Below are 144,179 nucleotides of genomic sequence, written 5' to 3' on the forward strand. Positions count from 1 at the left end.
CTACCCTCCTCGCTATTTACCACCCTACCAATTTTTGTATCATCCGCAAACTTACTGATCATACCCTTTACATTCATATCCAAGTCATTAATGTAGACCACAAACAGCAAGGGACCCAGCACCGATCCCTGTGGTACCCCACTGGCCACAGGCTTCCAGTCACAAAAACAACCTTCGACCATCACCCTCTGCCTTCTGCCACTAAGCCAGTTTTGTATCCAATGTGCCAAGGCACCCTGGATTCCATGGGCTCTTACCTTCTTGACCAGCCTCCTGTGCGGGACTTTATCGAAGGCCTTACTGAAATCCATGTATACCACATCCACTGCGTTACCCTCATCCACACACCTAGTCACCCCCTCAAAAAATTCAATCAAATTAGTCAGACATGATCGTCCCTTGACAAAGCCATGTTGACTATCCCTGATGAATCCTTGCCTCTCCAAGTGGAGACAAATTTTGTCCCTCAGGTCTTTTTCCAATAATTTTCCTACCACTGATGTTAGGCTCACTGGCCTGTAGTTCCCCGGTTTTTCCCTACTACCCTTCTTGAATAATGGTACTACATTAGCGGTTCTCCAGTCCTCTGGCACATCCCCTGTGGCCAGAGAGGTCCTGAATATATGTGTTAGAGCCCCCGCAATCTCCTCCTTTGCCTCACACAGCAGCCTGGGATACATTTCATCCGGGCCTGGGGATTTATCCATTTTTAGGCCAGCTAAAACCGCCAATACCTCCTCCCTCTCGATGTTAATATGTTCGAGCATATCACAGTCCCCCCGCCCTATTTCTATGTCTACATCGTCCTTCTCCATAGTGAAAACAGATGCAAAAAATTCATTTAGAACCCCTCCTACATCTTCCGGCTCCACACACAGATTGCCACTTTTGTCCCTAATGGGCCCTATTTTTTCCCTAGTTATCCTCTTACCCTTAATATACTTATAAAACATCTTCGGATTTTCCTTTATTTTGCTCACCAGTGTTATTTCATGGCCCCTCCTTGATCTCCTAATTTCTTTTTTAAGTATCCCCCTGCACTTTTTGTACTCCTCTAGGGCTTCCTCCGTCTTTAGCCTTTTGTATCTACCAAAAGCCCTCCTTTTTTTCCTAATCCATTCTCGTATATCCCCTGACATCCACGGTTCCCTGTGGTTTCTGGAACCACTCTTGACCTTTACGGGAACATGTTGCCATTGTATGATCTCAATCTCCCTTCTGAAAGCCTCCCATTGCTCCGATGCGGATTTTCCTACAAGTAGCTGATTCCAGTCCATTTTGGCCAGATCCTGCCTTATCCTATTAAAATCGGCCTTCCCCCAATTTAGAACCTTTATTTCCGGCCCATCCCTGTCCTTTTCCATGACCACCTTAAATCTTACCATATTATGGTCACTATCACCAAAGTGCTCACCTACTAGCACTTTTTCCACTTGGCCGGCCACATTCCCTAGAATTAGGTCCAGTACCGCCCCCTCTCTTGTAGGACTTTCTACATGCTGGCTCAAAAAGCTCTCCTGGATGCACTTTAAGAATTCTACACCCTCTGAGCCTTTCACACTCTAACTATCCCAGTTAATATTGGGGAAGTTGAAATCCCCCATTATTATTACCCTATTATTTGCACATTTCTCTGAGATTTGCCTACATATCTGTTCCTCTATCTCCCCCTGACTGTTTGGAGGCCTATAGTACACTCCCAGCAAAGTGCTTGCCCCCTTTTTGTTTTTAAGCTCCACCCATATGGCCTCATTAGAGGACCCTGCTAATATATCATCCCTCCTTACTGCAGTAATTGACTCCTTAATTAATATTGCGACACCCCCTCCTCTTATACCTCCCCCTCTGTCTCGCCTGAAGATTCTGTACCCCGGAATATTGAGCTGCCAGTCTTGCCCCTCCCTCAACCATGTCTCCGTGATAGCAACAATATCATACTCCCATGTGTTTATCAACACCTTCAGTTCATCCACCTTATTTGCAAGACTCCTTGCATTAAAATAGATGCCATCCATCCTTGCCCTTATATATTTGCCGTCTACCAAGCTGACTTGTTTTTTTCTCTATAATTGGCAGCACATCCCCCCCCTATTTCAGCTCCCCTCTGTATCCCATCCCCCTGTCAAGTTAGTTTAAACCCCCCCCCAACAGTGCTAGCAAACCTCCCCACAAGGATATTTGTCCCGCTCTGGTTCAGGTGCAACCCGTCCGACTTGTACAAGTCCCACCTTTCCCAGAAGCAGGCCCAGTGATCCAGGAAAGTAAAACCCTCCCCCCTACACCAACTCTTTAGCCACGCATTCATCTGCTCTATCCTTGTTCTGGGCCACTCTCCCTCTTCACTTTTCCTGAGCTGTGTGAACAGTCACCACTCCCATCACTGCCACCTCCCCACTGCCAGCTCTTTATCTCTCAATGGGGTGACTACCCTTTGAAATGCTTACTCCAGAAACCACTTTCCCTCCCTGATGTGCCGGATTGTCTCCAACATCGCCTCAAGTTCTGAGATCTTGAGCTCAATTAATCTCAGTTGAGACACTTCCCAAGATATGTCCAAGTTAACATCTGCTCCTCAAAACTACCACATCCTGCAGGAACTGCACATCGCTGTCCCTTCCTGTGCTTAATATAAATGGTAGTTAAACTATAGTTAAGTTTATATTCTTATCATCTTAAATTCCATTAAACTGCCCTGAATTCTCAGTCTTGTCAAATTCCACCTCAGTCCGTGGGGTGCTGTGTGTTTGATCAGAGGTTTCCAGACTGGGGCTGGGTTATCGGGGGCAGGAGGACACATGGGTTTGATCGCTTAAATCCAAGATTATCGGTGCATACTTTCAAAGCAGCATTGACCAATGTGTTTATGCCATGTTAGCGTCCCCTAGCTCCTGCGTGCTATAAACTGACGTGAGTGTGACGTTTGGTGTTTGATAACTGAGAATGAATGGAGCGTTTTTTGAAGAGTAAAATTGAGGATGTAAATCCTGGGGACAGAACAAGTGGAGCTGGGCAAAAGAAAAATAGGAAATGCGATCCCTCCTACTTGGACTTCGGCTTCACATTTACTGGTTCTTAGACAGAATGTGTTGTTTTTTAGAAAGGGGGCGGGGAGGGGGACATGAGTCCAATGTTCCCCGTAATTTTTTTGGGGGGCCACGTGACCCCTTTAATAGGCTGGGTGGCCCATTTAAAAGTCCGCACATGCACGGTTTCTCCAATTTAAAAGCCGGCTCACCGGCTGCGCGGGATCTCTGGCGCGCTGCGCAGCCGTGCAGCTTAAAGGGAACATTGCATGAGACATGAATCTCCGAAGGGAGGGTCGCAGGCAATAAAGCTTGGGAGCCTCTGTGCTTCGGGCCTATTATGTCCGTGTATAATTGAAACACGGACTGCAGGAGTTGATTATAACAAGTCTTTACTGAATGGAGACAACCTGGAAACTGAAACTACAGAAGCCTGCTAGGGCCTTTTATACAGGGGTGGTCACTGCCGGTACTGCAGTCTGAGATCAGTTATTCCCTTAAAGGTACACACACAACAATTCCTCCCCTTTTAGATAAACAGTACATAACATTCATTTAACAACTAAATAATAACTAATTACAGTTACAATTACGGTTGCTAGATACATTGGTTGAAGTTAAGCAATTATAAGTTCAGTCTTTGAGGAGGCTTCCTGATTCTGTCTGGATAACGCCTCTTTGGAATATCAGGTTCTTCTGGCAAGGTTGAGTCGGGATCAATGTCGTCGTTTGGTTCGTCTGCTTCCAACATCACCGATTCTGCGGTAGATGCAATTGCTACTTCGGTTTCATCGCCAGGTGTATCAGATCGTGGTGTGGAGTTGACGTTTTCCAGTGACTCTAGAATCTGGTCAGCATGGCGTCTTACAATGCTCTCTCCAACGTCCACGGTATACATTAGAGGTCCTTGCCATGTACCGATCGTTCCTGGCTGCCATTTCTCAGTACGGTAGTCTTGGGCCAAAACTGGTTGACCTATCTTAAAACTCCTGGTCGGCCTTTCATTCATATTGTGAAACTGCCTGTTCTCCACATCTCTTCTGACGTTTGGCTTAACCAAATCCAAGCGGCATCGTAGTCTTCGATTGAGGAACATCATGGCTGGAGTTTGGTTGGTAACCGCATGTGTCGCATTCCGGTAGACAAACAAGAAGTTATCCACCTTGTGTTGTAGGGGTATATCTTCATTACACATTGCCTTGATAGCCTTCTTGAATGTTTGAACAAACCTCTCGGCCAATCCATTAGTGGCTGGATGATATGGGGCGGATGTGTAATGCTTAACACCATTGTTCTTTAAGAACCTCCGGAACTCTTCAGACACAAACTGTGGTCCATTGTCAGAGCAAATCTGTTCAGCCAGCCCATTCCTGGCGAATATGGTTTGTAAGACTGTGATAGTTTTTTCTGTGGTGGTTGAGGACATTTTTATTACCTCTGGCCACTTTGAATGTGCATCCACCGCAATTAAAAACATCAAGTCCATAAAGGGACCAGCAAAATCAATGTGCACCCTTTGCCATGGAGATGAGGGCCACTCCCATGGATGTAGAGGGTGTAAGAGCCATAAAAGCTTAAGAAAATACTTTAAAATATTGGTTAAATAGCATAATACAGTTAATTTACCTGATTGACTTATTGTATTAAGAAACCCCCTATTTTCTTGCTCCAGTAGTATAGTCCGAGACACCCCCTTCATTCTTGCCACAATGGTACAGTCCCTAAGCCACACATGGTATGCAGCCATTTTACAGTTTAAACTCCACGTGGCTGAAGGAGGCAGAAGTTGTGAGGTTTGGAGCAATACAGTTTTTGACCGTGTTCGTTTATACGTGTTTGCTTTGTAATTCTGTTCGTAAAGTGTTATAGTAAACAGTTTAAAAGACAAAGCTACGTTTGGGAACGTTTTATTTCGACACGCGTCTACTCGTTGTTAAAAGCCCCACACAGCTCAGTGGCTGCCTGTTTGGAAACTAAGAAGCGCCACTACAGAGGGGCTTGTGGTGGGGCGTTTTGGACCTTCTGGCATCCTGTACAGCTCTTGGTCATCTCTTCGATTTCTCTATCGATTCCCGGCCACCACACAAACGCTCTGGCTAAGTTCTTCATTTTTACCTCTCCCACATGCCCTCATGAAGCTCATTGAGCACTCTATTCTTCAATTTGGGTGGAATTACTACTCTGGATCCACACATCAAGGTTCCTCTGCACACTGACAGCTGTTCTCTTCTCGGCGAGAATGCTGGCAGCAGTGGTTCGCCATGTGCTGGCCATCCCTTCACCGTTAAATCATAGACCCAGGAGAGTGTCGGGTCATTTCGTGTTTCCTTTTCTATGTTTGCATTCGTCACAGGGAGACATTCGACTATAGTCGAGTGGAATAACTCCACAGGATCCACTGTCAGTTCTTCTTCCACCGTCAGCAACGGTAGACGTGGCAATCCATCAGCATTCCCATGCTGTTTAGTTCCTTTGTACTCGATGTCATGTTGGTGTGCCCCTAGGAAAAGGGACCACCTCTGTAGCCGTTGTGCCGTCATTATCGGTACGCCCTTCTGAGGGTTGAAAATGGAGACGAGAGGTAGATGATCAGTTAGTAGAGTAAATTTCTGACCGTGCAGGTAGTGATTGAACTTCTTCACCCCGCACACCAGGCTGAGGGCCTCTCTGTCAATCTGGGCATAGTTACGCTCGGCTGAAGTTAATGAGCGTGACGCAAAAGCTGTCGGCCTCTCTGAACCATCAAGTAATTTATGTGACAGTACCGCCCCAATGCCGTAGGGAGACGCATCACACGCCAGTCTTATTGGTAGTGATGGGTTGTAGTGAGCCAATACTTCTCTTGAAGTGATTAGATCCTTACTCTTCTGAAAGGCCCGCTTACATTCATCGCTCCATTTCCATGCTACTCCCTTTCGTAGTAGGGCGTTCAGTGGATGCAGAATTGTGGACAAATTCGGCAAAAACTTATGATAGTAATTCACCAATCCGAGGAATGACCTCAGTTGCGACACATTTTCAGGCGCTGGAGCCTTAGCTACCGCTTCAATTTTGTCAGGGGACTTTTGCAACCCCTCTTCATCAATCACGTGGCCACAATACGATATCTGTTTCTTAAAAAACTCGCACTTGGGGCGATTGGCTCGTAGCCCATGTTCACGTCGTCTAGTGAGCACCTGCTCAAGGTTGGCAAGGTGTTCACTGTCATCTTCACCTGTCACTAGGATGTCGTCCAAGTAACACTGAGTCCCCGGAATCCCTCACAGGACTTGTTCCATCGCTCTTTGCCATATCGCCGGAGCTGATGCTACTCCGAATACCAGTCGATGATACTGGTAAAGACCTTTGTGAGTGTTTATCGTGAGATACTTCCTAGAGGATTCTTCAACCTCCATCTGCAAATATGCTTGTGCTAGGTCAATTTTTGTAAAACGCTTCACTCCAGATAGTGAGGCGAAGATATCTTCTATCCTTGGAAGAGGATATTGTACTGTGTGAAGGACTGGGTTCACTGTCACCTAGAAGTCCCCACAGATGCGAACCTTCCTTGGCTCCTCAGACTTATTGTTTAACGTTTTCTTCATGACAGGAACGATGGGTGTCGCCCACTCGCTCCAGTCTACCTTAGATAACATGCCTGCATTCTCCAGATTCTCCAGCTCTGCCTCGACGGCTGGGCGAATTGCATATGGTACCGGTCTTGCTTTGAAAATCTTGGGAATTGCATTCTCCTCTATTTTTATCGAGGCGGTTACGCCTTTAAGAGTTCCCAGTTCTTGTTGAAATACCTCTTCGGCGTCAGCTAAGATTGTTGACAATCATCCAGGAGTGACGTAGTCATCCTTTTTACCAGCCACCGTCAGTGCCTGAATGGAGTGCCAGTCTAAACTTATCTTTCTGATCCATTCACGTCCCAATAACGGTGGTCCACCATCTTGCAGGATGTAGAGATACAATTTCCGTATTTTCTTGCCGTTGTATTCGACAGGCACCCTTATTTTTCCTCTGGGGTGTACTTTTTGCCCCGTATATGTCCTCAAGACAATGGATGTCTCTCTCAAGGGTATGTGTGAGAATAGCCGCTCGTAGTTTCGTCGATTCATGATGGTTAGAGCTGATCCTGTATCCAATTCCATTTTGACTTGGGACCCTGCTATCGTGAGGGTGACCCAAATGGTTCGGTGATCCTCTTTTGCGATTACGTTGTGAAGTTTGAGACAGCTTAGTCTCTTGTTCCCGGATTCACTATCGCTCATCTGGTCTTCGGAACTACTGTCCGTCATCTTTTGTACTTTCCTGTATGGTTCCTTAGTAGCCTTTTTGTTGTCGTTGGTCTTCTTCCCAGACCTGCAAACTCGTGCAATGTGTCCCATCTTTCCGCATTGCCTGCATATTTTGTCCTTGGACCAGCAGTCCTTCTGGTCATGGTTTGTTCTGCCGCAGCGATAACATTTTGCAAATCCCCGTGTCATTTCGTGGGTGCTGTATTCCTGTGGCTTTTGTTGTATTTCCGCAGCTCCCCTTGCTGCTGCTTCGTACGATACTGCCACGCTGAAAGCCTTATCTAGCGTCAGCTCTTTCTCCAAGAGTAACCTCTTCTGGGTTCCTTCACTCAGGAGTCCACAGACAAATTTGTCCCGTAAGGTATCTGCCAGTCCTGCTCCGAACTGGCAGTGCTTTGATAGCTTGCGTAGTTCCGTAAGGTAATCAGCATTGCTCTCATTTTTATGCTGATTTCTCCTGTGGAATTTAAATCTTTCTACTATCAGCAGCGGTGTAGGATTTAGGTGTTCCTGTAGGATAGCAACAATTTCGTTAAAACTCTTCGCCTTCGGTTTGGCTGGAGTAATCAGGTCCCGCAATAGGCCGTACGTTCTTGCGCCCATTAAATTTAGCAATACCGATGCCTTTTTCTCATCGGCTATTTTGTTTGCCTCGCAATATACCTCGACTCTTTCCACATACGTGGTCCAGTCTTCTATTGCATTATCGAAGGCAGTGATATCGCCAGTCTTTGGCATCTTGAAAATCTAAGATGGCGCCTCCCGCGCTTTTCCTTCTTCCCCGCCGAGTTAAGATGGCGCCTCCTGCGCTTTCCCGCCGCTGCTGGCAACGCTGTTGCTGGCGATTATATTTATTTTACTATCCTGTAATGGCGACGCCCTATGGTCTTCGCGCCTCCCCGATCGCTGCTGCCAACGCCGCTCTCCGCGGTATTTTTATTTTTCTATCGCGCTTCAATGTTTGCTCCGTTAATTGAAGAACCGTTCCCGTCGTGGAGCGGATCCTCTGGGACACTTCCCTCCCTCCTCTTAGGTCTGAACGCTGCCCGGCTTCGAAGCACCGGCCGCGCCCTGTGTGCTCCACCCTCGCTCTCTCTCTTTGCTTCCCGACTCGCTGCCCGGCCCCGTTGCAGAGCCACCCGATCGAGCACTAGCCCGCCGCAGCCCAGGAAGGATCAGTGCACTAGTACGATAGCAAAATACTGCAGATGTTGGAAATCCGAAATAACAACAGAAAATGCTGGAAAAACTCAGCAGGTCAGGCAACATCCGTGGAGAGAAATTTGGACCCTTCTTCAAAACTGGAAAGAAAAGAAACTAGATCGAAGGCCGGGCTGCGATCGGACAAAAGAATAAAAGAAACAAAAGAAGTAAAAGAGATTAGAAGCTGGACGAGATGGTAATAGGCTGGGATTGGGTGTAAAGTGTACTGGCAGGGCAAAAGATAGCTGCCAGGTGTGAGAGAGAAACAAAAGGAAAGGGGGGGGGCGGAAAAGGAGTGGAACAATTACAAGAGAAAATGAAATGGGGGCCGAGCTTATGATCTGAAATTGTTGAACTCGATATTGAGTCCGGAAGGCTGCAGACTGCCTAATCGGAAGATGAGGTGCTGTTCCTCGAGTTTACGTTGAGCTTCCGTGGAACAATACAAGAGGCCAAGGACGGTGAGGTCCGAGTGGGAATGGAGCGGTGAATTGAAATGACAGGCGACCGGAAGCTCGGGGTCACCCTTACGGACTGAACGGAGGTGTTCCGCAAAGCGGTCACCCAATCTGCGTTTGGTCTCCCCAATGTAGAGGAGACCGCATCGTGAGCAGCGAATACAGTATACTAGATTGCGAGAAGTACAAGTAAATCGCTGTTTCACCTGGAAGGGGTGTTTGGGGCCCTGGACAGTGGGAAGGGGGGAGGTATAGGGGCAGGTGTTACATCTCCTCCGCTTGCACGGGAAGGTGCCAGGCGAAGAGGAAGGGCTGTTTGGGGTGATAGAGTGGACTAGGGTGTCTCGGAGGGAGCGGTCCCTACGGAATGCTGAAAGGGGAGGGGAGGGGAAGATACGTTTGGTGGTGGGATCACTTTGGAGGTAGCGGAAATGCCGGAGGATGATCCGTTGAATGTGGAGGCTGGTGGGGTGAAAGGTGAGGACAAGGGGAACCCTATCGTGGTTCCGGGAGGGAGGGGCAGGGGTGAGGGCAGAAGTGCGGGAGATAGAACTGACACGGTCGAGGGCAGTGTCAACCACAGTAGAGGGGAATCCTCGGTTGCGGAAAAAGGAAGACATGTCTGAAGCACTGGTGTGGAAGGTGGCGTCGTCGGAGCAGATACAGCGGAGGCGGAGAAACTGGGAGAATGGAATAGAGTCCTTACAGGAAGCGGGGTGGGAGGAAGTGTAGTCCAGGTAGCTGTGGGAGTCAGTGGGCTTGTAGTAAATATTCACAAACAGGACTGCCCTGGTAGACCCATCGTTTCAGCCTGTTCTTGCCCTACGGAACTTATCTCTTCCTATCTTGACTCTATCTTTTCTCCCCTTGTCCAGTCTCTTCCCACCTACATCCGCGACTCTTCGGACGCCCTCCGCCACTTTAAGTTTCCAGTTTCCTGGCCCCAACCGCTTCCTTTTCACCATGGACGTACAATCCACAGACTGGAGAACCAAGCCTGGCTCTCGACAGTCTCTCCTGCAACTTTTCAATTCGATGATTTGGAGAGCGGTTGCCCACGGTCGACGCCCATTTCTGGAGTTCCTTTGGATTTTTTTTTCTTTCTTCTGGCTTCGACCTTCAATAACGTCGCCTGAGGTGCTGCCGAGTTGCAGGTAAGTTCGTTTCTTACTCATCGCCAGTATTATGTCCGTGTATAATTGAGACACGGACTGCAGGAGTTGATTATAACAAGTCTTTACTGAATGGAGACAACCTGGAAACTGAAACTACAGAAGCCTGCTAGGGCCTTTTATACAGGGGTGGTCACTGCCGGTACTGCAGTCTGAGACCAGTTATTCCCTTAAAGGTACATACACAACAGGGCCCACTCTGGTTGGATGTATTCCTGGAGGCTTCATCACATGACCTCCCATCTCCAATATTTTCATCAAGTGTTCGAAGAAAATAAAAAAAGACGCAATATTTTACTGCTTCTGTGATTTGAAACAAGAGCAACAACTTGCATTTACATAGCACCTTTAACATGGTAAAGACTCCGCTTGCAGTACCTTGAGCAAAGATTAAGGGTGATCTAATTGAGATGATTAAAAGAGTCAATAAGGTCGATCGAGAAAAACTGCTTTTCACACCAAAGGGCAGTGGAAATCTGCAACTCTCCAAAGCTGTTAAGGCTGGGGGTCAATTTAAAATGTCAAAACTGAGGTTGCGCGGTTTTTGTTGGGCATGAAGGGTTACGGCTCCAGGGCGGGTAGATGGAGTTAGGATAAAGATCAGCCGCGAATTGACTGAATGGCGGAGCAGGCCGGAGGGGCTGAGGCTGAGGGGCCTCCTGTTGCGGGACAAGGTGTGGCGGGTCACTCACACCAGACTAGACGGGCCGGGCCGGGCCGCCTGTGGCAGGTCACTCACACCAGACTGACCTGGCTTGGACAATGCGGGAGTCTTAGCAACAGGCTCCGCCCCCAGCAGCCTGAGCCACTCCTGCAACACCACGATCCCCAGCGCCCAGCCCAGCTCGGCCACACTCGGCTATTTCCGGCGACACTCCGGTATTTCCGGCGCTCGGCAAATCCCGGTGACACTCGGGTATTTCCGGCGGCGCTCGGCGATTCCCGGTGGCACTCGGGTATTTCCGGCGGCGCTCGGGCTCGGTTGCTGTCGTGCTGCCGGCCGTTAGGATCCGGTGGCTGTGACTGTTTAAATTTGAATCGGCTCGGGCCTCGGGTGATGCGAAGACGGGCCGCCGGGCACAACGCAAACTGACTGAGAGACTCTGAGACCATGACGGTGCTGCAGGAACCCGTTCAGGTAAAGTTTACCGGCCGGGCTGGGTTTCGGCACACGGGCCCGGCTCGGCTCCCAGTTCCCGGCCCAGGCCGGGCTCTCTTCCCCTGCTCGGGGCCGGCCCCCACACTCGGGTCCCGGTGTATGTGAGAGGAGTGAGATCGGGCCCAGCCGCTGGTTCTCTCTCTTTCTCTCTCCCGTCAGCCGGCCGCACACAGCGTCTCGGCCCCGAAGCCCCAAACTCCGGCCTCGGCACCCGGGTCCGAGAAAGGAGGAGGAGGAGGAGAGAAGAGAGAGTGTCCCAGTTTTTTTTGGGGGGGGAGAGAGAGTGTCCCAGTTGGGGGTGGGGGAGAGAGTGTCCCAGTTTGGGGGGGGGGGGGGGGGAGAGAGAGAGAGTGTCCCAGTTGGGGGGGGGGGGGGGAGAGAGAGAGAGTGTCCCAGTTGGGGGGGGGGGGGGGGGAGAGAGAGAGAGTGTCCAGTTGGGGGGGGGGAGAGAGAGTGTGTCCCAGTTGGGGGAGGGGGGGGGGGAGAGAGTGTCCCAGTTGGGGGGGGGGGGGGGGAGAGAGAGAGAGTGTCCCAGTTGGGGGGGGGGAGGAGAGAGTGTCCCAGTTGGGGGGGGGGGGAGAGAGAGAGAGTGTCCCAGTTGGGGGGGGGAGGAGAGAGTGTCCCAGTTGGGGGGGGGGGGAGAGAGAGAGAGTGTCCCAGTTGGGGGGGGGAGGAGAGAGTGTCCAGTTGGGGGGGGGGGGGGAGAGAGAGTGTGTCCCAGTTGGGGGGGGGGGGAGAGAGAGTGTGTCCCAGTTGGGGGGGGGGGGGAGAGAGAGTGTGTCCCAGTTGGGGGAGGGGGGGGGGGAGAGAGAGTGTGTCCCAGTTGGGGAGGGGGGGGGGAGAGAGAGTGTGTCCAGTTGGGGGAGGGGGGGGGGGAGAGAGAGTGTGTCCCAGTTGGGGGAGGGGGGGGGGAGAGAGAGTGTGTCCCAGTTGGGGGAGGGGGGGGGGGAGGAGAGAGAGTGTGTCCCAGTTGGGGAGGGGGGGGGGGGAGAGAGAGTGTGTCCCAGTTGGGGGAGGGGGGGGGGAGAGAGAGTGTGTCCCAGTTGGGGGAGGGGGGGGGGGGAGAGAGAGTGTGTCCCAGTTGGGGGAGGGGGGGGGGAGAGAGAGTGTGTCCCAGTTGGGGGAGGGGGGGGGGAGAGAGAGTGTGTCCCAGTTGGGGGAGGAGGGGGGGGGGGGAGAGAGAGTGTGTCCCAGTTGGGGGAGGGGGGGGGGGGGAGAGAGAGTGTGTCCCAGTTGGGGGAGGGGGGGGGGAGAGAGAGTGTGTCCCAGTTGGGGGAGGGGGGGGGGGAGAGAGAGTGTGTCCCAGTTGGGGGAGGGGGGGGGGAGGAGAGAGAGTGTGTCCAGTTGGGGGAGGGGGGGGGGGGAGAGAGAGTGTGTCCCAGTTGGGGGAGGGGGGGGGGGAGAGAGAGTGTGTCCCAGTTGGGGGAGGGGGGGGGGGGAGAGAGAGTGTGTCCCAGTTGGGGGAGGGGGGGGGGGAGAGAGAGTGTGTCCAGTTGGGGGAGGGGGGGGGGAGAGAGAGTGTTGTCCCAGTTGGGGGAGGAGGGGGGGGGGGGGAGAGAGAGTGTGTCCCAGTTGGGGGAGGGGGGGGGAGAGAGTGTCCCAGTTGGGGGAGGGGGGGGGAGAGAGTGTCCAGTTGGGGGAGGGGGGGGGGGAGAGAGAGTGTCCCAGTTGGGGGTGGGGGGGGGGGAGAGAGTGTGTCCAGTTGGGGGAGGGGGGGGGTGGAGAGAGTGTCCCAGTTGGGGGGGGGGGGGGGAGAGAGAGAGAGTGTCCCAGTTGGGGGGGGAGGAGAGAGTGTCCCAGTTGGGGGGGGGAGGAGAGAGTGTCCCAGTTGGGGGGGGGGAGAGAGAGAGAGTGTCCCAGTTGGGGGGGGAGGAGAGAGTGTCCCAGTTGGGGGGGGGGGGAGAGAGAGTGTGTCCCAGTTGGGGGGGGGGGGGGGAGAGAGAGTGTGTCCCAGTTGGGGGAGGGGGGGGGGAGAGAGAGTGTGTCCCAGTTGGGGGAGGGGGGGGGGAGAGAGAGTGTGTCCCAGTTGGGGGAGGGGGGGGGGAGAGAGAGTGTGTCCCAGTTGGGGGAGGGGGGGGGGGGGGGAGAGAGAGTGTGTCCCAGTTGGGGGAGGGGGGGGGGAGAGAGAGTGTGTCCCAGTTGGGGGAGGGGGGGGGGGAGAGAGAGTGTGTCCCAGTTGGGGAGGGGGGGGGAGAGAGAGTGTGTCCAGTTGGGGAGGAGGGGGGGGGGGGGGGAGAGAGAGTGTGTCCCAGTTGGGGGAGGGGGGGGGGAGAGAGTGTCCCAGTTGGGGAGGGGGGGGGGAGAGAGAGTGTCCCAGTTGGGGTGGGGGGGGGGGGGAGAGAGTGTGTCCCAGTTGGGGGAGGGGGGGGGGAGAGAGTGTCCCAGTTGGGGGAGGGGGGGGGAGAGAGAGAGTGTCCCAGTTGGGGGTGGGGGGAGAGAGAGTGTCCAGTTGGGGTGGGGGGGGGAGGGAGAGAGAGTGTCCCGGGTGGGGTGGGGGGGGAGAGAGAGAGAGTGTCCCGGGTGGGGGGGGGGGAGAGAGTGTCCCAGTTGGGGGTGGGGGGGGGGAGAGAGAGAGTGTGTCCCAGTTGGGGGAGGGGGGGGGGGGAGAGAGAGAGTGTGTCCCAGTTGGGGGTGGGGGGGGGGGGGGGGAGAGAGTGTGTCCCAGTTGGGGGAGGGGGGGGGAGAGAGTGTGTCCCAGTTGGGGAGGGGGGGGGGAGAGAGTGTGTCCCAGTTGGGGGAGGGGGGGGGAGAGAGAGTGTCCCAGTTGGGGGTGGGGGGGGGGGGGGAGCGAGTGTCCCAGTTGGGGGTGGGGGGGGAGGGAGAGAGAGTGTCCCGGGTGGGGTGGGGGGGGAGAGAGAGAGAGTGTCCGGGGTGGGGTGGGGGGGGAGAGAGAGAGAGTGTCCCGGGTGGGGGGGGGGAGAGAGAGAGAGTGTCCCGGGTGGGGTGGGGGGGGAGAGAGAGAGAGTGTCCCGGGTGGGGGGGGGGGGAGAGAGTGTCCCAGTTGGGGGTGGGGGGAGAGAGAGTGTGTCCCAGTTGGGGGTGGGGTGGGGGGGGGAGGGGGAGAGAGTGTGTCCCAGTTGGGGTGGGGGGGGAGAGAGTGTCCCAGTTGGTGGTGGGGGGAGAGAGTGTCCCGGGTGGGGGGTGGGTGGGAGAGAGTGTGTCCCAGTTGGGGGTGGGGGGTGGGAGAGAGTGTGTCCCGGGTGGGGGGGGGGTGAGAGAGTGTGTCCCAGTTGGGGGTGGGAGAGAGTGTGTCCCAGTTGGGGTGGGAGAGAGTGTGTCCCAGTTGGGGGTGGGGGGGGGGGGAGAGAGAGTGTGTCCAGTTGGGGGTGGGGGGGGGAGAGAGAGTGTGTCCCAGTTGGGGTGGGGGGGGAGAGAGAGTGTGTCCCAGTTGGGGTGGGGGGGGGGGAAGAGAGAGTGTGTCCCAGTTGGGGGTGGGAAAGAGAGTGTGTCCCAGTTTGGGGGGGGGGGGGGAAAGAGAGTGTGTCCCAGTTGGGGGTGGGGGGGGGGGAAAGAGAGTGTGTCCCAGTTGGGGGTGGGGGGGGGGGGAAGAGAGTGTCCCAGTTGGGGTTGGGGGGGGGGGTGGGAGAGTGAGTGTCCAGTTGGGGGTGGGGGGGGTGGGAGAGAGAGAGTGTCCCAGTTGGGGGTGGGGGGGGGGGGGGAGAGAGAGTGTCCCAGTTGGGGGTGGGTGGGTGGGGGGGGGGGGAGGGAGAGAGAGTGTCCAGTTGGGGTGGTGGGGGGGGGGGAGAGAGAGAGTGTCCCAGTTGGGGGTGGGGGGGGGGGGAGAGAGAGTGTCCAGTTGGGGGTGGGTGGGTGGGGGGGGGGGGAGGGAGAGAGAGTGTCCCAGTTGGGGGTGGGGGGGGGGGGGGGAAGAGAGTGTCCCAGTTGGGGTTGGGGGGGGGGTGGAGAGTGAGTGTCCCAGTTGGGGGTGGGGGGGGGGGGAGAGAGAGTGTCCCAGTTGGGGGTGGGGGGGGGGGGGAGAGAGAGTGTCCCAGTTGGGGTGGGGGGGGGGGGGGAGAGAGAGTGTCCCAGTTGGGGTGGGTGGGTGGGGGGGGGGGAGGGAGAGAGAGTGTCCCAGTTGGGGGTGGGGGGGGGGGGGGGGGAAGAGAGAGAATGTCCCAGTGAGGGAGGGGGGTGGTGGTGGAAGAGAGAGAATGTCCAGTTTGGGGGGGGGGGTGGGGAGAGAGAGAATGTCCCAGTTTGGGGGGGGGGCGGTGGTGGGGAAGAGAGTGAATGTCCTAGTTGGGGGCGGGGGGGAGGTGGGAGAGAGAGAATGTCCTAGTTGGGGGCGGGGGGGAGGTGGGAGAGAGAGAATGTCCTAGTGAGGGGTTGGGGGCGGTGGTGGGGGAAGAGAGTGAATGTCCTAGTTGGGGGCGGGGGGGGAGGTGGGAGAGAGAGAATGTCCTAGTTGGGGGCGGGGGGGAGGTGGGAGAGAGAGAATGTCCTAGTGAGGGGTTGGGGGGGGGTGGGGCGGGAGAAAGAGAGAGAATGTCCCAGTTGGGTGGTGGTGGGGAGGAAAGAGAGAGAATGTCCCAGTGAGGGAGGGGGGTGGTGGTGGAAGAGAGAGAATGTCCCAGTGAAGCAGGGGGGTGGGGGGAGAAAAGAGAGAGCATGTCCCAGGGAAAGGGGGGTGGGGGAGAAAAGAGAGAATGTCCCGGTTTGGTTGGGGGCGGGGGGGGGGGGTAGAGAGAGAATGTCCTGGGTGGGGGGGGTGGGGGAAGAGAGAGAATGTCCCAGTTGGGGGTGGGGGGGGGGTGAAGAGAGAGAATGTCCCAGTGGGGTGGGTGGGGGGGGGGGGGAGCGGAGAGAGAGAGAGAGAGAATGTCCCAGTGTGGGTGGGGGGGGGAAAGAGAGGGAGAGAGAATGTCCCAGCGTCGGCGGGGGTGGGGGGGGGGGGAGGAAAGAGAGCGAGAGAGAATGTCCCAGTGTGGCGGGGGGGCAGGAGAGAAAGAGAGGGAGAAATGTTCCAGTGTGTATGTTTGGGGTGGGAGGAGAAATGTCTGTGTGTGAGGAGGGGGGGCGGGGGGAGAGAGAGCATGTCTCTGTGAGGAGGGGGGGCGGCGGGGTGAGGAGGGGGGACGGTGGGGTATGTCCATGTGTGATGGGTTTTGGCGGGGGGTGGGGAGGTATGGGCCAAAAGGTAGTAACTGAAAATCACTCTGGAACTTGAGTAGTTTAATAACTGGATATAAAGTGAGTCCACAGGCCAAGTGTTGACCCACTGGGTGAGGTCTTGTGTCCTGCAACACTGCTGGATGAAACTGGATGATGGATTTATATCAATTTAACTTTCACCAATCCCTGGTTTTATCCTTTATTGTGATGTTTGAAGTAAACAGAACAGTTTGCCATGCTATGTGAACATAAATTTCACTGTGGAATGGTGCTGGGTCTCCATCCCTTCGCTTTCCCCTTTGCTTTACGTTCAGCTATGTCGTCAAGCAGGTTTGGAGGGAAACAGCAAGTGTTGCCTGTTGGGGATGCTTCTGTTGGAGTTCACCAACTTTCATTGTGTTTGAAAGCTGTTTTAAAGTACAGTATAATGGTGGATGTGTGAAATTCTTCAGCTATGTCCACTTGAACAGTGAAACGCTACAGATGCATTCGCACCCGTACGACCAGATTTAGGAACAGCTTCTTTCCCAGGGCTGTCATCCTACTGAACTCCACAAATAAACTCTAAAGCCTGCACATCTGCCAATGCACTTTATTATGGTTATATTTATGTTAATATACTACAAGCCAAATGTATGTTGAATGTTTAAATGTCTTAATCTAAATGTACACTCTCGGGAGCCGCAAGCCTACATTTCGTTGTACTGCACTTGTGCACTAACAATGACAAAAGTTGATTTGATTTGAAAATACCAAGCGGTATAATTGAAGTAATTGGTTCTAAACATTCTTTGTGTTGGAGAGAGCATTTTGAGCTGTGTAGAGTGAAGTACAGTATTGCTGGTTACAGGTTTGTCACTGGTAGTGGGAGCAAATTGAGGTGATCATTTTAAGAGCATAACAAAGCGCAGCATTAAAACAAAAAGCACAACATTTTAGAGATTGGTTGTTGGAGTATTTTCTCTAGTGTGTACAGTATTGGTACTGGATATTGGGTTTTATGTAACGAGAAAGGATTAATTAGCAATCTTGTTGTACGAGGCCCCTTGGGTCAGAGCGATCATAATATGATCGAATTCTTCATTAAGATGGAGAATGAAGTAGATGACTCGGAGACTAGGGTCCTAAATTTTTAAATGAAGGAAACTACGATGGTCTGAGGCGCGAGTTGAGTAGGATTGATTGGGTAATGGCACTCAAAGGGTTGGCGGTGGATAGGCAATGGCAAACATTCAAAGACCGCATGGATGAACTACAGAATTTGTTCATCCCAGTTTGGCATAAAAAATAAAACAAAAAAGGTGACTCAACTGTGGCTAACAAGGGAAATTAGGGATAGCATAAGATCCAAGGAGAGGACATATAAATTGGCCAGAAAAAACAGTAAACCTGAGGATTGGGAGCAGTTTAGGATTCAACAAAGGAGGACAAAAGGATTAATTAAGATAGGGAAAATAGAATATGAGAGTAAGCTTGCAGGGAACATAAAACTGACTCAAAGCTTTTATAGATATGTGAAGAGAAAAAGATTGGTGAAGTCAAGCGTAGGTCCCTTGGAGTCAGAATCGGGGGAATTTATAATAGGGAACAAAGAAATGGCAGACCAATTAAATACATATTTTGGTTCTGTCTTCACAAAGGAGGGCACAAATAACCTCCCAAAGATGTCGGGGAACATAGGGTCTGATGAAAGGGAGGAACTGAAAGAAATCAGTATTTGGAGGGAAATGGTGTTAGGGAAATTGATGCGATTGAAGGCCGATAAATCCCCGGGGCCTGATAATCAACATCCTAGGGTACTTAAGGAAGTGGCCCTAGAAATAGTAGATGCATTGCTGATCATCTTCCAACATTCGATGGAATCTGGAACAGTACCCATGGATTGGAGGGTAGCTAATGTTACCCCACTATTCAAAAAAAGGTGGTAGAGAGAAAACGGGGAATTACAGACCGGCAAGCCTGACATCGGTAGTGGGGAAAATGCTAGAGTCCATTATAAAAAGATGTAATAGCAGAGCACTTAGAAAACAGTGACAGGATCGGACAAAGTCAACATGGATTTACAAAAGGTAAATCGTGCTTGACTAATCTACTGGAATTTTTTGAGGATGTAACTGGTAAAATAGATAAGGCAGAACCAGTGGATGTGGTGTATTTGGACTTTCAGAAGGCTTTCGATAAGGTCCCGCATAAGAGATTAGCGTGTAAATTTAAGGCACATGGGATTGGGGGCAAGGTATTGACTTGGATAGAGAACTGGTTGGCAGACAGAAAGCAGAGAGTTGGAATAAACGGGTCTTTTTCCGAGTGGCAGGCAGTGACGAGTGGGGTACCGCAGGGATCGGTGCTTGGACCCCAGCTATTCACAATATATATTAATGATCTAGACAAGGGAACTAGATGTAATATCTCCAAATTTGCAGACGACACAAAGCTGGGTGGGCATGTGTGCTGTGAGGAGGATGCTGAGAAACTCCAGGATGATTTGGACAGGTTGGGTGATTTGGGCAGAAGCATGGCAAGCCTACATTTTGTTGTACTGCACTTGTGCACGAACAATGACAATAAAGTTGATTATTATTATAAATGTGAGGTTATCCAATTTAAACATAGAAACATAGAAGATAGGAGCAGGAGTAGGCCATTCGGCCCCTCGAGCCTGCTCCGCCATTCAATGCGATCATGGCTGATCATCCAAGTTCAGTACCCGGTCCCTGCTTTCTCCCCATACCCCTTGTTCCCTTTAGCCTTAAGAAATATATCCAACTCCTTCTTGGAATATATTTAATGTATTGGCCTCTACTGCCGCCTTTGGTAGAGAATTCCACAGGTTCACCACTCTCTGGGTGAAGAAATTCCTCTTCATTTCTGTCCTAAATGGCTTACCCCTTATCCTTAACCTGTGACCCCTGGTTCTGGACTCCCCGGCCATCAGGAACATCCTTCCTGCACCTAGTCTGTCCAGTCCTGCCAGAATTTTATAAGTTTCAGTGAGATCCCCTCTCATTCTTCTAAACTCCAGCGAGTACAAGCCCAATCGTCCCAATCTCTCCTCATACGTCATTCCTGCCATCCAAGGTATCAGCCTGGTGAATCTTTGCTGAACTCCTTCCATGGCAAGAATATCCTTCCTCAGATAAGGCGACCAAAACTGCGCACAATACTTAAGATGTGGTCTCACCAAGGCCCTGTACAACTGCAGCAAGACATCCTTGTTCCTGTACTCAAACCCTCTCGCTACGAAGACCAACATACCATTTGCCTTCTTAACCGCCTGCTGCACCAGCATGCTTATCTTCAGCGACTTGTGCACAAGGACACCCAGGTCTCGTAGCACTTCCCCTTCTCCCAATCTATTGCCATTCAGATAATAATCTGCCTTCCTGTTTCTGCCACAAGTAGATAACCTCACATTTATCCACGTTATATTGCATCTGCCATGCTTCTGCCCAATCACCCAACCTGTCCAAATCATCCTGTAGTTTCTCGGCATCCTCCTCACAGCACGCACGCCCACCCAGCTTTGTGTCGTCTGCAAATTTAGAGATATTACATCTAGTTCCCTCGTTTAGACCATTAATATATATTGTGAATAGCTGGGGTCCAAGGACCAATCCCTGCGGTACCCCACTAGTCACTGCCTGCCACTCGGAAAAAGACCCGTTTATTCCAACTCTTTGCTTTTTATGTGCCAACCAGTTTTCTATCCAAGTCAATACCTTGCCCCCAATCCCATGTGCCTTAACTTTACACGCTAATCTCTTATGCGGGACCTTATCGAAAGCCTTCTGAAAGTCCAAATACACCACATCCACTGGTTCTCCCTTATCTATTTTACTAGTTACATCCTCAAAAAATTCCAGTAGATTAGTGAAGCACGATTTATCTTTTGTAAATCCATGTTGACTTTGTCCGGTCCTGTCACTGTTTTCCAAGTGCGCTGCTATTACATCTTTTATAATGGACTCTAGCATTTTCCCCACTACCGATGTCAGGCTTACCAGTCCATAATTCCCCGATTTCTCTCTGCTACCTTTTTTGAATAGTGGGGTAACATTAGCTACCCTCCAATCCATGGGTACTGTTCCAGATTCCATCGAATGTTGGAAAATGATCAGCAATGCATCTACTATTTCTAGGGCCACTTCCTTACGTACCCTAGGATGTAGGTTATCAGGCCCTGGGGATTTATCGGCCTTCAATCCTATCAATTTCGCTAACACCGTTTCCCTTCAAATACTGATTTCTTTCAGTTCCTCCCTTTCATCAGACCCTATGTTCCCTGACATCTCTGGGAGGTTATTTGTGTCCTCCTTTGTGAAGACAGAACCAAAGTATGTATTTAATTGGACTTCCATTTCTTTGTTCCCCATTATAAATTCCCCTGATTCTGACTGCAAGGGACCTACGCTTGACTTCACCAATCTTTTTCTCTTCACACATCTATTAAAGCTTTTACAGTCAGTTTTTATGTTCCCTGCAAGCTTTCACTCATTCTATTTTCCCATTCTTAATGAATCCTTTTGTCCTCCTTTGTTGAATCCTAAACTGCTCCCAATCCTCTGGATTACTGCATTTTCTGGCCAATTTACATGTCCTCTCCTTGGATCTTATGCTATCCCTAATTTCCCTCGTTAGCCACGGTTGAGTCACCTTTTTTGTTTTATGGTGGCAAAAACAGGAAGGCAGATTATTATATGAATGGCAAAAGATTGGGCGAAGGGGAAGTGCAACGAGACCTGGGTGTCCTTGTGCACCAGTCGCTGAAGGTAAGCATGCTGGTGCAGCAGGCAGTTAAGAAGGCAAATGGTATGTTGGCCTTCGTAGTGAGAGGGTTCGAGTACAGGAACAAGGATGTCTTGCAGTTGTACAGGGCCTGGGTGAGACCACATCTTGAGTATTGTGTGCAGTTTTGGTCGCCTTATCTGAGGAAGGATGTTCTTGCCATGGAGGGAGTTCAGCGAAGATTCACCAAGCTGATACCTGGGATGGCAGGAATGACGTATGAGGAGAGATTGGGTTGATTGGGCTTGTACTTGCTGGAGTTTAGAAGAATGAGAGGGGATCTCATTGAAACACGTAAAATTCTGACAGGAATGGACAGACTAGATGCAGGAAGGATGTTCCCGATGGTCGGGGTGTCCAGAACCAGGGGTCACAGTCTAAGGGGTAAGCCATTTAGGACAGAAATGAGGAGGAATTTCTTCACCCAGAGAGTGGTGAACCTGTGGAATTCTCTACCACAGAAGGCAGTAGAGGCCAATTCATTAAATATATTCAAGAAGGAGTTGGATCAAGGGATATGGGGAGAAGGCAGGGACCGGGTACTGAATTTGGATGATCAGCCATGATCGCATTGAATGGCGGAGCAGGCTCGAGGGGCCGAATGGCCTTCTCCTGCTCCTATCTTCTATGTTTCAGTAGGCCTACTGATACCTGGATTTTGTTGCATTTCAATTTTCCTTATTTACAGTTAGCAAAAGGAAAAATTACAGGAAACTTCGCGATATCCGGGACCGGCGTGATGCTGATCTATGAAAACTTCCGGATAGACCAGCGCTAATGTTGAAGGATAAGAGGTTTTCATCTCCGTATCCGACAACAAACACTGTTGCTTAGCAACAGCTTGTAAACACTCGGCCCATACCTTGGAAGCGTCTCTGAAGTTGTTGCTAAGCTGCAGAGATGCTTTCCAGAGCCTGACTGTTTTTATAAAAAAAAAGTGCTAGGAGAAGAAGAAAAACCTCACCAGAACGGCTGCTGATTTCTGCCGTTAGATCGAGGGTTCCGGACATACAACCTCCGGATAAACCAACGTTTCCTGAACTTGAGCTTTATTCTATGGAAATGAATGCTGACTGGTATAAAAAGGGGCATTTTGTTTTTTGGGAGTGAGCAGCTGCATCAGGCTGCAAGAGATGAGAAAGGAAGAAGGGGAAACCATTCCCGAAACTACAGAATGGAGGTGGAGGTCCCTGCTCTCTAACTCATCATTTTTGGGTGAAAGTTGAGTAGATCTAATCTAAATACTCCACATCTCGACTAACATCACTAAAATTAGATTATCTGGTCATTCATCATCTCACTGCTGTTTGTGGAAACTTGCTGTGTGAAAATTGGCTACCACTTTCCCCTTCATCAAAACAGTGAAAGTGATGTAGTCCAATCTCAAACGAAGGTCTTCAATCTGAACAGAGGAACCTACAAGGGTATGAGGGACAAGTTGGCCATGGTAGATTGGGAGACTACACGAAAAGGTATGCAGGTGGACATACAATGGCTAACATTCAAGGAAATAATGCATAATTTACAACAAACAAACTCTAGGGCATAAAAACCCAAAAGGAAAAGTGATCCAACCATGGCTAACAAAAGAAATGAAAGCTAGTATTAAGTCAAAGGAGGAAGCTTATAAAGTTGCCAGAAAAAGCGGTCAGCCTGAGGATTAGGATCAGCAAAAGGGGACCAAGAAATTGATAAAGAAAGGGAAAATGGAATATGAGCACAAACTAGTGAAAAATATAAAAACAGATTGTAAAAGCTTCTATTGATATGTGAAAAGGAAAAGATTGGCAAAAGTAAATGTCGGTCCTTTACAGTCAGAGACGGGAGAATTTATATTGGAGAATGAGGAAATGGCAGAGAAATTAAATAAATACTTTGTTTCTGTCTTCACGGAGGAAGACACAAAAAAACCTCCCAGAAATAAGAGAAAACCAAGGGTGGGGCGAGAATGAGGAACTTAAAGAAATTATTAGTAAAAAAAAAAACAGTACTAGTGTGGTGGAAACCACATAGGGACAGTAACACAATTCACAATGTTTAGCCAATGTTGTTATCGTGCCACGTTATGTACGGAACTTGGTTGGGTTATCGGGGCAGGGTCCCTTTAAGAGTCGTCGATTGTGTGATGACGTCATAGCCCTGCGACGAGGCTGAGTCCCTCAGTCCATGCGGAGAGTTAATAAAGCTAACACGCATTTTTCTTTGCTGCTACGAAAGTCTCGCAGTCTGTTGATTTCCAGCGACTCCTACATTGGTGACCCCGTTTCTCTTTTGGACGTTTCCAGAGACTTTATCCGAGATGGTGACGAATGCTGTTTCTCTCAAATTACCGGAGTTTTGGGAACGGCAGGCTGCCGCTTGGTTCGCCCAGGCCGAGGCTCAGTTTGCACTCCGGGACATCACCGCGGACGTCACGAAGTATTATTACGTCGTTTCTACTCTCGGCAGCTCCACCGCGGCCAGAGTCATGAGCCTGCTCGAGGACCGCCCAGAGCACTACAAATTTGCGACGCTGAGAACGCACCTCCTAGAGACTTTTGGACTAACTGAACCCGAGCGCGCACGCCAGCCTCTCTCTCTACCCAGGCTTGGCGACTCCAAGCCCTCAGAACTGATGGACCACATGTTAACCCTCCTGGGCAAGCACAAGCCGTGCTTCCTCTTCAGAGAACTGTTCCTACAACAGCTGCCAGGGCAGGTACGGTCGGCTTTAGCCAACTCTCATATTGATGATTTCTGTGACCTGGCCAATGAGGCCAACAAATTTTTTTCCGTCGGGCAACAGTACTGCGTGGCCATACGGGGCCCTGCCCCCACAGCCCAACGGCGGCAGCCCCCAAACGTGCTTCTACCACGCGCAGTTCGGCCCCAAAGCTAAGAAGTGCCAGCCCCCATGCAGCTTTACCGTGTCGGGAAACGCGAAGGCCCACTCATTAGCTACCATGGCTGCTGGCCGTTTAGGTAGTCTGTTATTCATTACGGACACTGACTCTGGACGTCGTTTCCTCTGGGACACGGGTGCCCAGGTGAGCGTCCTGCCCACGTCAACCATAGACATACAGGGGGGGGAACCACGGCCCCGCCCTCGAAGCCGTCAACGGCAGTTCCATCTGTACCTTCCGGAAACGGAGCGTGGCGCTGTGTTTTGGCGGGCAGCGTTTCGCTTGGGACTTTGTTACAGTGAAAGTGTCCACCCCCACTTCTCGGCACTGACTTCCTCTGCGCCAATGGCCTTTTGGTGGACATCAAGAACCGACGTCTCGTCCACGCTGAGACTTTCAGTTCGCTCCCGTGTTCGCTCAGTGGTTCCGGCACGACTAAGTTGTCCAGCGCACTCTCTACCTCTGACGAGTTTTCCCGCCTCCTCGCCGGGTTCCCGGACCTCACGAAGCCCACTTTCTCGTCCGCCGCCACCAAGCACGGGGTAGAACACCACATCCCGTCCGCCTGTCTACGCCCGCGCTCGCCGCCTCGACCCGGGGAAACTCGCCATCGCTAAAGCTGAGTTCGACATGATGGAGCGCCTCGGCATCATTCGCCGGTGGAACAATCCGTGGGCATCGCACCGAAACCAGGCAGCGGTTGGTGCCCGTGCGGCGATTACCAGCGCCTCAACGACGCTACGACCCCCAACCGCTACCCGATTCCACACATCCAGGACTTTTCCGCCTGCCTGGCCGGGAAAGTTGTTTTCTCTAAAGTGGACCTCGTTCGGGGTTATCACCAGGTCCCCGTCCGGCCGCAGGACGTCCCGAAAACAGCGGTGATCACCCCGTTCGGGCTGTTTGAATTCCTCCGCATGCCATTCGGTCTCAAAAACGCCGCTCAGGTATTTCAACGCCTAATGGACACCGTGTTACGGGACCTGCCATTCCTGTTCGTCTACCTGGACGACATTCTCATCGCCAGTGCCTCCAGGACGGAGCATGTGTCCCACCTCCGGACTCTCTTCGGATACCTCAGCCAGCATGGCCTAATCGTCAATCCGGCCAAGTGCCAGTTCGGGCTGTCCTCGATCGACTCTCTCTCGGGCATTGCATCACGAAGGATGGGGCGTTGCCACTGCCGTCGAAAGTGGAGGCCATGAAGGATTTTCCGCGACCCCTCACTGTGAAGGTCCTGCAGGAGTTTTTGGGCATGGTGAACTTTTATCATCGCTTCGTTCCCCAGGCAGCCTAGCTTATGCGGCCCCTTTGAGGCCCTCAAAGGCAAGCTCGCCGTCGACTGGTCCGAGGAGATGGCCAATTCTTTCACGGACACGAAAAGGGCCCTGGCTAACGCGATCATGCTGGCGCATCCGTTGCCCGATGCGCCGATCGCTCTCACCACTGACGCTTCGGACTATGCTGTCGGCGCCGTCCACGAACAGTGGGTCAAAGGTGCCTGGCAGCCGCTCGCCTTCTTCAGCCGGCAGCTCCGCCCCAACAAGCAGAAGTATAGCACCACCTTCAATCGTGAGCTTCTCTGCCTCTACCTCGCCGTCCAACACTTCCGTTTCCTGCTAGAGGCCCGCCTGTTCACGGCGTTCGTGGACCACAAGCCGTTGACCTTCACCATGGCCAAAGTTTCCGAGCCGTGGTCGGCCTGTCAGCAGCGCCAGCTTTCCTTTGTCTCCGAGTTCACGATGGACATCCAGCATGTGGCTGGGAAAGACAACCCCGTCGCCGACTGTCTCTCTCGGGCCGTCGTCGGCGCCGTACACCTCTGCATCGACTACACCCGCATGGCAGCTGACCAGGCCTACAGGACGGCTGTCACGGGCCTTCAGTTAGCGGACGTCGCATTTGACGATGCCAGCACCACGCTCCTGTGCGACGTCTCCGCTGGGCAGTCACGCCGCGTCGTGCCTGACTGGTGGAGACGGCAGGTTTTCGACGCCGCCCATAGCCTTTCCCACCCGGGCAGGAAGCCGTCACAGAAGCTGGTGGCGGCTAGGTTCGTCTGGCATGGGCTCAAGAAGGACGTTCGCGACTGGGCCAATACCTGCGTGGTATGCCAGCGCTCGACAGTGCATTGCCATACTAAGGCCCCGTTGGCGCCTTTCGCAGTGCCCGAGAGGCGGTTCGACCATGTTAACGTGGACCTGGTGGGGCCCCTGCTGCCCTCCCCGCGGGTTCACCCACCTCCTCACGATGGTCGACAGAACCACCCGATGGCCGGAAGCCGTCCCGCTGTCATCAACGACATCCGCCGATGTGGCTTGGGCGTTCATCAACACTTGGGTCGCCCGGTTCGGCGCCCCATCTGACGTCTCCTCCGACCGGGGGCCCCAGTTCACGTTGGAGCTCTAGAACGCTGTCGCCCAAGGCCTCGGGTTGAGACTCCACTGCACCACAGCATATCACCCTCGGGCTAACTGGCTGTGCGAACGGTTTCATCGCTCCGTGAAGGCCGCGCTCTGGGCCAGCCTTCGGGACGACAGTTGGATCGACAGACTCCCGTGGGTCATGCTGGGACTCGACCGCCCCAAGGAGGACCTCCAGTCCTCGTCCGCTGAGCTCGTCTACGGGCAGCCGCTGTGGGTTCCCGGGGAGTTCGTCCCCAACGCCACGGACCCTTGGTCCGCAGCCCATCAGCGGGCCGCCCTCCTGGACAACGCCAAGGTTTTCGCGCCGGTGCCCACGTCGCAGCACAGGCTCACTCAGTCCCACGTTCCGCTCGACCTTCGTGCGGTGGAGTACGTTTTCGTCCGCCACGACGCCCACTGGGGACCTCTTCACCCACCCTATGACGGACCATTCCGCGTCCTGGAAGCTGGGGACAAGGCCTTCGTGGTGGGTGTCGGCGGTACGCCGGACTACATTCCTGTGGACCGTCTTAAGCCGGCCCACCTGGATCTGGACCGACTCGTTGGGTTGGGCAGCGGGGCCGACCTCCGGCTTCTGCACCCTCAGTCCACCACAGAGCGTCCGGCGACCTCCACCCACCCCCCCCCCCCCCCCCCCCCCCGGACTTAAGGAGCCGCTTCGGCCGTGTGATCCGGGCCCCTCAACGACTGACATTGCCAGTTCTATTGAATTCTGGGGGGACATATGTGGCGGAGACCACATAGGGACAGTAACACAATTCACTATGTTTAGCCAATGTTGTTATCGCTCCACGTTATGTACGGAACTTGGTTGGGTTATCGGGGCAGGGTCCCTTTAAGAGTCGTCGATTGTGTGATGACGTCATAGCCCTGCGACGAGGCCGAGTCCCTCAGTCCTTGTGGAGAGTTAATAAAGCTAACGCACGTTTTTCGTTGCTACGAAAGTCTCGTAGTCTGTTGATTTCCAGCGACTCCTACACTAGCAACATTAATGGGACTAAAAGTCGATAAATCTCGAGGACAAGATGACCTGCATTCTAGGGTTTTGAAAGAGGTGGCCATTGGGATAGTGGATGCATTGGTTGTCATCTTCCAAAATTCTATAGATTCTGCAACGGTTCCTGCAGATTGGAGGATAGCAAATGTAACCCCGCTATTTAAGAAAGGAGGGAGAGAGAAAACGGGGAACTACAGACCTGTTAGCCTCACATCAGTAGTTGGGAAAATGCTGGGATCTATTATAAAGGATGCAATAACTGGGCACTTAGAAAACTAATAGTAAGATTGGGCAGAGTCAACATGGATTTATGAAAGGGAAATCCTGTTTGACAAACCTATTGGAGTTCTTTGAGGATGTAACTAGTGGAGTAGACAAAGGGGAACCGGTAGCTGTGGTGTATCTGGATTTTCAGAAGGCCTTCGATAAGGTCCCACACAAGAGGTTGGTGAACAAAATTAGGGCACATGGAATTGGGGGTAATATACTAGCATGGATTGAGAATTGGTTAACAGACAGAAAACAAAGAGTAGGGATAAATGGGTCTTTTTCAGGAAGGCAGGCTGTGACTAGTTGGGTACCACAAGGATCAGTGCTTGGGCCCCAGCTATTCACAATCTATATCAATGATTTGGATGAAGGGACTAAATGTAACATTTCCAAATTTGCTGATGACACAAAGTTCGGTGGCAGTGTCAGTTGCGAAGAGGATGTGAAGAGGCTTCAAGGGGATCTCGACAGGCTCAGTGAGTGGGCGAGAACATGGCAGATGGAATATAATGTGGATCAATGTGAAGTTATCCACTTTGGTAGAAAAAACGAAAAGGCAGAGTATTTCCTAAATGGTGAAAGATTGAGGAATGCAGATGCTCAAAGGGACCTGGGTGTCCTTGTACATGAGTCACTGAAAGTGAATGTGCAGGTGCAGCAAGCCATTAGGAAGGTAAATGGTATGCTGGCCTTCATTACAAGAGGATTTGAGTACAGGAGTAAAGAAGTCTTGCTCCAATTATATAGGGCCTTGGTGAGACCAAACCTGGAGTACTGTGTACAATTTTGGGCTCCTTACCTAAGGAAGGATATACTTGCCATAGCGGGAGTGCAACGAAGGTTCACGAGATTGATTCCTGGGATGGCGGGACTGTTGTATGAGAAGAGATTCAGTAAACTAGGCCTGTATTCTCTTGAATTCAGAAGAATGAGAGGGGATCTCATTGAAGCTTCACATATAATAATTATTACAGGGTTTGATGGGATGGATGCTGGGAGAATGTTTCCCTTGGCTGGGGAGTCTAGAACCAGGGGCCACAGCCTCAGGATAAAGGGTTGGCCATTCAAGACTGAGATGAGAAGAAATTTCTTCAGACAGAGGGTGGTGAATCTTTGGAATTCTCTACCCCAGCGGGCTGTGGAGGCTCAGTCATTGGGTATATTCAAAACAGAAGTTGATAGATTTCTGACTAGTAAAGGCATCGAGGGATATGGCGATAAGGCCGGTGAATAGAGTTGAGGCAGAAGATCAGCCATGATCTCATTGAATGGCAGAGCAGGCTCGAAGGGCCTACTCCTGCTCCTATTTCTTATGTTCTTAACAGTGGCTACATATCAAAAATTACTTACGAACAGAAGAATTGGGAACAGGAGTAGGCCACACATCCCCCTCGAGTCTGCTTCGCCATTTAATAAGATCGTGGCTGATCTTCAACCTCCACACCACTCTCTCGCCCGATCCCCATATCCCTTGATTCCCCTGGAGTCCAAAAATCTATCCATTTCGGCCTTGAATCTACTCAACAACTTAACATCCACAGCCCTTTTGAGGTCGAGAATTCTAAAGATTCACAACCCTCCTGAGTGAAGAAATTCCTCCTCATCTCCGTCTTAAATGGCTGACCCCTTAATTGGCTGTGAAGTGCTTTGGGATATCCTGAGGTCGTGAAAGGTGCTATATAAATGCAAGTTCTTTAATTCTTTACCTCTCCTTTGTCCTAGACTGCAAATAGCCACAGGGAGTTTTGGAATTGCCATTTTGTTACTGTGCTCTGCTGAACCCAGCTATACTGATCCTGAGGAACATGTAACCGCTTTGACCATCCTCTCCAAGAGAATGTGGGAGAGAACTGGGTGGTGCTTAGTCTCTTCACCTGAAGGAGAAAGACGTGTTCAGAATAATGTCCACTTTGGACTCAAGAAAGATAGATCAGAGTATTATCTAAATGGTGCGAAGATGGGAACTGTGGAGGAGCAGAGATATTTAGGCGTCCATATACAGAAATCACAAAACTAGTGGACAGGTACAAAAGATATTTAACCAGGCGAATGGAATGTTGGCCGTTATCTCAAGGGGGCTGGTATACAAAGGTTTGAAAGTTGTGCTGCACTTGTATAAAGCTCTGGTTAAACCACATCTGGAGTACTGCATTCAGTTCTGGGCACGACACTCTGAAAGGATATATTGGCCTTGGAGTGGGTGCAGCGCAGATTCACCAGCATGATGCTAGGACTAAAATGGTTAAATTATTAGGACAGGTTGCATAGACTACGCTTGTATTCCCTTAAATATAGAAGATTAAGGCATAGTCTAATTGAGGTGTTGGAGATGATTGAATGATTTGATAGGGTAGATAAAGAGAAATATACAGATGTGATATGATTGGGATTACGGAAACATGGCTCCAGGGTGACCAAGGCTGGGAACTCAACATCCAGGGGTATTCAATATTCAGGAAAGACAGGCAAAAAGGAAAAGGAGGTGGGGTAGCATTGCTGGTTAAAGAGGGGATTAACACAATTGTAAGGATGATGTGGAATCTGTATGGGTAGAGCTGAGAAATACCATGGGGCAGAAAACGTTAGTGGGAGTTGTATACAGACCCCCAAACAGTAATGCGGAGGTTGGGGATGACATTAAATGGGAAATTAGAGACGCGTGCAATAAGGGCACTGTAGTTATCATGGGTGACTTTAATCTATGTATAGATTGGGCTAACCAAATTAGTAACAATACTGTGGAGGAGGAATTCCTGGAGTGTATACGGAATGGTTTCCTGGACCAATATGTTGAGGAACCAACTAGAGATCAGGCCATCTTAGACACTGGGTATTATGTAATGAGAAAGGAATAATTAGCAATCTTGTTGTGCGAGGCCCCTTGGGGCGGAGCGATCATAATATAGAATTCTTCATTTAAGATGGAGAGTGAAGTAGTTGACTCAGAGACTAGGGTCCTGAATTTAAATAAAGGAAACTACGATGGTATGAGGCATGAGTTGGATAGGATTGATTGGGCAACGTTACTCGAAGGGTTGACGGTGGATAGGCAATGGCAAACGTTTAAAGATCGCATGGATGAACTACAGAATTTGTTCATCCCTGTTTGGCATAAAAATAAAACAAAAAAGGTGACTCAACCATGGCTAACAAGGGAAATTAAGGTGTTGGAGATGACATATAAATTGGCCAGAATAAGCAGTAAACCTGAGGATTGGGAGCAGTTTAGGATTCAGCAAAGGAGGACAAAGGGCTTATTTAAGAGGGGGGAAATAGAGTATGAGAGTAAGCTTGCAGGGAACATAAAAACTGACTGTAAAAGCTTCTATAGATATGTGAAGAGAAAAACATTGGTGAAGTCAAGCGTAGGTCCCTTGCAGTCAGAATCAGGGGAACAAAGAAATGGCAGACCAATTAAATACATACTTTGGTTCTGTCTTCACAAAGGAGGACACAAATAACCTCCCAGAGATGTCGGGGAACATAGGGTCTGATGAAAGGGAGGAACTGAAAGAAATCAGTATTTGTAGGGAAATGGTGTTCGGGAAATTGATGGGATTGAAGGCCGATAAATCCTCAGGGCCTGATAATCTACATCCTAGGGTACTTAAGGAAGTGGCCCTAGAAATAGTAGATGCATTGCTGGTCATCTTCCAAAATTCTATAGATTCTGGAACAGTTCCAGAATGTTACCCCACTATTCAAAAAAGGTGGTAGAGAGAAAACGGGGAATTATAGACTGGTAAGCCTGACATCGGTAGTGGGGAAAATGCTAGAGTACATTATAAAAAATGTAATAGAGCACTTGGAAAAAAGTGACAGGATCGGACAAAGTCAGCATGGATTTACAAAGGGTAAATCGTGCTTGACTAATCTACTGGAATTTTTTGAGGATGTAACTGGTAGAATAGATAAGGGAGAACCAGTGGATGTGGTGTATTTGGACTTTCAGAAGGCTTTCGATAAGGTCCCGCATAAGAGATTAGCGTGTAAAGTTAAGGCACATGGGATTGGGGGCAAGGTACTGACTTGGATATAGAACTGGTTGGCAGACAGGAAGCAGAGAGTTGGAATAAATGGGTCTTTTTCCGAGTGGCAGGCAGTGACTAGTGGGGTACCGCAGGGATCGGTGCTTGGACCCCAGCTATTCACAATTATATATTAATGATCTAGACAAGGGAACTAGATGTAATATCTCCAAGTTTGCAGACGACACAGCTGGGTGGGCTTGTGTGCTGTGAGGAGGATGCCGAGAAACTCCAGTATGATTTGAACAAGTTGGGTGATTGGGCAGATGCAGTATAATGTGGATAAATACGAGGTTATCCACTTTGGTGGCAAAAACAGGAAGGCAGATTATTATCTGAATGTCAATAGATTGGGAGAAGGGGAAGTGCAACAAGACCTGGGTGTCCTTGTGCACCAGTCGCTGAAGGTAAGCATGCAGGTGCAGCAGGCAGTTAAGAAGGCAAATGGTATGTTGGCCTTCGTAGCGAGAGGGTTCGAGTACAGGAACAAGGATGTCTTGCTGCAGTTGTACAGGGCCTTGGTGAGACCACATCTTGAGTATGGTGTGCAGTTTTGGTCACCTTATCTGAGGAAGGATGTTCTAGCCATGGAGGGAGTGCAGCGAAGATTCACTGGGATGGCAGGAATGACGTACGAGGAGAGATTGCGTCGATTAGGCTTATATTCGCTAGAGTTTAGAAGAATGAGAGGGGATCTCATTGAAACTTATAAAATTCTAACAGGACTAGACAGACTAGATGCAGGAAGGATGTTCCCGATGGCGGGGGAGTCCAGAACCAGGGGTCACAGTCTAAGGATAAGGGGTAAGCCATTTAGGACAGAGATGAGGAGGAATTTCTTCACCCAGAGAGTGGTGAACCTGTAGAATTCTCTAGCACAGTAGAGGCCAATTCATTAAATATATTCAAGGAGTTAGATATATTTCTTAAGGCTAAAGGGATCAAGGGATATGGGGAGAAGACAGGGACAGGGTACTGAGTTTGGATGATCAGCCATGATCTCATTGAATGGCGGAGCAGGTTCGAGGGGCCGAATGGTCTACTCCTGCTCCTATCTTCTATGTTTCTATGGAACTACTTCCTCTGGTGGAGGAGTCCTGAACAAGGGGGCATAACCTTAAAATTCGAGCCAGGCCGTTCAGGCGTGGCATCAGGAAGCACTTCACACAAAGGGTCGTCGAAATCTAGAATTCTCTCCCCCAAAAGCAGGGGTGTCAATTGAAAATTTAAAACTGAAGATTCATAGATTTTTGTTAAGTAATGGTTATCGAACCAAGGCGGGTAAATGGAGATAAGATACAGATTAGTAGCCTTGTTCTAATCGAATAGCGGAGCAGGCTTGAAGGGTTGAATGGCTTACTCCTGTTCCTATGTTGATCTGAAATCTTGGAGCCCCAATTTTCTGAGTCGGAGTGATGGGATTCCAGTTTACATACATTACCTTCCACCACCCTCCTTTCCCCCCCCCCCCCCCCCCCCCATCTGAGCGACAGGCTGCTCGAATTGGAGGGAGTCACTCAGGTGGACTTGCATTTCTGATGCCTTAATTTTTTGGAATGATGCATCGAAGCATGACGTATTTTTAAAGCTTGCTTCTCTTTTTCACAAACCATTCCAACCAAGACAGCAAGCTGGCCACTTGGTCCCAGAGCTACAAGAGGGACATCTTCATAGAGAGGGGCACCTTCTCAACCCTGTGCCTCTCTGGAATAAAGGTAGAATTTGAGAACAGAAAAGGGCATAAGACTCAATGGAGCTGTCCCTTTTTCTCAGATTAACCTCTCCTACTCGCATATCCGTCACTCTTCCCCATCCATCTACTTGCCATATACCTCACACTCCCCTACTTCCCTTCTCACCATATCCCTCAACCCCATCTCTTTCTACAGTCACATCTAATTGTCTTCAACCTGTTGCCTGTGTTAATGCCCTTCCTTGGTAACATGCTATATTACCCTTTTGGCTATAAAGGTCTCCCTGACTTCTTTACTCCTAATTACTTAACTTGTGTCTCCTGGTGTTTGAACCCTTGACTGCAGTGAGCAATTTGCCTGGATCAATATTTGTAATTTCCTTAAAAATCTTAAACTTCAATTAAATCTCCTGGAAGTATTTCTCCAAATAAAACAAAAACCGATCTTCCTGAGAACTTAAATCCCCAATACCAGAGCTGTACTTAGTGCTTTGTGTTTCTCTCTTGCCCTTTGAAATGAAATACCCCTTTATTTCACACTGACCTTGTTTACGTGCAGGTTGGCTGCATTTAATTTGAAGTTCGTTGTTGCATTTGGTCTCTAATTAGAAGCAACGAGCTGCCACCATACGTTTATCTTACTGCTGAAAGTAAGTGGATCACGATTGTACGGCGGTTATGGAGTATTGTGGTAGCATGCAGATACTATTTATTTCCACTTTTTCTTCAGTGGACCCATGGAACAGCTTTGTAGCCATGGCGCCAAGCCTTTTCTCGTGCTGAGAGTATTATGTGGTGTTGGTGTGATCGTCAGTACAGCCTGACGTTATCCTCAGAAATTGAGATTTTATGCTCCTTGCACATTAGAAATCAATACTTGTATCTAATGTGTGTTTTCTTAATGAGCCAATTAACTATCCCATCAATACTGTTAGTTTCCTTAATACTGTGTAGAGTATCTTGTTACTTGTAAATTCATTATTGACCCATGTATTTTTAAATATTGCTCTCGGTCACAGCTATTGTGAACATTGATATACACAGGGTGAGATCAGAAGGAATTTTCCATGCACAGAAAAGTTTGCAGATGTGTAATTTCAAGACTAAACACTTGAGGGTTCAGTGGGTGAAAGGTTGTATAATATGGTGCAGACTTGGGCGGTCACGGGTCCAGTGCCCAGCCTGTGCTGTGTTGGTTGAACCTAGCTGGGTGTGTAGTGGGTACTGTAACTGGTTGCAGTGCTCCTGGGCTAGGGAAAGGGAGCGGAGGGACAGCTGGTGTACTTGATATCGAGTGAGCACCTGAGGAAAGTGCATGTGTGGGCAGAAGGTGGAGGGTGCACTACTGTTATGTCCTGAAGTTGTCTGCGTGGGTGCTTGTCTGGGTATGCATGTGAAGAATGGCGATTGGAGTTATATAATAGAGGTCTAATGATGCCTGTGGAGCTTCTTCACCAGAAACTACTGCCTTTGGGAAAGGAGGAGGATCTAAGTGGAACTCCAGGACAGCGATATCACTTACTGATGGTGGTAGTATTTTGCAGTACTGAATTGTGAGGCAAACCTTTTTGAAGGTGGAAAGTTCTGAAGAGCCAATTTCAGCTCCAAAGTTCCACAGTTGGGAATAGATAATTATCAGAATTTTGTGGTGGGGGTACTGCAACGGTTGCGATAAACCTGACAATGAGTGGAGTGGTAGTAATCTCTAATTCTAACACTAGCTGGCTAAAAGCTCAGTTTCATCCCCAGGTCGCAGGTCTTAAGCTATGAGTCTGCACCCCATGATTGGGATCGCCGGGATGGTCATGGGAAATATTGCTTCAGTTTCTAGTTGGTGAGTTTGGGAGTGAGGTGTGGATGTAGTAGATACCCATTATGTTTGTATTTTTTACCAACACCCTTTCCCTAGAGGCTTGAGGGGATATTGTGATTGTAGCATTAGACATCACACAAAGAGACCAGTTGGTCTATCGTGCCTGTGCCGGCTCTTTGTAACTGCTATTAAAGTACCCCGCCCTTTCCCCATAGCCCTGCAAATGGTTCCCTTCCCCTTCCAAGTATATATCCAAGTCATGTCGATAATATGTCAAATCCATGAAATTCAAAATATTTTTTGACTCCCTTCAGTGGTTTTAAAGGGTTGTCTAACATAGTGTAATTTTTGGCATTTTTGTTTTAAAGTGTGCTAATCTTGTATGGGGCTGGGGCGGCACCATGCCTGATGATGTGAGGAAGCTGAACGATTGGTAGATCTGTAAATTGTTTAGTTTATTCATAACTCTTAAGGGTGAACATTATCTTTTTTTGTTGTTTAGCGTGCTGTGAAATTCTTCCTTCCTTTCCTGTGCTGCAGGTCCTACAGTACTTGGAGCCAAGAGGGCACGTGAGCAAGCTCCCTCTGCCGGTGCTGCTGTGAGTTGGCACTGGGAGGTGTCGAGGGCAGAAGCAGCGATTCCTTTTTAGAACAAGAAGGAAAAAATGTTTGGTTGCTCAGCTCTGGATCAAATAGGACACGAAGATAGTAGTACACTGACAGTGGCCGGTGAGAGGGATGGAATTGGTGGCGAGGGTAGAGTTTGTGGCAGGGGCTGAAGATGATGCCTTCAGCCTTCCCTATGTTTAAGTGGAGGCGATTGCGGCTCATGCAGGACTAGAACAGTCTGACAACAGAGGCAGTGGAGAGGTAGATGTCGAAGCTGACCTCGTGTCTTTGTTTGATATCACCAAGGGCGGTATGTAGATGAGGAAGAGGAGTGGTCCAAGGATAAATCTTTGGGGGACTGCTGAGGTAATGGGGCAGGACGAGAACCATTTGCTGGAGATGCTCTGGCTATGATGGGATGGGCAAAGTGAAACCAAGCAAGGGCGGTCCCACTGAGCTGGACAGTGGAGTGGAGGAGAGGCGTTGGATGAGGATGATGTGATTGACCAGTTGAAAGGTTGCCGATGGGGTCGAGAAGGACAAGGAGAAATCTAAAGCAATGAAGCCAAAGCTGCTCATAGCATGCACCTTCTTGGAGTGGTAACGCACGGTCCTGCTGCACATTTGTTATTTTCTGACCTGTGGCAGTTGAGAGGTGCGTGGACGTTGGGCCAGCATAAGGCAAAGTTGTGACGCCTTAATGTGCTCGTATTTCAAATTTGACTGCAGTGTTTGAGCTGAGACTGGAAGCCAGAGGCAGGTTATTTTGCAGCTTTATTGAGCTAAATAACAGCAATTCTCCAATTTATGGTTCCTGTCATCTGCAGTTGAATGCCATTTGTTTGCTTTATTAATGCAGCTGTTCCTTGTGGCCTGTTGCAGTTCATTCCTACCATGCCGGTCAGTTGCTCGATGTACTGTGGGTGTAATGTATTGAATTTATTCTGGGTAACGTTCAAGGAGGAACTAATTGCCAACTGTTGTTAACAAGTACCTTGTGTTGATTTGATTGGTGGTGCTGGTCGTCTGACTCCAGGTGCAAGGGCTGTAGCATTTGCCCAGCTGCACAATTTGAGCACCGATGGCTAAGCTCGGCTGCAGTGAAGCAGGCCAGACCTGTTGTTCCCAATTGTGACAAGGGCAGTATCATGGTCCTGTGTGACCTGTCAGTCAGGTGCTGAATTTCTGGCACTGCTCGGTATCCGGTCCAATCTGGACAGTGGGAATTCTTCAAGTGGAATGTCTTGCTTTTCTTTTACAGTGCTACTGTGTGTGGGGGCAGCCACACATTATTGAGTGGTGATCTGCACAGTTGTCTTGGGAATTAGTTGCTGGTCTTTGTTGCCCTGTCAACTGATCCATGGGCAGGAGGGTCTTCACCAGTAGTTGGTGAAGGGCTACCGTATGTTGATGTGTGGGGGAAGGTTGCATGAAGGGCACCCTCATTGAGGATTAGTGTTGGGGCAAGCCAAAAGAGGAGAGGAAAGAGAGTCTATGTTTAACTTTTATATTGGGTAGAGGTGATGTTTTATACTTTTGGAACAACTGAACTGACTTGACATTATCTTCTTCTTAGGCAGTCCCTCGGAACCGAGGATGACTTGCTTCCACACTAACAATGAGTTCTCAGGTGACTGATGAGTCCAATGCAGGACCTACAGTCTCTGTCACAGGTGGGGCAGACGGTGGTTGAAGGGGCGGGTGGGTGGGGTGCTTGGGTTGACGTGCGCTCCTTGCGCTGCCTGCGCTTGGCTTCCGCTTGCTCCCGGCGAAGAGACTCGAGGTGTTCGGCGCCTTCCCGGTTGCTTCTCCTCCACTTTGTGCGGTCTTGGGCCAGGGATTCCCAGGTGTCGGTGGGGATGTTGCACTTTTTCAAGGAGACTTTGAGGGTGTCCTTGAAGTGTTTCCTCTGCCCACCTGGGCGCTCTTGCCGTGTCTGAGCTCCGAGTAGAGCGCTTGTTCTGAGAGTCTCCTATCGGGCATGCAGACAATGTGACCCGTTCATCGGAGCTGATTGAGCGTGGTCAAAACTTTGATGCTGGGGATGTTGGCCTGAATGAGAACACTGACGTTGGTGCACCGATCCTGCCAATGGATTTGCAGGATCTTGTGGATGCAACGTTGGTGGTACCTCTCCAGTGCTTTGAGGTGCCTGCTGTACATGGTCCATGTCTCTGAGGCATACAGCAGGGCGGGTATCACTACTGCTCTGTAGACCATGAACTTGGTGCTGGGTTTGAGGTCCTGGTCTTCAAACACTCTCTTCCTCGGGCGACCGAAGGCTGCACTGGCACACTGAAGGCGGTGTTGGACTTCGTCATCGACATCTACCCTTGTTGACGGAAGGCTCCCGAGGTATGGAAAGTGGTCCACGTTGTTGAAGGTCTCGTCGTGGATTTTGATTATCGGGGGGCAGTACTGTGTGGCGGGGGCAGGTTGGTAGAGGACCTTTGTCTTATGGATGCTTAGTGTAAGGCCCATGCTCTCGTACACTTCGGTGAAGGTGTTGACGATGGTTTGGAGTTCGACCTCCCGAGTGAGCGCAGACGCAAGCTTTGTCTGCATACTGTAATTCGACCACAGAGGATGGGACGACCTTGGATTTGGACTGGAGGCGACGGAGGTTGAACAGTTTCCCGTTTGTTCTGTAAATTGGCTCCACTCCAGCGGGGAGCTTACTGAGGGTGAGATGGAGCATTGCAGCAAGGAAGATCGAGCAGAGCGTTGGTGCGATGACACAGCCTTGCTTGACCCTGGTCCGTACATGAATTGGGTCTGTGGTGGAACCGTTGGTCAGGATCACGGCTTGCATGTTGTCGTGAAGCAGGCAGCCGAATTTGAGGACACTCCATAATCCCTCACGGTTGACAGTGTCGAAGACAATTGGGGATGGAAAAAGGAGATATTTGAAAGAATGACCAAGCCATGGTCAAAGGTGGATTTTAAGCAGGGTATTGAAGGAGGAGAAGGTGGTGAAAAAACTGAGGAGTTCAAGGAGGCAGCTGAAGACATGGCCACTGATGATGGGGCGAAGCAAGGGGCCTGAGTCCGAGGAACAGATTGAGGAGTTGTGTTGGGGATGATCGGAGTTGGGTCGGAGCAAAACCATGAAGGAATTTTAAACATGAGATGAGAATTTAAAATTTGAGGCTTTGGAGAGCTGGGATTCAATCTCGGTTGGCGAGGACAGGGATAATGAGCAAATAACACTTGATGTGAAATGGGCAGAAGCATGGCAGATGGAGTTCAACGCGGAGAAGTGTGAAGTGATGCACTTTGGGAGGACTAATATGAAAAGACAGTATACTATAAATGGCACATTTTTGAAAAGTGTAGATGAGCAGAGTGACCTTGGTGTCCATATACACACATCCTTAAAGGTGGCGGGGCAAGTTGATGAGGTGGTTAAATAAGCTAAGGGTTACTTGGGTTTACACTTCTTCACTTGTATTTCACCCACCCTGAGATAAAGGTCAACATTCCTTTGGCCTTTTGGATTATCTTTTGTACCTGTGCACTAGCTTTTAGTGATTTTGTGTACATGGCCACTTAAATCCCCTCCTGATGATTCGGCATTAAGAAAATAATCCGATTTTGCTTTCTCTGATCCAAAGTGGATGATCTCGCGCTTTCCCACATTGAACTCCATCTGCCAGTTTTTCCCACTAGCTTCGTCTGTATATATATCCCTTTGTAACTTGAACATAGCAACAGTAGGAGACCAATCGGGTGCTTGAGCCTGTTCCACCATTCACTTAGGTCATGGCTGATCTGTATCTTGGCTTCATCTACCTGCCATGCTCCGTAACCCTTAATACCTTTTGGCTAACAATCAGTCAATCTCAGTTTTTAAATTTTCAATTGACCCCCATTCTCAACAGCTTTTTGGGGGAAGAGGGTTCCAGATTTGCCCTCCCCTTTGTGTGAAGAATTGTTTTCTGTCATCACCCTTGATTGGCCGAGCTCTAACTTTCCCTTGTTTGTGCCTCTCCCACCAGAGCAAATAGTTTATCTGCCCTATCGGATTCTTCAATCATAAGCACCTCAATTAGATAATCCCTTAATCTTCTATATTCAAGGAATACAGGCCTAGTCTATGCAACCTGTCCTCCTAATTTAACCCTTTTAGCCCGGGTATCATTCTGATGAATCTGCACTGCACCCCCTCCAAGGCCAGTACATCCTCCTTGAGGTGTGGTGCCCAGAATGGAATGCAGTGCTTCAGATGTGACCTAACTAGAGCTCTCTACAGCTGTAATGCAACTTCCAGCCCTCGAGGTAAAGGCCAACATCCATTAGCATTTTTAATTTCTTTTGTACATGCCCACTAGCTTTGAGTGATTTCTTCACTTGATCCCTAAATCTCTCTGCTCATCCACAGTTCCTAGCTTGCCCTTTAGAAAATACTTTGACCTATCTTTCTTCGGTCCAAAGTGGATGACCTCCCCTCCCAATTTCCTATCCAAGCCAGCAGGTTGCCTCCAATTCCATGCGCTCTCATTTTTGTTCAGTCTCTTGTGTGGAGCCTTGTCGTATGCCTTCTGGAAGTCCATAACCTATAAACACTCCCTTATCTACCACATTGGTTACCTCCTCAAAGCATTCAACTAGGTTTGTTAGAGATGACTTGCGCTTTACAAATCCACGCTGGCTCTCTGATCAGCTCATATTTGCCCAAATGTTCAGTCACTGTCTCTACTAACTTCCCCACAACTGACGTCTGACTAATAGGCCTATGATTTCTTAGTTTATTTCTCCTACCGTTCGTAAATAATCGTGACACTGGCAGTTTTTCAATCCAAGGGGACAATTCCTGAATCGAGCGAGTTTTACACTAACGCATTAACCATTTCCTCACCTACTTCTTTTAATACCCTGGGGTGGAAGCGATTGGCTCCTGTAGATTTGTCTAGCTTTAATCTCATTAGTTTCTCTCTCGTCACTTTTTCTTGTACTTGTGTTGAGTTCTGCCCCTTGATTTATTTGTAATTTTCCTTCTCCCACCTACACAACTTGCTGTGCCTTTTAACTTAATGCCATCTGCAAATTTGGATATACAACTATCTGTTCCTTCATCCAAGTCATTGAATAAATATGATGAAAAGCTGAGGCACCAATACAATTGCGATTTGAACCTGTGACGCCTTGCATTTCAAACACAAAGTGAGGATCATACCAACGAGCCAATTGCTTCACTGCATCAGTCTGGGTAGATTCAAGCCCAGATCCCTGAGGTGACAGGCCAGTGTGTTAGCTAGCACATAGCAGGACCCAGTGCCCTCAGGAAATGTATCGGAGTCCTGTGCATCTAAGTTTCAAACTTTATTTTCATTCATGTAGAAAATTGAGATCAACCTGAATAAAATATAGCCTGCCCTAATTCAGCTTAAAACGATAGTGATTAAATTGAAGCAGCAAAGAACTTTGCAGACAGCTGAGCAACATTCCTGCTAGGCCGCGCAGTGGTCTGGAGGTTCCGCGCAGGCCACTCACCGGCTTTTCAATGCAAGAAACCACGCATGTGACATGATTTGAATGGGCTCTGCAGCCTGTTAAAGGGACCGCGCACCAAAAAAGAATTCCAGGGAACATTGCAGAGTAACTAACACTTTGTTAATACAGGGAATGGCAGCGTAATGGTAATGTCACTGGGCTAGTAATCCAGAGGCCTGGACTAATGATCCAGAGACGTGAGTTTGAATCCCACCATGGCAGCTGGGGAATTTAAATTCAGTTAATTAAATAAATCTGGAATGAAAAGCCAGTATCGGTAATGGTGACCATGAAACTACCGGATTGTCGTAAAAACCCACCTGGTTCACTAACGTCCTTTAGGGAAGGAAATCTGCTGTCCTTACCCGGTCTGGCCTATATCTGACTCCAGACCCACAGCAATGTGGTTGACTCTTAACTGCCCTTTTAAAAGGCCTAGCAAGCCACTCCGTTGTAACAATCTGCTATGAAAGACAATAATAAGAATGAAACCAGACGCACCACCTCCGCACCGCACACGGCAACTACACACAGTCGACCCTGTCCTTCTCAACAACATCTGGGGACTTGTGCCAAAATTGGGAGAGCCTGACACAGTCATACTCGCAGAATCATACCTTTCAGCTAATGTCCCAAACTCCTCCATCACCAGAGGTGGTGGCACAGTGGTATACAGTCGGGGAGGAGTGGCCCTGGGAATCTTCAACATTGAGTCCGTGAAGTCTCATGGCTTCAGGTCAAGGAAACCTCCTGCTGATTACCACCACTTGGATGAAGCACTGAGAGTAGCAAGGGCACAGAATGTACTTTGGGTGGGGGACTTCAGTGTCCGTCCACCACGACTGAGTGAGCTGGCCGAGTCCTGAAGGACATAACTGCCAGTCTGGACCTGCGACAGGTGGTGAGAGAACCAACGCGAGGGAAAAACCTACTTGACCTCGTCCTCACCAATCTACCTGTTGCAGATGCATCTACGTGCTAAATAGGATTGATTTAGAACAGATCTAACAGCTCAAAACTGGGCATCCATGAGGCGCTGTGGGCCATCTGCAGCAGCAGAATTGTGTTCCACCACAATCTGTAACCTCATGGCCTGGCATATCCCTCCCTCTACCATTACCATCAAGCCAGGGGACAAACCCTGGTTCAATAAGGAGTGTAGAAGAGCATGCCAGGAGCAGCACCAGGCGTACCTAAAAATGAGGTGCCAACCTGGGGAAGCTGCAACACAGGACTAAAAGCATAAGCGGCATGTTCTAGACGGGGCTAAGCGATCCCACGATCAACAGATCAGATCAAGCTCTGCAGTCCCGCTACATCCAGTCGTGGTGGTGGACCATTAAACAACTAAGAGGAGGAGGAGGCTCCATTAATATCCCCATCTTCAATGATGGTGGAGCTCAACATGTGAGTGCAAAAGACAAGGCTGAAGCGTTTGCAACCAACTTCAGCCAGAAGTGCCGAGTGGATGATCCATATCGACCTGAGGTCCCCACCATCACAGAAGCCAGTTTTCAGCCAATTCGATTCACTCCACGTGATATCAAGAACTGGCTGAGCGCATTGGATACAGCAAAGGCTATGGGCCCCGACAACATCCCGGCTGTAGTGCTGAAGACTTGTGCTCCAGAACTAGCTGCGCCTCTAGCCAAGCTGTTCCATTACAGCTACAACACTGGCATCTATCCGACAATGTGGAAAACAGCCCACCTATGTCCTGTCCACAAAAAGCAGGACAAATCCAACCTGGCCAATTATCAGTCTACTCTCAATCATCAGCAAAGTGATAGTCGGTGTCGTCGACAGTGCTTTCATGCAGCACTTGCTCACCAATAACCTGCTCACTGATGCCCAGTTTGGGTTCCGCCAAGACCACTCGGCTCCTGACCTCATTACAGCCTTGTTCCAAACATGGAAAAAAGAGCTGAATTCTAGAGTTGAGGTGAGAGTGACTGCCCTTGACATCAAGGCAACATTTGACCGAGTGTGGCATCAAGGAGCCAAAGTAAAACCGAAGTCCATGGGAATCGGCGGGGGGGAAACTCTCCACTGGCTGGAGTCATACCTAGCACAAATGAAGATAGTTGTGGTGGTTGAATGTCAATCATCACAGCCCCAGGACATCGCTGCAGGAGCTTGTAAGGGCAGTGTCCTAGGCCATCTTCAGCTGCTTCATCAATGACCTTGTTAGCCGATGACTGCACAGTGTTCAGCGCCATTCACAACTCCTCAGGTAATGAAACAGTCCATGCCTGCAAGCAACAAGACCTGGACGACATTCAGTCTTGGGCTGATAAGTGGCAGGTAACATTCCCGCCACACAAGTGCCAGGCAATAACTATCTCCAACAAGAGAGAGTCTAACCACCTCCCCATGACATTCAATGGCATTACCATTGCCAAATCCCCCACTATCAACATCCTGGGGGTCACCATTGACCAGAAACTGAACTGGACCAGCCACATAAATACTGTGGCAACAAGAGCAGGTCAGAGGCTGGGTATTCCGCAACAAGTGTCTCACCTCCTGACTCCCCAAAGCCTTTCCACCATCTACAAGGCACAAGTCAGGAGTGTGATGGAATACTCTCCATTTGCCTGGATGAGTTGCAGCTCCAACAACACTCAAGAAGCTCGACACCATCCAGGATAAAGCAGCCCGCTTGATTGGCACCCCATCCACCACCTTAAACATTCACTCACTCCATCACCGGTGTACCGTGGCTGCAGTGTGTACCATCTACAAGATGCACTGCAGCAACTCGCCAAGGCTTCTTCAGCAGCACTTTCCAAACCCGTGACCTCTTCCACCTAGGAGGACAGCGGGCACATGGGAACACCACCACCTCCAAGTTCCCCTCCAACTCTCTCACCATCCTGACTTAGAAGTATATCGCCGATCCTTCATCGTCAATGGATCAAAATCCTGGAACTCCCTAACGGCACTGTGGGCGTACCTTCACCACACGGACTGCAGCGGTTCAAGAAGGCGGCTCATCACCACCTTCTCGAGGGCAATTAGGGATGGGCAATAAATGCTGGCCATGCCAGCGACGTCCACATCCCATAAAAAATGAATTAAAAAAAACTACTACAAATATCCTTGCGGGGAGGTTTGCTAGCACTGTTGGGGGGGGTTTAAACTAACTTGGCAGGGGGATGGGATACAGAGGGGAGCTGAAATAGGGGGGGATGTGCTGCCAATTATAGAGAAAAAAACAAGTCAGCTTGGTAGACAGGGCAAATATATAAGGGCAAGGCTGGATGGCATCTATTTTAATGCAAGGAGTCTTGCGAATAAGGTGGATGAACTGAAGGTGTTGATAAACACATGGGAGTATGATATTGTTGCTATCACGGAGACATGGTTGAGGGAAGGGCAAGACTGGCAGCTCAATATTCCGGGGTACAGAATCTTCAGGCGAGACAGAGGGGGAGGTATAAGAGGAGGGGGTGTCGCAATATTAATTAAGGAGTCAATTACTGCAGTAAGGAGGGATGATATATTAGCAGGGTCCTCTAATGAGGCCATATGGGTGGAGCTTAAAAACAAAAAGGGGGCAAGCACTTTGCTGGGAGTGTACTATAGGCCTCCAAACAGTCAGGGGGAGATAGAGGAACAGATATGTAGGCAAATCTCAGAGAAATGTGCAAATAATAGGGTAATAATAATGGGGGATTTCAACTTCCCCAATATTAACTGGGATAGTCAGAGTGTGAAAGGCTCAGAGGGTGTAGAATTTTTAAAGTGCATCCAGGAGAGCTTTTTGAGCCAGCATGTAGAAAGTCCTACAAGAGAGGGGGCGGTACTGGACCTAATTCTAGGGAATGTGGCCGGCCAAGTGGAAAAAGTGCTAGTAGGTGAGCACTTTGGTGATAGTGACCATAATATGGTAAGATTTAAGGTGGCCATGGAAAAGGACAGGGATGGGCCGGAAATAAAGGTTCTAAATTGGGGGAAGGCCGATTTTAATAGGATAAGGCAGGATCTGGCCAAAATGGACTGGGATCAGCTACTTGTAGGAAAATCCGCATCGGAGCAATGGGAGGCTTTCAGAAGGGAGATTGAGATCATACAATGGCAACATGTTCCCGTAAAGGTCAAGGGTGGTTCCAAAAACCACAGGGAACCTTGGATGACAGGGGATATACGAGAATGGATTAGGAAAAAAAGGAGGGCTTTTGGTAGATACAAAAGGCTAAAGACGGAGGAAGCCCTAGAGGAGTACAAAAAGTGCAGGGGGATACTTAAAAAAGAAATTAGGAGATCAAGGAGGGGCCATGAAATAACACTGGCAAGCAAAATAAAGGAAAATCAGAAGATGTTTTATAAGTATATTAAGGGTAAGAGGATAACTAGGGAAAAAATAGGGCCCATTAGGGACAAAAGTGGCAATCTGTGTGTGGAGCCGGAAGATGTAGGAGGGGTTCTAAATGAATTTTTTGCATCTGTTTTCACTATGGAGAAGGACGATGTAGACATAGAAATAGGGCGGGGGGACTGTGATATGCTCGAACATATTAACATCGAGCGGGAGGAGGTATTGGCGGTTTTAGCTGGCCTAAAAATGGATAAATCCCCAGGCCCGGATGAAATGTATCCCAGGCTGCTGTGTGAGGCAAAGGAGGAGATTGCGGGGGCTCTAACACATATATTCAGGACCTCTCTGGCCACAGGGGATGTGCCAGAGGACTGGAGAACCGCTAATGTAGTACCATTATTCAAGAAGGGTAGTAGGGAAAAACCGGGGAACTACAGGCCAGTGAGCCTAACATGAGTGGTAGGAAAATTATTGGAAAAAATCCTGAGGGACAAAATTTGTCTCCACTTGGAGAGGCAAGGATTAATCAGGGATAGTCAACATGGCTTTGTCAAGGGAAGATCATGTCTGACTAATTTGATTGAATTTTTTGAGGGGGTGACTAGGTGTGTGGATGAGGGTAACGCAGTGGATGTGGTATACATGGATTTCAGTAAGGCCTTCGATAAAGTCCCGCACAGGAGACTGGTCAAGAAGGTAAGAGCCCATGGAATCCAGGGTGCCTTGGCACATTGGATACAAAACTGGCTTAGTGGCAGAAGGCAGAGGGTGATGGTCGAAGGTTGTTTTTGTGACTGGAAGCCTGTGGCCAGTGGGGTACCACAGGGATCGGTGCTGGGTCCCTTGCTGTTTGTGGTCTACATTAATGACTTGGATATGAATGTAAAGGGTATGATCAGTAAGTTCGCGGATGATACAAAAATTGGTAGGGTGGTAAATAGCGAGGAGGGTAGCCTCAGTCTGCAGGACGATATAGATGGGTTGGTCAGATGGGCGGAACAGTGGCAAATGGAATTTAACCCGGAAAAGTGCGAGGTGATGCACTTTGGGGGGACTAACAAGGCAAAGGAATACACAATGAATGGAAAGACCCTAGGCAAGACGGAGGGTCAGAGGGATCTGGGTGTGCAAGTACACAGATCCCTGAAGGCGGCGGAACAGGTGGATAAGGTGGTAAAAAAGGCATATGGGATACTTGCCTTCATTAGCCGAGGCATTGAATATAAGGGCAAGGAGGTTATGATGGAGCTGTATAAAACACTGGTTAGGCCACAGCTGGAATATTGTGTGCAGTTCTGGTCGCCACACTACAGGAAGGATGTGATCGCGTTAGAGAGGGTGCAGAGGAGGTTCACCAGGATGTTACCAGGGCTGGAGCGCTTCAGCTATGAAGAGAGACTGGGCAGGTTGGGTTTGTTTTCCTTGGAGCTGAGGAGGCTGAGGGGGGACATGATTGAGGTGTACAAAATTATGAGGGGCATAGATAGGATGGATGCTGAGGAGCTTTTTCCCTTAGTAGAGGGGTCAATAACTAGGGGGCATAGATTCAAGGTAAAGGGCGGGAGGTTTAGAGGGGATTTGAGAAAGAACTTTTTCACCCAGAGGGTGGTTGGAGTCTGGAACTCACTGCCTGAAAGGGTTGTGGAGGCAGAAACCCTCACAACATTTAAGAAGCATTTGGATGTGCACTTGAAATGCCATAGCATACAAGGCTACGGGCCAAATGCTGGAATATGGGATTAGATTAGACAGGGCTTGATGGCCGGCGCGGACACGATGGGCCGAAGGGCCTCTATCCGTGCTGTATTACTCTATGACTCTATGACAATTAAGAGTGGTTTTCAGAATGAGACTTTTACAGTTTTGGTTAATTGTCAAAGCAATACGCTATCAGAAATTATTGGGTGACAAACTGCATGGAAGGAGTTTGTTGTCAGCTGCATTGTAACATATAAGTCTGCAATGTAGAAGGTTGTAAAGCTGTTCTTTACCGCACACTACCTGTGGGTAATACAGAACCAAAATTGGGTTGCTGCAACATTTTTTTAAACATGGAATTAAATCTGATAATTTAATCTTCACTTAGCCAGGAGTGTTCAAGGTACTCAGAAACTAACAGTATTCTGAACATTTCAAATCACTGATCCATGTCTTAAGTTTCCTGACACAGTGTGCTTGTGATGTGCCTAATGCTGTTGACGTGCAGACATGTCATCTTGTCCAAAAGTGTAAGTGCTGTCTGGACTGGCTGCAGCGTGGGATTGCAACTGCTTTTAATTCCAACTTCAGTAAGATCTGAAGAAAATTGCTGTTAGCGTTTCTCTTGTTTATTCGGAGTTCTCAAAGGAAAACCAGTGGATTCTGCATGTTGAACTAACTTTTATATTTTCTTTGGTTTTGCCCTTCCCCTCTTCTGAATCTTCACTTGGAACATAAGAAATAGGAGCAGGAATAGGCCACTTGGCCCCTCGAGCCTGCTCCGCCATTCTATGAGATCATGGCTGATCTTGAGCTCAAAGCCACTTCCCCGCCCGCTCCCCATAACCCTTCACTCCCTTATCTTGCAAAAATCTGTCTATTTCCACTTCAAATGTATTTAATGACCCAGCCTCCGCAGCTCTCTGGGGCAGAGAATTCCACAGATTTACGACCCTCTGAGAGAAGAAATTCCTCCTCATCTCAGTTCTAAAAGGGCGACCCTTTATTCTGAGACTGTGCCCCCGAGTTCTAGATTTCCCCACGAGGGGAAACATCCTCTCAGCATCTACCCTGTCGAGCCCCCTCAGTATCTTGTATGTTTCGATAAGATCACCTCTCATTCTTCTAAATTCCAATGAGTAGAGGCCCAGCCTGCTCAACCTTTCCTCATAAGTCAACCCCCTCATCTCTGGAATTAACCGAGTGAATCGTCTCTGAACTGCCTCCAATGTAAGTATATCCTTCCTTAAATAAGGAGACCAAAACTGTACGCAGTACTCAAGGTGTGGTCTCACCAATACCCTGTACAGTTGTAGCAGGACTTCCCTGCTTTTATACTCCAACCCCCTTGCAATAAAGGATTACTTGCTGTACCTGCATGCTAACTTGTTGTGTTTCATGCACAAGGACCCGCAGGTCCCTCTGAACTGTAGCATTTTGTAATATCTCTCCATTTAAATAATAGTTTGCTTTTTTATTTTTCCTGCCAAAGTGGATAACCTCGCACTTTCCCACATTATACTCCATCTGCCAAATGTTTGCCCACTCACCTAGCCTGTCTATATCCCTTTGCAGATTCTTTGAGTCATCTGCACAACTTGCTTTCCCACCATCTTTGTATCATCTGCAAACTTGGCTACATTACACTTTAACCCTTCATGCAAGTCATTAATGTAGATTGTAAATAGTTGGGGCCCCAGCACCGATCCTTGTGGCACCCCACTAGGTACCGTTTGATATCCAGAAAATGACCCATTTATCCTGACTCTCTGCTTTCTGTTAGTTAGCCAATTCTCTATCCATGCTAATATATTACCCCCAACTCTGTGAGCTCTTACCTTTTATGTGGCACCTTCTCGAATGCCTTCTGGAAATCCAAATGCACCACATCCACTGGCTCACCCTTGTCCACCCTGCTTGTTACATCCTCAAAGAACTCCAGCAAATTTGTTAAACATGATTTCCCTTTCCTAAAACCATGCTGACTCTGTTTGACTGCAGTATGTTTTTCTAAATGCCCTGCTACTGCTTCCTTAATGAAGGACTCCAGCATTTTCCCAACGACAGATGTTAGGCTAACTGGTCTATAGTTTCCTTCCTTAAATAGGGGTGTTACATTAGCAGTTTTCCAATCCGCTGGGACCTCTCCAGAGTCCAGGGAATTTTGGTATATTGCAACCAATGCATCCACTATCTCTGCAGCCACTTCTTTTAAGACCCTGGGATGCAGGCCATCTGGTCCAGGGGACTTGTCTTCTTTCAGTCCCATTATTTTACCGAGTACTATTTCCTTAGTGATAGTGATTGTCTTTAGTTCCCCACTCCCTGTGGGCCCCTTGATTATCCATTATTGAGATGTTGTTAGGGTCTTCTACTGTGAAGACAGATGCAAAATATTTGTTCGGAGTCTCTGCCATTTCCCCGTTCTCCATTATTAATTCCCCAGTCTCATCCTCTAGGGGACCAACGTTTACTTTAGCTACTTTCTCCTTTTTATATACATGTAGAAGCTCTTACCATCTGTTTTAATGTTTCTTGCCAGCTTATTCTCTCAATTCATCTTCTCTCTCTTTTAGTCATCCTTTGCTGGTTTTTAAAAATTTCCCAATCCTCTGGTCTTCCACCAATCTTGGCAACATTGTGTGCCTTCGTTTTCAGTTTGATACCATCCTTTACTTTCTTAGTTAGCCACGGATGGTGCTCCCTTCTCTTACAATCTTTCTTTCTGGAATATGTTTTTGTTGAGAGTTATGAAATATCTCCTTAAATGTCTGCCACTGCATTTCAACTTCCTTGCCCTTTAATTTGTTTTTCCAGTCCATTTTAGCCAGTTCTGCCCTCATGCCATTATAAATGCCTTTGTTTAAGATACAACTTTCTTACCCTCCAGCTGAATTTGAAATTCAACCATCCTATGATCACTGTTTCCTGGAGGATCCTTTACTATGAGATCATTTATTAATTCTGTCTCATTACATAGTACCAGATCCAAGATAGCCTGCTCCCTGGTTGGTTCCATTACATAATGTTCTAGGAAACCATCCCGGATACACTCTATGAACTCCTCCTCCAGGCTACCATGGCCAATTTGATTTGTCCAATCAATATGGAGATTAAAATCACCCATGATTATTACTGTACCTTTTTTACAGGCCTCCGTTATTTGTTGATTTATACTCTGTCCAACAGTATTGCTACTGTTCGGGGGCCTGTAGACTACGCCCACCAGAGACTTTTTCCCCTTATTATTTTTTATCTCCACCCAAACCGATTCTACATCTTGATCTTCTGAGCCAATATCACTAATCCCATCTTTTACCAACAAAGCCACCCCACCTCCCTTCCCTTTCTTTACATAGAAACATAGAAGATAGGAGCAGGAGTAGGCCATTCAGCCCCTTGAGCCTGTTCCACCATTTAATGCGATCATGGCTGATCATCCAAATACCCTGTCCCTGCTTTCTCCCCATATCCCTTGATCCCTTCAGCCTTAAGAAATATATCCAACTCCTTCTTGAATATATTTAATGAATTGGCCTCAACTGCCTTCTGTGGTAGAGAATTCCACAGGTTCACCACTCTCTGGGTGAAGAAATTCCTCCTCATCTCTGTCCTAAATGGCTTACCCCTTATCCTTCGACTGTGACCCCTGGTTCTGGACTCCCCCGCCATCGGGAACATCCTTCCTGCATCTAGTCTGTCTAGTCCTGTTAGAATTTTAAAAGTTTCAATGAGATCCCCTCTCGTTCTTCTAAACTCCAGCGAGTACAAGCCCAATTGACCCAATCTCTCCTCATATGTCATTCCTGCCATTCCAGGCATCAGGCTGGTGAATCTTCGCTGCACACTCTCCATGGCAAGAACATCCTTCCTCCGATAAGATGACCAAAGCTGCACACCATACTCAAGGTGTGGTCTCACCAAGGCCCTGTACAACTGCAGCAAGACATCCTTGCTCCTGTACTCAAATCCTCTCGCTATGAAGGCCAACAGACCATTTGCCGCCTTAACCGCCTGCTGCACCTGCATGCTTACCTTCAGCGACTGGTGCACAAGGACACCTAGGTCTCGTTGCACTTCTCCTTTTCCCAATCTATTGTCATTCAGATAACCTGTCTTCCTGTTTTTGCCACCAAAGTGGATAACCTCGCATTTATCCACATTGGGCAGATGCATGGCAAATGCAGTATAATCACCCAACCTGTCCAAATTATACTGGAGCTTCTCTGCATCCCCCTCACAGCACACACGCCCACCCAGCTTTGTGTTGTGATATATATTTTCACTGCCACTCGGACCCTGGAATATTCAGTTCCCAGCCCTGGTCGCCTTGCAACCACGTCTCTGTAATGGCGATCAAATCATACCCATTTGTATCTTTGTGCCGTCAACTCATTTATCTTGTTACGAATGCTGCGTGCATTCAGATAGCGAGCTTTTAACTTTGTCTCTTTACCATTTTTCCTTGTTTTGGCCTTTTTTTCTGTCCCTTCCTGTCACACTCTGGTTATTATTTCCCCCATCTCTAGCCTGCTCGATTTGCTTTCTCATTTCGCATTGACTTTTTATTTTCCCGCTCACCTGGATTCTCCCCCCCCACTATTTAGTTTACAGCCCTAGTTATTCGATTTGCCGGGACTCTAGCCCCAGCATGGTTCAAGTGAAGCCCGTCCAAACGGAACAGCTCCCTCTTATCCCAGTACTGGTGCCAGTGCCCCACGAATCAAAACCCATTTCTCCCACACCAGTCTTTGAGCCACTCGTTCATTTCTCTGATCTTATTTACCCTGTACAAATTTGCTCGTGGCTCAGGTAGTAATCCAGAGGTTATTACCTTTTGTGGTTCTGCTTTTTAATTTAGCCCCTGGCTGCTCTACTTTCTCAGCAGAACCTCTTTCTTTGTCCTACCTATGTCATTGGTACCTACGTGGACCATGACAACTGGATCTTCCCACTCCATGTTTCTCTCCAGCCCAGAGGAGATGCCCTTAACCCTGGCACTGGGCAGGCAACACAGCCTTCGGGACTCACGCTCTCGGCTGCAGAGAACAGTATGTATCCCCCCTCACTATACTGTCTCCAATCACTACAACATTTCTTTTTGCTTCCCCCACTTGAATGGCTCCCTGTACCATGGTGCTGTGGTCAGTTTGCTCATCCTCCCTGCAGTCCCTGGCCTCGTCCACACAGGGAGCAAGAATGTCCTACCTGTTGGGCAAGGCCAAGGGCTGAGGCTCCTCCATCACTACCTCCTGGATCCCAGTACCTGCCTCGCTTGTAGTCGCACCCTCCTGTCCCTGACCATGGGCCAAATTGGAAGTAATTACTCGAGTGGGTGTAACTGTCTCCTGGAACATAGTGTCCAGGTAATGCTCCCCCTCCCTAATGTGTCTGAAGTTCGGACTCCAGCTCATCAACTCGGAGCCGAAGTTCCTCGAGCAGCCAACATTTGCTGCAGATGTGGTCGCCCTGGACCTCGATGGTGTCTACCAGCTCCCACGTGCAACAACAACAACACATTGCCTGGTCTCCCATCTCAATTAAATAGTTTTAAAATTTGGAACACTTCTCTTTTAATCTGCAGGAGTAATGATGGAAGATCTGTTTCTCCAGTGCCTCCGATCAGCCTTTCTCTGACAGTATTGCTGAGATCAGTAAACTGTCGCCATGTACTTGTCTCCTGCCGATCTGCCGCACCTTTTCTCAGAACACCGTTCTGCCCAAGTTCCAATTCTCTAGACTGCCTCTGGTTGTGTTCATGATTTTTCACTCTGATTGTTTTAACTGTAGTAATTGCGAGTTCATTTTCTGACCCCATTTTCTATTGACTAGGGTTCTGTAAGACACTCTTCCCCCTGTCAATCACCACTATCAGTCAACAATCCTCTGTTGCTGATGATTCCATTGTGCATTCAGTAATTCTCTGTGCACACAGAGGGTGATGTGAAATCAGTGGGATAGTAAAGATTATGGTGTCATAGAATCGTGCAGCACAGAAGGAGGCTGTTTCCTGCCCTTCCCCATAACCCTGCAGATATTTCCTTTTCAAGTAGATATCCAATTTTCTTTTGCAAGTTACTGTTGAGTCTACTTCCACCACCTTTTCAGGCAGTTGATTCTCGATCATAACTTGCTGCATAAAATCATTTCTCCTCCTCTCACATCTGGTTCTTTTGTCAATGATCTTAAATCTGTGTTCTCTGGTTTCTGACCCTCCTGCCAGTGGAAGCCGTTTCTCCTTTATTTACTATCAAAACCCCTTCACCGCCTATGCAAGCCAACGATCAGCTTTTAACTTGGCAGTCACTACTGCTTGTTATGTGGTGGTTTATTTGTACCCTGGAAATGCATTGTTTTTGCCGAATGTTCTGAGGTCTACCCAAGAAGTTAGCTTGGTCATTGACATTGACCAGAGTCTTTTGGTCGGCATGTACTGAATCCAAAGATCTTTGGGTTTTCTTCTTTGTCATTCTCTGTGTCAGCAACATGAGTAGGATTCTCATTGGTATTAGACTGTGAATTGTTGCTGTGTGTATTCTCCTGGGCATCATCTAGTTTGGCTTCCAAGTCTCATCTGGTTATAGCAGCCACTGAACGGTTGATGCAATTGTGCTTTAATGGTTGTGTTTGGTTTAGACTGTTTTGGGGACCTTGCAATGTTTCAGAATTTTTCTTTCAAAAAAAAAATTAGTACAGGAAACTTTCTGGTATCCGGCACGGACGGGACCGACATGTTGCCGGTTCATTAACAATTCCGGATAACCGAATGCTATAGTAAAAGATACGGAGCTCAGAGCTCCGTATAAAGCAACAAACCCTGTTGCTTCAAAACAATGGGCACAAGTTGCAAGCGTCTCTGTAGCTTAGTAACAGCTTCAGCTACACCCTTGCACAGCAACAAATGGAGTAAAAAAAGTAACGGAGTAAAAAAAAAAGTTACCTGAACCGACTCCTGAATTTTGCCGGTGGATAGAGCGTTCCGGTTATTTAGGGCCGGTTAATCGGAAGTTTCCTGTACTAGCAGCAGCAGGAACATTCTTCCTTGCACATGTTGGTCTTCTCTGCATCTGATCTTTGAGCCCACTACCAGGCTGAGCTGCCCAGACACAATCTTTGATCATACTGCCATTCTTTATTTTTGGATGTCTGTTTTCTCTTTAAATCTTCATTGGTTACGTCTGTGAAACATCTTCATGTGGTTCCCATGTAGTTATGAACCCCTCCCCTTCCTGGATGTCACGGGTAGGCAGGTAAACGTAAAGTGTTTCACAGACATTTACTTCAGTCTGCTGAAATTCTGAATCGAGGGACCCAGACGAAGCCGCTGTTTCACAGGGTGTCTCCACCACAACTTCTTTCTTTGAAAGCTTCATGGTTGGTACTTACATTGTCTTCTCTCGTAAGCTTCTGTTTATCAAGAATCTACATAGAAACATAGAAGATAGGAGCAGGAGTAGGCCATTCGGCCCTTCAAGCCTGCTCCGCCATTCAACGAGATCATGGCTGATCATCCAAACCCTAGCACCCTGTCCCTACACCGACAGCCATCCCACCCAAGCCCTATCCCCGTAACCCCACGTATTTAATCCCCCCTAACACTAAGGGCCAATTTTTATCATGGCCAATCAACCTAACCCGCACATCTTTGGACTGTGGGAGGAAACCGGAGCACCCGGAGAAAACCCACGCAAACACGGGGCGAATGTGCAAACTCCACACAGACAGTCACCCGAGGCCGGATTTGAACCCGGGTCCCTGGCGCTGTGAGGCAACAGTGCTAACCACTATGCCATCGTGCTGCCTGAATAAGTTTCTCTAGTTCATTGTCTAAACTTTGAATATTGAGTCCTCTGATTTGTGATTCACTCTTTATGAATGTAGGGCTGCGGCATGAAGTCACTCTGCTGCTTGTTCTCTTCAAAGGGTCATACTTGGTTCCATCTGCTGCAATGCATAACATTCTGTTCTCGGCTGGTGGGTTGGCTTTTGGATTTGTTGATCTGGAAGGCCATCTTTGAGTTTGTATTGTTGTCGGCTGACCTGGAGTAGTTTGGCTCCTCAATGATGCAGGAATGGAAGTTGGATTGCCCCATGCTGTTATTTTAGTTGAGAAGAATCGGGAGGTGGTTTGTGTGAACAATTGAGATGGGCATTGGTCAGTTGCTCTCATTTCATACTTGTTCTTGATAGCAACTTTAAAGACTGATGGCTTGATCAGTTCCAAGGCACATACATAATCCACAAAATAATGTAATTGATTCTTTTTATCTAGTGCTGCTGGATTCCAGTAAGCTCTTCTGTAGCTAATACAAATCTCTGCTTTGTGAAAATACTGGTGAGGCTGATGGCTATTATTGCACTAATAGTACAGCAACTTCAGGCAAAGGGCAGATGCATAGTTAAATTTAAAAATCCAAAAACTGCTGTCCAAGTTGTGCTGCTCCGCCATTAGCTTTGCGAAAAGGTGATCACGCTGTCTACCTCACCATTGAAATGCGTTGAATGCCGTGAAGTTGCTGTATTTGCGTGGTAGATTCGAACTAAACTTGCCACAGAAAGTCAAGTCCCGTCATTGTAAATCTAGGTACCCTTTTAATGACGTGTTAATTACTGCCAGTCAATCGCTCTGGCACTAAAAATTAACTATTATAAGTGTTGAGTCTCTTCCTTCAGGTTTTAATTGTCGGAGCTTTTAAAAATGTAAAGTTTAAAACTTTTTTTTACTTTTGTCTCTTTTATCTCAATCTAATCTTTCTTTCCCTCTATTGCTCTCTCTCTACCTGATTTGATATTGAATTCACCCACTCTAATTTACACTTCTTTCTCTCTCTTTGTGCTGTTAATTTCACACTCCTTCAATCTAATTGGTTTAGGAAACGCACAGTTGCTTGCCTGGTTCACTCGGGTCCCAGATGCCCTCTTTCCCCTCGCTGCGACGTTATGAAGTCTCACTTTCAGCAACCTGCCACGCAAAAAAAAAAATCAGAAGAACTTGCAAGGCCCTGCTGCAATAAAGTATGGCCCCTTGTTTCACTTCCTCACAGTTTTTGTCATCTCAAGCCCAGTCAACAGCTGATGCCTCTTTGCTTTGATGACTCCACTCTTAATCCTTCTCAATCTACTAACATTCTTGGTCCCTCTCTTTCTCTTCCAATCTCAAATGGAACTATCACATATATTCAATTGCTAAAATTACTCAAAGCTTCATTTCCTGCTTCACGCCAAATAATATTTCCCTCAACAACTCCCGACAAAGTCAAAGTCTGTCCAAAACCTGAATACTGCTGCCTTATGTGGGAAAGCTCTCCTAGTATCTCCTACACATCTAAACAGGGAATAAGAAAAAACTTAATATAAAATAAAAACAGAAAATGCTGGAAATACTCAGCAGGACAGGCAGCATCTGTAGAGAGAGAGAGAATCAGAGTTAACTTTTCAGGTCGATGACCCTTCGTCAGAACTGGAAAAGGCTGGAGATGGAACAGTTTTTAAGCAAGTGCAGTGGCAGGAAGAGGGGGGAGGGGAGGAAAGAACAGAAGGGAAGGTCTGTGATAGGATGGAAGACAGGAGAGATTAAAAGACAAAAGGGATGATGGTGCAAGGCAAAACGAGATGGTAATACAGGTACACTATCCCTTATCCGAAAGCCTTGGGACCAGCTGAGTTTCGGTTTTCGGAATTTTTCGGATTTCAGAAGGTATTATAAGACTGGGAAATTGGTATTTAATATAAATTTTAAAAGTTCAGGCTACCTCTTGCGACTGTTCCGTGTCTCATTCCCCTTCCTGCCCCTCTGGAAAGCCAGATATCGGCTGACTCCTACTAAGCTGGCCCACAAATCAGGTCGGGGGTCGGGTGGGGGGGGTAGAAAAGAATATCGGACGGGCCGCGTTTCGGGTCGAGGGGGGGGTCAGGTCGGGTCGGGTGGGGGGGGGGGGGAAAGAAAAGAATATCGGACGGGCTGCGGTTCGGTTCTGGTCGGGGGGAGAAAAGAATATCGGACGGGCCGCTGTATTGTTGGGTTCATTCTCCCGGTACCTCCTTCACACTGCCCGGCTCGGCCTGCAATCTCCTACCCAGGAGGGAACTCTGTGAACCTCTGCCCTGTTCAGCGTAAGTCGTGCGCCCCTCTGGTCATGTCGTGCGCACGACTTACGCTGAACGAAAAAACTTTTGGTTTTTCGAGGTTTTCGGAAGTTCGGATAAAGGATAGTCTACCTGTAGTACAAGTTAAGAAACAAAAGATGAGTCTAGATGAACTGTAAATGGCATTGGCAGAATGATTGACAGCTGCCATTGAGAGCGAGAAACAAAAAATGATCGGGGCCGAGGTTATGGTCTGAAATTGTTGAACTCGATATTGAGTCCAGAGGGCTGTAAAGTGCCTAATCGAAAGATGAGGTGCTATTCCTCGAGCTTACGCTGAGCTTCACTGGAACAATGCAAGAGGCCGAGGACGGAGAGGTCAGTGTGGGAGCGGAGTGGAGAATTAAAATGACAGGCGACCGGAAGCTCGGGGTCACCCTTACGGACTGAATGGAGGTGTTCCGCAAAGCGGTCACCCAATCTGTGTTTGGTCTCCCCAGTGTAGAGGAGACCGCATCGTGAGCAGCGAATACAGTATACTAAATTGCAAGAAGTACAAGTAAATCGCTGTTTCACCTGGAAGGGGTGTTTGAGGCCATGGACAGTGGGAAGGGGGAGGTATAAGAAAAAACTTGTCTTTCACCACTTCGTGTCTTTGTGTGTCTCTCCTCTTTCCTCCCTCCCCACTCTATGCTTTCCTGTGCCTGTTTTATTGATACAGTGGTCCTTGTGACTATTAACTTCCCCTCTTGTTCCTCTGAAGAATGTACTGTTATTGGCACTGCTCTTCTGCTGCAATAGACTCCTTGCATCATTTTCTATTCTAACTCATTCTTGCCTATTAACTCCAAACTGGGGACTCCTTACTTTCCTTCTAGCTCCAGATGTTTAAAACTTAAGCTTGGTATCATTTTATCAGTGCTACTTGATTTATCTTGACTTCTTTCCTACTTCTTGCAAGATGTCCTGCACTGTGGGCTTTGGCCCTATCAGTTTGGATTCTCAACCTCTCTCCATTGGGACTCGGTTCAGTTTGGCCCTTGCTGATCTTGTCTTGTGTAAAAGACTAGGTGATCTGAAGTTCCAACTCTGTACGCTTCTAACATTCTAATTAACAAAAACGTCAAAGTTTTGTTGAGATTGCCCACTGTTAACCGTTTGTCTTTTATCAACAGGCTGCTATTTGGCATGCACTTAACCACTATGCTTACCGGGATGCTGTCTTCCTCGCAGAAAGACTCTATGCTGAAGGTATGTAGGAAATGTAACATTGTTGGATGTGACTGCATGAGTGCTATCTATCTACCACTGCTAAATTAACAATTGAAGGTTAAAGTAACCTGTCATGATGTGCTCTCTGCCTACTGCTTCTAGACGGAGTCCTCGAGCCTGTGCTGGCTGCTGGGTAAGGAAGTGGCTGGTCACAGCAGTGCATGGGCAAAGGGCAGTGAGGAGCTGTGTATTCTAAAAAGAGCAGCTTCAAACTATTTACTACTCCTAAGTCTGCCCCAGAGAATGTATATAGTACTTTCCCCATCCCTGACTGGTCTATATCTTCATTTCCCCCCCCCCCCCCCCCCAAAAAAAAAACACCAAAAAGAATGCTACCATTGGCACAGACCCATGTAGAACGTGACCTGTACTTATTTACATGATTCAGCTTTTGTGTCATATTGGTGCCACAGAGCTTGTGACATATGAACAAGGACAGATCGGAAACGACCCTCTGGTCCATCCAGCCTGCCCCACAGAATTATCATGCCTTGTGTTTCAGAGTGTATACACTCTCCACCCCACCCAAAAATGTTGTCACCTCCTAGGAGAGGTGAAAAACCAAATCGAAACCCAGGCCAATTTGGACAAAAAAAAAATCATGAAATTTCTGACCCCCCCCCCCCCCCCCCATGGCGATTGAAACTGGTCCAGGAGATGACTCTGGTCTTGATGATTCTATGCAGTGCCTACCTCCTTGTAAGAGGTGATGTCCGCCCCAGCTAGTTCCAGCTCTCGCTTGAAGGAATTCAGCGAATCGGAGTGCACCCCACGAGCTTGCACTATTTTCTGGGAGAAGACCCACCTCCTGACCTATAAGCTAGATCTTGCTTTGTACAGCTGAAAATTGTGACTGTTGGTCCTCGCTAACCTATTTAATTGCAACAAACTGTCAACTGAATCACAATCTATTCCTTTCATCACCTTGTAAACATCTATCGATCAGTTCACCCCTCAGCAATGTTCCCTTTCAGCTGCGAGGCCGCGCAGCACTCTGCAGGTCCCACGCAACCGGTGAGCCGGCTTTTAAACAGAAAAACCGCGCATGCGTGGAATTTTGAATGGCCCGTGCAGCCTGTTGAAGGGCTGTGCGGGCCAATAAAAAATTAGAGCGAACATCGCCCCTAAGTCTACGTTTCACTAAAGTGTAGGGTCCCAGCTCTTTTAGCCTATCTTGATAACTAAGATGCTTTATACTGGGAATTAGTCTAGTGGCCCTCCTCTGTACCCTTTCCAAAGCCTCAATATCACCCACCTTGTGAGGAGACCAGAACTGGACACAGTATTCCAAGTGGGGCCTGATCACTGTCTTGTACAAGGACAAAATAGTATGCTTTGTCTTGTAGTCAATTGTCCTATAAATGCACCCCAACACCCTATTCACTAACTATCGCTTCACGGCATTGCTCGCGAACCTTTAGAGATCTATGCATTAGAACACCCAGATCTCTCTCTTTCTCCACCTGCTTTAATGGGTTTCCCTGAAGGGTGTAAGTTTGTTCAGCATTCACCCTGCCCACATGCATAACACTGCACTTTCCCAAGTTAAACATCATTTTCCAGTCACAAGCGCAATCTCCCAACACATCAAGATCCGCCTGAAGCAATAGAGCATTGTCTACAGTCCTGACACTCGCACAGATCTTAGTATCATCTGCAAACTTGCAGATCATGCCCCCTACACCATAAAAATATTAAAGAGCATCCGTCCCAACACTGACCCCCGCAAGATACCACTGGTGACCAAACCGATCCAAATCCATCCATAACTACTTTATGCCTAGGGACTGCCAGCGGTTCTCAATCAGCTCGATATATTGCCGTAAGCTTCGATCTTGCAGAGAAGCCTCTTGTCAAAAGCTTTTTGCAAGTTTTAAGTAGACAATGTCTACTGGGCTCCCCTCATCCATCACCTTGGTGACTTCTTCAAAAAAGAATCAAATTTGTAAGACGTGACTTTTTTTGAAGCCATGTTTGTCTCTAATATGTCCCTCTTTATCTAAGTAACCATATATTACGTCAATGATTCCCTCAAGTTACCCGGGTCAGTCTTGTAGTTCCCATCTTGCAAAAAGGAGACATTTGCCTCCTTCCAGTCAACAGGAACCATCGTAAAAATACGAGCAAGGGGCTCGCACAGCCTGCGTGCAATCTCCCTGAGGAACCTCGGGTGGATGTCATCCGGCCCAGCTGCTCTATCTATTGTTAGGTTCTTAATTCTATCTGAAACAATCTGTTCATATTAGCACTTTTATTAACATCATTAAATTCTAACAGTCGAAGGAGCATTACTCTGCATCTAACTGCACTATACCTAACCGAGGTGCTTTCGGTGACGCTGGGTGTTTGAATGATCCCATTCTCCACCGCCAACATCCTTGACATTGACACGAGAATCATTGGAAAAAAAAAACAGTTTTTGCTGAGGAAAATTTTCATTTGAATTGCATTTGTGAACTCCACTGCGTCGTGGTTCTGGTACAGGACTGGCAACCTAGAGGTCGTGAGTTCAAATCCAACCATGACAAGCTGTCATTTAAAATTCAATAATTCAGCAAACTAATGACAACAAAAGCTGACAAATTGTTGTAAAAACACAGCTGATTACCGATTTCCTTCAGGGAATGGAACTTAACCCCACTCCGTCTATCCGACACACAACTCCAGTCCTGCACTGTAATTGATTATTATCTGAATGGCAATAGATTGGGAGAAGGGGAAGTGCAACGAGACCTGGGTGTCCTTGTGCACCAGTCGCTGAAGGTGCAGCAGGCGGTTAAGAAGGCAAATGGTATGTTGGCCTTCGTAGCGAGAGGGTTTGAGTACAGGAACAAGGATGTCTTGCTGCAGTTGTACAGGGCCTTGGTGAGACCACATCTTGAGTATGGTGTGCAGTTTTGGTCGCCTTATCTGAGGAAGGATGTTCTTGCCATGGAAGGAGTTCAGCGAAGATTCACCAGGCTGATACCTGGGATGGCAGGAATGACGTACGAGGAGAGATTGGGTCGATTAGGCTTATACTCGCTGGAGTTTAGAAGAATGAGAGGGGATCTCATTGAAACTTACAAAATTCTAACAGGACTGGACAGACTAGATGCAGGAAGGATGTTCCCGATGGTGGGCGAGTCCAGAACCAGGGGTCACAGTCTAAGGATAAGGGGTAAGCAATTTAGGACAGAGATGAGGAGGAATTTCTTCACCCAGAGAGTGGTGAACCTGTGGAATTCTCTACCACAGAAGGTAGTAGAGGCCAATTCATTAAATATATTCAAGAAGGAGTTGGGTATATTTCTCGAGGCTAAAGGGATCAAGGGATATGGGGAGAAGACAGGGACAGGGTACTGAGTTTGGATGATCAGCCATGATCTCATTGAATGGCGGAGCAGGCTCGAGGGGCCGAATGGCCTACCTCCTATCTTCTATGTTTCTATGACTCGATGCCCTTCCCAAAAGGATGGACAATGAATGCGACCTTGCCTGCATCTTCCATGTCCTGAGAATTAGAGAAAAAGCCGCCTCAACCTCCTTGATGGTGTGACCACCAGGAATCGGTAGTGAATGAGGCATGGATTAGAATTGGTTTTATCTCTATGGTGAGGATACATTAGGAAAACACAAGTTTTTAAATGATATTCACAGCAAGTTAAACCTTCAGTTTCCTAATCTCTTCCCTACTATCTTGATGTCAATTGTGATTTGCCATAAGTGAGAAATTGTGAATTGAGTCTTTAAGAACTCCTTTGTTTTTATTCTGCAGTGCGTTCAGAAGAGGCTCTATTTCTCTTGGCCACCTGTTACTATCGCTCAGGGAAAGCATACAAAGCCTACAGGCTTTTGAAAACTCATAGCTGTACTACCCCTCAGTGCAAATATCTTCTTGCCAAATGTTGTATGGATCTCAGCAAGTAAGTAACTGGAAGTCGGAAGGCTATAATCTCGAATTCTGTAAGTTTAAAACCGTGAATGTGCGATACTAATATGTGTTCCCCTCTGCATGAAGATGGTAGTTTCCCTTCATGTATAATCGTATGTTCCTTTGGGATTTGAGAGTGGCGGTGACGTGTAGGTTAGTTTAAGTATGTCTAGTGATGCATCAAAGGTAACCGTGATCTCCTGGGTCTTGCTTGATTTACCTTATGGAGTCAGAGAGGAAGTTTCTGGTGTTTTTCCCTGACAATGGCCAAGATTTTGCTTGCCTCCTGTTTTTGGGGAGGGTAGTGCACGGGATTGCACCAGCTAATGGATAGTGTGAGCATGGCGGGGGGGGTCTTTTCACACCTCTCGTCATGGTGAGCAGCTCAATACAGGAAACTTTGTGCTATCCGGAGGTGAGCTATCCGGCAATCTGGAGCCACCGGCAAAAATCAGCAGCCGTTTTTTATTCTTTGTTTTTTTTTTGCTTTGTTTGAACAGTCAAGCTGTGCAAGGTCTGTAGCTATAGCAACAGCTTCAGCTACAGAGCTTTAGGGCCACACCCGAGTGTTTAGAAGCTGTTGCTAAGCAACAGTGTTTGTTGTCAAATACAGAGATAAGAATCTCCGTATCTCTCAACATTAACTCTGGAGAGTACGGCAGTTTTGAGGCAACGGCAGCAGCTCGGTCCCGTGGGTACCAGATAGCACAAAGTTTCCTGTATATTCTTTTAAGATGTTGAAATCCCACAGTAGCATTTGAAACTTAGTATTGATCACTCAAACTTTGTAAACTTGCCCAATGTAGGCAACCAGTTTTTGTCTGAGGGACTGCAACCAGGTGCTGCACAACAAAGCCCCAGCAAGTTTCGTTTTCTTTTCTTTCCTTGCCCTCCTTCCCCAACACACATGTCCCTATCTTTCTGATGTTCCTTAATTTTTCTGTTCTTTGATTTGGGCTATTGAGGTGAATTGTCGTCGAGATCACTAACCTCACATAGACCAGGGAGCCAACCTGGAACTTTCTTGGTCTGTATGGCTGAGCTGTCTTAAAATATTGGCAGGATTGGCTTAACTAATTAACAGAAAATGTTGGAAATACTCAGCAGGCCAGGCAGCATCTGTGGAGAGAGAAACAGAGTTAACGTTTCAGGTCTGGGACCCTTCATCTGATAAGGTTTACCAAACTCTGTCCTTGTAGGATGGTCCGAGTGATCTTGGAGCAGAGTGCTAAGCTTTTAAAAGAACCGTGGTCCAATCTGGCTTGTCTTCCTATGTTGTGTGCCATTCCCTGGTTGAACTCTCCAGGCAGGTGGTTGTGGTTTTTTAAAATTCTATTTGAAAAGTGTACTGTAGTGAGTAAATGGCAGTGGTGATTGACCTATCACTGTGGACTTGGTGCATTATAGACTTGGAGCTAAACTTAAAAAGTAAATTCTCTGAAATTAAAATGATGTGCTTTTAATAAATGTTGTGACTGCTTGTGTGGTTTGGTTATTTTCAAGCTAAATTTCCCAACGAGGTTGGGAGTTTGGACTGTACTTCAGTTGAACTCTGGACATTGACTGATTTTGTCCAGGCCGTAGTGGGAGAGAAAAGAGTTGCTCTCCCCATGTGGAATGATTTTAGTCTTCTCACTGGTCCCCCATGAAATGGTCTCTGAGCTGCATTGTCCGTGGTCTGGAGGGGAAGTCAACTCGTCGCTCCTGGTCAGACAGCGATAGAAGAACTCGAGTGTGCAGAGGAAAGTGTTGCATTTGGTGGGAAAACAAAGTTTTGTTTATCCTGGGGACCAGATAACTTCTGTCCTACAGCACTAAAATAATTGCTGCTTCTTGTTTCCCTAGGTTGGCCGAGGGAGAACAGATTTTAGCCGGCGGAATACTGAACAAACAGAAAAGTCATGATGACATTGTTACAGAGTTTGGAGACTCGGCCTGTTTTACTTTGTCTTTATTAGGGCATATATACTGGTAAGACCGTGTGTGTTGGCTTGTAAACCCTGAGTGGTTTAGTCCTTGGAAATCGGGGTCTTTTACTTAATCAAAGTCCTGCATTTTAAAGATCCTGGAAGTCACATAGAAGAGAACTCGTATAGCTTAACCTAGTGTAGTCGCTAAACTCATTGTATTGATGAGAATGACGTCGTCTACCAGTATCAAAACAAAACACTGACTGCAAGACTAAATCTTAATAATCAATGTTTATATCTTAAACAGTATTTAACTTTCTGGGTATTTACTAATTTTTGGGCTTTAGAAGTTCTCACTTGAACAGCGTAGTTTAAAGTAACTGTTGCATTGGTAAATGTTAGTGATCGAGGGCGTTCCTCAACAAATGGGCCAGTTTGGAATAGAACTAGCATTTTATTTCTCAAAGTACTAGGCTTGTGCTCCTGTGCTAGCTTAATAAAGATGTTGTCCGAAGTCGGACAGGAGGTTTCCGATCAATTCCTATGTTAGTTTGGCTCTGGTAGCAGACTCCCGCCTGAGTACAGAATTCCTGATAGTATAAAATGCTCTCGTTTGCTTATGATCACATGCTAATATAGTCAGCTTCCTGCCGTCTTTACAGATGGTATTAAATCTCAAAAGTTGTCTTTGTATGAAGTGTTTTCTGTTGAATGGCCTTTTATAGATTTTAAATTAGAACATTCTTTCTGCATTTTACAGAAAGTTCAGAGACCCAAGTAAATTTGGGAAAATATAGGTACAGGTATTCGAATTGAACTGTAGAAACAAGCAAGTAGCAAAAACTGATGCGAGGAGGGAAGAGAAAATCCTGAGGTTGCAGAATGTTAATTCCTTTGTGCAGCAGAGGTATGAATGGCATCCAGGTGTGCGCAAGCCAGAACATGAATTAAAAAAACTGATTTGTAAGCCAGGGACTGCATACCTACTCTAGGTCAAAGCATCACGAGTAGAATTTCAGCTATTGCTGATTAGGAAGAGTTGATGTGAATTGAATTAAATGGGTAAGTGTAAATGGTAGTTTGGGGGAAGGCCCATTGCAACAACCAGAAGTTGGTAACACATGAGTTCTGAGCTTTGTGTCTTTGATAGGCCTTTTGTTGCATGAAAATCCAAATAATTGTCAACTGACATGTGGCATACTATAAGGTTGGGTCCCCGTTGGCGGTGCGCTAGTTGATTCCTCCGCTGCGGTTGCTCCAGGGTTGTGACAATTAGCCTCCGTACCTGTGGGTTAGGGTGGGGAAAATCTGCCTGGATTCCTGCTCCTAACCACAATCCAGTGCGTGTGTGTGTCCTTGCCTGCACTCACTGTTGTCCCCTAATGGTGGGCTTTTGGGCAAAAAAATTGGTTAAAAATGTGAGCTTGGCTGTAATTTCCACTGATGTTTAAAATTGTACCTGAGATGGAGTGATCTAGTAATTGTTAAATATTCTTTCTTGCAGTAAAACAGATCGAACGGCCAAAGGATCAGAGTGTTACCAAAAGAGCCTTAGTCTAAATCCCTTTCTTTGGTCCCCTTTCGAATCCTTATGTGAAATAGGTATGCCGTTGACATGTTTTATGACTTTTAAAACATTAAAAAAAAAACCTTGTCATTGAGGTAGAAGCTGAATCTGTTCTCCATCTCTCTCTTTCAGGTGAAAAGCCAGATCCTGATCAGACATTTAAATTAACATCTCTTCAGAATTTTAGTAGTTTTCAACCAAGTTTATGCATGCCATTGGTTTTGAATCACAGCGTGCAACATAGGCAACCGGACACTGTACTAATGGAAACGCCACAAGACACTATAGTGAGTCTCGTTTAATCCTTGTTTGCTCCATGTAGTTACGTCTTATACTTCATCACTGAAGCTTTAGGTTCCGTGTTTTACTGTTTGATACCCTTGGTATTCCTCTGTGCGTTAACGAGGGGGGAAAAGGCACAGTTTACTATTCAATATTCTCACTTTTTATCCAAGTTTGGTTCTAAAATACATTACAACTTGATAAGCTGGTTTCATCACTGACTCACCAGGTAAAGTTGGTTGAAATGTCCTGAAAGTTTTTGCAGAATTATTGATGCCTTGTTTCTAAAGTGTAGCTTCTGTAGCAAAGGACCTAATGAGCTAACCAATGGCTGTTAGTCAAAGCAGCATGTAGCTGAGACACAAGAACCCAGATTTGATCCTCTGCCTGTGTTGAAAGTCCGAGGTTAACCCAAGTCCATATCTGAGTGACTGGTTTATGTGAGCCCCTTATCGGGAGTCTAATGCCATGACCATGTGGTACAGTCCAGTAGGTGGGCTTCATAGCCAGTTGCTCAAAGGCTTGGCTGCAAACTATGAACGATCTAATATCATTAATGGTGCTACTTCAAACTACCAAGCAGTGAGTCTACTAGACTGTTCCACTGTACTCCAGGACTTGATATTCATTTGTAAGAGATCATAGATTCCAGAGAGAAGTTATTTTATTAGGTGTCAGCCATGGCTTAGTGGTAACACTCTCGCTCGGAGTCAGAAGGTTGTGGTTTCAAGTCTAACTCCAGAGACTTAACCTAGGCGGACACTTCAGTACAGTACTAAGGGAGTGCTGCGCTGTCAGAGATGCTGCCTTTTGGATGAGACATTAAACTGAGGCCGTGTCTGCTCTTGCAGGTGGACATGAAGTATCCTGTGGAACTATTTGAAGAGCAGGGAGTTATCCCAGTGTCCTGGTCAACATTTATCCCTCAACCAACATTAATTAAAACATTTATCACATTGTGGAAACTTGTATCTAATTTGACTGCTGTGTTTCCTACATCGCAACAGTGACAACACTTCAAAAGTACTGCCTGCCTGCCCGCCCCCTGCCTGCCCAGATGAGGTGCCCACCTTCAAAGGGAATGGTCTCAAGGAAGATGGATTAGGTATTTGGGGCTAGGGAAGGCTGTACAGATTGGATGACCTTCAGCTAAACCGGAGAAGCACCTGTGTCCTTGCGGATTGGTTAAGTAGGGCCGTGTGGAAAGATTTAAACTAATTGGTGGGTGGGATGGGAAAATCCACACAGCAAGTCCAAGTGCGAAGACAGTAGGACACATGAGCAGGTTGGGGACAGTTACCCAGATCGGGGTTCTGTACACAAAGGCACGTAGCATAAGAAATAAAACAAGTGAGTTGTAAGCGCAACTTCACCTTAAAGGTTATGATGTAACTACTATAGAGACTTGGCAACAACCTGAGCGTGATTAGGAGTTAAATATTTCAGTCTAGAATCTTTAGAGAAAAGGGGGAAATTGGGAAAGGAGGAGGATAAAAGACGCAATTACTGCCTTACAAGAAAGATTTCAGTAATAGGGCGGGCAGCGGGGTGGTGGAATCTATAAATATGGAGATGCCCGCCCACCTTGGTCTACAAGGTGGTCTGCCAAGAGCTGGCATGGACCGAATGGCCTCCTTCTGCGCCGTAATGACCTTCTGACTCTAGGGAGAGGGATGGTGTCGGTGGCTCAGGAACAAAATTTGTGGCGGGCACCAAAGACAATTACTTCAGTCTTCCCGATATTTAATTGGAGTAAATTTCTGGTCATACAATACTAGATGTTGGGCAAGCAGTGTGATTACATCAGACAGTGGAGGGCTTGAGAGGTGGTGGTGGTGAGGTAGAGCTGGGCATCGTCTGCTTACCTGATGTATTTTCGGATGATGTAGATGAGAAACAGGAGGGTGCCAAGGATAGATCCTTGGGGGACTCCAGAGTTAAGTGTGCTGGAGCAGGAAGAGAAGCATTTACAGGTGATTCTCTGGCTACGTCTGGATAGATAAGAATGGAACTAACCGAGTGCCAGCCCACCTAGCCGGATGATGGAGGAGAGGTGTTTGAGGATGGTTTGGCCAACAGTGTCAAAAGGCTGCAGATAGGTCGAGAAGGACGAGGAGGGCTAGTTCACCATGGTCGCAGTCACATAGGATGTCATTTGTGACTTTGATAATGGCCGTTTCAGTACTGTGGTGGGGTGGAAACCTGATTGGAGAGATTCAAACATGGAGTTGCGGTAAAGGTGGGCATGGATTTGGGAGGTGACCGCAAGTCCAACGTCGTTTGAGATGGGGTGGTAATTTGCAAGGACGGAAGGGTCAAGGGTGGGTTTTTCGAGGAGAGGGGTGATGACTGCAGATTTGAAAAGGAGGGGGCGAGTACCCGAGGAGAGGGAACTGTTAACATCAGCTAACATGGCGGTCAAGAAGGGAAGTTGGGTGATCATCAACGTCTCCTGTAAGCTGCACTGCCTCCTATGCGGCCTGCCTCCCCACAGTACAGCCCATTCAAATTTTTGCGCATGCGCAGTATCAACATTATAAAAGCCAGTGAGTGGCCCATGCAGGACCTCCGACCACTGGGCGGCCGTGCGCGCACCTTAGCGGAAACTCTAGTGGTCATCAATTTAGTGGAAATAGGGTCGAGGGAGCAGGAGGTGGGCCTCACGGACAAGATGAGCTCGGCGAGGGCAGGAGGAGAAATGGGAGTGAAACTAAATGATGTGAGTTCAGGGCTAGGGCAGGTGGGAACCCTGGGGGAAGTTTGGCCCGGTGGGCTGGAGTGGATGGTCTCTACTGGTTTCCTCTCTTACAAAAGATCCCACAGGTGATATGAAAGGTACTAAGCAGAAGAAAGCAAATATGCCGACCCCTTACTGGCCTTACAAGCAACTTTTCTGAAAGCTTGGCAATTAACGAGGGCCGTTCCGCTACCTCACAGCACAGAACACTCCTGTCGGATGTGGGGCGACGGGGGTGGGGTTTAAATAATACATCTGAGCTGAGAAACCATTGGTGCTAACTGTTAAAGCAGGATCTCCTTCCTTTGGTTGTTGACCATGGTCAACTCGCACTGTGTCCAGCAATGGTGCTTACAACACCAAGTGGACAAAGTCTGTGCACTTGTACTATATAAAACTGTTTAACCCGCGCTCATGAGGTTCTGCATGTTCTGGAGTACCTTCATCATTCTCTCAATTTAAAGCCCAGTTGTATTCAGCCTCATCTTTGAACTATTGTGATGGCTCATGCCTTGTTTTTGTGTTGTTAATTGAGGGAATCATTTATAGAAATTCTTCCCAATAGGCATTTACTTTTTTCCAGTTGGGACTTCAATCTAGTTTGTCTTAAGTTAATACAGGAAACTTTGTGCTATCCGGCACCGACGGGACCGAGCTGTTGCCGTCCCATCAAAACTGCCGGACAAACCAGCGCTAATGTTGAAACATACGGAGATTTTGAGCTCCGTATCTGGCAACAAACCCTGTTGCGCTTCTAAACAGTCGGCTGTACCTTGCAAGCGTCTCTGTAGCTTAGCAACAAACAGCTTCAGCGAGACCTTGCAGAGCCTGACTGGTGGAAAAAAAGCAACGAAAAGAAAAAAAACCTAACGAAACGGCTCCTGATTTTTGCCGGTGGCTCGAGCATTCCGGACAGTTAACCTCCAGATAAACCAAAGTTTTCTGTATGTCTATCATTCAAACCTTTTTGAGTTTCTTTTATAAGGAAACTACACCATTAGTTTTATTTTAAGTGTACAGAGATTGTGAACTGCAAGCCCTCTCATTGTTCAGTTGTTCTTGATTTAGAATTCTGACCAGGGCGTGCCTATTCACCTGGAGTTGTCCGAACCAGCTTCCCAATTTAATTTGGACCAGAGCTTCAATTTATCTGTTACCACATGAATCTGAAACGAAGCCTTGTTTTCATTGCACTAGTGCTCACAAAGCGAGTTCAGAGGTCTCTCCTATGGTGCAAGATATGTATAAATAAATGCATTCTGCTTCACGGGGAAGAAGCCTGGTGCAGCTTAAAGGCCATTCCACCCATTGCATGCCTGCTTTCTGCACGTCTTCAAACAAGTTCCAGTTTGATAATTACTAGCCTGCCGTATGGAGTAATGCTCATGATTCGTTTACCCTCCATGGGAGCAAATAGTCCTAATCGTATTTACCTGCCCTTCTCCTTTATCTATCAGTCCATCCAATATAATCTTCAATGTTGATCTAGTTTCTGCCGCAACCACTAAGTGAATTTCAACTCGAATAACTCAGTAACTCTGCGAAGAAATTTCTTCTGTCCCCGTTCCAAATCTCTAGCATTTTAATCTTATCTATGGTCCCTTATTCTTGACCCCTCATTTACTAGAAGCAGTCTGCTTCTATCTACCCTATCTCATTATTTCACAATTTTAAACACTTCGAACCCTGATTACAAGGTGATATGATATATCGTAAAAGACCCAACATTTCAAATCATTCTTTGTATTTGTATCGGGTAGTATCCTAGTGACTCTGCATTGTATCCTCTCTCAAGCTCCAATACCCTCCCTGTACTGCACAGACTCTAACTAGGGTCTTATGAAACTTTTATATGGGCTTATGATTACTGTTTGGCTTCTCTATTGTTTGCCAAATCTGCCTTGCCAGTTGGAGTTATGACTCCTCTGAAGTGTTCTCCTGACACTTTTCCTGTACCTAATCCCCTTCCAAATTGCAGTACTTTAGATGTTTAAATGAAGAAAGATTCTTCAAATGTTGTGCATCCTCAACAGGCTGGAAACCCACTCAACCATTGCCTTATCTACTTTGAGGTTTGGGAGATGGTTTCAGGCCAAAACACAGTGGCACAATGGCTTTACAATGTGGGAGTAGGTCACATGCAGCATTACCAAGTTACCGCCCTAGGGCATTTTACTTGTGTCCTAAATAATGCAATTTCCCCACAACCAATTTTTATTTTTTATTTTTTTTCATTGATGGGATGTGGGCGTCGCTGGCTGGCTAGGCCTGCATTTAGTGCCCATCCCTAATTGCCCATGAGAAGATGGTGGTGAGCCGCCGCCTTGAACCGCTGCAGTCCATATGGTGTAGGTACACCCACAATGCTGTTAGGAAGGGAGTTCCAGGATTTTGGCCCAGCGACAGTGAAGGAACAGCGATACAGGTCCAAGTCAGGATGGTGTGTGGCTTGGAGGGGAACTTGTAGGTGGTGATGTTCCCATGCGTCTGCTGCCCTTGTCCTTCTAAGTGGTAGCGGTCGCGGGTTTGGAAGGTGCTGTTGAAGGAGCTTTGGCGAGTTGCTGCAGTGCATCTTGTAGATGGTACACACAGCAGCCACAGTGCGCCGGTGGTGGAGGGAGTGAATGTTGAAGGTGGTGGATGGAGTGCCAATCAAGCGGGCTGCTTTATCCTGAATGGTGTTGAGCTTCTTGAGTGTTGTTGGAGCTGCACTCATCCAGGCAAGTGGAGAGTATTCCATCACACTCCTGACTTGTGCCTTGTAGATGGTGGCAAGGCTTTGGGGAGTCAGGAGGTGAGACACTCGCCGCAGAATTCCCAGCCTCTGGCCTGCTCTTGTAGCCACAGTATTTATATGGCTGGTCCAGTTCAGTTTCTGATCAATGGTAACCCCCCAGGATGTTGATAGTGGGGGATTCAGCGATGGTAATGCCATTGAATGTCAAGGGCATTACGGTGGGCTTAGTTCCTCCTGTGTGTGAAGAATGCATATGAGCCAAAGATTGAAGACTGCCCTACAAGGTCTGTAATCTTATCTGTCCCTCATAAGATATTTTCTCTTTTTTTGTAGGAATTAAATAGATTAAACCTTGAATCCTCTGCCAACTCAAAATATTCCTCAATGATGACGGATTCTTCAGTATCTTTAATTGATCCATCTGTGATTTCTCCTGACGCTGTGCCTCTTGGTTCTGGATCTTCAGTATTGTCCAAACAACTAGTAAACAAACCAAAGTCTGGGAGGAGTTTGCTTGGTGGTCCTGCTGCTCTTAGTCCCCTAACACCAAGGTAAGGTTCTTGTTGCTTGTGTTAACTCAAAACCAAGCTCGGTTTATTGTTGTGTGCACGTGTTCACTCCTGCTGCCCTACCCCAGGTGTATTGCTTCTCAATGTTATTGGATTCTAGGGATAGTGTGTAAGTCTTGTGGCAGCGATGTGCCTCTTTGGCTGGAGGGACACTGCCATCTTGCTCCTCTTTGTAGGACCTGTGCTGGTAATAATGCATCTGGTAAATCTCCTAATTTCTCATTTTGTTTGATGTTGAATAGTGGGGCTTGTATCACAACAATCAGCAACCAGTACAGTCCAGAATGTTTCTGCAATATGGGTGGATTCAGAAGAAATATTATTGCATTGAGGTTAGTTTTAATGAAGCAGTGAGGGAGACATGTTGGAGTTGCATTTCAGCATTAACTGGATATCTCTTTGTTTGGTCGTTTTCCATAATGTGCTAAACTCATAAGATGCGCCCCATCTGCTGGCTTCGTGCCCCTTTGTCCCAATTAGCCCATTCCCTTTTTTTCATAAATTAACTTGTTGACCCTTCTCCCTCTTCCGCATATCCTTCAATCTCTTCTCTAGAAATACATCCTGTGGCTCCTTGAGCTCATTTCTATTGTCTGCTTCAATAGACTTTCCTGGAGACTTGTTCCATAAATCTAACATGCATACAAAAAGACCAATTGGCTTATCCAGTTTGTCTCAACCAGACATGGTGCAATCTGGAAAATTCCTCTCTGACCCCAAAGACAATCAAGTGAGCTCCAGGAGACTGCAATATCTGATGTCACTAGCCCAAGTAACCTTTTATAACTCTGTCTGCCACCTGCAGGAACTGGTCCAGCTCCCTTTTTGAAATTCTAGCAAATCCATGCTCCCTGCACATTCTTGCAATCTATTCCAGAGTCGAAGCTAACTTTGTTTTGTTATTTTGTACTGCTGCTGCCGAGTTCTCCACTCTTTATTTACCTCAAATAAACTTTCTGCCTGAATAGAGCTATTCCCTTAGTCACATTAAAGACCTCAGTCATATCCCTTTGTAGTCTGTTTCTCCAATAAAAAAAAAACGTTTCTTTGCCCTTTCCCGATGAGACCGTGCTGAGGCTTGGTGGCCCTCCTCTGAACCTTCTCCCAGGGCCTCTATCCCTCACCGTGTGAGGGGACCAAAGGTGGGGGACAGTATTCTCGATGTAGCCATACCAAGGTCTTGTACACAGTAAGAATTATATTTCTAGTTTTGTATTTAACTATCCTAGCTACATGCTGTTCACTTTTTCTACAGCCTCACAGTACAAAACATGAACCCTCTACGTTTCATTAAACCATGGCCCCCGGTCACCCTCCTATCCCATGGCCATAAGAGGGTAAAACCCTGTCTAGCATACACATGCCTCAAATTATTGTACCTGAATACTTCATGCTGCATTTATCAATATTTAAAGGACATCTGCACGCCCTAGCCCATTCTCCGTGTATCTAAATCGGCCTGCAATCCATTTATTTTTCTAGAGCCATTACTTCTGCATAGACCTTACTGTCATAAAAATTGTATTTCTAATGCCTTCATCCAAATCATTGATAAAGATGACTAGCAACAATCTAACCGAGCCTTCCACCTCGGAAAGATTTGCCTGGATCAACTATCAATTCCCCTCATAATCTTGAAAGCTTCTTTAAGTCATCTTGAATCTCTCTTCCAAAGAAAACGGAAGCTTCATTATCATTAAGTTCATTAATCTTTCCTCAAAATTTAAATTCCTTCTATGCAGAATCCTTTTCACTTCTAGATCTGTACCCTCTCAAGGGCAGTAATATCCTTCTGATTAGGGGCTAGAACTGGACATCTGACCAATGTCTTACACAGCAACAATAAACCTTGTATTTGCCAGTCCTCCAGTCCAAGCAACCAATTCTATTTGATATTTTCCTGGAAGACAGTCTGCCCTACTTCCTGATCTATTTTTTTTTCCTCTTCCTCTTTTTTGGTCTTGGTGTCCTGAGCTGTCTTGGCCTCTTCACCCTGGTTTCTCAAAATATATTAAAGAACAAAACTGCACAATACTTAGTGGCCCGGAATTTGTGGTGGGTAATGACTGTGAACTACAGTACCAGCGTTCGCTGTCATTACCCCTCTGAAACTGACCGCATCTTCAGGATTTAGCGCATGTGCATCTAAACACGGAAATCCTGAAGTTGCAGTCAGTCATTCGCTACTCCAACACTGGCTGCACTGGGGACCCCCCCCCCCCCCCCACCATAGCCAGCAATTAATGTGATCGGTGAAACTGACACAAACTTGCACTTTTCCGTGGTAATATCGCTGTTAAATACCCCGCTAAATGTTAAGCTTTGTTGGGTTAGGTGTAACTGGGTTTTTAAGAGCATATTGACTGGTAAACAGATGTTCTGGCCCTGAAAAACTAAATGTTATATTTGTGGAGTGTCAAATTTCTCCATTCTGATATAAAATTACATTTTATAAAAAACATGTGATATTTTAGCTTCTACCTTATCCCTGTGAGTCCCAATCTTTATTTCACGCTCTAACATTTAAAAAAAAAAAAAAAAAGTCCGGGTAAAAGCAGCTTTTCATTTCCTGTGTGCGAATGTGATTGGCTGTTTAGACAGCTTGTTGACGTCACTGCAGCATTGCACTAGGAATTCGCATTACAGAGCGCTGAAATCCATTGAACGTCAAAAAAGGCAAACTTCTCACCACAGAGATTGCAAGATCTCTGGGCAGCTGTCATCTGGACCAGCGGTGGCAATGTTCCCCCTAAGGTGCACGACAGCGCACCAATCGCGAGGTCCTGTGCAGGCTGCTCACCAGCTGCTGCTGCTGGAAGAGATACGCAAAAAAAAAAAAGTGCCTTTTGCTTCGCCGCTGACGGCAAATTACGGGCCAATGCTTTTCTTAACATCTTGAGCCAAAAAAGTTTATGGCACCTCTCTGTCCAGCCATTTGTGTAACATTTTCAACTAAATGGAGGCTTGAGCAGTGTAAACCCACCAATAAACTGGCAAAGTTCATTGTTGTAAATATGAGTGACTGGGTATGGTGCAGCAAAAGGTTATGCTTTGACTGTGGTATGTTGGCTGTTACATGCTAGGAGGAATTTAGCACTTGTAAAGCCGGTGTACAAGTAAATGAAGTGTCTAATTTGTACTTGATTACCTTTCAGCTTTGGAGTCTTGCCTCTGGAGACTCCAAGCCCAGGTGACGGTTCTTTTTTGCCAAATTATACAAATTCTTCATCTGTAATTGATTCATCCTCTACAGGAGGCCCCACAAAGAAGGTAAGGTTATAAAAACCAGATGCTTGGGTATGATGGGGAGAGAGAATTTGTATAGCAGAGATTAGGCTTTGTGCATTTTATGTGGAGTATATGTTACAAAGACTCGTATTGGCAAGGATTATTGAAAATTTTTTCCTGTCTGTCTTTTCTTCCTGTGTTGTCTCCTCTGGTGTACCCCAAAGTCTGTAGCACGAATAACTCAAGGCGGAACCAAGTCAGTCTTTACACAGAGTGGAAACAGCCGAGATGTCACTCCAATTCCACTGACTCAGACACAGACTTCAGGCCCACAGACCAGGTAGGAGTCCAGCAGCACTGTCTTGCTTTCGCTGCATCCAGCTGTTGGTCATGGTTACGTACACTCTGTGGGTGTGGATCAAAGGTGGGGAATGGAGTTGAAGTACAAATCACCCATGATCTAATAGAATGGTGGAAGAGGCTCGAGGGGCTGAATGGCGTACTCCTGTTCCTATGTAAAACCCAAGTGCAACAGTTGCAGCAATATAAAAATTGGGCAGTACAATTTTATACCCTGGCTTTAAACTGTTGTAGTACTTGAACAAGGATTTGTCGTTGCCTTGTGTGGTATTAATATATTCCAATCATTGGAATCCGACACATTGAATCCAGATCTTTGCCAGGCCAGTTTGAGGAGAATGGGCACCAGAGAGGACAGAAGGTTTGGGTAAGATGGGCATATCTTTGCGTCTCCTTGTAGCCTCTAATGGAGTGCTGTTGTTGGCGAGAGATTTTTGTGGATAACCACTGTATAGGGTGCATGTGGCCACTTAAAAAAAAAAAAAAAAAAAAGTACACAGTTCACTTAGATACGTGTTACAACACTGAAACAGGCAGTCTGTCCCTGTTGGAATCTGTGTGCCTGTCTGCTGCTGAGGACAGTGCAGGTGTTGAGCTCGGAGGCAGTCTGGGCCAAGTCTGAGTTTGCAAGGATATGGCCAAATTAGCATGAGAAGTTGACGTTGTCTGCAACACTGAAGAACTGTGAAGACTGCTAGACTTAACTATGCTCTCTCTCCTGATCTTGTTTGTTCAGTGCAGCACAGGTACTGTTTCCAACCAGCACAGCCCCCACCAATGCACCTGGCAATGCACCGCCCCGGAGAAGCTCCAGACTCTTTACAAGTGCCAGTTCGACTACAAAGGTAACCTGCTCTAACATCAGGTGTTTACTTCAATAGTGCCAGCTATTCCACTGGCCCTCGTCCTTCCCAGTATTCTATTCAAATCGTTAGGCCATTCCATTTTAAATGATGGTGTCAAGCAAAATACTGCGGATGCTGAAAATCTGTAATAAAAACACAAACTGCTGCAAACACTCAGCAGGTCAGGTAGCATCTGTGGAGAGAGGATGGTAGGGCTAATGTTTCATGTCTTGTGGCCCTTTTTCAGATGGTCTCTGCCTCGGGCATCACTTGTGGTAACGCATTCCATGTTCTCGTAATCATCTTGTGGTGTTGAAAGATCTCGACCTTTTCCAGCTTCATTCTAGTGATCCCGAGTCAATACCACTAGTTACCAGTTCACTGGCCAGTGGCAACAATCTTTCATTAGTTACCTTCTCAAAACCTCTATGATCCCTTTAACATTCTATTTGAATGAAAAAGCTCTAATTTTTCATGCCTTTCTTAACTGTGTAATATCTAACTATAACCTCTCATTCCTGGTGGTAATCTAGTGGATCTTACCAGTACCCTTTCCATGGCTCTAATATCCTTCCTATAATGGGGTGCCCAGAATTGAACACAGTACTCCGGCTGTGTCTTGTACAAGTTCAATATCAATATTCAAAGCTCCTGTGCATAGAACTCCGAGCCTCATTGGTCTTTTTCTATCTGCATTTATAAAGATCTCTGTATCTGTGCCCCTAGATTTCTCTGTTCCTGTACTCCTGTTATGGTTAGTGTACAGATAATCCTCACCTTTATTGCTGCTGATTGGTGTGACTGTTCTGCATGGTATTGCATTGAGACGACTGGACCTGTAGTTGCCTGTGTCTGCTTTGTCGCCATTTAAAAAAAAAAAAGGCATCCCCATTGGCCTATCTCCAGTCTACTGAAGTTGCGAGTGTCCAGAGACTCCCTCATAACTACCTCGCAAATCTTCCCCATAGTATCTCCTAGTACTCCGGGGTAAATGCTGCCTATTCCTGCTGATTTATTTGTTTTTACCTGTCTGAGGCTTCCATTTGATATCCATCAAAGTCACCTCCCTGTATATACTTGGAGGAAGTAATCATTTAGCATAATAACTGTCCTATGCTTGTCCTTTATGGTCACAACTTATCCGTGACTGTCCTTGTACTGTTTTAGAAGTGCTGAGAGAAATTCTTATTGTTTAATGTTTTGTATTTGTAGCTATCTTTTTCATGTCTCTCTTACCTGCGACCACCCTTTTAACATGTTTCTGCATGTTCCTGTATTTCGAAACTCCTTCATCTGTGTCCCTGTAGGGTTTGTAAAGTTCATTTCTCCAATGTGGTTGACCATTAATTATCTTCTGAAGGGCCAGAGCAAGCCACTCCGTTGTACCAACATCGATGGGCAATAAATGCCAGCTTTGTCCATGACATGCATATTCTTAGAATGAATTAAAAAAAAAAAATCTCTCTCCACGTTGTTTGGTCTATAATGTGCTCTGATATTCTCCTTTTATTTGCTTTTTTTTCAGCAATAATCGCTTGCTCTTGATTATCCTCCCCTCGTCCTTCTCTTCATTGTAGGTGCTGGAAACCGTGGACTTATTGGATCGGTTTTCCTTTCTTGCATCAGCTGATCACCCACTTCTCTTTCTCTACTTAACTAATCCTCAAACCCTGAAGTGATCGCTTTCAGGAACGTGTCCTCCAGTAACCTTTGCCCCCCCCCCTCCCAATACTGCATGGTGCAGGTAGCTGGTCTTGGAGCTCGGCATTCCTCTGCTCATGCATGTGTACTCCACACTTTGCAGATCCATATAAACTAATTTAACTCCTAACCCTGCCATTACTAACGGTTCTACTGATGACTTGATTAACTGGAACTAATTGTTACTTGCATGCCTGGTCTGACAAATTCAGACCTACTACTAAACTCGCTTCCTTCAACATCTCGTGGTTGTACCTCTCTGTCTCGCAAAGTCAGCCTCTCTTGCCTTGAGCTGTGGTGTGGTTAGCAGTGGTTTATAACAGAGGAGCTCAACACTTGTCTGTCCGTTGTATTCTGCCCTAGGGCAGGTCCTAAACCCGAGTCTCACGTGAGATTCTTGAGCCACATTTGAGGGATGAGTAGCCGATGTCGTTTCCCGTTGCATCCCTCACTGTTTTTGTCGTCCGAGTATCTTCTCCTTGGTGGGTTGCCACTAAGGCTAAAGAGCCTCTCCTACCCTTTACAATGGAGCTGGGGGGGGGACGACACCCATCAGACACACGTACCCCCACTGGATGTCAACCAAGTATTCAGAGCCAGGGCTCTGGTCTCCGCTCACCAGGACTGTGGACCAACCCTTGTGTCTCTGAGGTGGCAATACTACCCCTGAGCCGTGGTCTCCACACTTATATCGTCAGTTCAATCTAAAGCTCTTTCAATACATGTCAAGGGAATCATTTTTGCTAATAAACCTCCTGTGATGCCTACATCCTTGACAAGTGTAGGTGGTACTTTTTTTTTTAGTAGTAATAGATTGGATATGTTAAACTATTCATTACTAATATCTTGTGTTTACACTTCGATGATGTAGAAATGCTTGTGCTCATTCACCTGGTGGTGTGTTACACACTCAGCTGTGTGTGTATTTGTTTTTAAACAGGAGAACAGTAAAAAGCTGAAGATGAAGTTTCCACCTAAAATTCCAAACAGGAAGCCAAAAAACAAAACTAGTAAAGGAGGCATAACACAGCCAAACCTGAACGACAGCCTAGAGATTAGCAAACTGGACTCTTCAGTCATCTCGGAAGGCAAAGTCTCCTCGGTCACGCCTCAAATACAGGCCTTTAATATACAGAAAGCAGCTGCAGGTGAGTTAGCTTTGGTTCATACACGTACAACCTTTCACCAGATAGATGCAGATGACCGAGGTCTTTTTGTCCCTCTGGAACAAGACCTTATTCTTTGTCCTTTTCCCCAAATCAGCCCATCATTTAACTTCAATGAGTCTAAGGTTTTTACTCTTCTATCCTGTTCGTTCTTTCCTTTTTCTCTGGTTACTTGCTGTGTACCATTTCATGGACATCGGGTGCTGTCTGGGACCTATGATCACTTGATCTCTGAACCTAGACAGCAGGATATCTGAGTGAGTTGTATCACAGTGTGCTCAATCCTGGCCTCGCCCAAATCCTCACTCCCATTGCAGCAGTGATCACTGGACAGTGGTGAGCAGGAATTCGAGCTGAATTTCTTTTTCTTTCTTCCCCCTGATGCGCCATCAATTACTCCAAAGACTGAGGTTAAGCGAGTAACAACCAGGCTTTTATTAACTAAAGAATGAAGGTCTTGTCTCGAGTGGTCGACCCGTCCAGAATACTAAGGGACTGGGAGGTAGTCACTTATATACCTGGAATAGTGGGAGGAGTCAGCCGAGGCATGTCCAGACCTGTACCTAGTGGAATACACATACACTTACAGACAGGTATAACAGTGGTTTACCACATTCACCCCTTATTTAAAAATGAGTCCGGCGGGGTGAAGTGTATTTAAAAGTTTGTGCATTGGAGTCTCTCCGGAGGTCTTGTCTGCCGCTGTGATCGACGTGGCGACGGCAGGGGTGGTGGAGCTTCCGGCGTCGCGTCCCGTGTAGGCTGGGGCCCTGGAGTGTAGTCCTCGTGGGTGACGGTCGAAGGCGAGCTGGCTGCTGGGGTTGGATATCGGGTCGTGGGAGGGGGTGGTAATGGATAGTGGGTTACAGCGGTCCCCGAGGGTGCGAGGTCTCGTATGGAGACTGTGTCCTCCTGCCCTAAAGTGGTCCCCGAGGGTGCGAGGTCTCGTATGGAGACTGTGTCCTCCCGCCCGTCCGGGTACGCAATGTAAGCGTACTGGGGGTTGGCATGGAGGAGGTCGACCCTCTCGACCAGGGGATCCGTTTTATTGGCCCTCACGTGTCTTCTCAGTAGTACCGGCCCTGGTGACGTCAGCCATGGCGGTAACGATGTCCCCGATGTGGACTTCCTTGGGAAGACGAACATTTTCTCGTGAGGGGTGGCATTGGTGGCAGTGCAGAGCAGTGACCGAATCGAGTGGAGCGCATCGGGGAGCACCTCCTGCCAGCGGGAGGTCGGAAGGCCCCTAGACTTTAAGGCTAGTAGGGCGGCCTTCCAAACTGTTGCATTCTCTCTTTCCCCCTGTCCGTTCCCCCCGGGGGTTGTAACTGGTGGTCCTGCTTGTGGCTATACCCCTAGCGAGCAGGTACTGGTGGAGTTCGTTGCTCATAAACGATGAGCCCCGGTCGCTATGGATATAGCTGGGGAAACCGAACAGGGTGAAGAGGCTGTTCAGAGATTTAATGACCGTGGCACTGGTCATGTCCGAGCAGGGGATAGCGAACGGGAAACGGGAGTACTCGTCAATGATGTTGAGGAAGTACACATTGCGGTCGGAGGAGGGGAGAGGCCCTTTAAAATCGACGCTCAGGCGTTCGAAAGGGCGAGTGGCTTTTATCAGGTGGGCTCTGTCTGGTCTATAAAAGTGCGGTTTGCACTCAGCGCAGACTTGGCAGTTCTTGGTCATGGTCCTGACCTCCTCGATGGAGTAAGGCAGGTTGCGGGCCTTGATGAAGTGGAAGAACCTGGTGACCCCCGGGTGGCAGAGGTCATTGTGGAGGGCCCTCAGCCTATCGATCTGCGCGCTGGCGCAGGTGCCACGTGATAGGGCATCTGGGGGTTCATTGAGCTTCCCAGGCCGGTACAAGATCTCGTAGTTGTAGGTGGAAAGTTCGATTCTCCACCTCAAGATCTTGTCATTTTTGATTTTGCCCCTCTGCTTGTTGTTGAACATAAAAGCAACTGAACGCTGGTCAGTGAGCAGGGTAAATCGTTTTCCAGCCAGGTAGTGCCCCCAATGACGCACAGCCTCCACAATAGCCTGGGCCTCCTTCTCGACCGCGGAGTGTCTGGTCTCCGGGCCCTGGAGGGTTCGTGAGAAGAATGCCACAGGTCTCCCTGCCTGATTAAGGGTGGCGGCCAGAGCGAAGTCGGACGCATCGCTTTCCACCTGGAAGGGGATGGATTCGTCCACTGCGTGCATGGTGGCTTTGGCAATGTCCTCCTTGATACGGTGGAAGGCCAAGCGGGCCTCTGCCATCAGGGGAAAAGAGGTGGATTTGATCAGCGGACGGGCTTTGTCTGCATAGTAGGGGACCCACTGAGCGTAGTAGGAAAAAAACCCTAGGCACCTCTTCACGGCTTTTAGGCAGTGGGGCAGTGGGAGTTCCATAAGGGGACGCGTCCGGGTCGGGACCGATGACCCCGTGTTCCACAACACAGCCAAGGATGGCGAGGCGGTCTGTGCGGAATATGCACTTCTCTTTGTTATATGTCAGGTTCAGGAGTTGGGCGGTGCGGAGGAATTTCTCGAGGTTTGCGTCATGGTCATGCAAGTCATGGCCGCAGATGGTCACATTGTCTAGGTAAGGGAAAGTGGCCTGCAGCGCGTTTTGATCGACCATCCGGTCCATCTCCCTTTGGAAGACGGAGACCCCGTTGGCAACGCCGAAGGGAACCCTAAGGAAGTGATAGAGGCGGCCGTTTGCCTCAAAAGCAGTATACTGGCGGTCTTCAGGGTGGATGGGGAGCTGGTGGTACGCTGATTTGGTTGACCATGTCAGCTATGCGGGGGAGTGGGTAGGCGTCCAGCAGGGTGTAGCGGTTTATTGTTTGGCTGTAGTCGATGACCAGGCATTGTTTCTCGCCGGTCTTAACGACCACAACCTGGGCTCGCCAGGGGCTGGAGCTGCCCTCAATAATCCCCTCCTTCAGGAGCCGCTCCACTTCGGTTTTGATGAAAACCCTGTCCCCGGCACTGTATCGCCTGCTCTTTGTGGCGATGGGCTTACAGTCGGGGGTGAGGTTAGCAAACAGTGGGGGGGGTGGGACTCTGAGTGTGGAGAGGTTGCATCTGGTGCGCGGCGGGCAATTTGGAGGCTGCTGGCTGCGGACTGTGAGTGGGGGGAGGGGGCCACCGTACGCCATCGTAACGCTTTTGAGGTGGTACTGGAAATCCAACCCCAGTAGGACGGCAGCGCAGAGGTCGGGCAGGACCAGGAGTTTAAAATTATTGAACACAGTCCCGTCTACTACTAGTGTCACCACGCAGTAGCCGCCAATGTCCGCTGACTGGGACTCGGAGGCCATAGAAATCCGCTGGTGCGCAGGCAGGACTGGGAGAGAGCAACGCCGCACCGTGTCGGGGTGGATGAAGCTCTCTGTGCTCCCGGAGTCAAAAAGGCAGTTTATTGCATGGCCGTTTACCCCATAGAGTCATAGTTATACAGCACAGGAAGAGGCCCTTCGGCCCATCGCGTCTGCGCCGGCCATCAATCCCTGTCTAATCCCATTTTCCAGCATTTGGTCCGTAGCCTTGTATGCTATGGCATTTCAAGTGCTCATCCAAATGCTTCTTGAATGTTGTGAGGGTTCCTGCCTCTACCACCCTTTCAGGCAGTGAGTTCCACATTCCAACCACCCTCTGGGTGAAAAAGTTCTTCCTCAAATCCCCTCTAAACCTCCTGCCCCTTGCCTTGAATCTATGCCCCCTTGTTATTGACCCCTCTACTAAGGGGAAAAGTTCCTTTCTATCTACCCTATCTATGCCCCTCATAATTTTGTACACCTCAATCAGGTCCCCCCTCAGCCTTCTCTGCTCTAAGGAAAACAATCCCAGCCTGTCCAGTCTCTCTTCATAGCTGAAGTGCTCCAGCCCAGGTAACATCCTGGTGAATCTCCTCTGCACCCTCTCCAAAGCAATCACATCCTTCCTATAGTGTGGCGACCAGAACTGCACACAGTATTCCAGCTGTGGCCTAACCAGCGTTTTGTACAGCTCCATCATAACCTCCCTGCTCTTGCCTTCATTAGCCGAGGCATAGAATATAAGTATCCCATATGCCTTTTTAACCACCTTATCCACCTGTTCTGCTGCCTTCAGGGATCTATGTACATGCACACCAAGGTCCCTCTGATCCTCTGTCTTTCCTAGGGTCTTACCATTCATTGTGTATTCCCTTGCCTTGTTAGTCCGTTCAAAATGCATCACCTCACACTTTTCAGGGTTAAATTCCATTTGCCACTGTTCCGCCCATCTGACCAACCCATCTATATCGTCCTGCAGACTGAGGCTACCCTCCTCGCTATTTACCACCTCACCAATTTTCGTGTCATCTGCGAACTTACTGATCATACCTTTTACATTCACATCCAAATCATTAATGTAGACCACAAACAGCAAGGGATCCAGCACCGATCCCTGCGGTACCCCACTGGACACCGGCTTCCAGTCACAAAAACAACCTTCGACCATCACCCTCTGCCTTCTGCCACTAAGCCAGTTTTGGATCCAAAATGTGCCAAGACACCCTGGATCCCATGGGCTCTTACCTTCTTGATCAGTCTCCTATGCAGGACTTTATCAAAAGCCTTACTGCAATCCATGTATACCACTGCACTACCCTCATCCACACACCTAGTCACCCCCTCTCAAAATTCAATCAAATTGGTCAGACATGATCTTCCCATGACAAAGCCATGCTGACTATCCCTGATTAACCCCTGCCTCTCCAAGTGGAGACTAATTCTGTCCCTCAGAATTTTTTCCAATAATTTTCCTACCACTGATGTTAGGCTCACTGGCCTGTAATTCCCTGGTTTATCCCTACTACCCTTCTTGAATAATGGTACTACGTTAGCTGTTCTCCAGTCCTCTGGCACATCCCCTGTGGCCAGAGAGGTTCTGAAAATTTGTGTCGGAGCCCCTGCAATCTCCTCCTTTGCCTCACACAGCAGCCTGGGATACATCTCGTCCAGGCCTGGGGATTTATCCACTTTTAAGCCTGCTAAAACCGCTAGTACCTCCTTCCTTTCGATGCTAATATGTTCAAGTACATCACAGTCCCCCTGCCCGATTTCTATGTCTACATCGTCCTTCTCCAAAGTGAACACCGATGCAAAAAATTCATTTAAAACCCCACCTACATCTTCTGGCTCCACACACACATTGCCACTTTGGCCCCTAATGGGCCCTACTCTTTCCCTAGTTATCCTCTTGCCCTTAATATACTTATAAAACACCTTAGGATTTTCCTTTATTTTGCTCGCCAGAGTTATTTCATGGCTCCTCCTCGCTCTCCTAATTTCTTTTTTACGTATCCCCCTGCACTTTTTATACTCCTCTAGGGCTTCCTCTGTCTTTAGTCCCTTGTATCTGCCAAAAGCCCCCCTTTTTTTTCCTAATCCATTCTCGTATATCCCTTGACATCCAAGGTTCCCTGGGCTTGTTGGGCCCACCCTTGACCTTTATGGGAACATGTTGCCATTGTACTCTCTCAATTTCCTTTCTGAAAGACTCCCATTGCTCCGATGTGGATTTTCCTACAAGTAGCTGATCCCAGTCCACTTTGGCCTAATCTTGTGTAATAACCTTTTATGTGGCACCTTATTGAATGCCTTTTGAAAATCCAAATATACTACATCCACTGGTTCCCCTTTATCTACCCTGCTAGTTACATCCTCAAAAATCTCTAATAAATTTGTCAAAACACAATTTCCCTTTCATAAAACCATGTTCACTGCCTAATCATGTTATGATTTTCTAAGTCTCTTGATGCCACTTCCTTAACAATGGATTCCAGCATTTTCCCAACGACTAATGTCAGGCTAACTGGCCTGTAGTTCCCTGGTTTTTTTTCTCCCTCCTTTCTTGAATAGCGGTGTTACATTTGTGACCTTCCAATCCACTGGGACCACTCCAGAATCTAGGGAATTTTGGAAGATCAAAACCAATGCATTCACTATCTCTTCAGCCACCTCTTTTAGAACCCTAGGATGTAGGCCATCAGGTCCAGGGGATTTGTCAGCTTTTAGTCCCATTAGTTTCCCTAGTACTTTTTTCTCTACTTATATTAATCACGTTAAGTTCCTCACCCTCATTAGACCCTTGGTTCCCCACCATTTCTGGTATGCTTTTTGTGTCTTCTACTGTGAAGACAGATACGAAATATTTGTTTAATGTTTCTGCCATTTCCTTATTCCCCATAATTTCTCTTGTCTCAGCCTCTAAGGGACCAATGTTTACTTTTGCTACTCTTTTCCTTTTTACATACTTGTAGAAACTCTTACAATCTGCTTTTATATTTCTTGCTAGTTTTCTCTCATTCTATTTTTTTCCCCTTATCAATTTTTTTGGTCAACCTTTGCTGGTTTCTGAAACTCTCCCAATCCTCAGGCTTACTATTATTCTTTGCACCATTATAAGCTGCTTCTTTCAATCTAATGCTTTCCTTAACTTCTTTAGTTAGCCACGGTTGGATCACTTTTCCCATGGAGTTTTTGTTTCTCAATGAAATGTATTTTTGTTGAGAATTATGAAATATGTCTTTAAATGCTAGCAACTGCTTATCTACCACCGTACCTTTAAATCTATTTTTCCAATCTGCCTTCGCCAACTCGCCCCTCATACCTATGTCATTGGCTTTATTTAAGTTTAAAACTCTAGTTTCGGATTTGGACAAGTCGCTCTCAAAAGTAATGTGAAATTCTATCATTATGATCACTCTGCCCCAGAGGATCCTTTACTATGAGATTGCTTATTAACCCTGCCTCATTACACAATACAAGATCTAAAATAGCCGGTTCCTTGGTTGGTTCCATGACATATTGTTCTCGGAAACTGTCCCGAATGCATTCCATGAACTCGTCCTCCAGACTACCTTTGCCAATTTGATTTGTCCAGTCTATATGAAGATTAAAGTCCCCCAAGATTATTGCATTACCTTTATTGCAAGCTCCTACTATTTCTTGATTAATATTCTGTCCAACGGTATAGCTACTGTTTGGTAGGAGTAGTATATAGGCCCCCCTATGTTTTCTGCCCCTTGTTCCTTATCTCCAACCATACTGATTCTACTTCCTGATCTTCTGAGCCGAGATCCTTTCTCGCTACTGTCCTTGTCATCCTTTATTATCAGGGCTACTCCCCCTCCTTTTCCATTCTGCCTGTCTTTTTGAAACATGAAGTACCCTGGAACATTTAGTTCCCAACCTTGGCCACCTTGCAGCCATGTCTCTGTAATGGCTATTAGATCAAACCCATTTATCACTATTTGTGCTACTAGTTCGTTTGTCTTGTTACGAATGCTTTGTGCATTCAGATAAAGAGCCTTTAATTTAAATGTTTTACCATTATTCCCTGCTTTGACCTTATTCTCTGCTGCACTGCTACCATTAAACTCTGTCCCACTCTACTTATTTTTACCCAAATCGTTACACTGCTCTATTGCCTTGACCTTTCTCCTTCGATTTCTAAATTTCCCCCCCCCTTTTTTTTTTAGTTTACAGCCCTAGTTATTTGATTCGCCAGGACGTTGGTCCCAGCCCGGTTTAAGTGGAGCCCGTCCCAACGGAACAGCTCCCTCTTTCCTCGGTACTGGTGCCAGTGCCCCATGAATTGAAACCCCTTTTTCCCACACCACTCTTTGAGCCACGCATTTAACTCTCTGATCTGCTTGACCCTATGCTAATTTGCGTGTGGCTCAGGTAGTAATGCAAAGATTATTGCCCTTGTGGTTCTGCTTATTAATTTAGACCCTAGCTCCTCAAACTCCCTCAGCAGAACCTCATTGTTAGTTTTGCCTATGTCGTCTTCAAAATAGTGCCGTGGGATCATTTTTATCCACCTGAGGGGGCAGACGTTCCTTAACCAAATAACTTCTGTTTTTGAACCCTCAAGTACATCATCCCTTTCCAGAGCTGTAGCAGTACCTTTGATCAATACTACCACCCACCCTCCTCCTTTTTTCTTCCATATTCCTCTTGATTACATTGTAGCCAGGAATGTTAAGTTCACATTCCTGTCCTTGTTTGAGCTGAGTCTGTTGTTGCCATTATATTATAATAATCCCATGTGGCACTTTGTGCCTGCAGCTCACCAATCTTATCTGAACATTTACACACCTGGATTCCAAATCTGCCGTAGCTTGCTACCAGTAATGCAACAGTGTGTAACCCAACATAACATTGGGAAATCTGACCTTCGTGGTTGACCAGATAGTGGAAGTTAACAGAACTGAGTTGAACAAAAGTGATATTCGAGTAACCTATTCAGAAACACACCCGTGTGCTCCATTGAGCGTCAGAAACGTTGTTCGGGTTCTTATTGAAGTAACTTTGTTTTGTGGGGGTCCTTTTCTCCAGTACTTGATGCAGTGATGGTGTGCAGGCTTTCTGTCCTTTTCGTTTATGGTGGGTGTTCCGTTTCATCGAACGGTAAAGCTTCTATTTTTACTGTGTTTTGACGGCCAGATGGACTGATGAACCTGCTGCGTGAGATGGGGAAAGGGTATTTGGCACTTTGCTCTTACAACTGTAAAGAGGCAATCGGTATCCTGAGTCAGCTGCCTTCACATCACTACAACACTGGTTGGGTACTGTGTCAGATAGGAAGAGCACATTTTGAGCTGGCTGAATATATGCAGGTAAGTGGCTGGCTGAACTAATAAGTGTATTTGAAAATTGTCCTATGGAAATCAGGATGAACTTGCCAGCTTGATATAAAGAAAAGTGGTATACAGCTGAGAAAGCTAGTGAGCTACTCAGGCCTGCAACGTCGTCTACTGCCCAGAGACCAGCAGGGGGCCCTCCAGAAATAACAGGAAATGTTGGACTTTGAAACAGTCAATTAAGAATGATTTAAAGGAGGAACTTGTGGAAAACAAGCTGAGCAGCGGGTTAGTAAAGCTAACTAGTGTGAAACGACCCTACCAACATTTGAATGAAGGATCCACCCTATTTCCTCTGAGGAGCTTTCTGCTCTCTGCTGGAGGTAGACATTCTGCATTTAATTAAATAGGAAATAGATAGCTCACATTAAACTGGCTGGGGAGGGAGATTTGCAAGAGCTATGTTCTGGGTTGCCACTTCCCCCTCTTTTCCCCCCCTCACTCACCCCCACAGATCCACACATTCTGCTGTCCTCTCCTGAAGGCACTGGGCACTGACTCTTGCTAATAAAAGGTTCCATGGGTAGCATCATAATCTAGACTGACACCTCGTACAGTACTGAAGGAGTACCTGTACTTAAATCAAGGACCCATCGGTCTGTTCAGGTGGATGTGAAACTTTTTTTTGAAGAGGAGGAGGGACTCTGTGTTCTGGCCAACACCACCCCCAAAACAGACTATTTGGTCATTTTTAATCACATTTAATGATTGAGATCCTGCTGTGCACTAACTGGCTGCTGCGTTTGCCTGAAGAATAAGTGACTGACTCAGCTCATTGACGCTGAAACACTTTGGGATGTTCTGAGGATATGTAAAGCCTCTCCCCCCCCTCCAATGGAATGGTGCACCCGAGAGAGAATAATTATTCTTTGACCACACTGAACAGCATGGGTTGCCCACCACACATTCCTGTCCACTCCAAAGTAGAATGTAAGCCAAATCTAATACAGTAGTTGAATTTATCAATTACTTGTATGATTACACTGAAGCTAAGGTATACAGGCAGTACAATATTTGACTTGCACAATGCTAACCGCTCTGAAACGTTCTGTCCAGAATCTTCTAAGATCCTCTCTGTGTAACAGGTATTTACCTCCAAGGAACCCCTCGTATTGCCACAATGTAGAAACAGGGTGGTGAGCAAGGACGTTGAGAATAGAGAAACCTAACAGTCTGTACAGCATTCCAAATGGATTGCAGCACATCAAAGAATTCCTTTCTGCCTCAGTGGGAACGTCATGGGGGTGGGGTCAAAATAGCTGGATCAAGCAGCTTGACCCCATTCCCACTGGTTTAAATTTTTTTACAAACACAAATCAGGCCATCGACGAGGCTCCCGCAAAATGCAGATGAGGGGCCAAAATAACTTTCCAGTTGTGGCGCAATTTCATCATTGGCATTGCGACTTAAGTGCGGGCCTCTCCCTGACTCTGGGCTGCACAGCAGCAGATCTGAGCTGGGAGATGCTGACTTACCAAGGTAAGTGCTGAAGATCCGCTCCTCTTGGCATTCCTTGTGCGCCTGGAGGAACAGGTTTGCTTCCCTCAAGCCTCACAAGGCAGCTTTTGGCCTCCCCCAGCTGACCGCCCCCACTCTTGTGCTGGCTCAGCCTCTAACCCTGCCGACTCTGTTCTGCATCTGAAACATTTCTCTTTATTCTAGGCAGAGAGGATATTTTCAGAAGTGAGGCGCATTGAGAGTTACCGAGTTGAGGGTATGGAGATCTACTCTACCACGTTGTGGCACCTGCAGAAGGATGTGACTCTCTCTCTCCTCTCCAAGGATCTGACTGAGATGGATAAAAATACACCAGAGGTGAGTTTTTATTTGACCTTTTCTTTGATTCAGCTATTTCTTTGAGGTTGTATTCAAGATTAACCTGATGGAAAAAGTTAATTCAGGGAAAGAGGGGAGTCCAATTGCGGGAAAAAAAAGAAACTGGTGAATACAGTAGTACAGCGCAGGACGCTCGATGCAGGTCCCATTCCCCTTGCAGCCCATGTCGTCACTGTTTCCACAAGCGAGATTCCTCCTGGACAGAGGGAGAATGACCCATGTCCACTCCCTCATTCCTGGCAGCTGGTTTGCAGGAACAACAGATGACACCACTTACACTCTTGGCCATGGGAGATCTTGCACTGGCAGGGAACAATGGGAAATAGCCAGGGCTTTTTATAAACACAAAGTAAAAGGGAGAAAGAGCAGGGCCAATTAGAAATTGAAAAGGAAATCTTCTGGAGCATGGACAATAGTGGTAATGTTAATCGAGCACATTGCCTCGGCTATCACAGGAGTGTGGTAGTGGGAATGAAAGGATACAAGAGGAGGAGGTGGGGCAATTGACAGGAGAACTGTAGGTAGGATTTACTACTGAAAAGATTGGTGGAACTCAATGGAAAAGGCCCTGGGCCCAGGTGGCTGCATCCGAGAATGCTGAGAAGCCTGAGAGGAAATTCTGATCATCATCTTTCAAACATGTGGAATATGTACCAGAGAACTGGAGTGCAAGACCTCTGTTCAAAAAGGGATAAACCAGGTAACTGTAGACCAGTCAACCAGGTAACTGTAGACCAGTCAATCAGGCAGCAATGGTGGGTAATTTTCTCAAAAGATGTGGATTAATTAAAGACAGGAAACATGGATTTGTAACATGGCAAGTTGGGTCTGACAAATTTAATAGATGCTGTTTGGAGGAAAGGATGAATTATATTGGTAAAGGAAATGTAATGGATGTTCTGTATATGATTCCCAAAGAGCAGATGATGAGGTGTTGCACACGAGGCTTGTTGACAAAGTTAAGGCACATGGTATTAAAGGTAATGTGGTAGCATTAACTGGAAGCTGTTAAAGAGCAGAAAACAGTAGTGGTTAATGGTTTTGTTTTCCAGACTGGAGTAATGTAAATGGGTGTGTGCCCTCCAGGGATCAGTTTGGATATCTGGATTTGGTTATGGAGGCACAATATAAAAATTTGCAGGGGATAGAAATTTTTTTAGTGTGGTTATGTGAAGATGTTTGTAAGTGACTTCAGGAGACCATAAGTTAATAATTTGGCAGATATATGTTGGATGAAATTTAACGCAAAGGAATGGGAGGAAGAATGGAAGCTGAGGCCATGGGCACTAAAACTTTAAATGGAAGACACACCAGAGAAACTGGGCTTCTTTCCATTAGAACAGAGACAACTGAAGAGATCTGTAGATGTTCAAATTTGAGAAGTTTTTAAAGGATAAATCACAAACTATTTCCACTGGTCAGCGAGTCAGTAACGAGAGGGAATGAATTAAAATGGAATTTTTTATGCAGGTGGACGTTAGAACATGGGATGCTCCAATCGAAACTGGGGAAAGCAGAATCCATAACTGCTTTGAAAAGGAAGCAGTTGAAAAAGAAAAAAGGGTATGGGGAAAGGACAGGGAACTAGCACAGGTGAAGTGGGCCGCATGGCCTCCTTCAGTGTGGTGCAATTCTTTGCCACGGGACCTGCCATTCCCTGACCATTTGAGATCGTCACTACTGGGTTCCACTGTTGGCAATCTTAATCTCTCTCTGTCTTGGCTCCTGTCTGGTTCTTTAACCTTATCCTCAGTCTATCCCTGTCCTCTGATCTATCTATAGATTTACAGGCGGGCACTTGGCATCCTTGAGCGGCTCCACAGTTTCTTTCACCCCATATCCATTGTAAGCCTGGCTTTTAGAAAGTTGTATCACTGTTCCCAGGGTGGTCTTGAAATGTAACTCCCCTTCATGACATCTGGTCCAGCAGGGAGCCTCTGCCCCTCCACTGCCAGTCTGTGGTCGGCTCCTTCAAGATTTGAATAATGTAGCAGTCATGTGCAGGAAACTCTCTTTTAACTGGCACCCAAATATCCGGAAATCTTTCTTAACCGGCAAAATTCAAGAGTAGGTTCAGGTAAGTTTTACTGTATATTAGTGGCCGTGTAACCGGGGTTGCTGGATCTGTAGCCATGTAATCGGGACTCCTGCACAAGTGCTGTGTAACCGGGGCTCCTGCACCTGTGGCCGTGTACGGGGCTCTCGTACCTTGGTAAGAACGTAAGAACAGGAGTAGGCCATACGGCCCCTCGGGCCTGCTCCGCCATTCAATAGGATCATGGCTGATCTGAATCTAGACTCACGTCCACTTCCTTGCCCTCTCCCCGTAACCCCTAATTCCCTTATCTGCTAGGAAAATGTCTATCTCCATTTTAAATTTATTTAATGTTGCAGCTTCCACAGCTCTCTGGGGTAGCAAATTCCATAGATTTACTACCCTCTGAGTGAAGAGGTTTCTCCTCATCTCTGTTTTGAAAGGGCAGCCCCTTATTCTAAGATTATGCCCCCTAGTTCTAGTCTCACCCACCAGTGGAAACATCCTCACCGCATCCACCCGATCAAGCCCCCTCACAATCTTATGTTTCGATAAGATCGCCTCTCATTCTTCTGAACTCCAATGAGTAGAGGCCCAACCTACTCAACCTTTCCTCATACGTCAACCCCCTCATCTCTGGAATCAACCGAGTGAACCTTCTCTGAACCGCCTCGAGAGCAAGTATATCTTTTCTTAAATATGGAAACCAAAACTGCACGCAGTATTCCAGGTGTGGCCTCACCAATACCCTGTATAACTGCAGCAAGACTTCCCTGTTTTTATACTCCATCCCCCTTGCAATAAAAGCCAAGATTGCATTGGCCTTCCTGATCACTTGCTGCACCTGCATACTAACTTTTTGTGTTTCATGCACCAGGACCCCCAGATCCCTTTGTACTGTAGCACTTTGCAGTTTCTCTCCATTTAGATAATAACTTGCTCTTTGATTTTTTCTGCCAAAGTGCATAACCTCACACTTTCCAACATTATATTGCATCTGTCAAATCTCTGCCCACTCACTTAGCCTGTCTATGTCCTTTTGCAGGTTTTTTATGTCCTCCTCACTCACTGCTTTCCCTCCCATCTTTGTATCGTCAGCAAACTTGGATATGTTGCACTCGGTCCCTTCCTCCAAATCGTTAATATAGATTGTAAAGAGTTGGGGTCCCAGCACTGACCCCTGCGGAACACCACTAGTTACTGATTGCCAGCCCGAGAACGAACCATTTATCCCAACTCTTTGTTTTCTGTTAGATAGCCAATCTTCCACCCATGCCAGTATATTACCCCCAATCCTGTGATTTTTTATCTTGATCAGTAATCTTTTGTGTGGAACCTTGTCAAATGCCTTTTGGAAGTCCAAATACACCACATCCACTGGTTCCCCTTTATCCACCCTGTATGTTACATCCTCAAAGAATTCGAGCAGATTTGTCAAACATGACTTCCCCTTCGTAAAACCATGCTGACTCTGTCCTATTAAATTATGTTTATCCAAATGCTCTGTTACTGTTTCCTTAATAATGGACTCCAACATTTTGCCAACCACAGATGTTAGGCTAACATCTAAAAAGTTTCCAGCTTTTTGTCTACTCCCCTTCTTAAATAAGGGTGTTACATTAGCAGTTTTCCAATCTGCCGGGACCTTTCCTGAGTCCAGGGAGTTCTGGAAAATGATCACCAATGCATCCACAATCCCTACCGCCACTTCTCTCAAGACCCTAGGATGTAGGCCATCAGGTCCGGGGGATTTATCCGCCTTAAGTCCCATTTATTTTACTGAGTACCATCTCCTTAGTGATTTTAATTGTGTTTAGCTCCTCCCCCCCCCCCCCCCCCCCCCCCCCCCATTGCCCCCTGTTTGTCCAGTGTTGGGATATTTTTAGTGTCCTCTACTGTAAAGACTGATACAAAATATTTGTTCAGCGTCTTTGCCATCTCCATGTTCCCCACCACTAGTTTCCCGGTCCCATCCTCTAAGGGACCAACGTTCACTTTAGCCACCCTTTTTCTTTTTATATAGCTGTAGAAACTCTTGCTATCTGTTTTTATATTTTTTGCTAGTTTACTTTCATAATCTATCTTCCCTTTCTTAATTAATCTTTTAGTTATTGTTTGCTGGCTTTTAAATGCTTCCCAATCTTCTATCCTCCCACTAGATTTGGCTAATTTATATGCCCTTGTTTTCAGTCGAATACTATCCTTTATTACTTTACTAAGCCACGGATGGCTGTCTTTTCTTTTACTCCCCTTTTTCCTCAGTGGAATATATTTATCTTGAAAGATGTGAAATATCTCCTTGAATGTAGACCACTGCTCTTGTACCTCTCTGTAATCCGGACCTTTTGATCAACTGGCAACACGCCGGTCCCGTCAGTGCCGGGTAAAAAAAAAAGAGTTTCCTGTACCATATTCAGAGGAACATGTTACTCCAATTTGTAGACCTGCCAATTTATCCCAATGAGTTGGAGTGTCCAAAACATTACATTTGATCTCTCGCCTGCTTTATTTGACTTCCTGATCTGTTCCCTCGTGACCACCGTATTCCTACTTCTCCTGCTTAAAATTTGTTTGTGTTCTCCACATAAACTCACACCTCTCCAGTTTATCCTCTCTCACTGTATAAATTTACTCCAGTCCACATCTGGTGTCTCATAATCTACTCACCCTCATTAACGTGGAGCTGCAGATCTCTGATTTTTGCCTCCAGTCCCTCCTCTGTTAATAACCAGACCTCTTTCCTTCTCTCTCCCCCTCTCCATTGTTCCTTTTATCCTTGGTCCACTCTGTTTACCATTCATCACTGCCTGATGTACCCCTTGTATAAGGGCAGTGGTGAGACCAGCTCCGGTGAAGCCAGTTGTACAAGTCACTGTTACAGTAGCACCTCTGAATCTGACAGCAGTGCATGTATCCCACAGGTGCTGGAAATCTAGACTGTTCATTGTATCTGAGATATGTTAAAGAAAATAATCCTATGTCAGGCAGCTGACTGTGCTCAAAAGGCCTCCTTGCGTGCACAACACATGTTTAAACTTGGCCCTGAGATGAGGATGAACCAAACAGTGCCAGATGTGAGTAATTTGTCAGCATTTACTGTGTACTGTAGACTGGTATTAAGTACAAGAGCCAAGTTAATGTGATCCTTGAAGCCATGTTACTGCTGTGCCGGTTCTGTCCCCTGCACTTGTGGTCAGTTTGTGTGTGTGTGGAATGGATGCCGCCCATGTTGTGCTGAATTCTTTCCTTCCTCTAACAGGCTTGGTGTGCAGCAGGGAACTGCTTCAGTTTGCAGCGAGAGCATGATATAGCAATCAAATTCTTCCAGAGAGCCATTCAAGTGGATCCAAACTTTGCTTATGCATACACTCTCCTTGGCCACGAGTTTGTATTAACGGAAGAGCTGGACAAAGCACTGGCCTGTTTCAGAAATGCAATTCGTGTAAACTCTCAGCACTATAATGCCTGGTAAGCAGAGGTTGTTAATGTTTGGGAGCAACTTGCTGTAATAAGCTCTGTAAAGTAACGGTTTAGGCAGCTGTGTGGTATGTGATTCAGCCGGTGGGTAATGCTGCTCTAGGGGCTAGAGGAAGCGAATACCCTCCTGTTTCGGTGGGACTCGTGTGTCTTGGCCTGACTGAAACTGAGGGAACCTGTGCCGCTCGTATAGTCTGATTTAATTGACTGTGCCAGCCTTAAGTGAACTGAACAGAGCATTTAATTGATCCGTCAAAATTCAGCTTTCAGGTGGGGTTGTTCATTTGTGCAGAGAATTTCATGTAATGAAGGTGTAATTCGATATTATTCAACCAGAGCACCAACCCTCCTGGTAACCCCTATTCCAGCTCTTCACACTGTCTATAAACACATACTTCCTGACATTTGGCCTGGACAACCGTGAAACTGTCCCTCTCGTCCTGCTAATTTTGGCATTTCTAAAAGTATTTAGCACCTCTATTATCTCCTTTTATCCATGGTGTGGAGATGCCGGTGTTGGACTGGGGTGAACAAATGTAAGAAGTCACACAACACCAGGTTATAATCCAACAGCTTTATTTGAAATCACAAGCTTTCGGAGCGCTGCTCCTTCGTCAGGTGAAGTGGTCAGTGCTGGGTCCCCAACTCTTTACAATCTATATTAACGATTTGGAGGAGGGGACTGAGTGTAACATATCAAAGTTTGCAGATGATACTAAGATGGGAGGGAAAGTAGTGAGTGAGGAGGACATAAAAAACCTGCAAGGGGACATAGACAGGCTAAGTAGGTGGGCAGAGATTTGGCAGATGGAATACAATACTGGAAAGTGTGAGGTTATGCACTTTGGCAAGAAAAATCGTAGCACAAGTTATTATCTTAATGGCAAGAAACTGGAAAGTACTGAAGTACAAAGGGATCTGGGGGTCCTGGTGCACGAAACTCAAAAGGTTAGTATGCAGGTGCAGCAAGTGATTAAGAAGACCAATGGAATCGGATCGGTCATGGCCCTGTGGGTAGCAGAGCGGGCCCAGGGGCCGTGTAGCCTGATTCTGCTCCTATTTCATGTGTCTAATTCTGTTAGATTCAGGAGATGGTTCTGTGATAGTGGATTGGCGGTTAGGATCAGATCAGCCATGATCTTATTGAATGGCGGAGCAGGCTCGAGGGGCCGATTGGCCTACTCCTGCTCCTATTTCTTATGTTCTTATAAAGACACAGCTTATATAGTCAGAGAATAATGCCAGATGATTACAGGTAATCTTTCTAACTGCCATTTATCACACCTCGGCAGGGAGATAATCACAGCAAACAAAGGTGTGAATGGTGTCCAAACAGGTCAGTCAGGAAAACATTGCATCAAAGAACAATGAGGTGGGGTCACAAGGGGTCAAATGTTGCAGATGCTGGGGTCTGTATGAAAAACAAAAAAAAAGACAAAACATTTTTTTTGCTGGAAATCACAGCAGGTCCGGCCGCATCTGTGTAGAGAACAAGCCAACGACGACTCGAGTCTGGATGACCCTACGTCAGGTGGGGTTACATGTAGCGTGCCATGAACCCAAGATCCCGGTTGAGGCCGTCCTCATGGGTGCGGAACTTGGCTATCAGTTTCTGCTCGACGATTTTGCGTTGTCGTGTGCCTCGAAGGCCGCCTTGGAGAATGCTTACCCGAAGATCGGAGGCTGAATGTCCTTGACTGCTGAAGTGTTCCCCGACTGGGAGGGAACACTCCTGCCTGGAGATTGTTGCGCGGTGTCCGTTCATCCGTTGTCGCAGTGTCTACATAGTCTCGCCGCTGCACAGGACCTCCAACCAACACTATACACCAGATACATCGACGACATTTTCTTCCTATGGACCCACGGCGAAGAATCACTGTAAAGACTACACGATAACATCAACAAGTTCCATCCCACCATCAAACTCACCATGGACTACTCCTCAGAATCGGTTTCATTCTTGGACACACGAATCTCCATCAAAGACGTACACCTCAGCACTTCACTCTACTGCAAGCCCACGGACAACCTCACAATGCTCCACTTCTCCAGCTTCCACCCTAACCATGTTAAAGAAGCCATCCCCTATGGACAAGCCCTGCGAATACACAGGATCTGCTCAGACGAGGAGGAACGCGATGGACACCTACAGACGCTGAAAGACGCCCTCGTAAGAACGGGATATGACGCTCGACTTGTCGATCGACAGTGCCGACGGGCCACAGCGAAAAATCGCATAGACCTCCTCAGAAGACAAACACGGGACACAACCAACAGAGTATCCTTTGTCGTCCAGTACTTCCCCGGAGCGGAGAAACTACGCCATGTTCTTCGCAGCCTTCAACATGTCATTGATGACGATGAACACCTCGCTAAGGCCATCCCCACGCCTCCACTACTCGCCTTCAAACAGCCGCCTAACCTCAAACAGACCATAGTTCGCAGCAAATTACCCAGCTTTCAGGAGAACAGCGACCACGACACCACACAACCCTGCCACAGCAACCTCTGCAAGACGTGCCAGATCATCAACACAGATACCATCATCACACGTGAGGACACCACCCACCAGGTACATGGTACATACTCATGTGACTCGGCCAATGTTGTCTACCTCATACGTTGCAGGAAAGGATGCTCCGGAGCATGGTACATCGGCGAGACCATGCAGACACTGCGATAACGGATGAATGGACACCGCGCAACAATCGCCAGGCAGGAGTGTTCCCTCCCAGTCGGGGAACACTTCAGCAGTCAAGGACACTTCAGCAGTCAAGGACATTCAGCCTCCGATCTTCGGGTAAGCCTTCTCCAAGGCCGCCTTTGAGACACACGACAACGCAAAATCGTCGAGCAGAAACTGATGGCCAAGTTCCGCACCCATGAGGACGGCCTCAACCGGGATATTGGGTTCATGTCACGCTACATGTAACCCCACCTGACGTAGGGTCATCCAGACTTGAGTCGTCGTTGGCTTGTTCTCTCTCCACAGATGCGGTTGGACCTGCTGTGATTTCCAGCAAAAAAAAAATGTGTTTTGTCTTTTTTTTTCATACAGACCCCAGCATCTGCAACATTTGACCCCTTGTGACCCCACCTCATTGTTCTTTGATGCAATGTTTTCCTGACTGACCTGTTTGGACACCATTCACACCTTTGTTTGCTGTGATTATCTCCCTGCCGAGGTGTGATAAATGGCAGTTAGAAAGATTACCTGTAAACATCTGACATTCTCTGACTATATAAGCTGTGTCTTTATGCATTTCTCCACTTCACCTGACGAAGGAGCAGCGCTCCGAAAGCTTGTGATTTCAAATAAAGCTGTTGGACTATAACCTGGTGTTGTGTGACTTCTTACATTAATCCTTTTATCCTGTTTCAGCAAATTCCTGCACTTCATTTAGACTTCTCCCTGCTTTGTACTCTTTGCATAATTTTATTCCCATTTTATTTACAGTTTATTTTGGGAACTGCCAGATTCGTGGTTTTTGTTTTTGCTGTGTGAATATATTTATCCTGCATATTCAGCGTTATCATTTTTCTTTTTGTTCCGTCATTCCCTTGAAGTTTACACTTTTTTGGCCTTGTGTATAATGTGTCTATCATTCTGATCTGTTGAATGGCAGGTAATCTGAATCAAGTTGTACTCCACAGTCCCTAAAGGCCTCACTACAATATTCTCAGCTAGCTCTAGATACAAGTTCTCCCTCGTGGGGTCCCCAAGACATGGGGAACCAACATTCAAGTGTTTGCCTGTGTGCAGCGCACAGCGTGATGGGAGTGTGTGGGGTGGGAGTTGACAGTTCAGATGTCAGCACCAGGTTAATGGATGAAACCATCATCTGGGGGAGGAGGCGCAGGGCACCAGAGAAGAAATGGTGTTTTGAGGCACACTGGACAGGATGATGGCTGGGCTGATCCTCGTGCAAGGTCAGGCCCACCCAGAGGGGGAAAAGTTTCTTTAATTGTCTTGCCCTTCAGTGTTTGGTGAACGGGTCAGATTGGGCTTGGAGTAGGCCTCAGGCCTCTGTACCCAGTAACTTGGGGAGCTGATGCAATTCAATGCAGTGGGTGCAGCCAGCACCTTTGAGTCAAAAAGCACACCCTTCATATCTCATCATGTAATATTTTTATCCTGCCCAGGTGACGTGTATCAGACCCCTACCTTTAACCCTGTTCTCTGCCTGCTTATTAACCCAAGACAGGACATTTCATTTTGTGCTTTTCCCTGGGATATCCCATCGGCTTCCTTAACTTCCAAATCATCCTGGACATCTCTTCCTGCTGTATTTTGAATTCTGGGTGAGCCATGTTTCTATAATCCCTATACCATAATCTCTGCTAATGCATTTCCCTGTGTACAACATCCTGTGTCTCTCGCATTCCAGTAAAGGAATTGTAGACGTTACATTTTCCTTAGTTTGAGTCTTTGTTTTCCTTCTGGCCACCCTTGAGCCACTGCTGATCTGTGATTAGCCTTGTCCCAATCCTATTCACCCTTAATATCTGGTTGAAATCCTTCACATTACTAATTAGTCTCTCTGAACCTGCCTGTTTTAGATGTAGCACACCTCTGCTCTATCAACCTGACTTACCCAAACAGTCCATTATTTATAAAACCATTTTTTTTGCAAAATGATATTTGTGAGAACTCTTTTCCAGAGACTCATAATAAACCTGGAGTGCACCACTTTGCAGGCCCTGTCTTGCTTTCCTAGAAATATCTATTCTTTCAGCACCTTTAGCCCCTCCAGTAGACAAGTCATTGCCCTAGTAACAAATGTAACTGTCTGTCAGACGCCCCACTGTATCCCCTCCTTTTCCTGATTTCCCCCATTTCATCCCTTGGTGTTGTGGAGTGTCTGAATGCTGGCACTGTTTCTCCTATGTTACTCCCCTGCTTGTCTTGCTTTCTTACTGTTTCCACTTCCTTTAACACCAATCTCTGCCTCTTTCGGCCCTTTTCTTCACCATCACTTCCCTATCATGCAGCAGGAGTGATATTATGGGATGTTTGGGCTGAAGGAAGACCAAGTGCCAGGGCCTGACTGGTGCAGCATAGGATCCTGAGGGAGGCAATCGCTGAGGTTCTGCAAAGTCTATTTGAAGCTCTATTGATGTGGATGTGTGCCGGAGGACTTGTGACTGGCCAATGTAATGCCCATTTTATAAAGGGAGACTGATTAATCTGGGTAATTACAGGCCGGTTAGCATAACATCTGTAGTTGGGAAAATTTTATAGTCCTTTAATTAAGAATGAAATTATCACACATCTATTTAAGAGAATGAAGTTAGAAGCAGCCCGTACGGATTGGGAAACCTCCATAGAATTCTTTGAGGAGGTAAAAGATATGGTAGATTGGGGGAAATGTAGCGGATGGAGTGTACATGGACTTCAGTAAAGCCTTTGATAAGGTACCACATGGGAGAATACTAGAGAAAATTAGAGGGAGGATAGCAAACTTAAAAAAAAAAAAGGATTCAGAGTAAAAGCACAGTAAGAGTTGAAAGCAGTTTCTCCGAGTGGTTGGAAGTGGGCCACAGGGTTCAGTTCTGGGGCCACTTCTATCACTGTGTATATTAATGATCTGAATATAGGCCTAAATAGGAGGTCTACTTAAATCGTTAGACCAAAGGAAAGTGTGAAAGGATGTTGATAAAAGGGCAATGGCTTTACAAAATGGCAGATGGAATTCAGTGTCAATAAGTGTGAGGTGATACGGTTTAGTTGAATAAAACCGCAGCAATTGCACTGTGAATGGCAGTAGATGGAGAGCAGAGGGACTTGTGGCGGGGACAGATTCACAGGACATTAAAGACAGCACCTCGGATTGACAAGGCTGCAAAAAATAGCTGATGGAATTCTAGATTTTATCATGAGGTTTAGAACATAAAAGCTAAGAGGTAATTATGAGCCTATATAAAACCTTAAGATCTCAGTTGGAGGACTGTGTGTAGTATTGGGCTCCACACTACATAAAGGATATTGAGGTTTTAGAGAGTGAACAACACATTCACTGGGGTGCTGCCTGGTGCAGTCTCCAACACTTACACTGTCCCCGCATATCCCAGACAGCAGCCTATATCTGGCAAATGGTGTTAACCATGTGCCATCACCATATTACAAAGTCGCCTATTAAATGGGCGGATCATGTCGGGCAGCTGAAGCAGCTGCTGGGGGTCACCTCCCATCCCCCCCACCCTGCAGCACTGGTTTCATGGCTTGGGATCACCCCCTTATTAAATGTTAATTTCCAAAAGACATTCACAAACACGACGATTGAGGAACTCTGAAATTGACCAGGGTAGTTAATAGGAAGCAGCAGCCACAGAAAAGCAAAAAGCAATTCTTTCAGCAATTAAGTTGAGCACAATGCTAAATCGGCCTGGAACGTGCCGTTTCTTTAACCCTGTTGCCTGCTACAAACATTGAACAGCAAATTTGAGTCCAAGTTGCTTACACACATCACGATACTCTCTGCTGGCCTGTAGAGTTTGGCAATCTTCCTTACACTTGCAATAGCATCTTATTAAAAGTGGTGGAACTGGTGTTATTTTGGGAGCTCACTTGCCATAAATTCGACAAAACACTTTTACCGGCCATCGCGTTTAGTGGGCAAATTGCATTCGCACGAATACACCAGCTATAAGCGGTGCCAACTGTACCAGGAAATACAAATACGAAGAAAGACTTGGAAAAAATTGGGATTTTTTTTGTTGGAGAACACAGTTTGGGGGCAATATAATCGAAATGTTTAAATTGTGAAAGGATGAGACTGGGTTGGTAGAAGCAGACTTTCCAGTAGCTGAGGGGCTTGGCACAAGGGGCCAGAGATACAAGAACAGAGTAAGAGAAACTTCTTCACACACAGTTGTGAAGCTGTGGAATTCACTTCCAGGGTTAGTGGTTGAGGCAGAAACTGTCATCATTTAAGATTCGATTGGACAGGTGAATGCAGAAAATGGGGATGAAGATTGATCAGCAAACTGCATCACTGGGGACCTGGACACGTGGGATTATAGTGACCGTAGTGCAGCTTCACATTTCTTACTGCAGGGGTGTTGTGTGCTGCTGAGCCTTGTCCATAGAATGAACATGGGTGTTCCTCACTAATGTTACTGCAGCTCACAGGGCTGGAGAAGATTGCTTCTCCCCAACCAGGCTTGGTTATTACAGTCTTTGCACGTTGGAGGGAGGGGAGAGATTCTCAAATCTGAGTGTTCACCTACACTAGTCACCTTGAGCTCTCATTTTTCCACTGGTCTGTTATGGATGGCCAGACGCAAGCACTAGTCTAGAGTATGCCTGGGTGGTGAGGGGTTGGTCCAGTCACTGACTGCGTGGTTTGTATAACTCTGCTGTGCAGGTAAACCAAACTTTCCAAAGGAGAAACTTTCACCGTAGAGGAAAGCAACAAACCCCAGAGTTGTTGTCCAAGTGTGTGATGTCCTGTGTAATCTTCTCTCCCTGCAGGTATGGTCTGGGGATGATCTACTATAAACAAGAGAAGTTCAACCTAGCAGAAATTCATTTCCGAAAGGCTCTTAATATCAACCCCCAAAGTTCTGTATTGCTGTGTCACATTGGTGTGGTAAGTAAGCAATAAGACAAATGGATGAGTTCGATTGGTCACAGATCTGCCACCTACTATTCTGATGTCTGGAAGCAGGAACTTTTTCTTGGAACATTGGCCCTGTACCTTAACTTTTGTGACCTGTGAGTGAGTATACACACACGTTGGGTAAGAATAGGACCTTGCTCATCTGTGATGCCCGCTGTAGTCAAATTGCCTGCTGACACTTGCTGTTTACGCTGAAGCATAAAGATTGCTCGCTGGAGTGTGATACTCGGCTGCGCGCTGTCCGCTCCCACAATGGGGCTGTGCGAGACACAGCGGATGGGAGATATTCGGCGCGGGGACTACACGATATTTTGGATCTGATTTTTTTGCGACCAGTGCTGTCACTGACATGGAGGAGAGCGCTGTGCTCCTCCCTGTGCCCCCTGCCTGTCCCGCCACACCGGGCATGTCCTCCTACAGGTGTTAGTTGCAGCCGAGCCACACATCACATGATTCGTTTCACAGCTGATGAGTCTAACTGTTACACTATAAGGGAAACTAACGTGGATTGTATACATCGCTGTTTCATTGCAGGTAATCGGGATACACTGAGTTAAAGGCGACAAAAAAAGCCAGCAGACGATAAACCCATTATAGAGCAGTGAAGGTTATTTCTTTACTCTGATTGTTTAGAGTTAAGATAATCTTTTAGTATTGCAAAATAAATTCAAAATAGGCCAGTGCAATGTTGCACCACTGAAATGGAGTAATGGAGAGCAGAGTGGAGTTTGTGCAAAAAATTGAAGCCTACAAAATGAAAATAATCTTTGCAAACAGTCTTTGTCATACTGCTTAATGGAGCCCATCGTCCCCTCAAGAAAGCACCTGGCCTCCTGCATTGACTTTAGACAACAGCTCACTGTCTGGGAATGGGAGGCACAGCTTCTGTCCTGCCACTTCTCTCAATATAAGAATAATCCACATTTTATTGTATAACACCAAGTCACAGGTTCAATGTCTGGCATGTGCTAAGTTAGCGGCACCCGAGGTTGCTGCCGTTGGCCTCCAGGGGAGAATCTGAGTTGGCCTCCAGGGGAGAATCTGATTTTCTTCCTGCTTCTAATCCAGTGCCCTCTGCTGGTACATGTGCATAAATGCAGGTTGTGCAAGAGCTGGATGCTCATTGTCGAGTAGTCTGCAGGCGTCTGCTGTCTGCTGGTGTGAAAACTGCTCACATGACCACGGACTGGAGAGCCTCCAGTGCCCACTTAACCAATCATAGCTTTCAGTGTCATTCAGTAAAGTAACCTGTGACCCTAGTGGACACTTCAGTGCAGTATCTTCCACAAATCCTATTTTTAATTGAAATTCCCCAGTGGCTCCACTTCACCTGAAGCAGGGTAAGAGAACAGAGGGGGAGATTTGATATGGTTCCAATTTGAAATTTGATATGGTTCCAAACTCTCTTTGTTATACAGCAGTCCCTGCTAGAAGGGTGTGTTCAGACATCTGGTAAGGACAGGGCTGGGATTTGCTGTGATGCTTCATATGAATGAAATGGCACCGCAACATAGATAAGGAAGCAGAGGGTAATGGTTGATGGGTGTTTTTGTGACTGGAAGGCTGTTTCCAGTGGGGTCTCGCAGGGCTCAGTACTAGGTCCCTTGCTCTTTGTGGTATATATCAATGATCTTGACTTGAATATAGGGGGTATGATTAAGAAGTTTGCAGATGATACTAAAATCGGCTGTGTGGTTGATACTGAAGAAGGAAGCAAGAAGATATCAATAAATTGGTCAGGTGGGCAGAACAGTGGCAAATGGAATTCAATCTGGAGATATGCGAGGTAATGCACTTGGGGAGGGTGAACAAGGAAAGAGAATACACATTAAATGGTGGGACACTGAGTAGTGTAGAGGAACAAAGTGACCTTGGAGTGCATGTCCACAGATCCCTGAAGGTAGCAGGCCAGGTAGATAAGGTGGTTAAGACATACGGAATGCTTGCCTTTATTAGCCGTGGCATAGATTACAAGAGCAGGGGGGTTATGCTTCTACTGTATAAAACACTAGTTAGGCCTCAGCTAGAGTACTGCGTGCAGTTTGGTCACCACATTACAGGAAAGATGTGATTGCACTAGAGAGGATACAGAGGAGATTTACAAGGATGTTGCCGGGAATAGAGTCATCGGGTTATACAGCACAGAAAGAGGCCCATCGTGTCCATGCCGGCCATCAAGCCCTGTCTATTCTAATCCCATTTCCCAGCACTTGGTCCGTAGCCTTGTATGCTATGGCGTTTCAAGTGCTCATCTAAATGCTTCTTGAATGTTGTGAGGGTTCCTGCCTCTACCACCCTTTCAGGCAGTGAGTTCCAGATTCCAACCACCCTCTGGGTGAAAAAGATTTTCCTCAAATCCCCTCAACCTCCTGCCCCTTACCTTGAACCTATGCCCCCTGGTTATTGACCCCTCTACTAAGGGTACAAGTTCCTTTCTATTTACCCTATCTATGCCCTTCATAATTTTGTACACCTCAATCAGGTCCCCCCTCAGCCTTTTCTGCTCTAAGGAAAACAACCCCAGCCTGTCCAGTCTTTCTTCATAGCTGAAGCGCTCCAGCCCAGGTAACATCCTGGTAAATCTCCTCTGCACTCTCTCCAATGCAATCACATCCTTCCTATAGTGTGGCGACCAGAACTGCACACAGTATTCCAGCTGTGGCCTAATTAGCGTTTTGTACAGCTCCATCATAACCTCCCTGCTCTTGCCTTCATTAGCCGAGGCATAGGATATAAGTATCCCATATGCCTTTTTAACCACCTTATCTACCTGTCCTGCTGCCTTCAGGAATCTATGTACATGCACACCAAGGTCCCTCTGATCCTTTGTCCTTCCTAGGGTCCTACCATTCACTGTGTATACCCATGCCTTGTTAGTCCTCCCAAAGTGCATCACCTCACACTTTTCAGGGTTAAATTCCATTTGCCACTGTTCTGCCCATCTGACCAACCCGTCTATATCGTCCTGTAGCCTGAGGCTTCCCTCCTCGCTATTTATCACTCCACCAATTTTTGTATCATCTGCGAACTTACTGATCATACCTCCTACATTCATATCTAAATCATTAATGTACACTACAAACAGCAAGGGACCCAGCACGATCCTTGCGGTACACCACTGGACACAGGCTTCCAGTCACAAAAACAACCTTCGACCATCATCCTCTGCCTCCTGCCACTAAGCCAATTTTGGATCCAATGTGCCTTCTTGACCAGTCTCCCATGTGGGACTTTGTCAAAAGCCTTACTGAAGTCCATGTAGACTACATCAACTGCACTACCCTCATCCACGCACCTAGTCACCCCCTCTCAAAATTCAATCAAATTGGTTAGACATGATCTCCCCCTGACCAAGCCATGCTGACTATCCTTGATTATTCCTTGCCTCGCCAAGTGGAGATTAATTCTGTCCCTCAGAATGTTTTCCAATAATTTCCCTACCGCTGATGTTAGGCTCACTGGCCTGTAATTCCCTGGTTTATCCCTACTACCCTTCTTGAATAATCGTACTGTTAGCTGTCCTCCAGTCCTCTGGCACCTCCCCTGTGGCCAGAGAGGTTCTGAAAATTTGTGTCAGAGCCCCTGCAATCTCCTCCCTTGCCTCACACAGCAGCCTGGGATACATCTCGTCTGGGCCTGGGGATTTATCCACTTTTAAGCCCGCTAAAACCGCTAGTCCCTCCTCCCTCTCAATGCTAATTTGTTCAAGTATATTACATAGCTAAGAGAATTTTAGCTATGAGGAAAGACTGGATAGGCTGAGTTTGTTTTCCTTGGAACAGTGGAGGCTGAGGGGAGACCTTATTGAGGTGTATAAAATTATGAGGGGCCTAGATAAAGTGGATAGAAAGGACCTATTTCCCTTAGCAGAGGGGTCAAAAACCAGGGGGCACAGAATTAAAGTAATTGGTGGAAGGTTTAGAGGGGATTTGAGGGGAAATTTCTTCACCCAGAGGGTTGTGGGGGTCTGGAACTCACTGCCTGAAAGGGTGGTAGAGGCAGGAACCCTAACCACATTTAAAGCGTACTTGGATGTGCACTTGGGATGCTGTAACCTGCAGGGCTACGGACCAAGAGCTGGGAAGTGGGATTAGGCGGGATAGCTCCTTGTTGGCCGGCACGGACACGATGGGCCGAAATGGCCTCCTTCCGTGCTGTAACTTTCTAGGATTCTATGATAATCCAGGCTCGAATGTTACAAGTGGTCATTGGGATTCCGGGTAACCTAACCCCAGCTGGGAGGGGAGAAAATTGCCATGGACAATATTTATAATGCTGTTTGTTCTTGCCTCTGTTTTAACTCTAATCCTGGGAGTTTCTGCTCCATTCTGGCAGTACCTGCCCTGCTGTGTGGGAGCAAGAAAGGTGTCACTGTAAAAACACAAACAAGACTGTCATAAAATTGAAAATGTGTACTTTTAAAAATTGAAATTTCAGAAAAATGAGCCTCTAGTTCAACGGAACCCTCTGTCCCACTCTTGCTCCTTCTGTGGGTTTGGATCCCACTCCATGCATTTCTGATGCCAACCAGTAAATTGCCCATATTGCGGTACACAGCTGTCCTGATGTATAGTTCACATGCATTAGAGGTTAATAGTTCCCCAGTATAACCAGCAAGTTTAAAGCCATGTTTACTCTACAATGCAAGTTCTATGTTGCAGCTCCTGGTAAAGAAAGGACTTGCATTTTACGTAGTGCCTCAATGTGACACAACACTGCACAGCCCATGAATTACTTTTGAGGTGCAGTCACTTGCTGTGTGCTGCCACGTTGGCCGACATCAAGGTTCTGTTAACAGCAGATGAGGTGAATGATCAGTTTGGGTGTGGTTAAGGGAGGAATGCTGTCCAGGACATGGGAGACCTCCTTGTTCTTCAATTAATGCCATGGGGTCTTTACAGGTACTGAACACTAAACTGAGACCCGGCTTCCTATTCAACATTGAGTCCTGATTCCTGTGCCCTGGCCTGCAATGTAAATGTCATGTAGGTTTCTGCAGTTACTCTTGTGTTCTTGGTGATTTGATCATAAAACTAACTGATGCTCATGTGGTTTCTTTTTCAGGTCCAGCATGCACTAAAAAAGTCAGAGAGTGCACTTGAAACACTAAATAAAGCCATTAGTATAGACCCAAAAAATCCTCTATGCAAATTCCACAGAGCCTCCATTTTGTTTGCGAATGAGAAGTACAAGGTAAGCGTGCTGTTGGGTATCGTACGAGGCACTCTCGTTTGTAATGGGTAGTCATGGCTTCAGCTCCCAGTGACGTCTCTACTTTTCTTGCTTTTCATCAGGCAGCTTTACAGGAGCTTGAAGAATTGAAACAAATCGTTCCCAAAGAGTCCCTTGTTTACTTCCTAATAGGAAAGGTAAGAGATTTGATTTTTTCCCCCCATATGTTTCAGAAACACTCAACGGTCTCGCCCTCCTGCTTACCTCCCACCCTCCTGCTCCCCCCACCACCCTCCCGCTCTTTTTCCCCCCCCCCTCACTCCTGCTCTCTCTCTCCTCTCCCCCCCCCCCCCCCCCACTCACGCTTTCTCTCCTTTCCCCCCCCCCCCCCCACTCGCGCGCGCGCTCTCTCTCTCTCCTTTCCCCCCCCCCCCACTCGCGCTCTACAGAACCCCACTGGAAACAGCTTTCCAGTCACACAAACATCTGTCGACCATTACCTTTGCTTCCTGGCACTGAGCCAATTTTGGATCCAACTTGTCACTTTCCCTTGTATCCCATGGGCTTTCACTTTTTTGACCAACCTGTTATGTGGGACCTTGTCAACAGTCTTGCTAAAATCCATGTAGACTACATCAAACACACTAGCCTCATCAACCCTCTTTGTTACCTGCTCAAAAAATTCAGTCAAGTTAGTCAGACACGACCTTCCCTTAACAAATCCATGCTGACTGTCTTTGATTAATCCATGCCTTTCTAAATGATAATTAAGACTGTCATTCAGAATTGTTTCCAAAAGTTTGCCCATCACCAAGGTTAGGCTGACTGGCCTGCAATTACTCGGTCTATCCCTTTATAAATAGTACAACGTTCGCAGTCCTCTGGCACCACACCTGTAGCCAGAGAGGATTGGAAAACGATGGTCAGAGCCTCTGCCCTGCCCTCCCTTGCTTCTGTTAACAGCCTGGGATACATTTCATCCGGGCCTGGTAATTTATCTAATTTCAAAGATGTGCAACCCCTTAATACTTCCCCTCACTATGTTTCTCGTCTAATATTTCACACTCCTCCCTGATTAAATGTCTGCATCGTCCCTCTCTTTTGTGAAGACAGATGCAAAGTATTTATTAAGAACCATACCCCCGTCTTCTGCCTCCACACACAGGTTACCTTTTTGGTCTCTAATCGGCCCTACTCTTTCTTTAGTTATCCTCTTGCTCTTTATGCATTTATAAAACATCTTTGGGTTTTCTTTGATTTTACTTGCCAGTATTTTTTCATGCCCTCTCTTTCTTTGCTTTCCTAATTTCCTTTTTAATTTCACCCCTGCCATTTCTGTACTCCTAGGCTTTATGCAGTATTTAGCTCTCGGTACCTGACATAAGCGTCCCTTTTTTGCTTTATCCTACCCTGTATGCCCCAGGTCATCCAGGGGGCTCTAGATTTGGGAGTTCCACCCTTTTGCTTTGTGGCAACAAATTTGCTCTGAACACTCACTATCTCCTTGAATGCCTTCCACTGCTCTGACACTGATTTACTTTCAAGTAGCTGTTTCCAATCCACTTTTGCTAAATCACATCTCTGCTTTGTAAAATTGGCCTTTCCCCAATCGAGAACTTTTACTCCTGATCTATCTTTGTCCTTTTCCACAACTATGCTAAATCTAACTGAATTCTGATCACTACCACCAAACTGCTCTCCCACTGATGCCCCTTCCACCTGCCCGGCTTCATTCCTTAAAACTAAGTCCAGAACCGCCCCCTCTTGTTATCAGCTGTGGCTTCGTTGGTAGCACACTTGCCTCTGAGTCAGAAGGTTGTGGGTTCAATTCTCACTCCTGGGACTTGAGCACATAAAGCTAGGCTGACACTCCAGTGCAGTGCTGAGGGAATGCTGCACTGTTGGAGGCGCCGTCTTTCGGATGAGACGTTAAACCGAGGCCCCGTCTGCTGTCTCAGGTTGACGTAAACGATCCCAATTCGAAGAGGAGTAGGGGAGTTATCCCTGGTGTCCTGGCCAATATTTATCCCTCAACCAACATAACAAATACAGATTACCTGGTCATTATCACATTGCTGGGACCTTGCTGTGTGCTAATTGGCTGACGCATTTCCCATATTACAACAGTGACCTCACTTCAAAAGTACTTCATTGGACTGTGAAGCGCTTTGAGACATAAGAACATAAGCAATAGGAGCAGGAGTAGGCCCTTCGAGCCTGCTCTGCCATTCAATACGATCATGGCTGATCTTCTTCCTCAACTCCATTCACCGGCCCTATCGCCATATCCCTTGATGCCCTTACTAGTCAGAAATCTATCGACCTGTTTTGAATATACCCAATGACTGAGCCTCCACAACCCTCTGGGGTAGAGAATTCCAAAGATTCACCAACCTCTGAAGAAATTTCTTCTCATCTCAGTCCTGAATGGCCTACCCTTTAGCTTGAGGCTGTGGCCCCTGGTTCTAGACTCCCCAGCCAAGGAAAACATTCTCCTAGCATCCACCTTATCCAGCCCCGTAATAATTTTGTATGCTTCAATGGGATCCCCTCTCATTCTTCTGAATTCAAGAGAATACAGGCCTAGTTTACTCAATCTCTCCTCATACAACAGTCCTGCCATCCCAGGAATCAATCTCATGAACCTTTGTTGCACTCCCTCTATGGCAAGTATATCCTTCCTTAGGTAAGGAGACCAAAATTGTATACAGTACTCCAGGTGTGGTCTCACCAAGGCCCTATATAATTGGAGTAAGACGACTTTACTCCTGTACTCAAATTTGCCTTCCTAATGGCTTGCTGCACCTGCACATTCGCTTTCAGTGACTCGGGTACAAGGACACCCAGGTCCCTTTGAGCATCTGCATTCTCCAATCTTTCACCATTTAGGAAATACTCTGCCTTTTTTGTTTTTTCTACCAAAATGGATAACTTCACATTGATCCACATTATATTCCACTGCCATGTTCTCGCCCACTCACCGAGCCTGTCGAGATCCCCTTGAAGCCTCTTCGCATCCTCTTCACAATTGACTGCCACCTAGCTTTGTATTGTCAGCAAATTTGGAAATGTTACATTTAGTCCCTTCATCCAAATCATTGATATAGATTGTGAATAGCTGGGCCCAAGCACCGATCCTTGCAGTATCCCACTAGTCACAGCCTGCCATCCTACTTTGTTTTCTGTCTGTTAATCAATTCTCAATCCATGCTAGTATGTTACCTCCAATTCCATGTTCACCAACCTCTTGTGTGGGACCTTATCGAAGGCCTTCTGAAAATCCAAATACACCACATCTACTGGTTCCCCTTTGTCTACTCCACTAGTTACATCCTCAAAGAACTCCAATAGGTTTGTCAAACAGATTTCCCTTTTATAAATCCATGTTGACTCTGCCCAATCTTATTACAGGAAACTTTGTGCTATCTGGCACCGACGGGACCGAGCTGTTGCAGTTCCCTCAAAACTGCCGGACACACCAGTGTTAATGAAGCATACGGAGCTTTTCATCTCCGTATCTGACAACAAACACTGTTGCTTAGCAACAGCTTCTAAACAGTCGGCCCGTACCTTGGCAGCGTCTCTCTGAAGCTGTTGCTAAGCTACAGAGACTTTGCAGAGCCTGACTGTTGGGGGAAAAAAACGCCACGAGAAGAAAAAAAAACCTAAAAACGGCTCCTGATTTTTGCCGGTGGCTCGAGCTTGCCAGACATTTAGCCTCTGGATAACACAAAGTTTCCTGTATTAGTTTCTAAGTGCCCAGTTATTGCATCCTTTATAATAGATTCCAGCATTTTCCCAACTACTGATGAGGCTAACAGGTCTGTAGTTCCCTGTTTTCTCTCTCCCTCCTTTCTTAAATAGCGGGGTTACATTTGCTATCCTCCAATCTGCAGGAACTGTTGCAGAATCTATAGAATTTGGAGGATGACAACCAATGCGTCCACTATTCCAATGGCCAACTCTTTCAAATCCCTAGGATGTAGGTTATCCAGTCCTTGGGATTTATCGACTTTTCATCCCATTAATTTTGCTAGTACTGTACTGTGTTTTTACAAATATTAATTTCTTTAAGTTCCTCATTCTCGCCACACCCTTGGTTTTCTAGTTATTCTGGGAGGTTTTTTGTGTCTTCCTCCGTGAAGACAGAAACAAAGTATTTATTTAATTTAAAAAAAGAAAATACTGCAGATGCTGGAAATCTGAAATAACAGAAAATGCTGGAGATACTCCGCAGGTCAGGCAACATCTGTGAAGAAAGAAACCGAGTTAACGTTTCGGGTCGATGACCTTTCGTCAGAACTGGAAAAAGGCAGGAAATGGAACAGATTTTTAAGCAAGTGTGGGAGCTGGGAAAGGGATGAAAGAACCAAAGGGAAGGTCTTTGATAGGATAGAAGGCAGGAGAGATTAAGAGACAGACATTCGAGGCAAGCGGAGATGGTATTAGGACAGGTTAAGAAACAAAGGATGGCTCGAGCTGAAGTGTGAATTGTGCTGGCAGAGTGAAAGACAGCTGCCCTGTGGGAGAGAAGAAAAGAGAAAACAAACAAAAAAGGGTGGAAAAAAATATATATGATGGGGCCGAGGTTATGATCTGAAATTGTTGAACTCTGTCGAGTCCGGAAGGCTGTAAAGTGCCTAATCGAACGATGAGGTGCTGTTCCTCGAGCTTACGCTGAGCTTCAGTGGAACAATGCAAGAGGCCGAGGACGGTGAGGTCCGAGTGGAAGTAGAGCGGAGAATTAAAGTGACAGGCGACCGGAAGCTTGAGGTCCCCCTTACGGACTGATCTGCGTTTTGGTCTCCCCAATGTAGAGGAGACCGCATCGTGAGCAGTGAACACCATATACTAAATTGCAAGAAGTACAAGTAAATCGCTGTTTCTCTGCCATTCTTCATTACCCATTATAAATTCTCCTGTCTCTAACTGTAAAGGACTTACATTTACCTTCGCCAGTCTTTTCTTTTTCACATACCTATAGAAGCTTTTACAATCCGTTTTTATATTTTTCGCTAGTTTGTGCTCGTATTCCATTTGGTCTGGTGGTCGTGAAAGGCGCTATATAAATGCAAGTCTTTCTTGCTACATGCTGGCTAAAAAAAAGTTCTCCTGAATGAATTTAAAGAATTCTGCGCCCTCTATACCTTTTACACTGAGTCTATCCCAGTTAATATTAGGGTAGTTAAAATCCTCTATTACTGCCCTATTGTTTTTGCACCAGAGATTTGCTCTATTATCTCCCTCTGACTATTTGGGGGTCTATAGTACACTCCCAGCAGTGTAATTGCCCCCTTTTGTTCTTCAGTTCAACCCATTTGGCCTCATCCTTCTAACATATCATCCCTCCTCGCAGCTGTAATTGTTTCTTCAACCAGTATTGTGACCTCCCCATCTTTTTATCTCCCTCCCTATCTCGTCTGAAAACCCTGTAACCAGGAATGTTGAGCATCCATTCCTGCCCTTGTTTCAGTAATAACTATATCATATCTGTACATGTCTATCTGTGCCCTCAGCTGATCTGCCTTCTTCACTAGACTCCTTGCATTGAAGTATATACCATTAAGCACTGCCAAACCCCTTTGTTTCTTCTGCCTTCCAAACTCTCTCACTAATTTACTGCCTTCCATTTCCAGCTTTAGTTCTCTCCCTTCTGAATCTACGCTCGGGTTCCCATCCTCCTGCCAAGCTAGTTTAAACCCTCCCCAACAGCACTAGCAAACCTCCCCACGAGTATATTGGGTGCAACGCGTCCAGCTTGTACAGGTCCCACCTCCCCCAGAACCAGTCCCTATGCTTCTGGAATCTGCAGTCCTCCCTCCTGCACCATCTCTCCAGCCACACATTAATCTTCTCTCTCCTCCTATTTCTATACTCACTAGCTTGTGGTACCAGGAGTAATCTGGAGATTACTACCTTTTGAGGTCCTGCTTATTAATCTCTTTCCTAGCTCCCTAAAATTTGCCTGCAGGACCTCCTCCCTCTTTCTAGCTATGTCATTGGTATAGATATGGACCACAACCTCTGGCTGTTCACCCTCTCCCCTCAGAATGTCCTGCAGCAGGTCAGTGACATCCTTGACCCTGGCACCAGGGAGGCAACATATCATCTTGGAGTCACGTCTGCGGCCGCAGAAATGCCAGTCTGTTCCCCTAACCATTGAATCTCCTATCACTATTGCTTTTCAACAGGACTGAGGTGCCCTGCCATACCTCTATTTAATAGACTACTAACTAAACTCTAGTTTAACCCACTGACCTAACTTAGAGGAAAAAAGACAAAAATTTACTCGTTTAACAAGAACCACACATACTAAACACAAAGAAACTATAATGTGACCAATCTCTTTCCAGCCTTTATCTCAATCCACGTGGCTTCTGTTTCTAGCTCTTAGTTGTATCCTTTCTCCATACTGCCATTGTTATTTCTGATTAACACCGTTAATTGAAGCTGGTCAATGTGAAATTAGACCAGGGTATTTGTCCCTACAGGGGGATTTGGGGAAATGTCATACACCTGACTTTTTTTCACTGATCTTATTCCCTGAGCTGCTTGCAGTTCTCTGGTTCAGAAACTCTCATCCTCTAGAACAGCTTCTCCTACATTTATGTTTTTACCCTCAGGTTTATAAGAAGTTAGGGCAGACACACCTGGCACTGATGAACTTCTCCTGGGCCATGGACCTTGATCCAAAGGGCGCCAACAACCAGATCAAAGAGGCTATTGACAAGCGCTACTTACCAGATGATGAGGAGCCTGTAACAAATGATGGGCAGCTTAGTGAGGGGTACCAATATGATACAGGTTGGTATCTGTGTATGCTCACAGTATTATGAGATAGCCTTCTCGGCAAACCTGTGTGGGTAATGAAAAGTAGGATTGGTGAGTTTGAGGTATTTAATGCCATTCTGATGGTTTAAAAAAAAAAAAAAACAATGATGGCCTTTCACCTATTGGGTTCCAAGCCAGCCCACACATGTTCACAGAATCACACAGAAACCCCACAGTGCAGATAGAGGCCATTTTGGCCCATCGAGCCTGCACCGACACATATCCCACCCGATCCCTGTAACCCCACCTATTACTAAGGGTCAATTTATCATAGCCAATCAACCTAACCCACACATCTTTGGACTGTGGGAGGAAACCGGAGCACCCGGAGAAAACCCACGCAAACACGGGGAGAATGTGCAAACTCCACACAGACAGTCGCCCGAGGCCGGATTCGAACCCGGGTCTCTGGCGCTGTGAGGCAACAGTGCTAACCACTATGCCATGCAAATATCTATCACCCTGAGCGCACAAAATTAAATTGAAAACCAAAATGAACAGTAATAAAAGCCAGTTATTTTAAAGTATGTATGGAAAATTCCCACTCCCCCAGCGTATGTCTGGGGTTTTCTTAGCCCGTATGCCAAAGAGAATTGTGGGGATGGGCCAGCACTCCCCTTCTGGATCACCACCAGTGTTGCCTGACCTGACTGCACTTGATATTCTACCGTGGTTCAGTGTCACTGACGACTCTCAAACTGACCTTGTGTCCCTTATGAACCAGAATATGCCTTTACCTGCTCAATATCTAGGTAAATGGTAGAAAAACCCAGAGCTTTAACTGAGAGCCAGTACTGCTGTACAGCAGCTGACTGGAATGTAGCATGTACCACCACGCAATGCTCCATGTCTTCAGTAGGTGAACAAATGGTACACTCTTATCAGACCAAGGTTTATGGTATAAACCAATGGCCAATTTATTTAACATTACTGTTCAATCAGCATAAAAGCCCACATTACAAACTTTGCTGGCCTTGATGCATCAGAACAATGAGGGTGCTTCTCACTGCATACATTGAACCTTTTGAAATGGATGTTTACTTCTAACATGCTGAACTACTGCCAGAGCCTAACTAGCACCAGTCTTCTGGTTAAAGACTGACTATCGACTAACGCAGGTAATCCAGTATAATCTTAAAAATACCTGGCCACAGAATTGCCTGTCAAAAGGATTGCAAAGCAGCATTAGTCCCATTCCTACTTGCTGGCCTGAACGGACAAGTGAGTTAGAAGCACAACTTCAGCTTAAAGGGTATGATGTATGATGGTAGGGTTGGGGGAGGCTCGTGTTGAACATAAATGCTGGCATAGACCAGTTGGGCCAAATGGCCTGTTTTTGTGCTCTATACTCTATGTAGTAACCATTACAGAGGCCTGGCTACAAGCTGGACATGACTGGGAGATAAATATTCCAGGCCGTAGGATCTTTAGAAAGGTCAGGGAAAGATTGGGAAAGGAGAGGGGAATTGTTAAAGGGGACAATTACAGCAGGAGAAAGACGGGCTTTCAGTAAGGGTGATGCGGCAGTGGAAAAACTATGGGGTAGGACCCAAGATTGGGAGTTGCCTATAGACCTCTTGACAGTAGTGATGATGTTGAGGGGGGTTGGAAGTGGATGTATAAAGAGAGATAAGGGAAGCATGATGAGGCCATAAGCGAAGTGTAACAAACCAGAGTTAGTTAACAATCTGACAGTAAGGGAACCTCTTGCCAGCAGTGACCATAGTATGATTGAATTTAAGTTTGAGGGGGAGAGTCACAAACCAATGTTTTAAATTTAAGTAAGGCAAACTTTGACCTCAAATGAATTGATCCCAGTAAACTGGGGTGAACTATCAATGAACAAACCTACAGACGAGAAGGCAAAGGCTCCACTTGTACAGTTAAGCAACTGTGGTCAGCAAACGAGGTAAGACACAGTATTGAGTTAAAAGAAAAGGTTCACAAGTACAAGGAAAAGTGGAAATCCAGCAGCCGGGAGAGCTATAAAAAACCAATAAAGGGATACAAAGAAAGTAATGAGGTACAAACATGGATAAAACTTGAGGGATATCCTAGCTAACATCAAAAGTTTTAATCAATATATTGAGAGTGGTGAAGGGGAATATGGGCCCATTAAAGACTGGTGCAGGTACGACTATAATGGATAAGGAAATGGCAGAATCATTACGAGTACTTTGCATACATTCTCACAGTGGAGGCAGAAGGTAGGCAAGTCTTCAGGATCTGATGGTTTCCACCCTAGGTATTAAAAGAAAGGGTGAGGAAATTGCAGATGTCAGTCAGATTCACCAGGATGATATCTGGGTTGAAGGGGTTAAATTATGAGCACCAGCTACATAAACTTGGTTTGTATTCCCTTGAGTTTAGACAATTGAGGTGTGACTAATTGAGGTCTTTAAAATGATAAAGGGAATTAATCGAGTATTGAGAAACTGTATAGGGCACTCTCCTCTAATTGGGGAATCCAGAACCCACCATAATCTAAATATGAGAGCTAGACCATTCAGGAGTGTATTCAGGAAGCACTTTTTCCACAAAGGGTAATGGAAATCTGGAATGCCCTTTCCCAAAAAGGCTGGGGATGCTGGGAGTCAATTGAAATGCTCAAGACTCTCTGACTATTTAGGTTAGTGTTAGGTAAGGGTATCCAGGGATCTGGATCAAAGATAGATGAATGGAGTTGAGATACAGATCACCCACGATCTAATTGAATGACAGAACAGACTCGAGAGGCGTAAATGCCTCCATCTAGCAGTAACTGATCTTCACTGTGCATGTGTGTGTATATATATGTATGTGATCAGCACAGACCAGTGATGGAACCTGGGGTCTACTGATCGGTGCAGTTCCTGTATGGTTTTGGTGGTTTCTCCAAAATCCTTGTTTGTGGCGTTTTCTGGAGTTGGGGATTTCCCCTCACCTAACGGACTGCTGAATTACCAGTTCAGATTACTGGAGCCAGGCACTAATTCTGACTTGTTCTCACAGCTGGAACAGATGAGTCCCAGGAAAGCAGCATGACTGATGCTGACGACACCCAGCTTCACGCAGTGGAGAGCGATGAGAGCTTCAACTTGTAAAAGCCATCCCAGCCAAAACATGGTTTCAGAGCAAGAGCTGCTACTCCCATGGCCTTTCCCTCCTCTTTCCCTCACATTGGGCCTGTATTTCTGCTTTGAGCATTCTGTCTGATGCAGTTCGCCAACGTTAAAAACGTAGGCTGGAGAGACCCATCACTGGGTCACGAGGAAACCTGTCACCACCAACTTTTAATTTCCAGCCTCCGCAACATTCACGTTGAACAGGGGACTTTGTTTTTAAATGTAAATGTTATTACTGATCTGAATGTGAACTTGCGCAACTCCCCTCTCCCTCTGCTACTTCTGCTCATGCAAAACTTGACCATCACTATCACAAAGTTCACAATTATGCTGCTGTTTTTAACCCCCTGTTTAACCCTAAAAGGAGTCCCTGTTAAACAAAATCAGTGGGGGTGAAAGTCCAGCGGCTAGTGTTACCTCAATGATTGGCAAGCATAAGTTGCAGGCGGTCGAGATGGCAGCCATTTTCAAGCAGCACTTGGGTGGTAATGGCCACTGTGTTGCCTTTGGCCAGTTAGTCGCTGTGAATGGAGGTATTTTTACATCTCTTCCCGTCCCCTGTCTTTACTTCACCATAGAGTGCAGAGCATCCTCTCTGTAAAGTGCACATGCTGATTGCTTACAATGATGGCGTCCTTTAAGGTCGCACTGATACCAGGAGCCTGCTGTCACTCTGTGCAAACAGCAGAAGTGTTAACGAATGGAAAATGCAATGTGTGTCTGTGCGCGTGGGTGTGTATGCGCGTGGGCGTGTGAAATGTAGTCTATTTTTTTAATTTCATTTTTCATTTAAAACTGTAACTTGGTGTCTTAAGTGGATTTTTTTTCTGTTGCTTATCCCTTTTTAATTTCAGATATTTGTACAGTCTTAGAAAAAGTCTTTTTGTTAATATATTTGCAACTCAGTTTAATGATGTGAAAAAAAATCCGAAATAAAATACTTTGAAAACCTTTTAGTAGCTGAATGTTGATGGTGGATCTCCCCTCTTGGGATAATCACTAACATCACCCTGGTGATCTCTAATATGTCCCTGTTAGGAATATGAATTTTGTAATGATATTGGACAAAGGATGAATTCAACATGCAGTCAAATGCTTGAAGATTTATTGAATGTTACATTTACTCGCAGCCAACCCCCGAGATTACAAAAAATGCTTTGCTGCGGAAGATACATCCGTTATTCGAGTAAGTTTAATCCTCCAGATGCCTCCCTTCTTTATCTTCCAACCTCTCATTACAATTGCCTTGCTTTTAAGATTGGCTAAAATGCCAAACATTACTTCCTCCATGACCTTCACTCCTGGTTTTACATTCAGTATTAGTAACTCAACCCACCACGGCTCCATCAGCCTGTTTTTAGGACCTAATATAAGCTATGTTATCTATTTACGTGTGCAGAAAATGATAAACATTTAATTGCAGCCTAAAGATTAGAACTATCCATAGGTATCTTATGGTTACAGCCCTACAGATTGGGAGGAGTTTAGGATTCAGCAAAGGAGGACAAAGGGATTAATTAAGAGGGGGAAAATAGAGCAGGGAACATAAAAACTGACTGTAAAAGCTTCTATAGATATGTGAAGAGAAAAAGATTGGTGAAGTCAAGCGTAGGTCCCATGCAGTCAGGGAATTTTTAATGGGGAAACAAAGAAATGGCAGCTCAATTACATACTTTGGTTCTGTCTTCGCAAAGGAGGGCACAAATAACCTCCCAGAGATGCTGGGGAACATAGGGTCTAATGAGAGGGAGGAACTGAATTAAATCAGTATTTGTAAGGAAATGGTGTTCGGGAAATTGACGGGATTGAAGGCTGATCAATCCCCAGGGCCTGATGATCTACATCCCAGGGTACTTAAGGAAGTGGCCCTAGAAATAGTAGATGCATTGCTGGTCATCTTCCAAAATTCTATAGACTGGAACAGTTCCCATGGATTGGAGAATGGCTGATGTAACCCCATTATTTAAAAAAGGTGGTAGAGAAAATGGGGAATTATAGACCGGTAAGCCTGACGTCAGTAGTGGGGGAAATGCTAGAGTCCATTATAAAAGATGTAATAGCAGAGCACTTAGAAAACAGTGACAGGATCGGACAAAGTCAACAGGGATTTACAAAAGGTAAATCATGCTTGACTACTGGAATTTTTTGAGGATGTAACTGGTAGGATAGATGAGGGAGAACCAGTGGATGTGGTGTATTTGGACTTTCAGAAGGCTTTAGATAAGGTCCCGTATAAGAGATTAGCGTGCAAAGTTAAAGCACATGGGATTGGGGGTAAGGTACTGATTTGGATAGAGAACTGGTTGGCAGACAGGAAGCAAAGAGTTGGAATAAAAGGGTCTTTTTCCGAGGGGCGGGCAGTGACTCGGGTATCGCAGGGATCGGCGCTAGGACCCCAGCTATTTACAATATATATTAATGATCTAGACGAGGGAACTAGATGTAATATCTCCCAGTTTGCAGACGACACAAAACTGGGTGGGCGTGTGTGCCGTGAGGAGGATGCAGAGAAACTCCAGTATGATTTGGACAGGTTGGGTGATTGGGCAGATGCATAGTCAATGCAGTATAACGTGGATAAATGTGAGGTTATCTACTTTTTGGTGGCAAAAACAGGAAGGCAATAGATTGGGAAAAGGGGAAGTGCAACGAGACCTGGGCGTCCTTGTGCGCCAATCGCTGAAGGTAAGCATGCAGGTGCAGTAGGTGGTTAAGAAGGCAAATGGTATGTTGGCCTTCATAGCGAGAGGATTTGAGTACAGGAGCAAGGATGTCTTGCTGCAGTTGTACAGGGCCTTGGTGAGACCACATCTTGAGTTTTGTGTGCAGCTTTGGTCATCTTATCTGAGGAAGGATGTTCTTGCCATGGAGGGAGTGCAGTGAAGATTCACCAGACTGATACCTGGGATGGCAGGAATATCGTATGAGGAGATTGGGCTTATATTCGCTGGAGTTTAGAAGAATGAGAGGGGATCTCATTGAAACTTATAAAATTCTAACAGGACTAGACAGACTAGATGCAGGAAGGATGTTTCTGAGGGTGGGGGAGTCCAGAACCAGGGGTCACAGTCTAAGGATAAGGGGTAAGCCATTTAGGACTGAGATGAGGAGGAATTTCTTCACCCAGAGAGTGGTGAACCTGTGGAATTCTCTACCACACAAGGCAGTTGAGGCCAATTCATTAAATATATTCAAGGAGTTAGATATATTTCTTACGGCTAAAGGGATATGGGGAGAAAGCAGGGATAGGGTACTGAATTTGGATGATCTCATTAAATGGCGGAACAGGCTTGAGGGGCCGAATGGCCTACTGCTATTATCTTTTATGTTGCAGTCTATAGATATTGCCTATTTCAACAGAAGCTACATTTACCCACATAATGGACTCCTCAATTAGAATGGAATTTGAATACAACTTCACCTAGCAATAGCTTCTCTAACACCACAGTGCATACTCTACTGTGACAACCTGTTTGCGGCCGGCCATTACCCATCTTCTGAATACTGTGGTGTAATCTCTTGGCCATGATGAGTGCTGATGACCAACATTCCTGTTAAGCTGCATAGCTGCGCAACGGTCTGGAGGTCCCATGGAGGCCGCTCACTCGCTTTGCAATAGGAATAACCGCGCATGCGCAAAGATTTGAATGGGCCGTGCAGCCAGTTAAAGGGTCCGCACACGAAAATTAAATTACAGGAAACTCCAAATAAACCAGAAATGTTTCTAGTTCCTCTCTTGTACTGAATTAGCCGATCAGTCTGTGCTGCAATTAGAAGACGTGCCCCTGAGCTGGGGGCAGGTAAGTCATGGGGATGAGCTTGCTTGATTTATTACGTTTTTTTTATTAATAGTAATGGACTTCAGATGATTTCCACCCCAGAGTACTAAAATAAACAGGTGAGGAAATTGCAGGTGTTGGTCATAATTTTCCAAAGCGCTCTAGAATCATGAATTGTGCCTTTTGGACTGGAAAGTTGCAAATGCCACTCCATTATTTAGGAAGGGTGGGCGAACTGAGGTAACTACAGACCTGTCGGTTAACATCAATTGTGCGGAAGTTACTGGAATGATTCATGAGACAGCAACTGAGCATGTGGACAAGTATCTGCTGATCAGAGTCGGCATAGATTTGTTAAGGGCAAGTCATGTTTGATTAATCGATTTGAATTTTTTGAGGAGGTCACTAGCATGGTGGATACGAGAATGCCTAGATGTTGTCAAAATGGACTTTCAGAAGGCATTTGACTAGGTTCTGCATAATAGATTGGCTCAGAAACTTGGGTCGTGGGCTTCCCGCGGGTGCAAGCCCCCGATCTGCACATAGCTTGCGTGCCGGCCGTTGAGCTCTGGGCCCCCGTGGAATTACGATCCGGGGCCTGGTCCAGCTGCCGGCGCGCAGTGCTTGCGTATCCCAGGGGCGCAGTTAGTTCGATGCGTCTCCTGGGATCACGTGGGCCATGGGGAGCCAATCCGAGCAGGGAATGCTCCATTCATAAGTCTGACAGGAAGTGCTGTCAAGACTTATAAATACTACGGCCCCAAAATACAGGAAACTTTCATTTAAACGAGGTTAAATCTCCGGAATGCTCTATCCACCGGCAAAATTCAGGAGTCGGTTCAGATAACTGTTTTTACTTTTTGTTGCTTTTTTTCTCCATGCCTGGCTCTAAGCGTCTAGCTGATGCTGTTGCTTAGCTACAGAGATGCTTGCAAGCTGCGCCGACTGTTTTGAAGCTGTTGCTAAGCAACAGGGTTTGTTGCTAGATACGGAGGTCAGAAGCTCCGTATGTTTTAACATTAGCGCTGGTTTCTCCGGCAGTGTTGATCGACCGGCACCAGCTCGGTCCTGTCAGTGCCGGATACCAGAAAGTTTCCTGTAGCACTAATTCTTCAAATAATTTTTTTAAAAATCACTTTTTAAATAAACTATAAATTACATGAAATAACTATTTTAAACAATAATTTAAATTTTTGGGAAAATTTTTTATTTTCTAACGGGGCTAAAAATAAACTTACCTTGCTTTAAAGTATTTAAAAATAATAAACCTGTGGAAAAATGTTTTAATTTTAATTAATTTACCACTCACCTTGTAAAAAGCAGGCCTTACGCCTGCTTTTTACATTTCTAACTTCTGCAGGCTTACCCTCGCAGGAAAACCTGTTTTAAAAAAAAAAAAAAAGTGCGGTGCGCACGCTCCGCCTCTTCCGCGTTCGACCTCTGAACCCCTTTGTTCAGAGGAACGGAAGTGCCGGTTTCCCGCACATGCAGGAAACCGGCACTTCCATTGGGCCTACGGGTGAGTACCCCATGCGTACTCACCCATGGAGACCCGAATTTCTGGGCTATTATGAACAAATAAGTGGATAGAATTAGAGATTACCTTGTGACATGGATTGGTAATTGGTTGTGAGGTGGGAGATGAAGAAAAAGGGAATATATACTCTGATTGGTGGGATGTGACAAGTGGTGTTCTCCAAGCATCTGTACTGAGCCCTTGACTTTTTACCATGTATATCAATGACTTGCATGAGGGAACGAAGTTGTATATCCAAGTTTGCAGATATACAACAACCCAAACCATTGTTAGATCTTGGCTAAACTGTACTTCAACCCTATTTAATCTGCCTTTGATCTATATCCATCGATACCCTTACCCAACCAAAATCTACTGACGTGACGCAGCATCCACAGGAGAGCTACTGTAGCAAAAAGTCACTAAGACAGAGGAGCAATTTATTCTTCCTCCATTGAACCCATGTGTCCTTCTTATCAAAAGATGCTGTTGATGCTTTCCTACCTGTGTTAATTAGGTGCTTTTTTCTAGTTTTTTTCTTTGGGTAATGACTTACTGGATTACAATTGGATGATCTTTATTTACCTTCCGCTACCTCACGCCATTGCCCATTCTTTAGCTGTGGGCCTAGAGCAGGGAAGGCAGCACAGGAGTAGGAGCCCTGAATTATTTTATCTGCACCCCCACCCTCCAAACTGTTTTACCACCCAGCGCTGGACAACAGAGCAAGTACTGAATATGTCCACGATGGATAATGCACCAGGACTAAAATCAACAAGTGGAAATTTTTCATCGCTTTTGTGTAAGGATATCCAGTCCTGCTCAGAATCCAGCCTCACTGGAACAACTCTTACATGCAATCTACCTGTACAAATTAACGTCATGGACTAGTGACCTGTCATTTATTTCCAGATTCAGGAACGGCTAGTATGTAGCGCTGTCAAAACCTGAACAAAGACAATGATTGCGCACCAACGCCCAGTGTCCGCGACACTGATGCAAGGTTTACCTGCCCATTGAACAAACATGGTGGGATAGATTTTTTCTTCTATCCCAACCAAAGTCGGGTGGCACTATAGCAGGAAAATGGGGCAGTGAGACCTGCTGCCACCTTGCCTACTGACCTGGATTTCTCTGCAAATTCCCACAGGAAGGTGACGCCTGTGGTCCTGTCGCTGCCTAGTGGAAGGTGGGGTAGGCCTGGGGTAACGTGGTAAAGACTGAAGTTTCCTCATGGAGAGAGAATGCCTTGTCGAGACCACCTGTCCATCTCATTGCTCTTGCCCATCACACTACTACTACATTTCACTTCTCCTACTCAATTTCACTGCTCTTGCCCATCAAGTTATTTTGTAATCTTCAAGCACTTCTCTAACCTGCTTTTAATATTAGAGTGGCTGACTTCTCACAGTGACCAGAGTTGCTTCATTCCACAGTGTTAAGTTTATTTATTGATGTAGAAAAGTTTCCAGTTCCATCTGCATATGCATTCACCCTGTGGCTGGTAATAGCACCTCTATTAGCAAACCAGTCCCTGGGACACTTGGTGCATCAAAAGCACCATAGAGTCAGTCCTGAGGCCGGCAAGAAACTCATACCAAAATGCTGCATTACTTCCCCAGGTACATGGTGACTGAGGAACACCGTTTCTCTGAATTTTGTGCTTATCAACTTGAGGGATGTCAATTCCTGTATTGGCACCCAGTGTTAGCACCAAGTGCTCTCAGGTCAGGTACGGTGCAGTTAGATCCAAAGTAAACGTCGTCCTACATTTGAAGGATTTTGGACTTTTGATACTTGTTTTGAAGACTAAAATAATGGACTTGGAATGAAACCCTTGTGGCAGAGCCACCAGGGGACTCTGATCTAATGTACATAATTATCTTTAACAGATTATTAGCTACAGAATGAATCTGCATCTTTGTTCATATTATTGCATATACATAGCGCGGTCCCTTTTAAGAATGAGACCAAACGCGATGACGTCATCACGTTGATCGCGTGATCCTCCAGCAGTGGGAAAACGTCATGATGTCAGGCTGGGGAGCCACCCTAGTCAGTCCTCATGGAGCCAGCAAAGAGTACAGACCTGTAATTTAGTTCTCCTGTGTTTTCGTGTTAAACTCTGTTGAATAGTATTAAACATCATTTGTTTGATAGACTGACTTGACCTCAGTCCTTTAGTTAGGAATCTAGCCATTCCTACAGGGGTGACCCCGAATTTTCGTGAACAATTTTCGCGGAAGAAGCGAAACAAAACATGGAAGCGAACTCCGTGGCTTTGAAGCTCCCACAGTTTTGGGAACAACAGGCGGCCTCCTGGTTCGTACAAGCAGAAGCACAATTCGAACTCCAAAACATCGTTGCGGATCAGACCCGTTACCTTTACGTGGTCTCCGCACTCAACAGCTCCACGGCCTCACGGATCATCAGCCTGCTCGAAAACCCCCTGGTTGACAGCAAGTATGATACTCTTAAAGCGCGGTTAATACAGGTCTTTGGGCTCACGAAGGCGGAGCGTACCCGTCGCCTGCTCGCTATGCCCGGGCTTGGCAATTCCAAGCCATCTGAGTTAATGAGCCAGATGCTCACGCTCCTTGGCTCCGAACCACAATGTTTCCTCTTTCGGGAATTATTCCTGAGTCAACTACCCGAGCAGGTTCAGGCTGCACTCACCAGATCGGAAGCCACAGATTGCGCAGCACTTGCTGCAGAAGCAGATATGATTGATGCGATCACGCAGCAACACTGCGCCGCCACGAGGCACCCCTCCCCCGCGAACGCTGCCCCGATGCCTCCATCCCCCGGCTTGTGCTTTTACCACGCCCGTTTTGGCGCGAAAGCCAGAGGCTGCCGCCCTCCCTGCAGTTTCGCGCCTAAAACAAAAAATCAACACCAGCAGCAACTCCAGAAAAGGAGGACTGAGTCTGAGGGACGTTCTGCAGCCGCGATGGTGATTGGAAATTCCGGGAAGCTCCTCTACATTACAGATTCCCTCTCGGGCCGGCACTTTTTATGCGACACCGGGGCGCAATGTAGCATCCTTCCTGCCTCAGCACTCGATATTCAGTCTGGGAGGCATGGCATCTCCCTCAAGGCAGCTAATGGCAGGGCCATTCGTACCTTTGGCAAACGGTGGGTCCAGATGTGCTTCGGCGGGCAATGGTTTCAGTGGGAATTCATCACAGCCAAGGTTTCGCAAGCCATCCTCGGCGCGGATTTCTTATGTGCCAACAGCCTCTTGGTGGATGTAAGAAATCGTCGATTGGTTAACGCGGCCACCTTCCACTCCATCCCTTGCTTCCGCAGTTCCGCAACATCGCACACTGTCTCCTGCGCGTTGCCCTCGCCGGGCGAGTTCACTCGCCTATTAGGTGAATTCCCGGAGCTGACCAAGCCCACTTTCTCCTCCTCGGCCACTAAGCATCGTGTCGAACACCACATTACTACAACTGGCTCTCCAGTTTACGCACGAGCTCGGCGCCTGGAACCCGGCAGGCTCGCGGCTGCGAAGGCAGACTTTGCCACGACGTAACGGCTGGGGATTATTTGCCGGTCGAATAGTCCCTGGTCCTCGCCTCTCCACATCGTCCCGAAGCCCGGTGGTGGATGGCAGCCATGCGGGGACTACCGACGCCTTAATGACGCCACTACTCCCGATCGGTACCCAATCCCGCATATTCAGGATTTCTCCGCCCATTTGGCGGGAAACTCAATCTTCTCCAACGTCGACCTCGTCTGTGGCTACCACCAAGTTCCTGTACACCCGCAGGATGTCCAGAAAACTGCAGTCATCACTCCCTTTGGACTGCTCGAGTTTCTACGGATGCCATTTGGGCTCAGGAACGCTGCACAGGCTTTTCAGCGACTAATGGACTCGGTCCTGCGGGATCTTAAGTTTTTATTTGTCTACCTCGATGACATCCTGAGAGCCAGCTCTACCAAAGAGGAACATGTCTCCCATCTATGCACCCTCTTTTGACGCCTCAGCCAACATGGCCTCATAATCAACCCGGCCAAGTGTCAGTTCGGCCTACAGCAGATTGACTTCTTGGGCCACCGCATTACTTTGGAGGGTGCAATTCCGCTGCAATCAAAGGTTGAAGCAATTACGGCATTCCCAAGGCCGCAGTCCACCAAGGCTCTTCAAGAATTCCTGGGCATGGTGAATTTCTACCACCACTTTGTACCGAAGGCAGCACAACTCATGCAGCCCCTCTATGAGGCCCTCAAAGGCAAGGCTGGAAAGGATACAATAACCTGGACGGTCGAAATGGACAATGCTTTCGACAACACAAAAACCGCTCTAGCCAATGCAACTCTGTTGGCGCACCCTCTGCCAGGTGCCGCCATCGCCCTTACCACTGACACTGCCGACTATGCCATAGGCGCCGTACAGGAACAGTGGGTCAACGGGATGTGGTAACCACTGGCGTTTTTCAGCCGCCAACTCCGGCGCAATGAACGCAAATACAGCACTTTCGACCGGGAGTTGCTGGCGCTGTTCCTGGCTATCCGCCATTTCCGTTTTTTGTTAGAAGGACGTCCCTTCACTGCGTTTGTAGATCACAAACCACTGACCTTTGCCACGGCCAAGACCGCCGAACCGTGGTTGGCTCAACAGCAGCGACAGCTAACTTTCATTTCAGAATTCACGACAGACATCCAACACGTAGCTGGCAAGGACAACTTGGTAGCTGATTGCCTTTCTCGCGCGACCATACGGGCGGTCCAGCTGGGCATCGATTATGCCCTCATGGCCACCGATCAAGCATCCGACCCTGAAACACAGGCGTATCGCACCGACACCTCTAGCCTCCAACCGGCCGATGTGCAATTCCACACAGCAGGCACCCAGTTACTCTGTGATGTATCCATGGGAGATCCCCGCCCGATTGTTCCAGTTGCCTGGCGCCGCAAAGTTTTTGATGCCATACATGGGCTTTCCCATCCTGGCGTGAAGGCATCTCAAAAATTAATGTCGGCTAAGTTCATCTGGAGAGGAATGCGTAAGGATATCCACAACTGGGCTAACACCTGCGTCGTCTGTCAAAAGTCTAAGGTGCAATGTCACGCCAAGGCCCCATTGGCCACGTTCGCAGTACCAGAACGTCGATTTCGACCATGTCAACGTGGACCTCGTCAGGCCACTTCCACCGTCACAGGGGTTCACACACATCCTCACCATGGTCAATCGTACTACTAGATGGCCAGAGGCAGTTCCTTTGGTGTCTACTACGTTCGCTGATGTCGCCAGAGCATTCCTCTCCTCGTGGGTCGCACGTTTCGGCGTTCTGACGGACATTTCTTCAAACCACGGTCCACAGTTCTCTTCCGAGCTCTGGAACGCTGTGGCCCAGGGTCTCGGCACCAAGCTTCACTGCACCACGGCCTATCACCCGCAGGCAAACGGTTTGTGTGAACGTTTCCACAGATCGTTAAAGGCACCACTGAGGGCCAGCCTCCAAGGCATCGGATGGGTGGATAAGCTTCCGTGGGTCATGTTGGGTCTTTGCACGGCACCCAAAGAGGACCTGCAATTGTCCGCCGCGGAGCTCGTGTACGGCCAGCCACTCCGCGTACCGGGAGATTTCCTGCCGCTTCCAACTGAGCCGTGGTCCGCAGCTGACCAACTCAGCAACCACCGGGAAACAGCCAAGGCTTTTGCGCCTATCCCAACTTCGCATCACGACCTTCCATCTTCACACGTACCAGCGGAGCTAAAGAATGCTGAATTTGTATTCATTCGTCATGATGCCCATAGGGATCCGCTCAAGGCCCCTTACACAGGCCCTTTCCGCGTACTGGAGACAGGCGACAAGAGTTTCTCCATAGACATCGGTGGTAAACCCGACCACATATCCATTGACCGTCTCAAACCGGCACACCTGGACATCGACCGGACAGTAGAGACCGCACAGACACCATGACATGGTCGACCTCCCGCTGCATCCACGCCAGACCCAAGGCTTCCATCCGCCAGCCCGCCAGCTGTTCAACAACGTCCACTCCAAGAATACAGGAGTCGCTCTGACAGGCTTGTCAGACCTCCTAGTCGATTGACTTTTACTGTTAAAGACAATTCTGGGGGGGCGCATGTGGTAGAGCCACCAGGGGACTCTGATCTAATGTACATAATTATCTTTAACAAATTATTAGCTACAGAATGAATCTGTATCTTTGTTCATATTATTGCATGTACATAGCGCGGTCCCTTTAAGAATGAGACCAAACGCGATGACGTCATCACGTTAATCACGTGATCCTCCAGCGGCGGGAAAAAGTGATGACGTCAGGCTGGGGAGCCGCCCTAGTCAGTCCTCGTGGAGCCAGCAAAGAGTACAGACCTGTAATTTAGTTCTCCTGTGTTTTCGTGTTAAACTCTGTTGAATAGTATTAAACATCATTTGTTTGATAGACTGACTCGACCTCAGTCCTTTAGTTAGGAATCTAGCCATTCCTACACCCTCACTGTCTTGGTAAATAACACAACTGTCCAGGGTGCTGGAGAGAAAAAGAAAGACTTGCAGTGCTTTTCAGGACCTCAGGATGTCACTGCTGTAAAGTAGGAAACGCGGCACTCAATTCGCACACACCAAGATAATGACCAGATAATCTGCTTTTTAGTAATGTTGATTTGAGGGATAAATATTGGCCAGGACACCAGGGATAGTGCCATGGGATCTTTTACGTCCACCTGAGAGCGCAGAAGGGGCCTCGGTTTAATGTCTCTATGAAAGATGGCACCTCTGACAGTGCAGCACTCCCTCAGTAATGTACTGCAGTGTCAGCCTAGCTGTACTCCAGTCTCTGGAGTGGGATTTGAACCCAGGACCTTCTGACTCAGTGGGATACAGAAGTGTTAGGATCAACTGAGCCAGGCTGAGAGAAACGCATGTCTTAGCCCGATGAAATGAAGTCTTCGTAAGATTACATTTGAAGTAGCTGATAAGCAGAAACAATGCAGTTGCAGAGATCAGGAAGCAAGGTCCTGCAAACTGAAGAGATTCTTTGATGTTTAATGATTTGACTGCAGAGTTTGGAAAGGAAACCATATAAAACAGCTCATTCTACAAGGGTTTAGAGAACCACAGATGACATCAGAACAAGACTTCGTAGGAAAGGAACTTCGCCCCAAGATAAAGAATCTGATTAATTCTTTGTCCTAAGCTATACTCGCTGGAAAGAAAAAGGATGTATGAAAAGTTACTACTTTCTTTCTGGTACAAACTGTCATGTTGTATGTCAAATTAAATCTTTAAAATTAGAAAATAACTACAGTGCCTCACTGAGCGAGAGAAAAGTAATCTTACAGATTTGGTGCTGAAATCCGGGATACAAAAGTGTTAAGATCAACTGAGAGCAAATTTAGATTTAATTGATGGGGAAAGACTAGGCAATGTCCCAAGCCAACGAAAGGCAGGAGGGACTATTTACTTACAAAGGCTTGATAGCTAGCTTTAGGGATCAGGCAGTGAGGATAACTATGCCCCAGTACAACTGGTAGAAGGTTAAGTAGCACTCTGGGAGCTTAGTTGTAAAGCGCACATGCATTGTCCAGCTGGCAGAGTGCTGTCGGCGGGTATATTAGGCTCAGGGAGCCCAAACAGGGGATAAGCTCGGAGAGTTTATCAAAGAAGTGGAGTCTGCCAAACTCCTAAGTATGGAGGAAGAATTTGGGGATTCAAAGCAGCACCTAGATGCAAGATTCAGCTTGGGAATCTGAAATAGGATTTGGCTCAGGGAGCAGGAATAGGAAAAGAAACTCAAAGATAGCAGATAAAGGTGGTCTGGTTATTAGCAGCTTTGTTTAAAGTTAAAGGAACAAGAAATGGATACATGTAATCTTTTATCTTTTAAGGGGTACAGATTGGTGGCATGACATGGTTCCTGAATTAGTGGCACCACCCATTATGGAAGAGTATAACGAATATAGGGTCAAGCGACCAGAAAAGGTTTTTTCAGCTAGTGCAATAACCGAGATGGGGAGGGTCATTTTAACAAAACCCGCAAGACAGGAAAATGACAGGTTAGAGTCAGAAGCTTATGTTCTACCCCTGCCCCATTTTACGCTTGATTGAAGTCAATGTTGTGTTTTGTTATGTTGGATGTTCCCAGTGGAGGGATGCACTGGGGGTAGAATGCTGTTATTAGAAGTGTAGTGTCCGAGTATCAATAATACACGGACTGCAGGAGAACAATAAAACAGGTATTTACTGAAGAGGGTAAACTTAAGACTGAAGTACAGAAGCCTGCTATGGCTTTTTATACAGGTGTGGCCACTGCAGGTACTGCAGTATAGAATCAGTTCTTCTCTTAAAGGTACATACACAACAATTCCTCCCCTTTTAGATAAACAGTACATAACATTCATTTAACAACTAAATAATAACTAATTACAATTACAATTTTCTCTGTACTATATACATCAACTGAAATAATCATTTATATGTTCAGTCTTTGAGGAGGCTTCCTGATCCTGACTGGATAGTGCCTTTCTCAAGTATCCTGTTCTTGCGGCGGAGTCGATTCTGGCTCATTGTCATTGGTTGGTTCGTCAGCTTCCAATACCACTGCTTCTGAGGTAGACGCAATCTGTACTTTGGGTTCATTACCAGGTGCACATGCTCATGGTATGGGTTTGGCTTGTTCCTGTGACTCTAGAATCTGGTCAGCATAGCGTCTCACGATGCTCTCTCCAACGTCCACTGTGTACATTAGTGGTCCCTGCTGTGTGCATATCATTCCTGGCTGCCATTTTTCTGTTCGGTAGTCATGGGCCAAGACTGGTTGCCCTATCTTGAAGCTCCTGGTTGGCTTCTCGTTGATGTGCTGGAATTGCTTATCCTCAACATCTCGTCTTATGTTTGGTTTGAGCAAATCCAGGCGACATCTTAGCCTTCGGTTGAAGAACATTATGGCTGGAGCTTGGTTATACATCGCCTTTATTGCCTTTTTAAAGGTCTGAACAAACCTCTCAGCCAATCCATTTGTGGCTGGATGATATGGGGCAGATGTGTAATGTTTCACCCCATTATTCCTCAGAAACCTCCGGAAATCCTCGGACACAAACTGTGGCCCATTGTCGGAGCAAATCTGTTCTGGCAAGCCATTCCTGGTGAAGATGGTCCGTAGGACTGCAATAGTTTTCTCCGTGGTGGTGGAGGACATTTTGATGACCTCTGGCCATTTCGAATGGGCATCCACGACGATTAGAAACATTGAGTCCATAAATGGACCAGCAAAATCAATGTGTACCCATTGCCATGGAGATGAGGGCCACTCCCATGGGTGTAGCGGGGCCTGTGGTGGAGCGTTTTGGACCTTCTGGCATCCTGTGCATCTCTTGGTCATATCCTCAATTTCTTTATCGGTTCCCGGCCACCACACAAATGCCCTGGCTAGGCTTTTCATTTTTACCCCTCCCAGATGACCCTCATGAAGCTCATTGAGCACTCTATCTCTCAACTTGGGTGGAATTACCACTCGGGATCCACACATCAAGGTCCCCCGGCACACTGACAGCTGTTCTCTCCTTGGCGAGAATGCTGGCAACAGTGAGTCGCCATGTGCTGGCCATCCCTTCACCGTCAAATCATAGACCCGAGAGAGTGTCGGGTCATTTCGGGTTTCCTTCTCTATATTTGAGTTTGTAACAGGTAGACATTCGACTATGGTCGCATGGAATATCTCAACAGGGTCCACTGCAGGTGCTTCCTCTACCGTAGGCAATGGTAGGCGCGACAGCCCATCAGCGTTTCCATGCTGTTTCATACCCTTGTACTCTATGTCGTACTGATGTGCCCCTAGAAAAAGTGACCATCTTTGCAGCCGTTGCGCCGTCATCACCGGAACGCCCTTCTTTGGGTTAAAAATGGAGACCAGGGGCTGATGATCAGTCAGTAGGGTGAATTTCTGCCCGTGCAGATAGTGATTGAACTTCTTCACCCCCCACACCAGGCTGAGGGCCTCCCTGTCAATCTGGGCATAGTTACCCTCGGCTGAGGTTAACGAGCGCGACGCAAAGGCTATTGGCCTCTCTGAACCGTCAAGGAATTTGTGTGACAGCGCCGCTCCAATGCCGTAGGGAGACGCATCACATGCCAACCGAATTGGTAGTGTTGGGTTGTAGTGGGCCAATACTTCTTTTGAAGTGATTAGGCATTTACATTTCTGAAAGACACGCTTACACTCATCACTCCATTTCCATGTTACTCCAGTTTGCAGCAGGGCGTACAGTGGGTGCAGAATTGTAGATAAATTCGGCAAGAACTTATGGTAGTAGTTCACCAACCTGAGAAACATTTTCCTGTGCTGAAGCCTTGACTACAGCCTCAATCTTGTCTGACGACTTATGCAACCCTTCCTCATCAATCATGTGGCCACAATAGAAGATTTGTCTCTTGAAGAACTCGCATTTGGGGCGGTTGGCTCGTAGCCCATATTCCTGTAATCTAGTGAGCACCTGCTCCAGGTTGGCAAGGTGTTCAGTCATTTTTGCCCGTAACCAGGATGTCATCCAAATAGCACTGGGTCCCCGGGATCCCTTGCAGGACTTGTTCCATCGCCCTCTGCCAAATAGCCGGGGCTGATGCTACCCCGAATACCAGTCGATTGTACTGGTAAAGGCCTTTGTGAGTGTTTATCGTGAGGTATTTCCTAGATGCTTCTTCCACCTCCATTTGTAGATACGCATGGGCCAGATCAATCTTCGTAAAGCGTTTCCCTCCAGATAGTGAGGCAAAAATATCTTCTATCCATGGAAGTGGATATTGTACTGTGTGCAGGACTGGGTTCACAGTTACCTTGAAGTCCCCACAGATGCGAACCTTCTTCGGTTCCCCAGGCATGCTGCTCAATGATTTCTTCATTACAGGAATGATGGGTGTGGCCCACTTGCTCCAGTCCACCTTGGACAGCACACCCGAACGCTCCAGACTCTCCAGTTCTGCTTCAACGGCTGGGCGGATCGTGTACGGTACCGGTCTGGTCTTAAAAAATTTTGGGTTTGCGTTATCTTCGATTTTTATTGTTGCCTTTACTCCTTTTAGAGTCCCAAGTCCTTGTTGGAACACCTCTTTCGCGTCAGTTAGAATTTTTGACAGTCGTCCAGGTGTGACGTCATCATCCTTTTTGTCAGTCACAGTTAGCGCCTGAATGGAATGCCAATCCAATTGTATTTTTCGGATCCATTCACGTCCCAATAATGGTGGTCCTCCATCTTGTAGTATATATAGATACAGTTTCTGTGTTTCCTTGCCGTTGTATTTAACTGGCACCCTTATGTTTCCTCTGGGATAGACTTTTTGCCCCGTGTATGTCTTCAATACAATGGATGTGTCCTTCAAGGGTATGTGTGAGAATAGCCACTCATAGTCTCGTCGATTCATGACAGTTAGGGCTGATCCTGTATCCAATTCCATCTTTACTTGGGACCCTGCTATCATGAGGGTGACCCAATGGTTCGGTGATCCTCCTTTGCGATCACGTTGTGTAACTTTAGACAACTTAGTCTCCTGCTCCCGGAGTCATTATCACTCTCCTGATCTTCTGAACTACTGTCTGTCATTTTTTTTACTTTCTTGTACTTTTCCTTAGTAGTTCTTGTAGTGTTGGTTTTCTTTCCCGACCTGCAGACTCTTGCTATGTGTCCCATTTTCCCACATTGCCTGCATACTTTGTCCTTACACCAGCAGTCCTTCTGATCATGGGTTGTTCTGCCGCAGCGATAGCACTTTTCTGCTCCATACGACATTTCGTTAGCGCTGTATTCTCGTGGTTTCTGTTGTATTTCTGCAGCTCCCCGTGCTGCTGCTTCGTAGGATACTGCCACGCTGAAAGCCTGTTCTAGCGTCAGGTCCTTTTCTGAAAGTAGTCGTTTCTGGGTTCCTTCACTCTGGAGCCCGCAGACAAACTTATCCCGTAAGGTGTCTGCCAGTCCTGCTCCGAACTGGCAGTGCTTCGATAACTTGCGTAGTTCCGTAAGATAGTCAGCATTGCTCTCATCTTTGTGCTGGTTTCTTTTATGGAACTTGAATCTTTCTGCTATCAGCAGCGGTGTAGGGTTTAGGTGTTCCTGTAAGATATTAACAATCTCTTCAAAACTTTTCTCCATTGGTTTAGCTGGGGTAATTAAATTCCGCAATATGCCGTACGTTCTCGCGCCCATCAAATTTAATAATACCGACGCCTTCTTTCCATCGGCCACCTCATTTGCCTTGTAGTACACTTCAATTCTTTCCACATACGTGGTCCAGTCTTCTACCTCGTTGTCGAAAGCAGTGATACTGCCACTCTTCCGCATCTTGAGTGATTTAAAATGGCGCCTCCCGCGCTTTTTCTTCTTCCCCAATGGAATAAAATGGCACCTCCCGCGCTTTTCCTTCTTCCCCAATGGAATAAAATGGCGCCTCCCGCGCTTTTCCTTCTTCCCCTTGCTTTATTTTCTCTACGCTGCCCGGTTCTTGAGAACTGACCGTGCCCTGTGCGCTCCACCCTCTCTCTCTCTTTTCCTCCCGACGATGCTGCACGGCCCCTTTGCAGAGCCGCTCGATCGAGCTCGAGCCTGCCGCAGTCCGGAAGGTTCAGCGCACTACCTGCTACCAGCACGATTTGCTGGAACACCTTTACTGGGGAGCCAAGACCAGCTCTCCACAGCCTCTCCTGCAATTCTCTGAACTCCGATGGATCCTTGGGCGGTTGCCCGCGGTCGACGCCCGTTGCTCTGACTTCGACCTCCAAGAAACTTCTTCTCAGGGAAAGATTCCCGTGAGGTGATGCAGTACTGCAGGTGAGTTCGAACCTGCTCGTCGCCAGTGTAGTGTCTGAGTATCAATAATACACGGACTGCAGGAGAACAATAAAACAGGTATTTACTGAACAGAGGGTAAACTTAAGACTGAAGTACAGAAGCCTGCTATGGCTTTTTATACAGGTGTGGTCACTGCCGGTACTGCAGTATAAAATCAGTTCTTCTCTTAAAGGTACATACACAACAAGAAGTTTCAAAATGTGGATGTAAATCACAGACCTTCCTTTTTGTTTTTACCTCCTCTCCCGGCCCCTGCACCAGCTTAAAAACCCGTTCCATCTCCAGCTTTTTCCAGTTCTGACGAAGGGTCATCGACCTGAAACGTTAACTCTGTTTCTGTCTCCACAGATGCTGCCTGATCTGAGTATTTCCAGCATTTTCTGTTTTTATTTCTGATTTACAAGTTGTGCATGGTGTAAGCATGCACCTCTTGCTTCCCGCCCTTCCTCTCACCACAACCCTACCCTTGTGCCTTTCTCCTTTCAGATAGCCAAGAACTGCCACCTGGCCAGGCGAAATGCAAGAGGAAGAACGCAGTGATGCTGAACACACAAAATCATCACTTGATTTCACACTCCCAGACACCGGCTCAGATACTGACACTCTGCGTACTTTAGAGCATAGCTCAGAAGAGATTGTGGGATGAGGGGGAAGTGGGATATGAGAAGGAGGATTAGGTATGAGGATACTGTCATCTTCAATTGATTCAGCCCTGCTGCTGGACACAGACTCAGCGATGTCCCTCCCAATAATGGCCAGCACTGTCTCCTCCATCGGGGGAAGGTTATGCAGCCATGCCTGTGACCCTTCGTTTAGCCCCTGCTGCCTCCTGTTATGCACCACCTCCTGCAAGAAAGAGGGAATTCTGTCAGTGAATGTCATGCAATCTGTGATGTGGCTGTCATGGTTGAATAGCTGGCAGTGTGAGCAAGCTGTGAGCTGTGGGTGTGAGGCTTACAACTGTGAGGCTGAGATGCAGCTATGAATGTTAGGTATGAGTCGGGATTGATAGATATTTTTGGTAGGTGAGTGAAGAGGAGGTGGTGCATTGAGCAGTGTGTACTGTTAGTGGGATATGGCGCTTGAAGATAAATTCACTGACCTCGACCACTCGTGTTAGGTCATTAAACTTCTTGCAGCACTGGATCAAGGTCCTTGGGGCTACACTGCTGGCATTGACCACGACGGCTATCTGGTCCCAATGCCTTCTCTCAGTATCTCTGTCGGGCCTCCTGTGGATAGAGGACCACTCTTCTCCTGTCCACCTCCTGCACCAAGGCCTCCAGCACAGCGTCTGAAAATCTGGGAGCTCTCTCTCTGCCATGTTGTGCCATCACTCAGCTTCCAGCAACTTCCACCACCTGCTGAAACCAGACCACCCCCCCTTTAAAAGGTGAAGGCTGCCTTTAAGAAGTGCAGGCTAGCTTTAATTGGTGCTAGCCTCACATGAACTTGGGCCCCCTGCTGAGGCACTAAGTCACTGAACAGCATGTTTAGTGCTTCCTTACCGCTCTAATCATTTTCATTAGCAGGCAGCACGAAGTTTGCATGCTGCCTGCACCAGACTTGAAGGGCACAGGCTAATCGAGCATCACGATATCCACACCCCTTTTTGGGCCTTATCCAATTTCTAGCCCTCCACGTCTCACCTCTTTCAGTTTGATATTTCCTTTCTTTCTCCTTTTCAGTTTTTTCTTCTGCTTATTTTTTTCAATCTCTCACTTTCTATTTCCATTCATCTCATTGGAATTCTACTTGTCTTTTTTGAAATTCCTTTTCTCTCCTTATACCTATTTTCTATCAACCGATTCCTCTCTTTATCTCCCTCATTTCCTACTAACTCCTTTCCTCCATCCCTTGGTTTTGTCTTGCTTTTTCTCTCCTGATCTCCCAATTTTCTGCTTGTTTTTAGTTTCTATCCTATCTCATTTTTCTATTCTATTCTCCTTCTGATCCTTTTCATTTTCAACTTAACTTTTCCTCTGCAGAAATCTTCCTATTTCAATATTGCTCTCCTCAGATCCTTTCCTCCTCATCGGTTTCATCTTCCCATTTTCTTTCATTCTACTACTTATCTTTTTAAATTCTATTTACATTTTCCTCTCCTCTCTCGTTTCTATTTCACTCCTTCTCATTGCCCTCATTTTTGTCTTACATTTTCTCTTAATCAATTTTCAATTGCCTTATTTCTCACCTTCTGCCTCTCACTTTCTAGTTATCTCTTCTCATCTCATTTTTATATTTCACTTTCATTGCTCTTATTTTCCAGTTGTGTTGCTAACATCTAAACTCATTTTCCACTTCCCTTTATTTCTCTTCACCTCAATTCTATTCACCACTTTTGTTTCCCATTATCTCAGCTCCTCTTAGATTCTGCTTTCAATTGACCTTTTTCCTCTAATCTCTCTCATTTTCTACTTACCTTTTCAGTCTCCTTCACATCTCTCTCATTTTGTAATTCTTCATTGTTTTCCTTTTTATTTTTTATTATTGATTCATTCATGGGATGTGGGCATCACTGGCAAGGCCAGCATTTATTGCCCATCCCTAGTTGCCCTTGAGAAGGTGGTGGTGAGCCGCCTTCCTGAACCACTGCAGTCCGTGTGGTGAAGGTACTCCCACAGTGCTGTTAGGGAGGGAGTTCCAGGATTTTGACCCATCGACGATGAAGGAACGGCGATATATTTCCAAGTCAGGATGGTGTGTGACTTGGAAGGGAACTTGGAGGCATTGGTGTTCACATACGCCTGCTGCCCTTGCCCTTCTAAGTGGTAGTGGTCGTGGGGTTAAAGAAACCTTGGCGAGTTGCTTCAGTGCACCTTGTAGATGAATGGTTAAGGTGGTGGATGGGGTGCCAATCAAGCAAGCTGCTTTATCCTGGATGGTGTCAAGCTTCTTGAGTGGTGTTGGAGCTGCACTCATCCAGGCAAGTGGAGAGTATTCCATCACACTCCTTGTGCCTTGTAGATGGTGGAAAGGTTTTGAGAGTCAGGAGGTGAGACACTCGCCGCACAATACCCAGCCTCTGACCTGCTCTAGTAGCCACAGTATTTATGTGGCTAATAAAAACAGAAAATGCTGGAAATACTCAGCAGGTCGGGCAGCATCTGTAGAGAGAGAATCAGAGTTAACGTTTCAGGTCGATGACCCTTCGTCAACTGGAAAAAGTTGGATATATAACAGGTTTTTAAGCAAGTGTAGGGGCAGGGAGAGGGGGGAGGGGAGGGAAGAACAAAAGGGAAGGTCTGTGATAGGATGGAAGACAGGAGAGATTGAGAGACAAAAGGGATGATGGTGCAAGGCAAAACGAGATGGTAATGGGACAAGTTAAGAAACAAAAGATGAGTCTAGATGAACTGTAAATGGCATTGGCAGAATGATTGACAGCTGCCATTGAGAGAGAGAAACAAAAAATGATCGGGGCCGAGGTTATGGTCTGAAATTGTTGAACTCGATGTTGAGTCCAGAAGGCTGTAAAGTGCCTAATCGAAAGATGAGGTGCTGTTCCTCGAGCTTACGTTGAGCTTCACTGGAACAGTGTAAGAGGCCGAAGAGGTCAGTGTGGGAGCGGAGTGGAGAATTAAAATGACAGGCGACCGGAAGCTCGGGGTCACCCTTACGGACTGAATGGAGGTGTTCTGCAAAGCGGTCACCCAATCTGTGTTTGGTCTCCCCAGTGTAGAGGAGATCGCATCGTGAGCAGCGAATACAGTATACTAGATTGCAAGAAGTACAAGTAAATCGCTGTTTCACCTGGAAGGAGTGTTTGGGACCCTGGACAGTGGGAAGGGAGGAGGTAAAAGGGCAGGTGTTGCATCTCCTGCGCTTGCATGGGATGGTGCTGGACGAAGGGGGAGGGTTGTTGGGGGTGATAGAGGAGTGGACCACTGGAAAGCTTGACAGCCAGGATGTTGTTGGGGTCCATAGACTTTGCTGTATCCAGTGAATCGAATTGGCTGAATATTGGCATCAGTGATGGTGAGGATCTCAGAAGCAGGCCGGGAAGGATCATCCACTTGGCACTTCTGGCTGAAGATGGTTGCAAATGCTTCAGCCTTGTTTTTTGTGCCTACGTGCTGGGCTCCACCATCATTGAGGATGGGGATATTCAAGGAGCCTCCTCGTCCTATTAGTTGTTCAAATGTCTATCACCATTCACGATTGGATGTGGTAGGACTGCAGACCTTTGACCGGATCCATTGGTTGTGGGATCGCTTCGCTCTGTCTATAGCATGCTGCGTCGGCTGTTTAGCATGCATGTAGTCCTGTGTTGTAGATTCACCAGGTTGGCACGTCATTTTTAGTTATGCCTGGTGCTGCTCCTGGCATGCATTTCTACACTCCTCATTGAATCAGGGTTGATCACCTGGCTGATGGTAATGGTAGAGTGAGGGATATACTGGGCCATGAGGTTACAGATTGTGGTGGAATACAGTTCTGCTGCTGATGGCCCATAGTGCCTCATGGATGCCCAGTTTTGAGCTGCTAGATCTGTTCTGAATCTATCCCATTTAACACGGTGGTCGTGCCACACAACACGATGGAGGTTATCCTCAGTGTGAAGATGGGATTTCGTCTCCACAAGGACTTTGCGGTGGTCACTGCTACCAATGCTGTCATGGACAGATGCATCTGCAACAGGTAGATTCTGGAGGAAGAGGTCAAGTAGGTTTTTCCCTCATGTTGGTTCTCTCACCACCTGCACAGGCCCAGACTGGCAGCTATGTCCTTCAGGACTCAGCCAGCTCGGTCAGTAGTGGTGCTACCGAGCCACTCTTGGTGATGGTCATTGAAGTCCTCCACCCAGAGTACATTCTGTGCCCTTGCTACCCTCGGTGCTTCTTCCAAGTGGTGTTCAACACGGAGGAGTACTGATTCATCAGCTGAGGGAGGGCGGTAGGTGGTAATCAGCAGGAGGTTTCCTTGCCCATGTTTAACCTGATGCCATGAGACTTCATGGGGTCTGGAGTCAATGTTGAGGTCTCCCAGGGCCACTCCCTCCTGCCTGTATACCACTGTGCCGTCACCTCTGGGGTGGTGATGGAGGAATCTGGGACATTGGCTGAAAGGTACGATTCTGTGAGTATGTCAGGCTATTGATTGACTTGTCTTTAGGGCATTTAGTCTTTAGTTTCCAAGTGTGTCACTGACCTCATCTCCTCTGGAGATCTTCCCTCCATGGCCGCCAACCTCATAGTCCCCCAACCCCGCACAGCCCGCTTCTACCTCCTTCCCAAGATCCACAAACAGGATTGCCCTGGTAGACCCATCGTTTCAGCCTGTTCTTGTCCCACGGAACTTATCTCTTCCTATCTCGACTCTTTTTTCTCCCCTTGTCCAGTCTCTTCCCGCCTACATTCACGACTCTCTCCGTCACTTTAACAGTTTCCAGTTTCCTGGTCCCAACCGTCTCCTTTTCACTATGGACGTACAATCCCTCTACACCTCCATCCCCCACCAGGACGGCCTTCAGGCGCTCCGTTTCTTCCTTGAACAGAGGCCCAACCAGTCCCCATCCACCACCACCCTCCTCCGCCTGGCTGAACTTGTTCTCACATTGAACAACTTCTCCTTTGACTCCACTCACTTCCTCCAAATTAAAGGTGTTGCTATGGGAACCCGCATGGGCCCTAGCTATGCCTGCCTGTTCATGGGATATGTGGAACATTCTTTGTTCCAGTCCTATTCAGGTCCCTTCCCTCACCTCTTTTTCCGGTACATCGATGACTGTATTGGTGCTGTTTCCTGCTCTCGCCCTGAACTAGATAAGTTCATTCACTTTACTTCCAATTTCCACCCTTCCCTCACCTTCACATGGTCCATCTCCGACTCTTCCCTTCCCTTCCTTGACTTTTCCGTCTCCATTTCTGGCGATCGGCTTTCGACAAACATCCACTACAAGCCCACCGACTCCCACAGCTACCTGGACTACACTTCCTCCCACCCCGCTTCCTGTAAGGACTCTTTTCCATTCTCCCAGTTTCTCCGTCTCTGCCGTGTCTGTTCTGATGATGCCACCTTCCACACCAGTGCTTCCGACATGTCTTCCTTTTTCCTCAACCGAGGATTCCCCTCTAACGTGGTTGACACGGCCCTTGACTGTGTCCGTTCTATTTCCCGCACTTCTGTTCTCACCCCTTCCCCTCCCTCCCAGAACCACGATAGGGTTCCCCTTGTCCTCACCTTTCACCCCACCAGCCTCCACATTCAACGGATCATCCTCCGCCATTTCCGCCACCTCCAACGTGATCCCACCACCAAACACATCTTCCCCTCACCTCCCCTTTCAGCATTCCAAAGGGACCGCTCTCTCCGTGGCACCCTGGTCCACTCCTCAATCACCCCCAACAGCCCTTCTCCTTCACCTGGCAGAGTACTCAAAATTGTGGAACCGTGCAAAAGTTCCAGAGTTAAAGTCTTGCTCTCTGCATCTTAAAACATATACAGGTGAACGAGTAGCGACATTAGGTGCAGCTAATGTAACTGTGCAACACAGGGACACAGTGGAACAGCTACCTGTAGTTATAGTATCGGGTACCGGACCAAACCTGTTCGGTCGGGGCTGGATAAAATAAATTAAATTAGACTGGGGAGCAGTAAATCAAATAGATGAGGGCAAACAGTTGCCTTTGCAAGAAGTGTTGAGTGAACATGTGTTCAAGGAGGAACTTGGCACATTTAATGGCCCCCCAGCTAAGATTTATGTAGACAAGGAGGCACCGCCAAGGTTTTTTAAACAATGACCTGTGCCTTATGCCATGAAACCAAAGGTAGAGGGTGAGCTTGACCATCTATTGAGAGAGAACATACTGGAGCCAGTGAAATGTTCAGAATGGGCAGCTCCCATAGTACCTGTTTTAAAATCGGACAATTCGGTAAGACTCTGTGGAGATTATAAATTGACAGTCAATCGGGTGTCCAAACTAGAGCAGTATCCTATTCCCAAAACAGAGGATCTCTTTGCAAACCTGGCTGGAGGAAAGAAATTCACAAAGTTGGATATGAGTCATGCATACTTGCAGATTACACTGGATGATGAATCAAAGAAGTATGTGACCATAAATACACACAAGGGCTTGTTTACATATAACCGCTTACCGTTTGGTGCCTCATCTAGTCCAGCTATCTTCCAGAGGACAATCGAAGGTGTACTGCAAGGGATTCCACATGTTTCCATCTAGCTGGATGACATTCTGGTGATGGGAAGAACCGACCAGGAGCATCTGAGCACTCTGAGAGAGGTACTACAGTGATTGGAGAGGGCAGGGTTACGGCTCAAGAGGAGTAAGTGCACTTTCCTGGGGAATGAGGCAGTGTTCCTGGGACACAGAGTGGATGCCACTGGGCTCCATCCAATCAAGGAGAAGGTACAAGCACTGCAGGACGCCCCTGCTCCTACCAATGTGGCTGAGTTAAAAACTTACCTGGGACTGTTGAACTATTATAACAGGTTTTTACCAAACTTGTCAACAGTGTTAGCACCTCTTCACAAACTACTGCGCAAGGAGACACAGTGGCAGTGGGGAGAGGAG

The 144,179-nt window shown here is 47.1% G+C and overlaps 1 protein-coding gene across 2 annotated transcripts; it reads left to right on the plus strand.

The window, feature by feature from the left end:
- The first annotated feature begins 11,081 nt into the window (after positions 1 to 11,081).
- Positions 11,082 to 119,494, plus strand: cdc27 (cell division cycle 27). Of its 2 annotated transcripts, XM_085966681.1 has the most exons (20): positions 11,082 to 11,277; positions 58,687 to 58,762; positions 62,541 to 62,688; positions 64,542 to 64,667; positions 66,111 to 66,208; positions 66,306 to 66,460; positions 72,263 to 72,480; positions 72,741 to 72,830; positions 75,654 to 75,768; positions 75,951 to 76,066; positions 76,823 to 76,931; positions 79,573 to 79,780; positions 88,268 to 88,440; positions 90,127 to 90,279; positions 95,595 to 95,803; positions 103,287 to 103,404; positions 108,499 to 108,627; positions 108,729 to 108,803; positions 115,230 to 115,410; positions 118,429 to 119,494. In XM_085966681.1, the coding sequence occupies exons 1-20, from the start codon at positions 11,251 to 11,253 to the stop codon at positions 118,518 to 118,520; spliced, it is 2,616 nt and encodes an 871-aa protein (XP_085822807.1). In that variant the 5' UTR covers positions 11,082 to 11,250; the 3' UTR covers positions 118,521 to 119,494. The 2 variants fall into 2 exon arrangements, with proteins under 2 accessions (XP_085822807.1, XP_085822808.1); XM_085966682.1 differs by lacking the exon at positions 72,741 to 72,830.
- The last annotated feature ends 24,685 nt before the right edge of the window (positions 119,495 to 144,179 follow it).

Source organism: Somniosus microcephalus, chromosome 24 (assembly GCF_052327205.1).
Source record: "Somniosus microcephalus isolate GS21.2 chromosome 24, FLI_Smic_1.0, whole genome shotgun sequence".
In the NCBI taxonomy this organism is placed as follows: domain Eukaryota; kingdom Metazoa; phylum Chordata; class Chondrichthyes; order Squaliformes; family Somniosidae; genus Somniosus; species Somniosus microcephalus.

Bases quoted from the DNA above. Each gene is read 5' to 3' on its own strand.
- cdc27 (XM_085966681.1), top strand. From the start codon at position 11,251: ATGACGGTGCTGCAGGAACCCGTTCAG. The intron at 62,689-64,541 runs GTAAGTAACTGG...TTGTTTCCCTAG, and splicing joins TGTTGTATGGATCTCAGCAA to GTTGGCCGAGGGAGAACAGA. The intron at 76,932-79,572 runs GTAACCTGCTCT...GTTTTTAAACAG, and splicing joins GTGCCAGTTCGACTACAAAG to GAGAACAGTAAAAAGCTGAA.